The 144,179-nt window shown below is 45.3% G+C and overlaps 1 protein-coding gene across 1 annotated transcript; it reads right to left on the reverse strand.

Moving 5' to 3' along the window:
- Positions 1–26,412: 26,412 nt before the first annotated feature.
- LOC146189058 (multiple inositol polyphosphate phosphatase 1-like) lies at positions 26,413–64,427 on the reverse strand. Its single transcript, XM_084605172.1, has 10 exons — positions 64,125–64,427; positions 59,272–59,381; positions 45,118–45,335; positions 42,972–43,106; positions 41,278–41,388; positions 38,661–38,798; positions 34,673–34,758; positions 31,543–31,657; positions 29,300–29,504; positions 26,413–26,887 (listed from the first exon to the last, which is right to left on the reverse strand). Exons 1-10 carry the CDS (start codon positions 64,425–64,427, stop codon positions 26,470–26,472), a joined length of 1,839 nt encoding a protein of 612 aa, XP_084461298.1. The 3' UTR covers positions 26,413–26,469.
- Positions 64,428–144,179: the final 79,752 nt, after the last annotated feature.

A 144,179-nucleotide genomic window follows, 5' to 3' on the forward strand; every position in this document is an offset into this window, starting at 1 on the left:
AGCCGGTATGTGCGCACCGTTTCTGCTCTTAGCAGTCTCATCTAATTATGCCCTAAAGAATCGAGGGGTCTTTCCTTCTCACCTCTGCTACTGCCATATCATCACTTTCCTTATAATCGCACGTAGATTCTATCTACGCGAAGTTGCGGTGTGTTGCAATTATGCTATCGAAACAAACTAAAGAACCTGCATCTCCACATTCCTAGTAAAAAGTTAATGGAGGGCTATAGTCATTACTTGGTAATAAGAAGTTGTATTCTTACAATTATTAACCTGGGCACACTATTACACTTCATTTGTGTAAACCTTTATTCAGATGCTTTGCTATAATAACCGTCAAGACGCCAACCTTAGAGCTGGAGACTGGAGCGTGGAATTTGTGGTTGCTTTTGAACTCTGTAGTATGAACTTCATGGACATTGTTTCCAAAATTATTAACAAGGAGTGTTTGGTAAAAATGCGCAATTCTTCAGGCTGTGCTTTAATGCAAAGATATGAAATATTCTCATCTTTTCGCACGCGGTGAGCTCTTAGAATAAGATTCCAAATTTCTGGAATCTTTTTAGAAATCCTTTCCATTTCCTCCTTGGTGGAATATGTTCCTGCGTGTCTTATATAAAGAATCAACATTCGGGCCTCGCAACCTGAAAAATGTTTCGAGTACCCATAATTCTACCAGTGCGAATTATGGGGCCCATTAACGAGAGGAAATGTCACGTATCATGTGCTAAGAAGCAAAACGTCACCTCTGTTACATGAATTTTAGGTGTTTTGCAAAAATTCGCTGAAACATTTAGCTAACTGCTTGAACACCCAATATATGTAGTGCTGCTTAATATTTAAAAATATAGCGAAGCTGAACAAACGCACTTAAACGCCTAGAGGGGCTTCCCTTCAAAAGTGTGTATAAATATATATATATATATATATATAATTGGTTTACAGCAAAGGAAAGCCACTGTATCTGTCACACTTGCCTGAATGTATAATTTTGCACTATTGGAGAGAGTCATGAAGGCACAGAGCATATTTCAAACTGTTGTCTTTTAGCTGAATGTGTATATAAACATACTTAACCATGGGTGATTACACTGAAAGACTGGACTCATTCGACGGCTGTCGATATCGCCAGTAACATCACGTAGAGCTGATTGAGGTCTCAGAAAAGAACAGTATCACTTCTACTTTATTCTTAAAGTACATAACGCTACACAGCCGTACTTTATTCCTACTCACACTTCTTAAGCATGACGGGACTTCCGTGTGAAGACTTCGCGTCCACTTGCATAAGCTAGCTGAAAATCCCTGGATGCTGGTACAGCCTACTGCAGCAGTATGTGCGGTATTGTTGTGGTTGTTGTGCACTTAGATAATGGCTTATAGTTACGAGAGGGATTGGCCACACATATATTCGTAAGATATAGCTAATATGCTGGCCAATAGAGAATAAAGTATATGCGAGCATAACATGCCTACCGGGCCTCTCATGCCCAATGTGTTAACGAATACTGCGACGTTCATCCAAGGAGGGTTCAAGTATATTAGGTCATATCTTGTAATGAAACTGCTTTTAGCTAAAACTGACATTAAAGGAGGGTCGCCCATAAGAAAAATTTCGTCCGCACCTGAGATCGCACTAAGCACAAGGTGTCGCCAGGTGTCCTGTCATGAAACACATCTCTTCAATCGGCAGAGCGACTGCTGGAAAATCGGCGCTTGCTGTGACTTTGTTTCCATTTCTTTTCGGAGCCTGAGCGAACAAGGACACACAGGCGTGAACAATTTCACAGGAATTTCACCAAGCTGCTGAATTTGTTGTTGTTTTGTTGTTGTTGTTGTTGTTGTTGTTGTTGTTGTTGCTGTAGCTCTGTGAAATCATTAGGAGTGGTAGACTATAATGAATGCTGCTCATGTATCAATACATCAATGTATTTGTGATTGCAATCACAAATACATTGATATCATGGCGGTCTAGCCACGATCGCTTAGCGCGCTCCTGCCTAAATATATTAAGAATGCATTCCTTATAACCATTTGGCATTACGTACCTTAGGTGGTGTTAGCATATAAGCCACGGCGAGGATAGGGGCGCCCTAGAATCGTTCACAGAACCTATTGCAGACTTCTAGAGAAGTTCTTCTATGCCTCTGGGACTACAGGAACTGAACTTCGGCTGGGTGACGAAATATTTGACACGTGAATAAACGAACTCAGCCGCCGAACAATTGATGCAACAAAGCACAGCTGACCCCAGTTCAGCGCTTGCTGAGATGACAACAGGCCAAACACCTGTTTTTGAATGCGGAGTGCTTGCTCTCACCATTGTTTACAAAGTGGATCTGCTTATTTTTATTTTGCAGGCATTTGTTTTTTGTCATCACAGCCAAGCCGGAGATTTTGCTATTACTATTTAATATCGAATGTAGAGGAAATGTTAGCAGCCTCGTTTGAGGTGTTTTTGTTTCGTTCAAGGGATGGCAAGGTCTGCGTTCTGATCGCAGTTTACGCCAGAGAGCTGGCTTGTTGCTGCTAGCATCAGAAGTATCTTGGCATCGGTCTATCGTGGATCTCAAGAGCTAGACCAACTGTGGGATGTAACGCACTTTTTAAGGCTCATCAATGAAGTTTTCACCTACCTACCTTATCCTGCACTCCATGCAAGCCCTTTCCAGACAGTTTGTAGACTTGGAAGGCCAGGATTGCTGCTCTTATTCAGGTTATCTATTCTGTTCTTGAAATGTCTGTCAACAGACAGTGTCACTGCTGGCCACTATTGGCGTTTCCTGGCCCAGATACCTCGATTGAAAGCTATTGTATAACGGCTGCGAGCACCACCTTAGTGCGAAATTCATCATTCAGGGGGGTCTATCCAGCTCATATATTCAGTGCATCATCAAAATCACAAGTCTTACAAACATGTAATAAAGAAGGAAGGTGAGATCCGAATCCAGATTTTAGGAACCTTGTGTACCGAGCTATACACGCCGTACGTCGACATTACAGGCTCGGTCCAAAGGCGTGGTGAATGTGGGGCATTATATCTATGCTGCTCTAGGTAATTAGAACAGCATACACTGTAGCCTTCCTCATGAACTTAACTCTTTTAGTGATGCTAACAAGAGAACGACCAATTTTAAAATACAAATTATGCGACCTTAAAATTAGCTTAACCTGACTGAGTCATAGGGAGCACTGTGCGCCATAGTTTTCAATCATTTTGCTGGGTGGCTTGGCATTAACGTACTGCCGCACAGTATTGAGAAAGAATTGGCCTTCTATTGTTAGGTATTTTTTGTTGGAAGGCAGGAAGCCGTACTATCTGCTTCACTCCTCGGGGGACACCTACACTTGGAATTAACACCGTCGGAAGTATCACAAAGACGGTCAGTTCAAATTCCTTTTGCGAAATAGCCTTTAATATGATTAGCAGATAGATTCTGAGTGCGAAAAAAAAATAGTTTGCCACCACCCTGAAAACTCCAAAGAGAACGGCTGCGTAACAGTTTTGTTACGAAACCATGTTATATATACCTGTTGCACTTTCTGGGGCATATGGTGTGGGCCTCTTCTACTGACAAATACCGCTTACTTCTCTCGTGCGTTGAATGAGGCTCTCGCCTCAAGGAAACGAAATTTTTCTTATTCCTACTATGCATTTTAGTAGTAGCCTACTGGGATTAGATCATTTATCATGTTAGCATTGTAGTCAGGAATGCGATGTATCGATAGTGGGCTAAGAGTCTTGTTTTTTGAAGATGAGTTTTTGTTTGCTTTTCATGCGTATCGATGGAGGCGAAACGAAGTGGCGTCCGTGTGCTGTGCGATGTCAGCGCACGTTAAAGAACCCCAGGTGGTCGAAATTTCCGGAGTCCTCCACTACGGCGTCTCTCATAGCCTGAGTCGCTTTGGGACGTTAAACCCCACAAACCAACCAACCAACCAACCATACTAGACCTACCAAATTTTAGAGCGAAAATATGCCGTTAATACCATCTACGTCCTTATACCCCGCAGTTACCGCCATTATTCTCATTCAGTACAATCTCTATAGCTTTTACTCATCATTTGGAAAGTATTCCCTCCCAATCACATCTAGCTTCTGAGACAAAAGGGTCAATTACAGAAATATTTGACCTTTTGATATAATTTGCTCTTAAGTGGAAAAAGGGACTTTATTACAGACCAGGACTCTACAAATAGACGATGACGCATTGTTGTCAATAGCCACATTCCTGGTATTAACCACCGTAAAAATTAAATTGGTTTACATTAAAGGAAAGGCGCGGTATCTGCCATGTTTGTAGCATACGTACGTGTGTCAGAGCCGCGCTTCCAGTATAGAGACTCCCCTGATAAGGCTGGGACAGGTCGGTCAAAGCAACTTGCAGCAGGGGCTGGCCCGCCATCGAATTTCTATCTGTTGTATGGCGTCATTGTACCCGCCACCGTTTGGTGGTGGACGACGGCCGTTGTTGCGGCGCGCGTCTGTCTCACCGTCTTCTTTTTCTTTCTTCTCTATCTTCTCTTCTGTCTCTACTGTGCCGGAGTACCCGGGTTCGAACCCGACCTCGGCTGCTGCGTTTCTATGGAGGCGAAACGAAGAGGCGTCCGTGTTCTGTGCGATGTCAGCGCACGTTAAAGATCCCCAGGTGGTCGAAATTACTCCGTAGCCCTCCACTACGGCTCCTCTTCCTCTCTTTCCACTTTCACTCCCACCTTCATTCCTTCCCTTACGGCGCGGTTGCGGTGTCCACAGAGCAAGTGTGACAGATACGGCGCCTTTCCCTTCCTGTGAACCAACCGCAGAAAACAAGTGAGACAGTTACCTCGCCTTTCCCTTCCTATAAGTAAATCAGTAAATCTCTTCTGTCTGCACGAAGCAGCGGAGGTGGCTCATCTACAGAGCCAGTAGCAGGCCCATGCATTTTCTTTTCCTTCTTCCGACAGCCACAGCAGCAGCAGCACCTTCTAGTGTGCGCGCCGCCCGTTATGCGCATGCGTGAGAGCCGCTTACTTCGTAGCGATCAACCAGAAGTGTGAGGCCCAATCACCATTGAATCGATACTCAAGAAATAAACCAATAAACAATAAAAATCACGATGTTTCTCACGTGTCCTAGGTGGCTATCGCACTAGGCTGGTGATCAGAAGAGGAGGAGTAGGAATCCCATTTGAGGATGGCTTTTTTTTTTTTGTAGTTTACCTAATGTTTTGGATTTACTGGAGTGGTACTGGACTAATAGATTGGGCTGTGTATTGGTTATGGATTGCATTCTGGCCTTTCATATTGTGTGGCTTCTGTTGGATTGTCCTTGGATCTGTGTTAGCTGTCGGAGATTTGCAAATGCCACCCATAACTTAAAGAAAAGCTTTCGCTTTTGCAGTTTCGACCATGTCGGAATAAATAAGACGCCTTTTCCGTTCTCATCCCTTGCGAGGCGGCCGTAGGCATAGGGTAGAATTCGTTTGCTCTTTTGCAGTAGCTCAGCATATATAAATTGTATTAAGCATTTAATATATCCCTCTACAGCACTTCCGAAATCATCTATAATCTGATATTTTGACAAATAAATGGCGACATAATAAGTGCGTTTATCTGTCATCGAAATTTGATGCATTGACAGTGAATATAGCTAAAGTACTGCACAGTAACTTCGAAACACAGCTTAGACCCGAATAAATATTCTTGGCAATGCTGAGCCCCGCAAATATTACTAAGGGTGCATCCGACAGGAACTGTTTTTGTGCAATGTTTCTTTCCCACTGGAATTAAAGAGGAAAAATGTAATGCATCTCAGTGCAAAGTTGCACGTTGGGGAATTTGGTTATGCAACCATACGATCCAGTCAGATACATTCTCCCCACATGGTGTCACGAAGTACTGCAATGAATTCTCTACAAACATAATCATGAATGGGTCTGCATTCTAGCATAGAGAGAATTTATTGGGTGCATACATACATACATACATACATACATACATACATACATACATACATACATACATACATACATACATACATACATACATACATACATACATACATACAAAAACGCACAGCAAGTAGCCATGTCAACTGCGGAGTTCTTTGGAACTACATTCTGTCAGTTAATGGTAACGACTCGCAAGCACGCAAAGTATTGGATGACATAAATTGTTAGAATTGAACTTTTTAACGGTCTTTTTAGGAAGTCAACGCTGATGGGATTGAACAATTCGTGTGCGCTCCACAAAGAGCACATGTGAGTTAGGTTGGTGTTTTAATTTCAATAATAATGGGGGAAAATAACACATTCTGAATACTTTGAATTACTGCTGTGTCTGACATACCTGAGCGTCCAGGATGTTACGAGGCACATAACGGCACTCATATCGCTCTGTTAAATGTTGTTGTTCTTGCGACTGAAGGAAGAAGGAAAAGAAATGCACAGGCCTGCCACTGGCTCTGTAGCTGACACACTTGGGATTTATGTTGTCGGTCCCGCTTCTACTCTCCTTCGTTGCGAGTGCGAAAGGATTTGCGTTGCCTCAAATTTGTTAGTACTTACATAACTACATCACAGCTACAGACAGATTCCCTTGCTAATTGCATTCCAAATTTACAAAACTCGAAATTTTTGCTTCATATATTTTCTTTCAATAACTTTTGTTATCTTAAATCTTATGTTTTTGTTTACTTGTCAGTTACTTTAATACACTAATTCAGATTGTGTAGGACATTTGGCAGTCCACACTGAACCCTGGCCAATCCCCCTTTGTGCGTATGTGCCAAATATCAAGGAAGAAGAAGAAGAAGCTGACACACCTCCGCTGCCTCGCGCGGACAAAAGAGAAAATAGAGAAGAAGGAAAAAGAAGAGGGAGCGAAAGACGCGCGTTGCAACAGCCATAGTCCCCCACCGAAATGGTCGCAGGTTCAATGACTGCATATAACATAAAAATATGGAGCAAATGTTAGTGTAAAATTTGTTCTAGGAAAGGGAAGAGGCTGATGAAGTAATTTGCCAAATTTCCCGCAGGGAGCTGTAGTAAGTGAACGCAGAAGTGCGACTCACAGGAAAAAAATAGGGCAAGTAGAGGGCTCCGAATTAATTTTTGAGCATTAAGATCTACCCTGTACAAATACCTCACAGCACAGGAAGCCGTTGCCGGTCACCTCCATGGACTGATTGATTGGTTGAAAACATGTTTCATCACTGAGTCTTGTGATATTATGTGGGTGCGCAACGAAGTCTGGATGTCCAGAGTTTATTTCTGCCGCGTTGGCCCTTCCCACCAGCCAATGCTGGCGGTTAGCATCATCGGTGAACAAAATAGCCTCCCACTGCTCTTCGAAATACGGCCGCTTCGGTCACGCCCGAACCCAGAACGATCAATCTTTATAAGTACCTGCCACAAAAACCTTCAACCATTTTGTATCAGCTTTGTTTCGCAGCCCGTCGGAACTGCGATAGCCTTTGGACAGAAAGCCGCTGTGTATTTAGCAATACCAGTACATGTAAAATAAAACAGGGGGTACGAAAACTCTCCTTCCTTCCTTCCTTCAATCCTCCCTACTACTTTGTTTATTCCTTCCTCACATTTTTGTTCGATTCTCCCTTCCTTGCGCATTCGTTCCTTGATTCCCTACCCAAGCTTCCTCTCTTTTTCTTCCATTTTTTTATTCCTGCTTTCTCTGTCCACCAAGAAGTGAGAGATTTGCTGTTTTTTCAACTTGTTCGAAAGCACATTTTTGACGTTGCTGCACCAAAGACTGTTTAGACAAAGGCGAATCATAAAAGGCCCCGAATGCTCGCCAAGGACAGTGAAAGTTAAAGTGCCCTGAAATGGTGCTTGAGGGTATTGCAAGAAATCCGTAGGGTTGCCCTTTGGGAGTGTTCTTTACGTGAATCTTATAATTTGCATATAGCTCAAAACTACTCCAGGCGACCGCTTGCAACCATAGTGCAACACATCCACGCTTTAAAACGTCCGCGATGGCGCCATTTGTGCTTTCTGGGTGTGCCCGTTTACTAGAGGCTCCCAGCTGACGCGGGCTAAACGGGGTGGGGTGGGCGTCATCGCGACGTGTTCTCTTCACTTTCACTTGCTCACCGGCGGGAGGTGCGTTGAGGGCAGATGACGAGCAGCAATCTAGAGAAGAGCGAGACAGTGCTTCGGCATCGTTATGCCTCCTTTCAGATGGATACACAACACGAATATCATATTCTTGAAGCCGTAATGTCCCGCGAGCGAGGCGGCCAGTGGGAATTTTAAGGGAGGACAGCCAGCACAGGGAGTGGTAGTTCGTAACGGTTTCGAAGGGTCGGCCTACACATAAGGGCGTAATTTTCCTGTCGCCCAAAGTATGGCTAGGCACTCTTCAGTAACTGATTAGTTTAGCTTCGGCTTCGTCATGGTGCGGCTCGCGTGGGCTACAACATAGCACACACGGGTTTACGCTGAGCGAGAATAGCACCGATACCTGTGCCGCTCGCATCATTGTGGATCTCCGTAGGAGCGACAGGGTCGAAATTCCGCAATATGGTCGGCGAAGTAAGCAATCGGTGCCGTGTACTAAACGTTTCGTCAAACGCAGAACATCAGCCGGAGTGGTCGTTGCTTCCACGAAGGAAGATTGTCAATGGCTCGATGATGGAAGCAACATTGCGGATGATGCGTCGGAAATAAGAGCAGAGGCCTATGAAACTTCTTAGTTCCTTCATTGGGGATAGTTTTAGGAATCCAGTTACAGCACGAAGTCTAGCTTTGTCAGAAAGCACAGCGTCCTTACAAATGACATGGCCCAAAATTGTCAATTGGTGTGCGGAAAAGTGACATTACTTTTATTTGGAGACCAGCTGCAGTAACGCATTCCAAAACATGTTTCAATCGAACGAGATGCGTCGGAAAATCCGGAGAGAAAACAACAATGTCCTCTAAATAGCACAGGCAAGTCTTCCACTTAAGGCCGCGCAATATTGTGTCCATCATGCAGGAGAACGTGGCAGCTGCATTACACAGTCCGAACGACATGGCGTTAAATTCGTACAGTCCGTCTGGAGTCCCGAAAGCCGTCTTGGCACGGTCTGCATCGGCCAGCGGGACTTGTCAGTACCCGGAACGTAGATCCAAAGATGAGAAAAATTCGGCGCCTTGCATACAGTCAAGGGCGTCGTCAATTCGAGGCAAGGTATAGACGTCCTTATCAGTGATTTTGTTCAAGCGCCGATAATCAACGCAAAACAGGATGGAGTCGTCTTTTTTGGTGATAAAAACGACGGGAGAGGCTCAAGGACTGTGCGAATGTTGAATTGCGCCACGGTTAAGCCCCGTGTTCGTCGATGATTTGACATTCGTTCGCGGAAACGTGGTAAGGTCGTTGGCGCAGGGGCGAATTGGTACTGGTGTCAATCCGATGTGCAACAACCGATGTGCGGCCTACGGACGCCACTCCTTTTCGCCTCCATCGAAACGCAGCCGACTTCGGCGGCTTAGTTTCGATGGAGACGAAAGGGAGTGGCGTCCGTGTGCTGTGCGATGTCAGTGCACGTTAAAGAACTCCAGGTGGTCGAAATTTCCGGAGTTCTCCACTACGGCATTTCTCATAGCCTTAGTCCATTTGGGATGATAAACCCCACAAACCAAACCAAACCAAGCCTAAACTATGTGCGGCCTAAAAAAATAAAGGAGGCACGGAACTGGTCAAGCAGGGCAAGAAGCTGGGTCTGTTCAGTCGGCGTGAGCTTATTGTCAACAGAGCTGGCGAAGATGTCTGCTGGAGAGGAATCAGCAGATGTAGAAGTAAGCGCAGCGACCGGTATATGGCAAGGGTTATTATTGCAGTTGTCGCATTCCAGAATCGAGGCAAAAGGCTGGACGTATCCCACACACATCGCCACGAAGAAAAGAAAACGAGCAATCGAATGGATTGATGACGGCCATGGTGCTGCATCCAGCTCCAAAAGTAAACACGGCAAATGGCAGGGGTAGACAATGGCGATGCGTGAAGCAGTCAGAAGGCGTGAAGATGACAGATCCGTCCGAAAGATTGTCGGATAAAACGGACAGAAAACCGGCACAACATGGGATGAAACCATCGTCAGCCATAGTGAGTTTGGCGCACGTATTAGAGGTGCCGGTCGTCGTGGCATCTCAGAGGGGAAGCAGCGCTACTTCAGTAGGAGTGCATTCGATAACGACCTGATGATGGGATCGAGAGTCCCAGCCCAAGATGACCTCGTGAGAGTATGATGAAAGGACGATGAATTCAACGATGTAGAGGGCGCCTTGAATGCGAACTCTTGCTGTACAAACGACCGCAGGGCTGATGAGCTGGAAATTAGTGGCACGAAGCGAAAACCCATATAGCGGCGTCATCAGTTTGCGCATCTGGCGGCACAATTTTCGCATAGCACGGACACAGCAACACCGGTGTCAACGAGGGCAAGAACATCGATGCTATCCACAGAATCTTTGATCAAATTTGGCGGCGAAAAGCGAGGGCTTACATCCTCCGTCGAAAACGCAGTTCTTGCCTCCGAAACTGCGATCACTAGTTTTATTGCGGCGGGATTGAACCACGGTGCATGGGAGACACCGAACAGCAACGCGCATACGGAGAGCGGCGACGAACAGATGGATGGTATTCGGGGTCGAGGGGCTCGGAAGTTGGGGTTCTCGTAAAATGCCGAGGAGGGTCGTAAGCGTATGCTCGGTGGTCGGCTTTGTCAAAAGCGGCCATGATGCGGCAAGAGCAGTGACGCATCACGTGTCTAGCGATGCCACAGACGTAGCAAATAGGCAAGTTGTCTGGTGTTCGCTATGGGGGCAAATGTTGGGGTCGCGAGTGAACAGCTGGAGCAGGAATGACTAGAGGCGGCGATCGAAAAGGAGTAAACACTGGCGGTGGCTGTGGGGCTATTTGAGCGTACGTAAGCGGCGCTGCAACCGCATGCGCAGCAGCAGGAGGCGCTGCAACGGGAGACACTGCAGACGGGTGACAAATTGACGGAATGGCCTTGGACACTTGCTCCCGGATCAGATGTTGAACTGTCGGTGCCAATTTTGAGGGCGGGTTCGAAACAAAAGGAAGCAGCGACCAGGCGATCTCCTGACGGACAAATTGCTTAATCTGGAGCACGAGAGAACTTTTGACTGCTCTTGTTACGTCATGTTATTAAGAGTCACGGCCTGTGTTGAGGGCAAGCGAGTGAGGACTCGCCTCGGCGCCGTTCTAGATAACTCTGGCAGAGGTTGATGATCTCGCTGATAGAGGGGGGCTTTTGGCTGCATGTGAAAAGCTTCCTCAATGCCCTTAAACCCACGTTTGATGCGCTCAGTGTCTGTCATTGTTGCACTGATACGCTTGCATACGTTGAGGACGTCTTCGAAATAGCAGGACAGATGCATTCTTCCTCATATGTGTCCCGAATTCTCTACTTCGAGCGGTGACTGCGTCGTTTCTTCGAAGCAACCGTCTCTCAGTTAACGGTGGCGACTAGCAAGCACGCAAAATATTGGATGAAATAAATTGTTAGAATTGAACTTTTTATTGGATTTTTAGAAAGTCAACACAGATGGGATTGAAAAATTCATGTGAGTTCCGCAAAGAGCACATGTTCATTAAGTTAGCGTTCTTATTTCAACAATAACGCGGGAAAATAACCCATTTTGAAAACTTTAAATCCCTGCTGTGTCTGACATATCGGTTTCCGTGCATCCAGGACGTTACGTGGCACATACGGGCGCTCATACCACTCTGTTAAACGGTGTTGTTACGACCGAAGGAGGAAGGAAAAGAAAATGCACAGGTCTGCTACTGGGCCTGTAGTTGAGCCACCACTGCTGCCTCGTACGGACAAAAGAGAAAATAGGGAAGAAAGAAAATAAAAGAGAAATAGAAATACGAGCAACGCAACAGCCGTCGCCCACCACCGAAATGGTAGTGGGTGCAATGAGAGCCTACAACACATGAAAATTTGATCGATTTATAGGAAGGGAAAAGGTGCGGTAACTGTCTCACTTCTTTTCTGTGGACACTTCAACCACGCCTTAATGGGAAGGAGGAAGTGAGAGTGAAAGGGGAAAGAGAGAAAGAGGAGTCGTAGTGGAGCGCTACGGAGTAATTTCGACCACCTGGGGTTATTTAACGTGCGCTGATATCGCACAGCACACGGACGCCTCTTCGTTTCGCCTCCATCGTAACGCAGCCGCTGAGGTCGGGTTCGAACCCGGGTACTCCGGCACAGTAGTCGGGTGTCTCACCACTACACCACCCCGACGGGGCCATAAAAATATGGAACAAATCTTTGTGTAATCTGTGTTCTAGATAAGCGAAGCCATTGAGAATAGAATGTAATTTGTCAGATTTCTAGGTGGCCACCCGTAAGGGGCCCTAGTAAAGGAAGGCGGGAACGTGCGATTCAAAGGAAAGTAATAGGTTTATTAGAAAGCTCCGAATTATGTTTACCCCATTAAGATCTACCCTGCACTAATTAATACCTCATAGCACAGGAAGCCGTTGCCGGTCACCTCCATGAATTAATTGATTGAATGATTCAAAACATATTGTAGAAGAAGGCTAGGTCAAGACGGCGAGGTCGTGTCGGCAAGGACAGCGAAGCCTTGTCTAGCGTTTTAATCCGATCGCCAACCCAGGCACGCGCCGGAGCCGGCGCCGCGGGACGATGATGATAGTATGTACAAATGAAAGAAGATGATGGCATGTACAAATGAAAGAAGGTCCACAGAAGGCTCACACAATCTGCCCGGGGGATCGGAAGCGGCCAGCCTGGCCGCTCCTAACTAACCGATGTACCGCGGCGCACAAACGGTTCCAAGCGAGAAACATGAACAGTTTCAGTTCCACAGTGGGGTCGATCGGCTGGGGGATCAACAGGCGTGACTTTGTAGTTAACTGGAGAAGTTTGGCTGATGATCTTGTAGGGACCAAAGTAGCGGTGGAGGAATTTGTCACTAAGGCCAGGGGTGCGCAGTGGAGTATAAAGTAGTACTTCGTCACCGGGACGATAAGAGACCACGCGATGCGTAGAATCGTAGCGACTCTTGCGGTCTTCCTGACACGCTGCTGTGTTTAGGCGGGCAAGATGACGGCATCTGGCCACACGAGGTAAGAACTGGGTAGGTACCGATGTGGAGTAGTCGGGCTTAGAGAAGAAGGAAGCGTCGAGAATTGTAGTGGGAGGACGGCCATAAACGAGGATAAATGGAGAATAACCGGTAGTCCGCTGTACTGCTGTGTTATAGGCGAAAGTGACGAATGGTAGAATAGTGTCCCAATTTCGATGATCCGGTGTAATGTACATGGAGATCATATCCGATAAGGTGCGGTGAAATCGCTCAGTCAGCCCGTTAGTCTGGGGATGGTAGCTCGAGGTTGTCTTATGAATGGTGGATGACGCGAAAAGAACTTCGGCAACGACTGTCGATAAGAAGGCCGTCCCGCGGTCACTTAGGAGCACCTGAGGAGCGCCATGTCGCAATACAATTGATCGCAAAAAGAAATTTGCTACTTCTTGAGCAGAGCCGGTCGGTACAGGTGCTGTCTCAGCGTAGCGTGTAAGGTGGTCGACAGCTGTTATAATCCAATGGTTACCCCCATTGGAGAGAGGTAGGGGACCATATAAATCGATGCCGACTACGTCGAATGGCGTGGCGGGACAGGGGACAGGTTGTAGAAGGCCAGCGGGTGAAGAAGTCGGCCATTTGCGACGTTGGCATAGAGGGCAGGATGCGAAGTATTTGGCAACGCTAGAAGATAGGCCAGGCCAAAAGAATCGTTTTTTCACGCGGTCGTAGGTTTTGTCAACACCAAGGTGACCTGCAGTAGCGTCATCGTGGAGAGCCGCCAGTATACGTGGGCGAAGCACACGCGGCACGACTGGGATCCAGCGAGTTCCATCAGGGCAATACACGAAGCGGAGTAGGATGCCATCTTCGAGCTTAAAATTGCGAAGTTGTCGGCGAAGCCGAGCATTGGGTGGGTCCGAAGCGCCAATAAGGCGGTCGATGATAGGACGGCAGTAGGCATCGGCTAATTGCTGTGAGCGGAGAGCGTGTTTGTTCTCAGAGTCGTCAAATGAAACTGTTGTGATATACGTCGGGGAAAGAGATGGTCGGCTGTGGTCATAGGTGGAAATGCATTGAGAAGAAAAACAGCAAGCCGATTCCGAAAGTGGACAGCGAGAAAGAGCGTCGGCGTCTTGGTGTTGGCGACCCGATTTATAAGGGACGTCGAAATTGTATTCTTGCAGGCGTAGAATCCAACGGCCAAGTCGGCCTGTCAAATGTTTGAGCGAAGACAACCAGCAAAGAGCATGGTGATCGGTCACAACTGTGAAGTGCCGACCGTATAGGTAAGGGCGAAACTTTTGGACAGCCCAGACGACGGCAAGACACTCCTGCTCGGTAATAGTGTAGTTTTTCTCAGCTGGAGTCATAGTCCGAGTGGCGAAGGCAATCACTTTCTCACGCGAAGTTGCATCGCGCTGCAGAAGTACAGTGCCAAGACCGAGACCACTGGCATCAGTGTGCAGGATGGTTGGAGCGCTGTCACTGAAGTGGCCAAGAACAGGGTCTGATGTGAGGGCGTGCTTCAGCTTATTAAAAGCAGCTTCGCACTGTTCAGTCCACACGAAAGGGCTGCGTGCTTTAAGTAGTTGATGAAGTGGAGCAGCAATACTTGCAAAATGCCTTATAAAACGCCGGAAATAAGACGCCAGGCCGAGAAAACTGCGCAATTCTGTAGTCCACTGTGGACGAGCAAATTTCAAGACTGCGATGATTTTTTCAGGGTCTGGACGAATGCCGTCATCGCTGACTAGATGTCCCAATATTTTAATTTTCTTCTGTGCAAAGTGGCACTTCTTGGTGTTGAGCTGAAGGCCCGCTGAAGCGAGACACGTGAGGACCTCATTCAGACGCGTGAGATGGTCGTTAAAAGTTGACGAAAAGATGACAATGTCATCCAAGTAACATAAACAGGTTCTCCATTTTAGGCCACGAAGCACAGTATCGATCATCCTTTCAAATGTCGCTGGTGCGTTACAAAGTCCGAAAGGCATAACATTGAATTCGTAAAGGCCATCGGGAGTTGCGAAAGCGGTTTTTTCTTTATCGTCCTCGTGCATAGGTATTTGCCAATAACCTGAGCGGAGGTCCAAAGTCGAGAAATATTCGGAGCCTTGGAGAGAGTCAAGGGCGTCATCAATTCTTGGCATTGGGTATACATCTTTGCGGGTAATTTTGTTGAGTGCGCGGTAATCAACACAAAAGCGTACCGAGCCGTCCTTTTTTTTAACTAACACTACTGGGGAGGACCATGTACTTGTCGAGGGACGAATAATATTGCGATGGAGCATGTCATTTACATTTTCTTCAATTACTTTTCGTTCTGAGAGGGAAACCCGATAAGGCCGTCGGCGAACGATAGAGTTACCTTCAGTAATGATGCGATGGTGCGCAACATTAGTCCGTCCCAGTGGTGGGGAAGTGGCATCAAAAATGGCTTGCTGTTGTCGAAGCAATGTCAGCAGTTCTTGGCGTTGGTTCGGCGTGAGGTTAGGATTAATAGTCTTTGTGAGAACAGAAAGAGAGACGTCTGTCGAAACACGGTGCTGAGGCTGAGGGGCGGTGAGCACCACCAAGGACAAAGGTTGAACATCCACCAGGCAGGGGAGAGAAGTTCCTTTTCGGAGCACGAGGGATTCACGTGAAGTGTTAGTGGCCGCTACTGTCGCTGAGCCGTCGCAGCACCTCACCAGACTAGACGGGAAGGCGATACCGCGTGCAAGATGACGATAAGATGGTGCGATGAGTACGTCCCCGTCAGCGATGTGGTCAGAAACAACGGTAAGCAGTTTTTCGCACTGCGGAGGCAGAACAGTATCAGCGGCGGCAACGAGGGGATGATGTCGTTCAGAAACTTCAGATGAAAAATCGCTGTCTGTCATATGGATAACACGGTCGCCACAAGAAATTAACGCCGAAGCGGTTGACAAAAAATCCCATCCAAAAATCATCAGATGCGCACATGGTGAGAGCACAGCAAACTGCACTTGATGGCGGACGCCGTCAATAACAACTCGTACGGTGCACTTTGCTAAAGGGAGCAAAGGGACGTCATTGGCTCCACGGAGTTCAGGCCCATCATATGGTGTCGTAACTTTTCGCAAACGGTAGCACAAATCAGCGTGAATGACAGAAATTGCAGCCCCTGTATCAATCAATGCTTCGACCGGTAATCCTTCAGCGAAAACAGAAATCACATACGGGCGATCTGGAGGACTTTTGGTAAGTTCGCAGACTGCAGTTTGACCTCCGAAAACTGCAACGCTTAGTTTTCCGGATGGCGGACAGGGAGAGTTGCTGCGGGTCGGAGAGGGGAAACTGAACGGCGGTATGGGGATAGGGACCGACGTCGGGATGCATGGGCTCCACGAGGCTCAGACGAGGATTCTGGAGGTGGGGATGATCTTCGAGGTGGGCTGGAAATAGGTCGTCGCTGATAATATGAGGGTACGTCACTTTCGAAGGCTTCATAACCACGCCGCTCGTTCTGAATACGTCGACGGCAGAAGCGGGATATATGTCCTCGTATTCCACAGTAGTAGCACACTGGGCGAGAGGGGCGCCAGGGTGCGTAATAGGGTGGCGTAGGCTGAGCCGTCGTCACGGCGTTGATGTGGTTGTAGGGCGATGCCAGTTGGGGCGGCGGAACAAAAGGAGGGGGTGATGCTGCGGCGTGCGCGTAAGTCGATGCTGGGCGGGTTGCAGGAAGGTCGGACGCCATAGGTCGCGTGATTGTGGCCAGCTCATCTTTAATGATGTTGCGGAGACCGGCGCCATTAGAAGGTACGGAAGAATGATCGCATCCGTGTCGACAAACAGGCTTGAGGGCTTGGAGCTCCTCCCGGATGATGGCTCGAATCAGTGCCGGTAGATCCAGGTCAGCATAGGTCGGGCCAGTAGCAATGCCGGGCTGCAATCGGGAGGACTGCAGCTGGTCGATGCGTTGGCAGGTCGCAATAATGGCGTCAACAGTAGAAGGATTCTGGGCAATCAGGGTATTATAAGCCACAGAATTAATTCCTTTTAAGATGTGGTGTACGCGTTCAGGTTCCGGCATGGTGGGACTAACACGCCGGCAGAGTGCAAGTATGGCCTCTATGTAAGACGCGTACGACTCATTGGGACCTTGGAGGCGAGAGGCGAGCTTGTTCTTCGCGACCTCAGTCCGAACTGCTGGGTCCGCGAAATATTGGCGGAACTGCTGCTTGAATGTTGTCCAGTTAGTGGTGAGGGGTTCGCGGTTAATAAACCAGGTTCTGGCGACCTCAATGAAGCAGAAAGAAAGATTCAGAAATTTTAGAGCATCGTCCCACCGGTTGTAGGTACTGCAGCGTTCATAGGTGTCCAGCCAGTCGTCGACGTCTTCGTCGCGACGACCAGCGAAGAGCGGCGGGTCGCGTTGTCGTGTGGGCACAGTCGGAGGGGGTGGTGCAGCCGAGGTAGAGGGTCCTGCCGATTCGTGGGTGCTCTCGGTAGACATAACGATGGTGGCAGGCGGTAAACAGCGACCGGAACGTAGCTCCAGCGAGAGGCAGGGCACAAAACAGCAAGGGGATCAATTCTCACCTCCACCACTTGTGGAAGAAGGCTAGGTCAAGGCGGCGAGGTCGTGGCGGCAAGGACAGCGAAGCCTTGTCTAGCGTTTTAATCAGATCACCAACCCAGGCACGCGCCGGAGCCGGCACCGCGGGACGATGATGATGGTATGTACAAATGAAAGAAGATGATGATGGCATGTGCAAATGAAAGAAGGTCCACAGAAGGCTCATAATATTTGTTCACTGAGTCTTGTGAGATTATGTGGGTGGGCCAATTGGTCTAGACGTCCACTGTTTATTTCGGCCACATTGGCCCTCCCTACCTGCCAATGCTGGCGGTCATCATCATCGCCGAACAAAATAGCCTCCACTGCTCTTCGAAACGCGGCCGCTTCTGTCACGTCCGAACCCAGAAAGTTCAATCCTTTTAAATACCTAGCACAAATACCTTCAACCATTTTGTATTAGCTTTGTTTCGCAGCCCGTCGGCCAGACAGCCTTGTATCAGCCTTTGGGCAGAAATCGGCCGTGTATTTGACAATGTCAGTCGATGTAAAATAACCAAGGAGGTAAGAAAATTCTCCTTCCATCCACCCTTCTTTCCTTCCTTCCTTCCTCTTGCTTCATTTTTTTCTCGCCGTTTTCGTTCGTTCCTCTATTCCTCCCTCTTTCTTTTTCGTTCCTTCATTCCCTCCCCCTGCTTCCTCTCTTTTCCTTCCTTCCTTTCTTTAATTCCACCTTTGTTTGCCCACCGGAAAGTGAGACATTTGCTGTCCTTTCCACTTCATCGAAAGCACATCTTTCCCCTACTGCACCCAGCCCGTTTAGACGAAGGTGAATCGTTAAAGGCCCTGAATACTCGGCAAGGACAGTGGTGCCTCCCAAATGATACTTGAGGGAATATGGTATTGCAAGAAATCAGTAGAGTTGCCCTTTGGGAGTGTACTTTTCATGAACCCTATAACTTACATACAACTCTAAAAAACTTCTCCATGGGACCGCTCGCATCAGAGTAGGGCGACACATCCACGCCGTTAAACCCTCCCGATGGCGTCATCGGTGCTTATGGTGCGCCCCTTTACTGCAGGCTCCCAACTGAGTCGGGCTAAATGGGGCGGGGTGGGGCCTCGTCATGACGTGTTCTCTTCCCTTTCTCTTGCTCACCGGCGTGAGGTGCGTTGAGGGCCGATAACGAGCAGCATTCTCGACTTGCGATTTTATCAATTCAAGCGAAGCTAACTTCAAAATTTTTGAGTTTCATTGTGGAGTGAAAGGATGCTTTTAGTGAATAGTAGAATTTTGTGGGGCCTTTCAATATTGCAATTCGCCCAAATAATTTCGGATCCCTACGCTATACCATCTTTACCTTCCTTCCTCCACGTTTCGGTAGGAACGGACAAACCAATTATACGTTAATTGCGGTAAAGGGTCAAACGCATACTGCTTTTAGAGTAAAAGGAAGGCGTAGATCTTTTGTACTAATAGTAGATTGATTGATTGATTTATAAGAAGGGAAAGGTGCGGTAACCGTTTCACTTGGTTTCTGTGGACACATCAACCGCGCCCTAAGGGAAGGGAGGTAGGTGAGAGTGAAAGTGGAAAGAGAGAAAGAGGAGCCGTAGTGCAGGGCTACGGAGTAATTTCGACCACCTGGGGATATTTAACTTGCGCTGACATCGCACAGCACACGGACGCCTCTTCGTTTCACCTCCATCAACACGCAGCCGCCGATGTCGGGTTCGAGCCCGGGTACTTCGGCACCGTAGTCGGGCGTCTTACCACTGCACCACCCCGGCGGGGCGTACTAATATTAGACACCGGAACACACTTTAAGAGGAATGAGAACGGAGAGTGGCATTTCCTGGCCTTACGGGGCTGGGATGGTAGGTCAACGCCGCTTGCGGCGGGGGCTAGCCAGCCACCTAATGTTGATCTGTTTTAGGCCGTCATTGCACCCGCCACCGCTTTGGCGGTGGACGACGGCTGCTGTGGCGGCGCGCGTCTTTCTCTCCCCCTTCTTTTTCCTTTCTCTTCTATTTTCGCTTCTGTCTGCACGAGGCAGCGAAGGTGGCCCCGCCGGGCCTTGGTAAGACGCCCGACTACTGTGCCGGAGTACCCGGGTTCGATCCCGACCTCAGCGGCTGCGTTTCGATGGAGGCGAAACGAATAGGCGTACGTGTGCTGAGCGATGTCAGCGCACGTTAAAGTTCTTCAGGTGGTCGAAATTACTCCTTAGCCCTCCACTACAGCTCCACTTTCTCTCTTTACACTTTTACTCCCACATTCCTCCCCTACCTTACGGCGTGGTTCAGGTGTCCACAGCAACAAGTTTGACAGATACTGCGTCTTACCCTTCCTCTGAACCATGATTATTAGGCAGCGGAGGCGGCTCGGGTACAGAGCCAGTAGCAGGCCCATGTATTTTTTTTCCTTCTTCCTACAGCCACAACAACCACAACAAAAACGTGCTAGTCAAAGGGTTAAAGAGGTGCCATATTGAAGCGCTTGAGCATAATTTCGGCAATATGGCAATCATCAGCGTGTGCTGACATAGCAAGACCCAAACGTCTTTGCGTTTTGCCTCCTCTGCAGTGCGGCAGCCGTGGTTGGGTTAAGAAAAGAGAGTAGGGAAATTTCAGAAAAATATGATCGCTTGCTCTTGTGCAATTTTAAAGCCCGTATTCTATCCTTAACACTGTGCAGTGTTTCCTTTCAGTTTCCGCTAAATAGTTTCCTTGAAATTGACATTTTGTGAAATATTGTCGACAACCAGGCTTTCCCTCTTTCGCGATGCCTTGAGGTGTCTTGCTCTCCTAAACTAAACTGTACGCCTATTTTGTTTACGTTTGGTGAGATATGGAGTGAAAACCTAGCTAGCATATTATGTTTAGTCAAAGGAACTTGCAGCTATAACAAACGCCAGGGGGCGCTGCGAAGTCTGGCCGCACTGCGCAAGATGGCGGAAGTATTGAGGAATGCGCTATAGTATATTCTAGGCACTATAAATGCGCCTACCTCGTCCCTTGAAAATGTATTGCTGTTGCTTGCTTCTGACGACATTTGTGGTGTTGTGTGAAGATTAGTCGCGTTTGTAACGGTTCACGCGTCATTCTGACATACTCCAAGTGCACCAGGGACTGTCAGAGCGAAGGTCAGGCGCCGACGTCACTGGAGATGCTCAAAAAATCGTGATTAGTTGACGAACGTATTTACAAAATTGACGTGGAGAAAAGCGGCATGTTAACGTGTCGCTGACGCCACTGAGAAACGGAAGTACGTTGGCAGTGCACTGAGTTTACATATTACTACAGATAAGAATCTGAGAAATTTCACAATTATTCAGCGTGAATGGAAAGGCTCCTCATCGTAATGCCCATCGTAGGAGCCTCCGGGCATCGCGCCTGATGCTGCTATTTGATAACGATCAGCAGTATAACCTTTTTTTTTTCCAGCCGGTGGTATGTTTTCGTTTCCGAGATTAATATGAAGCTATTCGTGGTGAGAAGGGTCATCACGATTATTGTTATAAAACAAATGTAATTTTCGATGAGATTTGTCTTGTACAGGATAGTGCAGTCTAAATAACGGCGCAATTCACTGAACTCGCGCAACATTTATTTCGTGGTAGATAGTTCCGCTTGCATTGCTCGGTGTCAACTTCAGCACTCAGGCGTCTTGCGTTGGCGTGTTATGTCGCTACGCCGACGGTCTGTGTGACGTGCACGTATAGCATTTGCTTTCCTCGACAGCACGAGCGTGATCAGTGATGCCTTCGAAAAACCTTCGTGCTGCGTTAGCCTCTTCCGCCTGTATATTTACATCTACGCTATCGAATACTATAAACCCGTTCTCAAGCGAGGCTGTCAGGAATTTTCGTTCCTGCAGGCAGTCTGTGACCGAGAAGCTTGTTAGTACTACTAACGTGTTGTGTCGTATTCACACGCTGCTCAGCCCACCTAGCTTGCGTCTACCTTTAAACGAAATACCTCTAACCCAGTTAGAGGGTTAAAAAAACGAAGGCATAAGGAAATTGCTACACGGCAGACAGGAAAGTAAACCATAAAACTGTGCTTTCCGTTGACCTGCATGGTTCTTCCGCTTCAATTTCGTCGTGCTCCTTTGATGCTAGCACCAGGAAAGGGATTCAACAACTGAAGTGAAAATGAAACTAATATGGCATCTTTCGCTTGCCTACTGTGCATTGTACACAGTAGTTACCAGTTGTGGCAAGGCACACGCCATGCATATGTGCGCCTTTCTCATTCGGATACCTATATCGGTGTGCCTAAATCATTCAGATCATAACATGTGTCACATGGTATCTGACCCATTACTTTGCCACTGACCTGGTTTCAAGTTAAGGGAGCATGCCACCTCTGGTGTAGGATGGGTGGAAAGATTGTTTTTTTTTTGTGCCAGTTTCTGAGTTTGTGAGTTCTGAGTTTGGAACTTTTTAGTTACATGATATATTTCCTGTTCTCTATAGACTGCAAAGTACCACTAAAAAGATATTTCAGAAGAGAAAATGTTCTGTTTGAGGAAGAATATGCTTCTGCGTAATTTCGGGGCTAATAGCTCTAGCATGGTATTGTTCGTTATTTAATTGCTTTTTACTTTACTAGACTGCGGAAAGTCATATGAGTCTTAATTTATTTGGTTGTTTTAAACATGTTTCTTAAGATGTTACATATCTTTGGTATAGTTGCTAATACCTTCATAAAGTTATTCTACTTGTGCGTAGTTGCAGACGCTTTCTTCACCATATTTCTATGATTATGCAAATTATATGAACCATTAATGCTCTTTCATTTACTGCTAGTATTTTTCATTGTTCTTATTGTGTTTCTTAACAATACAGCTGCTAAGGCCTGCCATGCGCATCAACCTACTTCGCTGAAGCTTCCAAGGCTAAAGAGCTTCTGCAAGTAAGCTGCGAGAGGACCAGCATATGCATGTATAGGAACATGCGCCGCAGAGGGCTACAGCTAAAAAGTCGAGTCAATGACACTCAACATTCCCTTGAGTGGCTTCGATATCAAAAGGATTGCTTCAATGCAATTATTCCACACACCCTCTTTACCAGGCAACAAGGCTTGCTTCTTAGCCACGTAGTGCATGTGTATTCCAAATAACACCCCAAACAATAAAACGCCTTATAATTCGAGGAAAAGGGCGCTCTTTACCTTGTAGAAGTTTAGAGCTTGGAGGTAGAATGGGGCTGTGTTGCATGACTAAGGAATAAACTTTGATGCTTTGCCAATTTTTTTCAGACGATGCACCTGCAGTCTGTGCAAACACATTTCATGCAATATTCTGATCAGGTATTTATCCATTGATTACTTGAATCTTTAAAGTAAACCTGTATGTACTCTAGTCAACGTCAAAAGAAAACTTTCTATTACACACTCAGTTGAGGTACTAAAGCTAAGCTAAGGGAAGAAGATAACTAAGTTAACTGAAGTTAGAAAAGTAGTGACATTAGAGTATATGATGTGTTCCATGATTTTAGAGCATACACTGGTTATCGAAATGGGTCGATAATTACTTGGAGATGATCGGTCACCTTTTTGAAGATTGGAATGACCTTCCCTATTCGTCAGTCAAGTGGAACGGAGCCAGTATCAAAACATTGCTGAAATATCAGTGCAAGAATAAGACTGGAAACATGTTTCATGTTTTTCAATACTTTGGAAGTAATTCCATCAATACCAAAGGAAGACGAATATTTTAGCGAATCAATAATATTAACAATACCATGCGAGTTGAATGCGATGCTGTCTATTGGTCGATGTGGCAACTGTGAAAGGTTGGGAACATCATGAGACTCTTCGTTAGTAAAAACTGAACAGAATGCGTAGTTTAATACATGGGACACGTCAGATATGCCTACTGACGAGCCGCTACTGTCACATAGTCAAACAGTAGTATTTTTATCAGGATTAATTGTTTTCCAGAAGCGCTTTGGGTAGGCTCGTAACATTTCAGGGAGGGTATTGGAAAAGAACTGGCGTTTAGTTTCAGCAGTAAGGTCGGAATTGCTTGGCAATGGTATGGTATTTGTCCCATGCACATTTAATATTAGATAACTTGGCAGAACGGAAGAGGCGTTTTTTTCTTGTTATTTAAACGTTTTAGTGTTGTATTGAACCAAGGCAAGTGTGTTTGCTGTGTTATACTGAGGGATGTAAAGTTTTACCAACATTTCCAATTTGAAGAGAGACCAGTTCGACTCAATAGAACGTGAGGGATACGCAGAAGCAAAGTCGTTATAGAATGCAAGGAGGTCACGCTTCATAATAATGTGGTCACCTTTGTCGTACAGTGTTAGTATTTTTTGGGATTTGGGGATTTTGGGAAAGCTGGCAGAGAAAGTAGTATGAACAACAACGTGGTCACTAAGGCCCGTAATATACGAAGCAGTGCAGATTGCCTCAGGGTGAGTAGTCAAAACAAGGTCAAGAATGCTAGCTGAATGATTAGTAGTGCGGGTAGACTCAGAAACCATTCGAGTCAGGCCGAAAGTTAGGCATGTGTTCAAGAATTCGCTAGATACGTGACATTTCATTATGGTTTGGGCCATATCGTTCCAATCTATGAACGTAAAATTGAAATCGCCGAAAAGTAAAATAGGGGTGCTGGAGTAAGAAGAGATAAGCGACTCAGGCGCTTCATGAAACAGTGTTATAAAGGAACTGTCCATATCAGGTGGTCGATAGCATACACCTAAGAGTACGCGGGGAGACGAAGCATGGCAGCACACCCAAATCATTTCCAACGAGTTGACTATGTTAATAATGGAACAATTTAGGGGGCGTCTGGCAGTGATCAGAACACCGCCGCCATGGCAGGCGTCAGGTCTGTCCTTCCTGAATATATGATACTCGGGTAAATCAGGCATGATTTCAGAATACGATATAGGGGAACTTAACCATATTTCAGTTAGCAAAAAACGATGTTACTAGACGATGAACTGATGACTACACAAGGATTCACGTTTGGGTACTATACTGCGAATTTTAGTGTAAAGAGGTGATAGGTCATCATTTTTGGGTTTCCTGAGAACTGGTAGCTGTTATGACTTACGTTCAAGAACATTCCCAGTTGCGTGGTGAAAGATGTATGTTTTACCATTAGAAATTAGTCTATTGTGGCGCAGCTTGTAAGACATGTGGTTAGCTTTCGCATATTCAATAAGGCGCTTACGGGCGAGACGGGTGTTAGCAGAGAAATCTTCACTAATTGCGTAATCGGTGGATTTTAGCTTATAGGCTGAAGATAAAATGCGTCCTTTGTATTTGAAATGCAAGAATTTTACTATGATCGGGCGCTGTTTTCCGTCTCTGAATGTGCCTATACGATGCGCTCGCTCAATATTCTCACTTTCGAGGGTTATGCTGAGCCGCTCTAGACAGAGATCTGTTACCAGTTTTTCAGATTACTCCGAGTTTCGTTTTTTGCATCTTTGAGCCCATAGAACACTAAATTGCTTCGGCGGAACATGTTTCCGAGGTCGTCAATGCGAGCAGTCAGAGCAGATACTTGGGCCAAGCAATTAGTGGTAGCACTTTGAATGTTGTCGATCTGAGACTATGGATCTGAAATAGACAGGAAGTCACACTCAGTCTTCGAAAGTGGACTGCAATGGTTGACTTGATAGAGCATAATTGCTCAAGTTTAGTTGACTGCCCGTATCGTAAAGCTGTAAGCGCGTCAAGTGTTTCAGTTGAGCTGTCAGTAGGGTCGCGACAAGGGTTCGTTTCTACATCACCGGCCAGCAGAAGTAGTTTCTGCAGCATGTTTGAGCACTCATAAAATATTGTTAAAGATCGCCGTGGACCCGGCAGCGCAAAGAGACAGCGGTCACTGGACCGCTTAGTGTAGAGACTATGGCAATTCATTACCTGCGTAACGAAGTGAAGACATTTAGGGCGCTCCATTTCTGTGGTGCCGCCCACTAAGCGCCGTGATAGCTTTGTAGGGCTTTATGTGGCCCTATCCAGTGGAGGGCGCCGCGATTGTCTCAGATAGCGGTGGTGATGAACAGGGACTTTGTAGATGCTGGAGCGGAAACCAGGTATCCCCGCTTACAGGCAATGGCTCGCACTTGGCTCTCAGAACATGATCTGGCAGCTGCTGTTCCGTACCCGCAAAAACATATGCGGACGGAAGCACAGAAAAAGCGTTGACAGTGGATGGTGTGCAGGTGGACAGCACTTCGAGAACAGAGAGCTTCAAGTGTCAGGAAAGGGGGGTGAAATGCGTAACTTAGTCAAGACAGTTAGGGTGCTCCATTTCTGTGGTGCCGCCGAGCCCACGTGGATAAATCTTGAAACGGTGAACTGTATTCTAGGAAGATTATAACAAGGCATAACTGCGTATTAGAGCGCAGCTACATCGTTGAAGAGCATGAAATAGAGCTCTGGCCCTGGCAGGTTCCGAAGTGAAAGCCGCTAGGATTTAGGCACGGCGCTGACACCGTCAAACGTTTGCGTTTCATACCGCTATTGTGAAAGCGGTGGACTCGTTCCGGCAAACCATGTTACCAGTCCACAGAGCTGAAGCGCTGCGTCGTCGTAGAGAAGCTCGAACACAAAAAGTAATAAAATATTCACGAAATAAAATCAGTTACTGAGTCTAACAAAATATCGAGTTAAGTAGTAAAGGTGTGAGTTTCTCTGGATGTTTGTGAATTTTTGCATTTCAAGCGCATCCTTTCTCTAACGACAAAGCAACATTCCTATAGCGTTTTGAACATAAATGACAAGCAGCACAGACGAACTGGGCACTTTAGAAGGTTTGCTGATTCTTTTATTTCATTGCAGTGATGGAAGCACAAGCTTCAGGTCATGAAGGCATCTTCACTATTCAGGTCCCGCGTTCGGTTTCCAGTCTTTGCTGCAAATCTTAGCCAAATCGCAACGTTTGGACGGCACGACCGCCCTAGTGCGCAGGAACTCGCTGATGGAGCAGAGCTCGTTCTGGCATCCTGGCAGACTGATGACTTTTTCGTTCAGCAGCGGGAGGATGTAGAACTTCTGGTGGCCGCATTGGAACAGGACTAGGGCCAGGTTGGCCGTAAACGGAACCATGCGTGAAGATCGCCACGGCCTGTAGTACTTGTACTGGCAGTAGTTCTCAGCGCTCAGTGGAGGCTCCGTTCTTCCCAAGCCTAACTTGCCGATTAGGCTCTTTATAACGGGGGCGTGAGTGAAGTACAGGGATGACCTTAGTCGCCTCTCTGCGTACTTCCCGCCGGTGAGTCTTTCGTGAACTTTTTCCCTGCAGATAAAGCATGAAGTAAATGGTCTATTCTTGGTTCTCCGACTAGATACAAGGTCAAAGTGACGAATGGACTCTCGAGAGCACTTAAGACACGGGCCATGATATATATTCTTTAGCATATCGTATATCATATTGCAAAAGTAAGAAGAATTTAGCTGTACATATTTTCCATTGTTTTTCAATGGGATTTCGCCAACGGTTTCTCGCCCAATCTTTTTTCTTTTACCTTCATGTCAAGTGAAACTTCCATGAAAGGCTGCTTCCTCTACTGAATGGTCGCTCTCTGTTTGCTCAGTAAGAAATTTGGAGCTTTGCTCTTCAGCATGTATTCAGAAATTGGGATAATTTCGTCCAATAATAACGATGTGTTATTGTTGACTAACCTTGCAAATCGCAACTGGACGAAAGGAAATAATAAATTCCTTTATGGCACAATATTGTTATTCTGCCTATATACCCACCTAATGAGAGTGAATCATGTATCCAAAGTGTTTCCATTAGTCTTTATTGCAAGAAAAATGTCAAACAGCCAAACTCCGCAAATCGCATGAAATATAGGCACTCAGTTTCACTGCTTGTCGCTAACCACGGCAGGTTACTTGAGTATGAATTATCACTTCACAAAATATTATCACAAGCAGAATTTTTCCGAGATCGTAAAAAAGGGACGTGCTCGTACAGTTCTGCAATAGTGACTGAACAAATTGGAGCGCTAATTTTCTTCGTTATATTTCTCTGTGCGATTCTTATCTGAATCTTTCCCCAACAAAAGCTAGCTTGTGATTGCCAGTTCTATTAAAGCGTAGCTATGAATTCCGCCTTTCGTTATCGCTGACGCCATTACAATCACATCGATCACGATAGCGTATTTATGAGCTCGCATCGATCATTAGTAAAAATGCAGCATTTTACCAGCCCAAACAAAGCCATTATACAATTAATTCATCATGAGTACGTTTCCGAATAGGAGTCCACTTCCCCAGCCTCTTCTCTAATTATTCGAGCACTCTGTGCACAAAACTCGCCCGAAGAAGCGGCTGGTGATTTCCACACGTGAAACTGCAGTAAAGTTTTGTTGTTGTTTTTTTGCATTTCGATGGCCTGGCGGAACCACCTAATTCAGCTCGGTTTATTTTCTTCTTTCATGTTCACAATCTTTTGAATGATAGTCACTTGCTGCATAGCTTTTCTTTATTTTTGCTTTGTTGTTTAGCGTTTTTTGCCTTGCGGCCTGTCCCGTGGGTATCTCCTGTTTGAACTTTTCTTTGCCTGCCATGCGTTGTTTGCAATACTTCTGCAGTCAGCGCAATCTGCCACTTATTTCGGTGAGGTTCTAGTGTAACCTACTGATATACCTGTCAGCCTATAGTTTGTGTTTTGCTTCAACTCTTGTCAATAACAAGTATTTTAAGCGCCGAAATACTACACCCTGCTGGCACCTAGCGCCAAGGAGATATTAAAATAAAGAAAACATTTGCATGCTGTGTAAACAAGACCAGAACTGGAACGCAACTACTTGTGCATTTGCGTTTGCCCTCATTGATCATGCACAATTAACCAGTTTAAAGCGCGAAGTTTCCTGAGGGGTGGTGTTGTGTTGGTGCTGCTTCTGTTTAGCTCGGTTAAATATAGTACATGCCACTTTGCCCAGCTAGTCCCTACAAGATTTCTGGCAACCAATTTTGCTATCAATTTACGACTAAAGATGTATGGAATTTAGCGGCCGGTAATAATTTGTGTAGTTTGTGAACTTCACGACTACCGCCGTGCAGTTATGGAAATAACGACAACTTCAATTTTTTTTTCTCGCACATAAACGAGGGGATATCCAAAAATGAGTTTTCGATCCATTTTGAACTGATGGATTTAGAGCGTGCATAAAATACAATATCTGAAACATGCCATGCGTTTTATAGTTTTTCTATTTCATGTTCCCAACAACATTTTCGCATCACCTAATTTCCTCCAAACATTTAATGTATTGCCATACGCAGAAACGTATTTAGAACCAATGAAAGCGGCATATTTGATCGAAAAGGAGGCTGTCAAAGCATATATGATGCTCTCCTGGCTATAGTATACTATGGCTGCCTTCTCCGCCTCTATTTCCCCAGCATTCTTTATCTGAGATTAAACCCATCTGATCCGTTACAATTTTCGATGGAGGATCTGTGTAAGATCCCATAGGCTGCGATGTGATATTCCCACATAAAAATATTAATCTCGTTTACCTTGGACGCAGCGTGGAATGCAATAGTAGATTGTTTATTTGGGAGAGATGAATGCCCTTGATATTAATATGTTACGATATAACTGGTAAGAGCCATTCCTTTGTGAGTTTTTATTTTCAAAACCATGTACATAATTATAGAGGAAACTACTTGCACAGATATGACTGAATGTGCTCACCGTATCTTTTCCAGTAGCTCGTTGATTAGTACGCACCCTATAGCGACGCTTCGTTTATTTCCATAGAGGTCTTTTTCATAATCCTCCAAGTCGTCGGCGTACTCAAAGAGGTCAAGGTCCACCGTATCGAACAGGAAGCAGAAGGGAGAAGAGCCGTAGTGGGCTACTTCAAAGGAGCAAATCTTCGCCATCAGCTTCACATCGTCTGAGATTAAGAACGAGAAATAGGCAGCGAATTGTAGTGTCGGCATCATTCAATACTGTTTTGCTCCAATAGCAAGAATGGCGTGCCCTCTATCTGCCTCTTTTATTCTCCTCGTCCTATCATGTCTATATGTGACCTGGGATAGTTTCTGTTAATTACTGTCTAGCCATGAAACACTTTTTTTTTCATTGACAATATAATTATGGAGCGGAATGTACAGTTTCTTCAACATATTTCCACCTGTTGATTTCAGGTGGAGCCTGATAGACGAAGAAAGCGACTCTCATGCGCTTCGTTTTTTAGCTGGAACTTGCGGTAGATCAGCCTTGGTCTCCGTGTCTCCGCCCTCTTACCTTTTCACTTAAATTCCTGTCTTCGTGAAAGTTTTGGTGGGGCCGACTGGGTACCTAGCCTCTTAATGTTGCACATCCCTCCGTGAGCTTATGAGCTTATGAGCAAGGAGAACATGAGCTTATGAGCAAGGATGTTGGGGTGTCGCCATCGTGAGCTGAAGAGAACACATAAACGGCACTTTTTCCAGACACCATCCCAGACTTCAGTCTTTGGGAGCGTGCTCGTGGCCCATCTTAAACATTTTTTGTGCCGAAACCTGGCTCCTTTGCCTGAACCTTACGAAGATCTTCGAGATCTAAGCGAAGCTGAGATCTCGAAGAACCACGCCGCAGGGTACCACGCCACTGAACCACGCCGCAGTTGTACCCTACCAATTCAAGCAGATAACAGCCAGTGCACTTCGGCAGAACTCTAGGACCTGTTCCATTTCAACTGCGTGCTTGAACAACGTTCTGGCAGAGTCAATGAGACAGCCACAAAGGCTCCTTCAAGTAGACATCGGGACTGCCGCTGGATGACACGGTACCTAAAAAACTTGCGGATCACTTCGCCGAACTGTACGGCCACGAAGGTGACAACAAATTGAGCTAAGGCGAGTGCCCGTTCGACAGGATGTCTTACCTCGCTGTGGCGACCACGGTGGCCAACCTACACCGCTACTTCAATCATACCCCTTGGCCGCAGCTCGACGACAAGACAATGGATCACTACCTTCACCAGGTGTCGAACCTGTGCATGGACTGCACCATCGAGTAAAAACGAAAGAACGAGCAAGAAACTAACAGGATGCCATGTGAGATATCCGCCTGGTGGAGACCAGTCATGGGGGGAACCTGACCCTATTACTGGGTTCCCTAAACAGGGAAATGCGAGTCTTCCCTTTTGTCAGAAACGCTCTAACGCCCAACATGCCATGATTGCAGGCAATGTCCGCCGCTACGCTGCTGAAAAGATGCTTGTCATTGGAGCGGCCCTCTAGTGAAGACTACACAGGAGTCGTGGCTCGAGCTCTGGAAGTCCTAAAGCCTGACACGGAAGTGCTCAAGCCCGCTCAGAACGTGCAAGTTTTCGGGCGCAAGCTGGAGAAATTCTTCAAGGGCCTCCTGCTGGCTCGCAAACAGGCTCTTAACAGACTGCGATAGATCCGCCCTTTACTCTGGGTCTCTGCCCTCTTACCTTTTCACATAAATACCTGTCTTCGTCACAATATAACAAGGTGTGAGTCCTGATGTCGGGAGATTGACAGTCTTGAGTGAAACACAACGTGAAAGAGGCAATGCTTAGGTTTAAGTTACCCTCATCTAATGCATCGATAGGCACATTCTATATGTTTAAATGGCCACAGCGGCTCGCATGAGTGTTCGGCTACTGCTTTAGTTGCCAAATGCTAGTTCTTTGGGGGTAATTTTGATCACCATTATGATCCTTAAAAGCCATCACGATCATCAGGTAGCCCGGCCTACGCATAATCCAGCCACTTAAACTCGTTCATTAATTCCAAAATTGCTCTACCCAGGCCTGTACACTTTTAATTACGCTCGTTTCCTTATATATATTACAACATACGACCTTCGGGAACCATGATTAAGTCAGCATAGCATTTAATGAGCAAAACACTTCCGACACAATGATACAAAACATAATATTTGCATCAAGTGTTAATTAACGTATCACAAGCACAAACCTGTTGAAACGTTGACACCAATTCTTTTTGATACAGCGTCAACCATTTTTTTTACTTGGGGCCCACCTAAAAACGCCTTTTCTTGCTTCGATTCTGTCTTGTTCACGCCTTGTTTCTGTGGAAACAACAGTAATATAAAAAAAAAAACTGATGGATCTCACACCCAAGTGCTTAATATTTCAATCTCAGGAATTCGCTCGGTCTTCTTTACAATCGGTCACGATCCTTTTTGAATAAGCAAAAAGCAACATAGCTAGCATTGCCATGTTTGAGTTTATATTGCCCTTCTGATTATTTTATATAGATATCAATTTCCTAGAACAAATACGCTTTGCTAAAAACGAGTGAGCTGCAAAGACCACTTCGGAGGCCATTTATACAGTTTGAAGCGGTGCATATTATAGGCTGCAGTATAAACATTCCATACCCAATTGCTTTTTTTTTAACCAGGGCATTTTTATTATTGTAACTGTGCGATCTCAGAGAACACCTTGCCAGCTTATTATTCGCTTTGAATCGCAGTTAACAGAAATGCTTTGGAAGACAGCACTTGTGAAACGTCAGGTAGTCGTAACCTTTCACTTCCAAGGTAAAACTCTCCTGCCGCGCTACGCTGCATGTATGCAGAGGGTGCTGGTAACTTCTACGAAGAACGTCCTAAGCAGCGCGTAAAGCGACGGCTGCATACTGGTTGAAGGTTCCCAATAGAGATCCGGGATTGAAACAGGCGGCGCAGACAGCTCGCCGTGTGTCTATATGCAGTCATTACGTTGTGAATTCCTTCTTTCCACAGCTTTTTAAAATAAAACGTGAAAACCTGCTTTTAAACGCCCTATGACACAAATTTTCTGGCGTCTTCAGCAGACACCTTTCAGAAACATGCTGTCTTAGCAAGTTGCTATAAGTCATCTATATTTTATACAAAACAAAAACTATTTGGAGTATTCGGCAGGTTGCTGTGAGATTTCCCGATATTTGCCTCCATTCGCATTTAAGAATAGAGATTTAAAGACGATATTGCGTTTACAGCTTTACATAGTTCATTTATCTAGCATACAGTGGTGCGTACGTTGATGGCGCCTAACGGCGTCTCTCATAGCCTGAGTCGCTTTGGGACGTTAAACACCACAAACCAACCAACCAACCAACCTAATTTTCGTGCTTCTTGATTGGAAGCTAAAAATGGGATTTAAGTCCGTGAAGTGCAGAGCATGACTAATGAAACATTGTGCAGTAAGGGTGGGGTACATGTATTTAATGGCCTTTCCTCGGCATGTTGATAGTACTTCCAGAAAATGTTCCTAATCATGTCAGCGGTTGACTTATTGCATCGGTAATTTCTGCCTGGGCGCACACCTTGAACCACACGTGGAGCGTCCCGGGAGTTCGTCTGGGACATATAGCCTTACAACCCCCGCCTGGGGCATGCCTCCAGCGAGCCTGCACCACTGTGCCTGCCGCCGTGCAGTCTATGTTTGCCTTCTTTTGTTTATGATGTTTTCTTTTTGAATGGACCTAGTGTACAGTCAATAAAGCGCCCTGTGTTTGGGAGGAGTGAGTTCGATCACGGGACTCTGAACAGCAGCGCGCGGTGCGTCGTCGAGGAGAGCGGATGCTTTATGAAATGTGATGAAAAGTGCGCAGTGCGTAGTCAACTCAAGCGGACGCTTGTAAAGGAAATGAGCGATAGTTTGTAACGAAGGAAGAGTGTAATTAACCCAGTTTTATTTTTTGTTTTACTTCTGTTTTCTTCATATTTTAATTGTGCCTGAAGGCATTTCTTTCCATTTTTTTTTCTAACGATTGCATAGCACAGATTTTAGGCTTCATAAACTTCTCGAATAAACGTGCTGCGAAATCTCGCTTACCTTATCCAGTTACGACTGTAGAGTGATAGACAAAATGTTTTTCGTTTGGGGATTCCCGCTAAAGAAGTTTGTTAACTGTGTCCCTACAAATTGTACATGCACGCGGAGACGTGACGTGATTTAACCATCCGCTGGCATAAATAAGAGCTCATGCATCGGATACCGAGGCAGCGTAGAGATTGTTTTCCGGGAATTCGGAGCTTGTAATATTGGCTGATCAGTGTATATGCCTTATGTGTCATCCGCAAACTGTAACACGTAAGGCGGAGCTGCGGCGGCGTTCTGGTGGAGCTGCCTTCAGAACAACGCGCTGGAAATGCTCATTCCTCAAAATGCAATCTCCCCGTTTAATCGTTAATAACTTACTTTATTCACTGTTGTTACGCTCGCCTTAATAGGCATACAGCCGTTAGTAACTACATTATGTAAAAGATTAACTCAAGTAGATATAACTAACTTGACGCTTTAACGAAGCCTGAAAACCTGTCTGCTTCTTCGGGGAGCAGAGTGTTTGACCAGGGATGCAAGGGTACTGGTGCTTTCAATTTTCTTCTCACCTGCTTATCTCAAAAGAAGCTACTACCATCTCTGTCTGGTTATGTGTTCTCGTGGCGTCCTTCAACGCACCGACCAAGCCGTGCCTGGCCATGTCACCAGTCAGTCGTTTGCCAACGTGATTTTGCGCGCACAACACCGACGAAGAGAACGCGACCCCCATGTTTGGTGGACACAGTGATAATTTGATTATGAAGGTATAGGAAATTACCCGTTAGCAAAGGTTCAGGTATCATGCTCTCTCGGGAAGTTCGAGTCTGATATTTATGTTGCTATCGTGTGGGGATTAACTACAAGGAAAGAATTGCTCGTACTAACAAATATGACGGTACCTTCTGCAGAACAACTGATTAGCAGAATGTTTACAAGCGTGAAGTGAGAGGAAAAATTATCTACCCCCATATTCTATATAATCATGTGCGCGGTGCATTAATTAAGCTATTTACAGTACAGCGCGTGTATGTACTAGAATATGTTATAAAATTGCCGTAACTTTAACGTTTTCGCGATTTGTTACTCTGCACGATATAGATGCAATATTATTCACGTGTAAAATATTTATGTTTATATGTCTTAAAATTTCAAAAACAAATTTTTAGCTACACAACCCGCACGAGGCACAATGTAAGCGAAATCTTTCCAGCTGTTCACCCCCTGCTACTTAAACGGGAAGATGAGGGCCCTATAGTAACGACTTGAATCCGTACCTTCAGAAGATCTTCGCATTTGCTGTCGAATCCCAGCAGGCTATCGTTTAGTCGTAGATAATGATTTTTGAGGAATCGCCTATATTCTGAAACACATGAAAGGGCGTGGAATTAGGTTTCTATTTAACCTTTTTTTCCAACAAGAGCTGCCTGTGGCTTGGTGGATAAATGGCAGTAACTCTAACAAGACACGGATGAAAGCACTCGCTCCGAAAAGAGAATAATCACGCGAACTTTGGGGACAGGTTTTTGTCACTGGTTTTCAGGACAGATCACAATGAGTGACATAGAGCTTTAAAGTGGGTTTCTGTGCAGAAAGAAAGGTTTTTCTCCCCCCCCCCCCCCCCAAAGATTATTCGCTTCAGAGAAACGATAAGGTGCTTCCCTTCCCTCCCCTTCCACCCCCTTTCTCTGTTTTTCTCAACGTCTGAGTAGCAGAGTAGTGAACTGAAAAATGTGTATCAATAGTTACGTGTGCTATAAACCGCTCAATGCAAATCCTTATGAAGGCCACTTCACTCCATGGTCCTTACGTCGCAGGCCTTCCTTTTGTAAACATGTACGCAAATAGTCTCTGTTCGGCCCCATTGACGATCAACAGCTAACTGCTTGCTGATTTTTGTTCGATCTTATAGCAATATATCTAGCATCTCCTAGCCGTCATTAGCAAATCCAGACGTCGTCTTATTATATACCAAAGAAAGGACCTGTTGCCCATTGTCACAGGTTCCATGGTCAATGAGCCACAATGCCGTGTTTTCAAACATTTATGTCACAAAGCACATATCCGATTTAAGCCTGTCGTTCCAGTTCCGTAAGCTGGCATTTGAATACTGCCAGTGATACTGTGCTTCAACAACTGGCAGGTAATCTTATTACATTAATTTACTTGTCCTTTCAAAATATTTACTCATCAATAAAACGTTACTATTCTAAAATTACTGTTATTTGCTGGATGCACCCGCTTGCACTAGTAGGAATAACAAATAAATATAAATACAAAAATAAAACGGCCTTAGAGGTATTCCAACGCTCAAAGTACATTTTTGGCACGTAGGAACCGTAACTTTGTGGTCCAGTAAGGCATATCAGAATCCACAAACGACTCAGCAATGCATTCCAAGATTCAATAGGTTTCAGAATAAAAATGTCCCATTGCAGGCCAAAACATACCAAACTGGTGACTGCAGTCAGGTATAAAAGCAACTGTGTCCCTTTATAGGAACAAATATTTGCATTGAAAGCCGGAGACATGGGATGTGCAAGCTATCTCGTAATAGCCCGGAAGACAAACCACATTATCGTTAAAATCTCCATGATTAGTCTGACAACACCCAGTAGAAGGCGAAGGCCTTGTACTGGGTGTGCTACCTGCGTTCCATTGGACACCCCTAGCTTACTAATCTCATCGGCCCACCTAACGTTCTGCCCCTGCTGCGTTTTCCTTCTCTTGAAATCCAATTTATTTACACTTAGAGGTCACAGGTTAGCTTGCCTTCGCAATGCATGGCACACCTGTGCCTTGAATTCTTCGTAACTTCTATTAGAGTATCATTCATCTGCTTTTTTTCCGCTGCCCAATCGACACGCGTCCGGTCTCAACGTTGCATCTCACCATTTTTCGTTCCATAGTCACCCTGAACTGAAGCTGCACTCTTTTCATCAACCACCACATTCTTTCCCCGTCGGTGAGTACGGGTAAGAAGCAGCTTATATATGCTTTCTTCCTGAAGGATGTCACCATTCATGATGTGATAGTACTTGACGAATACTCTCCAGCCCAATTCAATTCTCATAGTTATTTCTCTTTCGTGGTTCGGATATCCGGTTATTGCCTGTCCTATATAGACATATTTCCTTACACTTCCAAGCGCTCGCTACCGATTGCAAATTGCTTTTCCTTTCCAGGTTGTGAATGTTACTTTATTCTTCTGCATACTACCTTTTAAGCATATTTTTAACTTTCCATGCCTTATCATTGTTTGTAGTTCTTCATCTGAGCATTCAACAGCAAATCTTACCACCAGATTTTCCCAATCCAGAGCTCGGAATATTTCTTCTAAGCAAAAGTGAATAGTTCTTCATGAAGGGAACCTACCCCTTTCCCTATTACTCTTTCGTAAACAGCAAGTCCCGAATTGCCAAGACATTCTCCTTTTATCCTTACCCCCTGATGTTCCTAATCCAGACCTCTGAATATTTCTTCTAAGCAAGCGGTAAACAGTCTTGCATGATGGGATCCTATCCCTTTGCCTAACACTTTTTGTATTAGAATTTTATTACTTTTCATATGGAGAAATATGGTTGCTATGCACCCATTGTAGACATCATCTAGTACTTTCACATATGGCTCATCTACACATTGATTTCGCTATGCGTGCGTGACCACTGACGTTTCGATTGAGTGCCAATTGCCGGCAGGATGTGCAACGCTACCTCTACAGTAGCATACAAAAATCTCTACCTTTGCGGCCAGCCACTTTTAGTGTGGTTTAACAATCATGCTGGCGGTCTTTACATTACGTCACGCTAAATACTCCTGATTTCCATTTATGTTCACAAAGTGAATTTATAACAGCAAGCCGCTTCCAACATTAAAAAGCATTTGGAACCTACCCGCATCAAAACTGAGGGTTTAAAATGTAGTATAGTTATGATATGGTATATTATTCTAGAATTATTAAAAATTAAGTTTCTAGCTGCTGTTAGAATACACACGTTTCTTTCCATTACGGGTAAATTGACAAGCTCTTCCCACTGCGCTTTTCTTTCCTATTGCTGTATACATGTCAACATAGGCTCTCCGCAAACAGCCGACAGTTCACACTCGAACAAGTACTCTCCAAACTGTCACGTTAGACAGTTTCAGCCCCAGTTTCCCCAGTTTCCCCAGTTTCGCCCCAGTTTCCAAGGTTTACAGGCTGAGCCCGCAGCGATGCGAAGATGAACTACTCTTAAACCGAAAGAAGTCAATATTCCGCGCCCGGTCTAGGAGCTACTCATATGTTAACCCACGTATCACAGTAGATAAGTGTATCACCGCCGAAATTGTGGTATGTGTACGAGGTATGGTTTGATTTGCGTATCGATACGTAATGGTTTGATTTACGTATCGTGACGTTCCAAAGATACTTAAGCGACTATGCGGGACACCGTAGCGGAGGGCTCCGGAAATTTCACCACGTGGGGATTTTATGGCCAAAGCCTTTATTGCATCATCGTTGTCGTCAGCAAAAGTGTCACGCTTTTGCGGTGGATCTAATTGTTCCAGACGGGATCACGTCATGAAGATTTCGACCGATCGCAGAGCACCACCACAGTATCCGCGAATGCGTGCCTTATATGGCCATATGTCAATCAATGATCAATTACTAAATAATGACTAATGAATTGATTACCGATTACTGATTGCTAATTATAATGACTAAATACTAACCATTACTAATTAATACTTGAATACCTAGACAGATAATTACTTATCACTAATTAATTATTAATTTCACTAATTAGTACAAGGTATTAAATAATTGATTAATTACTCATTACTGTCGCGCACCCGATGAAATAAACCACACAACAGTAAACGTAGAGCAACTGCGAAAATACAAGGAGCGCGATCTCATCGCTGCCAAGCAGAATTCACTGAATAAATGCCCTCGCAGAATGGTGAAAGAGTAGTCGCTCGCTTTACTCGTAGCAGCATTCGTCGCTGCATGCGCATCAGTCGCGTAGCAGAATGCAGCCCTTGGACTTTCGCCTTTCATCACTTTAGTCGTCAAAGTGTCCTCGATTTTTTTACGAGAACTGGCATCACACCGCTCACGGGAGCCTAGAAAAGCTCTGACGCGGTCGGGACATAGTTATATGGGATTTTATGACGCATAAGCAACTGTGGCTATATATATGATGAGCCAAACACAACGTCGGGTTATAAGTGCGAAGGGTCCAATTGGCACAGAAAAGCAGAGATTAGAAAACATGCCGCTACCTTTACTCTTCAAGATCTCCTTAAGGAAAGCCTTTGCGGTGTCTTGTGTCCTTACTTTGGTTGTCGCCGCTACACTGTACCAGTCATCCTCGAAGCGATCCCGGAGCAGGCTGGGAAACATTTTTTGAAGCCTCGAAGCTGCGAACAGTGAGGGAAGACCGCGTGTTGGCTCGGCAAACACACTTCGAGAGCAAAAAAAGTGCAGTAACTGATGTTTCTTAAAAACTTATGAATAAATTGCCACGCAATCCCCTAAAATAAATAACTGCGGGTGCGTTTAAAATGCTGCACTCTAACGTTTTTATTTTCATTTTTGTAAATTTTTATGGTTTTACCAACCTACATTTCATAGCCTTCAATCTAAGAATGGACATGTTCACAGACGTTTCCTTCGCACTTTTTAGAAACAGTGGAAACAATGTAATCTGTACCTTTGATTTTGATATCGACAGTTAGATGTGTTCTTGTGCTCTAGGAATATTCAATTAGACAGGAGGAACAATGAGGCAAACTGAGCCAGCTAATCAATTTTCTTTGGCGAAAAAGACCGACTGGGACCATCTCGACGGTGTAAAATTTAATAAGAAGAAATCGCGGACGATCAATAACATTCATACCCCATATAATCGAGAGCGTTGTATTTCTACAAGACGTGGCTTGATTATGAAACCGTCTATGTAAAAAAACTTGTAAATGCATCCATGGGCGTTTCACAGTCGTTTACTACAGCTTTTCAATCAGCGTGTGATTTGACATTAACATCCATTGCGCTTGCAGACATTTAGAACCGCTTCCACTACAAGAAGCAAAGAAGGAATCCCTTTACACACATCCAATGAGATCAGTACTCGATTGCAGTGGCAGCCGTGGACCTTAGACAAATATATTTCCTTCCATGTAGCCTACAAACAACCACCCGTAAGAGACAGGTAGTTCCTCTCGCGTTAAGAAATGTTACGCAATACTCCATTGTCTCGTTACTTGCTATGGAATGCAATAAGTCTAATTTTGTTTTGCTCGATTGTTCTTACTCCGATACCCTTAGATCGAAACATCATCAGCTGCAATATTGCCAGAGTTGAATAATTGCGCTCTCAGAAACTATTGTTCATAAATACAAGCAATGATGTGCGGGTATGACTTGGTTTGTGTTGGTCCTGCCTCACCGGTAACATAACTGAAGAGTCGGCGGAGGCCATATTTCCACATAAACGCCGCCATCAAGGAAATGGGCTTGGCAGCACATAACGCTGAAAGCTCGAAGGAGCAGCTAGACCTTGTCGTGTACCTAGTTTTATCTCTACTCTAGCTCAACTTAAGATGACTTCCAAAACATTCAATGCTCATTATCTGCCTCAAGATTTAGTATTGTGTCTAGAAACGCGCTCATTTCAAGCAAGAAGATGGAACCAAGGTGCGGATAAAGTGACGCATGAAGATCAGTGTGTGCGTTCTGTTCGCAAATGAAACCATATTCGTCTAACTATTTTGTGCGTTGAAATCACACTTGATGCTGAATGCTTCACTTCAACACGGTATCATGGCACAAGGCGATTATGAAAACATAACTGAAAGACACTGTTCAGGATTGAAACAAGAAAAAGGAGCGAGTTGTTAGGTTCATATTTGTCTTTTTACGATTGGAATGTCCCATCATTTGAAACAACAATGCGACGACAAGTATGTGTCCTTTCAACCCTGAGAGATCTTTACCGGTTTGAATTATTTTTGAAATAATCTTATTGCTTAGAATAGGCTGCGGATGCAATCGAGGAACCCGATTTAGCCTTTTTAATTACAGTAGACAGCAGTGGCCTCAATTCTGCCACCATACGAAATCGATACGCGGAGATGATAGACGTGTTTGTAAACAAGCAAGTATGGGCTGGGCTTGCCTCGAAGCCCGCCATTGGTCTCGCCTATGTCACGAGACCAGCTATTCTATCAACTACCGGTGTACTTGCAAACTCAGCGATGACACCTCATCTCATGACTTCCCACATTTAACTAATCAGATCTTAGTGAGGCCATCTGCACTTCAACTGCTACCTAATTGCTCGGCCATGACACGTGGTATCATGATGTCACGCAACATGCCCAGCACTACAGCACGTCAAGTTATATTGATATCACCCACTTCATGATCATTGAGAGAATTTTCTGACAACAACCTGTGTTTATGCTCGTGAGGACTCAGCATTATCGTATATTTGGAAAACAAAATAACGACAGCCTGTGGGACTATAGAAAACCAGATGAGAATACGCTGCGAAATAAGAAAAACAGAAATCGAGTGAGAAAATAAGACGATATAAAAATAGCTTCATCGTGTCATCTATGACGTGTGTGCAGTGCGTCAGCAAAGTGGTAGTGTTCAGCCTAACCTGACAGAAAAAATGGGCTATGCGCAAGAGGATGGCACATAGAAGGCAAAATTGAGTGAAACAAAAAGGTCACTTTTCGCAATTCTAGACTAGAAGGCTGTCCTTCATAAAAGTACTGGAGCGCGTTTTTGTTCCTGGATGGACGCGCTAGTACAGACACCTGCCTTGCGTACCTATTGTTTTCTCCAATGGCGATAGGCACATAAATATGGTCAGAGAATGGAAGAACTTGCCTATTCGAGCCGTATCTTTGATGCCGGATTTGGTTACTTGGTATTCGTCGCTTTCGTTCCAAGTGTACTTCCATTTTTTAAGCATTTCTACGTCCTTACTGCACAAGTGACCTGCAGAGAAAAGTGCATTTAAAAACATTTGATAATGTAGGTTCTCCACCCAATAGAAGTTAGGAGCATTCAGGCCTTCATAATGAATTACTATATGTAGGAAGCATGAAAAGTAGAATTTCATTATGTAGCCACGAAGATTTTACAGGGCCTAATGGGCCTTTCATGCTTTAGTTACAAACTAGACATTACTCAGTAGGGATACTGCTCAAGTAATAACAGTTATTTAACACTTTCCCGGCCGATAAAATAAATGAAAAAAAAAAACGTTTTTCCGAATGTTCAAGTCCTCAGACACGTTACACTAGTTGAAAAGCGCAGTTTGCCTGTCTGTGCCCCGTTTTGTACCCAAAACGTTAGATTTCGTCTCGCAGACAGTGGCCAATCATTCCTAGCTCACAATATTGATCACAAGCCGGTCGATTATGTAGTGTACTTTCCCTGTTTTCTTCTTTCATCTTTCTTCCGAAATCAGCCCGTGCTATTCACCTCGCCACTTTCATTTCATCCTTAATTCACGCCTGTAGCAAGTTTAGATTTCCTTCACACATGCTTCGTTTTTCCTTGCGTGTTTTCACCGAGGCACTCTTGATGTTACGTTCACTATGTTGCCGGTTCATCTCTGGATGAGTTCATATATATGTATATATATATATATATATATATATATATATATATATATATATATATATATATATATATATATATATATATATATATATATATATATATATATATATATATACCAGTTTCTAGCGTCACTTGTGTCGTGGTCTTGTTCGTCCTATCTTAGCACTTTTCCCACCGTGATCGTAAACCAACAAGCTCAACTCTCCACTCTTTTTCCTCGCCTATGAAAATCATGAGGTCCACAAAGAGCAATCGCTGCCAGTTAGCTGTATCTACAGGCGCGCACACTCGTCATCTCGAACAGCCGTTCTAACACCACTGCCTCCTGAGATGAAGCGAACTATAGTACAAAGATACTATAAAAATTCTTTCTCGAGCTCAGAACAACTCGCTCTCTCCATGCTGATGTAACTCTTGTACAATGGGGAAGTTGCACGCAGGCTCACTCACCTAGGCATTATCCAATCCAAACAGGTAACCTAATGTGAACACTAATGATCAGTCCAATGTTAATTTATCGAGCCGTACTCTGAAGGTAGAGGAAACGTTAATAAACTAGGAACTGCTAGCAAGCGTAAGTCAGAAGATTGGCGCAATGATTATGTACGTCGACAACAGTGCTGCAATCGCGCCTAAAACTGGCGTTAAGAACCAACAATCTGCGGCGAAATCTTTTTTCGTCCAAGTTCTCAAGCAAAACGAGCAAAACGTTCTTTATACCATATTGGTTATATCGTTTACAGACCAAATAAATTATTATGCAGAAAACTTCTTTAAATGAAGAAATACAGCAGTTTGTAGCTGGTTTAGGGGATTCCTGTTGCGGATTTTCTTTTTAATATGCAAAATTGCACCCCTTGTTGACAACAACACGCTTAATTCTTGAGGTGTTTTTGTGAGCGGCCAGAAATGAATAAAAATAATATTGTCTCGAAGTGCTGTTTCTTCCTTACCGGAATTCCTACGAGCAGCGTTTAGAATTTCGCCTTGAAGTTGTATCAGCCTCGTACCAAATTTTTTTAAATCTTTTTTTCCTGGATACCTGGTAGTGTGCCTCATGACGAGCATAAGAAGGATAGGTGTGCAACCTGTGGAGAAAGCACATGGGTGAAAAAAGTGCCGAGTGACACTTCTGTTATTCTTGCTTTCAAGCAAAACCGTAACGCTCGAAAAACAGAAACATCAAAGTAATCTTGATTCGTCTGAAATGCACTACCAAATCTGAAATGCACTACCTCGTTCCAGCTTATTACCTTGCACGCTAGCGTTATGTCTTGGTCAGAATAACAACAACAGCAAGTAAATCCCTTTCCAAAACTTATGTCTAGAAGCTGTTCTGTGCATTCGAATGTTTGCGTTAAAAGCAAACAGTAAACTTAACTGTGTAGATCTATGACTCTCTAGTTTAAGAAATTGTGAGCATCATGTACCGCGTAACACTGGCAGGAAGTAAGAATTACGAAGAGCACATCTAATGGCCTCAACCATCTGATGATTGGCGTTCTTGTAAATAAATACCACGACCGTGCCAGGCAACATCCTTGTACGGCTACACAATGCAATCGCTTTGGAACAAAAATATTCATATAAAAATTGTATGTTTTGGGTAAAAATCTCTGTCCTTTATCAATGTGAAGGTCGTCTCCCTGGGACATTTCCCCCTCATGGTTTGAACCTACTGGTTATCTCTTGTTGGCTCGACAATTTATTTCCAAGCAACTATTGTCATTTCCTCCCTCTGTGGTGTGCAAAGTAGACATGGTCTTCATCATTATACAATGAGTGAATAATTGTCGGTTGTTTGCGAGTGGGCGTCTTCAAGATAAATATGGTGACCAATCATTATACGAAAAGACAACCCATTCTCCGCAAGCCTGTACATCTGCGAATCCATGTTCGTTTTTTGCGCGCACAGCAAAAAACTGGAATAGCTTGCCAGCCGACGTCGTGCTCCATACAGACCCAACATTGTTCAAATCATCACTTGAAGCAATATTATGCCCTTAAACCCACTCCCTCATATAATACCCCTTCATTGGGGCCTTTGAGGTTGTAATAAATGAATAAATAAATTGGATGACAGCCGCGATACTAAGTGTTACAAGTCATTAACGGCACATTTCATAATATACAGCAACACGGAGCCTCCAAAAGCAGCACGCGGAGCATCCAAAAGCTGCACCTATGCTCCCTCTGAGGTCTCCATCTTGTATGTCAGCGACGCACTAACGGTCATGGATACGTCAAGGAGTCAAGGGCTATTGTTACGATGTCTTCGCACTTAAATTAGCGCGAAAGCAGAAGACGTGATACAGCACTCATGTTTTGCCATGTCCTCGGATGAAAGGACGAGAGAAAGGTTAAGCCAGAACAGAAACAGCCTTGCGGAAATGAACAGGCTGCCTGTTTCGACAAAACTGACAGCTTCCCCCCAATCGAAAAAACGCCCTCGCATTTATCAAAATCTGGGTCATAGTTCCTCTCACTCCATGCTTGTCACGTCGGCTCTGTTCTTTAGACGATAAAAAAGCAATGTCAAGTAGAATTACAAAGAACACATATTTAAGTGTGAAAACGGCCCTAGTCCGAACGGTCTTATTGTGGCTACGTTTCGTCTCATGCCAATAGCTAAGCGAGAAAAAACACACAGATAATGATATGCTTGAACAACGACCAAAGCGGTATCAGTTATTTCATACTTGCTTTCTCAACGACTTCCAATTGTACGTAGGCTGCGTATTTTCTGCTGCTAAAATCTAGGGTCTCAACATCTGGCAGGCACAAATTTTTAAGTAAAGCGTTTGTTTTTCATAAACACACACATACAACTCTGCGTTTGTGTCTCATTTGCCTCGTCTGCTAGCGCTTTGATTTCATATTTCGTTTTATAATATTTTTACTAGTAGTCACATCTCATTATCTCCCTCTTAGGTGTCATCGGCTCTCATCTGCACGAGATGTGGTCTGCATTCAGTCCTCGGATGGAGCTGTTTTCTTCACTTTTCTACAGAGCCTGTTTCTGGATTAAGGTGAACATGAAATCTGTAGTACGATTTATATAGTTCGGAAGTTTCAAGATTCGGTTCCGTCTTAACGTACCTTGAATGTATATCCTTTGGGCCCGTTTGCTGTGTAACCCCGTGGCATGTGGGTACGTCGTCTTGGTTCCGAAAAATGTCGACGGAAGCCTGTGCGATTTGCGACTGCATTGGCCGTTCCATTGATTGGGCCAGTAACAGTCACTCTGAACGCCTACCGTTAGTGGTAGGATGGCCGCAGCTGTCATCAGTAGAGTCCTCATGCTGAAATATTGCCTCCTGCATGATACAAGAATAATGTCGACAACAACGTGTAATAAAGTTTGGATAGAGAGACAGCTACAATTTAGCAAGATTGGCATCGAAGTCGATTTAATAAAACCCTGGTGACCAAGCTACAACCGTACCTTATGGTCTTTAGGAGGTCTGATTACCACTGTATTAGACATTGTAAATCAGGGGTAGAGGGTTCAAAGAACATTTCATAAATATTTATAAGCTGCACAGAGTGATATGTACTTATTAAAACTCTATTTTGATGGTTTATAATGGTAGCAAATTTAGTTGAACTTTAAACAAACCGTTTGGTTTTTCTTGTATTCTAGATGATCCTCTAAACATTTAGACGCACATAACACGGAGTTATACATCCATTTGTTTAAAATCACGACGTCTGTAACGATATACGAAAAGAAAAAAAAACGTGGGAAACGAATTGTTTTTTGGGGATTATGTTTTAGAACATTTGATCATTTGTGCTTTGTAGCTGACCTGGTTTTACCATTACACCTTGTCAACTCAACTACTCATAATGTGATATCTTTCAGCGGTTTTCATTTGGCCAAAGCCGCAGCCATTGCGCATGGATACCTTGAGACACACTGAAGTAATCACCTGCGCGCTTGCGGAAATAAATATGAGTATCCTGAACCTCGTGAGGGGACGAGTATAGTAGAGCACGTACTTCACTAGTGAATACGTTTTCCGAAGCCAGTCTGCCTCTTGGAAGCATAAATTCACGCGAGATATTTTATGTTAATTTAAACGTTTTTGCATGTTTCAAAGCTGCGTCATCAGCTAGACCGACGTCGATGTAGCCTGTATGTATCAATTCTGTTTTCAGAACAACTTTTCATGCTGAAAGCAAACGTACTTACTGAGGAGTCCTCCTTTAAGCGTCCTTGCTTGATTACGTACTCGGCAACAAAGACAGTGCCTTCCATGTCGCTCCTGCTATATAAACGACTCCAGTGTAAGCTAATGCCGAAAACGACTTGACCTTCCCCTTTGCTTTCCATGCCCTCTTGGGAATAGAGCTTCTCGTCATCGCTAATTGCGACTCCTGTCATCTGAGCGTAGACAAATACGAGAATCCTCAAGTGACCTCTGGGTCAACCGCGTTTTTCATTTTTTCTTTTTTGTTGACCACAGTCGTTGTTCCCGCGAGCGCGATACGTGTGGTTAGCCTATAGGGAAGAATTGTAAAGTCACAACAACCTGTCCAAATTGCAGTTTGCGTTTGCCATGCGCTTCGCTGTTCGCAATGCGCAACTATGCTGGGAATTGTTTCGGTGTTCGCTACTTTTATTGTACGACTTGTTTACTCAATAACTTTAGCAAAAACGGCTAATGGTGTTTACGTCATCATTCCAAGAATGAGAATATATTTTTCTAAACAACAGTAATAAAACGTTTGCCCACTTTTGAGACCGAATTCAGTAGAAGGCTCACTGTCTCTCTTAGAGATCATAGGATAAAGCCAGATCTAATCGCCATGTCCGCCCATCCTTCACCTAAATGCAGGTCGCTGACTTATAGCTGCTGTCATAAGTGTAGGCTGTAAACATAGCATAAAGGCCTAGTTTGCTACGAAAGGTTACTGAACAATTTTTGCCTCACGTGCATCTCCGTACACAGCTTCGTTTCTTATAAGTGGCTCCTAAGAAGGGACTAATCACGGACACAGTTACGCAACTCAAAGCAGCTCTAAATAGTTTGCAATATTTATGGAGTGTAAATATTCCCTCCTTAATGTACAGGAGGATGCGTAAGTGTACGGAGCATGCTTGTCCCTCTTCGTAGCATCCACGTCTTTCCTCTCGGACATTCAGGCCAATGAAGGTATCGTAAGTGTGGAGGATTTAGGGAAGTTAGCTAACGTGCCTCAGGACGTGTAGACCTTCGGCGACGTCAGCCCATTCGACGGCCTTAAACTAAAAGTCTGGGTCATCGCTGGACCTTAGCTTATCCAAAGCTTCTTTAGTGGGATCAGGCAAAAGTTTCGAGGAAGGCTTATGATCTTCGCAAGCCCAGATTACACGGCCTTTATCGTCACAAATGCGGTAGAAGGGATTCATGTCCTTGTTTATGAATTTTAACATGTAATTTGAGTTGCGGAGGGTCCCCGTCTAGAGCTGCCTCCATATGACTTGCTGGTGTCTGGTCAGTGTTTTTTTTGGGGGGGTGGGAGTGTACTTATTATTGCTTTGTAATCTGCAGTGAGTTTGTGGCAAGATATGACTCCGACATTGAAAGGTTTAGTTGTCCATGAGGAAGTGTACTCGGTTGTACTAGCCTGCCCGTGCAACAGCTGCTAGCTTGCGTCAGCAAGACGTGAAAAAAATGATATAAGGTAAAAGAGTGCTACATTTACGTTTGTTGACATATGTGCACATGCGCGTTACCAACTGCTACTGAACCCTTGCATGGAAGATAATTATACACTGCTTCCAGTGGGAAGCAGCTTACAATGTGAACTCTTGATAAGATACGTATTTAGTAGAGTCCACCGATCTCCGTGCCGTTCACGCTACGGTAACACCAATATTCAGGAATGCAAACAATAACGCGCGATGGATGGGCGGGAAATTCGCAATATTAGATGCTCATTTTTTTGCGTCGCGAGACAAGTAGCAAATTTGTACACCCAGGTTAACTGGGTGCTGAACATTCTTTATACATCTTGATCTCCACATTCCGTGGTTGCTATCGCCCCTTTCTTTGCATAGCCCTCCGCCATCTCAGAAGCAGTTGACTGCCTTTAAACAGCCGTGACAGGTGACTGTGTAGTTACAGATGTTACCCGTTTTGCGTCGATTGTTACAGTCTGGGCGTCTTGCCGGTTTTGTCATTGATTTTTTCGCTTACTATTTGATGCATCTCGCAATTAGACGGCCATTTTTTACCCATTTCCGCAGATACGGAAGTACACAAATGGGAGTGAGATTTTCGGGTGAAGTTTATACCCACAAAAGAGGAAACGAAAAATCGTAATTCACCTATACATTTCTTTTTGCCATTTTCATTCTCTAGGGTGGAGGAAGTGGTGCTAAATAGTACATGAAAACAGCTTGAGGAGATCCGGTGCCCCTTTAACAAGTAGAAGCCATCAAAAGCCATACACACGTTATTTTACAAACTTTACAGCAAAATAACTTAATCTGGACAGAAGCGCTGTGAAAACGCAAGTGTTCACAGAACATGAAGGTCGAAATATTTTAAGAACTTCTCGCTCGAAATTTTACATTGAGTAAAGTAACACAATATCTGATTACCGCTGTATTAAAAGATGTAAGCGCTTGGGAGAACATAATAATTGCGTGTAACAGTTCAAGCGTATTTAAGTCCTAAAAGAGTTGAATTGCGTACTTTATGTCTTTATCGTAAAACATTTTAACATTTTTCACATAGTGAAAAGTACGAATTGCCTAGCCTCAATTCGTTCACATCCAGGATTATTATCGCGTTACTGCACTTCGACATAGCGTCAAAGTTGTGCAGGTTCAGGTAGTTTCAGTTCTAATATTTAAATTATTCTCTCGCTAGGCCACTGACAACTATAATTGCACATATTTACATAATTTTAGGAAGACTACATTCTCAAAGACAGATTCAGCGTACTAAACATTCGATAAGTTTTCAATACTACTCATTATCTTCTTCTGTATTCGTAACGGTGCACCTAATGGCAGGGAGATAAGCAAGGTCCTCTCTGGAACGGCAGTAATCTTCGTGGTAGGTAATTATTGCGTTCTAAATTACTTGAGTTACTGGCACAGATGTTTATTTCATAAAATGTGTATGATGTCATTCACCTTCTAAGCAATTATTACAGATTTTTATTTCTTCGCCCTTTGTTTCACGCACAGCCCGAGCTTTGTGCAACGATTTGTAAACAGGATGCGGCTATTGAAGGCAAATTTGCGTTCAATTGCGCGGCATACTTAGGGAATGAAGGGTACATTTGTATACTGCCAGAATATGTTTCACTTTTATCTGATCGATTTTCGATTCTTGGAAGCTGAGTGATCGCTTTTGTCAGGCAGGAAGCCGGAACCGTTAGAGTACGGCCAAGAAATTATGGTATTTACAAATTTCGTTGAATTGCAATAGAAATAAAGTAAAAGGAATGCACGTGAAGATATTTATAAGGTGTGTCCTCAAATGTCAAGCATGGAGGCAGATGAATTTGGTGTTATTTTATAATCTGGGAAATTTCTACTGAAACTTTCTACTGTTGGCTGTCGACAATCTGCTGCCGCGTTCTACGATATGGGCATTAGATCTGCAGTCTGTTAACCCTAGGCACTATTTGCATGACAGCAAGTATCATGTTATGAGAGTCTGAAAGGTAGACAGTTATTAGCTTTTCTGGGGAATTATATCTGTGGCATTTTCGTTCTGATGCTGACCATAGCGAAGACAAGGGCTCATTATCAAGAGGAGTAATAAACTTCCCATCAGTATTTCCGTGAAAAAGTACCACATTTCAGTCTCTGATAAGGCCGTTCACCAGGGATGAGCCAGCCGACGCCATTGTTTTCAGTAGTCATCGCCTCTATAATGGCATTAACAGGACACCGGCCTAGGACACCGGCCTGCTGAAGCTGTCAGAATGTCGAGCTCTTAAAAAATGCGAGACAAGAGAGGCGTTCACCCTATGAGTTCTTAGGTGCGGGTACCCACTTTATATATGATACCCTGGGTGTGCAAAGCGAGCCTCTTAAAGACTGGAAATATATTTCTAGAAATTTACTGGTATTGGTCTTATGGGTAGTGATGCAGGTCTGTCGCTTTCAATAGCGCTGACCGGATACTTTGACAAAACAGATAAGGCTCAGGAGTAGGTTTTGTTCCATAGCCAGATGTTCCTTGTTCATCTCCTCAAACACGAGTCATGCGTTTCAGGAAAGCCTGCTACTGTATTTTAAAGCACATTTTTTGTTATAAACACAGCTTTCGCGGCAAAATAGTGTAGTGCAAATTGACGCTACGTAACAATTTATTTTGGTCGGTCGCTAATAAAAGGTCATAGCACCTCGGAGCGCGACCAAAGGCTGCCATAAGTATGTCACGTTGTTAGGTACGTGCTCTCTTATCTACCTGAACCATACCTGCGACAGACAGGACCACGTTGTGTCGAATGAAAAAAAACAATTATGGTGGACACTTAAGCTCCTCTTTTAAGGGCATATCGCGATAGCGTGGGCGGCCACGTGAAATGCAAATCCCCGCTTTCACCAAACCAAATTAACCTGTCAGCGCAGTCTAGGTGTAAGGTGCCTGAGTGGGCATCCAAGAGCACTGGAAGATTGAACCTTATTCCACCTTCCCACTTTAAATGAGCAATACGGGCTGGCAGGTCCTCCGAACTTTCTGATATCATGTGGTCTCGTTAAAACGCCAAAAGTATCTAAGAATCAATGATCAGCCATATCAGTTGCCAGGTACCACCTGCCAGTGTAAATCTCGTGACTTTTCGTTCAAAATAATAATTGGTTCGCAGGAAGGGAGAGGTGCAGTATCTGTCACACTTGTTTCTGTACACACCTGAACTACGCTGTAAGGGAAGAGAGGAAGGCGGGAATGAAAGTGGATAGAAATAAAGAGGAGTCGTAACGCCAAACGCGGATTTCGAGTACAATGATGCCTTTAACGCTATCGCCTTAAGATATTCCTTCTTGCATGTGAGACTGCTGCAGGAAGTAGTGCGACTAAAAGCTTCAACACTTAGTTTTCGCTACATTGCTTTAGTTCGTGTCATTCTTTATTTCTGGCAACAATAGTAAACCTTTGATTTCAGGTGTCCTCATTAGAGCTCCTACTTAATGCTTAATATATAAAAATAATTTGGTCTGGTGCTAAATCAAACGATTTGCTTCAGGTGTCCGGGAAAAACCTTTCGTAAAGCATGAAGACTGCTCTCATTGTTGATAATAATGCAGTCCAATGCTTTCAAGGCAGCCATACGTGATGAATGAGTGTTAAATGCTGCAAAATCTTGAACTGCACTGTACGACTGTATTATTAATGATATGTCTACGCATAACTAAAAGAAAGCTAGCTACTTCAAATGTTTGGATTCAGCGAATCAGCACTGAAAACTCGAGATTGTATAAAAGAGGCTCCACTGACACACAGAGCAGGACTACCTGCAACGAAGAAAACAATTTTGGTGTAAATAACGTTCTTAGGCCGTTACGTCTGTCACTACCCATGTTTCTTCTTGGTTCAAGGAATATCTCTCTCTCTCTCTCTCTCTCTCTATATATATATATATATATATATATATATATATATATATATATATATATATATAATTATTATTAAATATAATATGTATATTTTTATTAAATGCACTAGTGGCCCAATAAGAATAGAAACAGTGCCAAATAACTTCATTTGTCGCTAGTGATTTTCCTTATCAGAAGCGTGAGATTTCGGTTCAGTACAAAATACCAGAACCCCATTAATAGATTAAGAGTTACTTTCTATTTCGCCCAGATATTAAAAATCCTGATATGCAAAACGAACGGTCCCTTTGCTAGCCTAATTTCCTCGGTATTTGATTATTAAAAAAAGACGTATTTAGCCAAATAAAAACACTATTCCGATCCAATATTAAAACCTTACAACACTCGCACACTATTTATGTGCATCATTTGTTTAGACTTTCATTGTTGCAGCTTCATACCATTTCTAAATATTCACATAAACATATTAACAAACATTGATGTTTTTAGTTCTTGTAATATACTGAACTGGGATTGATTAAGGCTTCTTTCAACTCTGCACTAATAACCTGTTATATTTTCGTACAAACAAGTGATGACGATTAATCTTGCGTTTGCTTCATTTTGTAATGCTTTCCCAATTTTTTTATTTAAGGCCAAACACGTGTAATGCCTTACCTAAGTACTTATGGTTTCCTAAATAAATTGAACAAAAAGCAGAAGCGCTCTGATTTATTTCGTGGTAAGTGTATACTCCACCTTTTTGTGACAACACCAAGGAAGCAAAAGCACATAGGAATCCACTATCAATAACATAAGCACTGGCTCATTCCGGAGACATTAAAGACGCTGTTTGCCAACTCCACTACAGCCGCACTATCTAGTCCCTTAGTGCATGCATCATATTTCGCATCAAGGATCTCACCTTCGAAACCAAGTTGCCGCCAATGAAGGGGCGTGGGGTGCTCTCCGCGGTCGAAAATCGGAAAACATTAGTAAGCCACCACCGAAAACGTTGGAGCTGCCGCGCACAAAGAATACAAAACGTAAAGGCAATCAGGTGAGCAAGCACTCCGGGCCCACACGCTTTCTGTTCTCGGCCGGAGTCTCTGCTCCAGCCGCGTAATGAATGAAATCAAAAACAAACAAGACAACGAAAAAAATGCATACTCGGTCGCCCATTGTCGCGAAAGCGCTCTAGTCATTCGATTTCGTACCGCAGTTATTTGTTGCCGAATAACGAATTACTTTCTTTTTCACTATTGTAGTCGTTTTCACAGCTGGGGCTCGTGAGGTGGCCTCCTGTAACCTCGCTCTTTGTCTCGTAACACGGTGAAACTTTGTCGCCTGCACAGCTCATCATTCAAGTTGTCTCACCTCTGCCGCGGTTCTGATTGAAGTCTGCGAGGTGTGCTCGCAGAACGCTGTTCATCTTTAGAAGCGAATGCTTCATTCCGCCAGGCAGAGCCGCGCTTCGAGTGTCTGGTAATTTGAACTTCATTTTTGCTTCAAGGACCGGAAGTAGAAACTGTTGCTATGCACTCAAAAGTACACAGACAATTGTGACAGATAGTGTTTTTGCTTTTCTATAAACCAACGCACACTGTCAGCGTGGGCTAGTCGTTTGCCTTCAAGGAGATACAGGATATCTACCAGTGATCCATTCTCAAGGTGGCGACAAGTGTTTGTGTGAAACTTATCGACAGAGAACTAACCATTGGAATATGTGTACACATTCCCCGAAGCCAATGTGCAAAGTGATTTAGCAGTTGTGTCGATATGTGTGCCGAACCAAGCTGGTCAAGAGGAACTCACCCTAGTCATTTAGGGCTTTAACAAAGACCCAGTAGAGACCAAGTCTTAATTGAAGGCCTGAACCAAAGGTTTTATTTGGACTTACGTGCTAAATAATCCAGCTCGACCACTCAGCGAAGATTCTGCATGCATCTAGATCTAGTTTCTCCATAGAAACACCCCGGTCTAACTTGATCGTTATCCAAGTTGAAGCCATCACTCAATATATTTCGGACCATAAAGCTGTGTGCATTGCACTTACAGTATACCAGAATGAAAGTCAAAGCCGAGACCACGGGGTAACAGAAGCTGAGACCTTGTGTTCATAAAGGCTTCTACCAAAGCGTAACCATGTTGTGAAGGTTTCGCTAAATATTATGTTTAAACATGCTAAGCATTTGCTAATTCCATTTTAGATGTAAACGGCCTCAAAGGCTTTCTCCAAAAACCGCTAGGAAACAAAATTCAGCGCTATTCGTTTCTAGTCCAGGTTGATGCAAACGAGTAAGCATTGCTGACCATTCCGTTAAAATACTCTGCCACCTCTGTGTTGTGTTTCTTTATATTCTTTATTTAATAAAACAATAATGCTTGGCCGAATCGTCCGTTTCTTATTCCTCCTGTTCATTAATATACTGATCTTAAAGAAGAGACTTTTGATAACATGCATAAGTGTCCTATCAGAATGCTGAAAGTGCTCTCGGAGAGCACTTACACAAAAATCAACATGACGAGTGTGTATTCGACTTTTCGACGTACAATGCAAATGTAATAGCATTAGCATAGCATACGCAATACCGTCATTATTCTCTAGCGATAAAGCCCGCTTGCCATGGGCGTCTAAGGAAAAATGTTTCTCTAAATTTCACTCTAATGAATTCCAAACGAACACTATAAAGCCATGTTCAACAGCCTCCGGCTTTCCATATAAAATACATTTCACACCACAAAGTCTAAACACGTCCTTTATCCCCGCCATACCTTCACTAGTGTGTAAGCGGTCTTTCATTACTTACTAACATTTCGACTCCGCAGGCTTCCTTTACCGCATAGATTGCCTCACGTGCTGCTGCGTCCAGCTCCATTGGATTTCACTACTAGAATGGCTATATTCTCCGAAATTCTCATGGCTTTAAAAATTGTTTCCTTTCTTTATAAAACTGTAAACACTGGAAAAAGTAAAGCGCATGAGAACTGTTTGAAATTTGTTAAAAAACAATAACTATTAATAACGAGTTTACCACTTCATAAGTTGAGGCCATCACCTGCGTATGGAGTGCATGGAATGTGTTCCCATTACTTGAAACAATACCACGGGCCTCTAGGTAGGTCCCAGCCTTCGACTGATAGGTCCCAGCCCTCGCAACAGCCATCGTCCGCTACCGAATCGGTGGCCGTTGCAATGACGGCCTACAACAGATACAATTCCGGTGGCAGCTGACGCCCACCGCGGTGGGCGTGAGCTTCTTGACCAGTCGTGACGATACATAGCACACAGTCAGCGTTTTGCATGCATCAAATGCATGCTCATCCGGTACAAATCCTGTATAACATGAGGGTGTTTACAAGCTTTAGAGGAGGCCGTCGCTTCAGTTTGAGATGCCCTTATCCGTAGTTCGCCGCAATTAAAAGAAAGAATGCTCTTAAACCTGCTGATAAGAAAACACTGCTATCCCAATGCCAGCGAATAGGTTGGTTGGTTGATTCATAGGAAGGGAAAGGCGCAGTATCTGTCACACTTGCTCTGTGGACACCTGAACCGCGCCGTAAGGGAAGGGATGAGGGGGGGAGTGAAAGGGGATAGAGAGAAAGAGGAGCCGTAGTGGAGGGCTACGGAGTAATTTCGACCACCTGGGGATCTTTAACGTGCGCTGACATCGCACAGCACACGGACGCCACCCAGCGAATAGAGCCCGCGTATATTGGCAAGTTTCAGTGCAGCTTTTTTGAAACCATTCTTGAAAATTCTTCACCTGAAAAAAAATGACCGCGTATGCGGTCATTTCCTGTATGCTTTACTCTAAAGCATACAGGAAAATGTAATGACCTCGGCGGCTGCGTTTCGATGGAGGCGAAACGAAGTGGAGTCCGTGTGCTGTGCGATGTCAGCGTACGTTAAAGATCCCCAGGTGGTCGAAATTACTCCGTAGCCCTCCACTACGGCTCCCCTTTCTCTCTTTCTACTTTCACTCCCACCTTCCTCCCGTCCATTACGGCGCGGTTCGGGTGTCCACAGAGCAAGTGTGACAGTTACTGCGCCTTTCCCTTCCTGTGAACCAATTATTATTATTATTATTATTATTATTATTATTATTACATTGCCCGTTGCCTTGTGGGGCGCTTCAGGTGCCTGTCGAAAAAAGTGACAGGTATTACTACGAAAACCTTTTACAGTTCTTGACTCGCCGGCATGTCCGTCGTGCGCCTTGCGTCCGCGGCAGCTGTCTTCAGGATTAGGGTGGTTTCAGTACTGATAGTTAATCAATGATGCAGTAGTAGGCCTATAAGCATTAGTTAATAATGATTAGTCAATTAGTCAATAATATTGAGCTACTCTGTACAACGTAATTAGTTATTTAGTGATCGATAATTATACAATGATTAAGATTTGATACATCTTACGCACGCACTGCGTGTGTGCTATAACCTCGCGTCCAAACCCCAACCGACACCTAGTAGCCACAACTGCGCAAGCACAATTACGTCACAATTACGATATGGGCTTTGGCCTCTGCGCATTTTAAATCGTAAAAAAGCCCCCTCAAAATTTTGCGCCTTTCCTTTCCTGCAAATAAATTGCCATTTATTTACATTACACTTCGCTCCCGCGCAAACACGCGCATGGCGACGTGCCACGTTTTGTAGCACACACCGACCTCCCCCCCCCCCCCCCCCCTCAACCTTCCGTACTCGTTTTGAGCCCCCTCGACGAAGGAATTCCCCCTCCCCCCCGCCCCCAAGCCTCATTCGTTCGGTCTATAGTTCAGGCTCCAGCCTGTAAGGCGTAACGGAAGCAGGACTTGGCACTAGCGTCTCTATTTCGTTACGCCGTCACCGCTGCGAGACTCTCGAATGAGCAAAGCAGTCGCGTTTCTGATGCTGAATGTGAGGCTTTGGCTGGGTAGTTTCACAAGGACATGGCCTTCTGGAGGAAATTGTGACTGGCTATACGACTGATATGCTTGCTCTGCAGGCGAAGCATGGAGCATCACACAGTGTTGATTCAAGGACTTCAAGGTAAATCAAATTTGCAATGGCCTTTCGTAAGTTAATTCAGCTTGTTGATTACAGCGCTTGCTACAGCAGATCGATAAACTGTGTGTAAAAAGCAACAACTGTTCCTCTCGTTTCAGGGCCGTGAGAGCGCCAAGGAGTGTCAACTCGTAAGTATTGTTAAAATATGCACAGTTGCCTCATAAGTATACTGTTATTAATACTTCAAGATCGCATGATGGCATTCGACTGACGGAAAAATGTTCTTTCAAGAAACACCGATATGTCCCCTAGTGCGCAGAGAAATGAAAATGCTCGTCTCACTAGAAGCGTTAGGCGTCTGCTGCGGGATTGCCTCCAATACTTCATGTGTGATATTTTTGCAACAATGGTCTTTTGCAATGGTCTTTTCGGCTCCAAACTATGTGCTTCAGTCTGCCACTTATGGTCATGACAATTTCACAATTTTTTTGTGAGTCATGTAGTTGAGCTTCGCGAAATTGACTCGCCATATTTGTGTCACTTTCTCGTCAAACCGAAGACGCAGGGGCAGCTTTTCGATCTCTGTTTTGACCTTGGCTCTGTTTCTTTTGCAAGCATCTGTAAGTAATTCTGTCGCTATAAATATGAAACTAGTGCATGGCACACTGCTATCACAAAGTGCATGAGCGCGACTCCTGCGTTTTGTGCCCATCGAAGCCTGGGCGCTGTTGCCGCCATTTTTTCCGCGTTCTCATTCTGATCAGCTGAACGCAGTAACCGTTGAGCCAACGGATGCGCTCAGCGTCTCAGCGGACACGAGAAAATATCGTGCAGCGTAATTATGACCATGTATACCATGTATACTCATGGTCGTTTTCGTAAGAGAAATCATTATGCACAAAATTACATTTAGCGTCCATTCGCGATGCTAAGGAGAAACCCTACTGCCTCTCCCGTCGGGAGTAGACGTAAGGTAAGCAAAGGCTTTGGGGATGCAGCTTCTTTTGAGCAGTAGATACATTGCGTCACTGTGACATCTTTCGCTCGCTGCCGTGGATTCTTGTTGTCGTCTTCTAAATGGCACTGCGTCTTTGTCTGCCTGTCGCACTGCGGCCTTCAATCCCTTCCAGCAGGGCAGACCGCATCGCGTCTATCGCAGGTTTTTAAGGCGAAAGCTTTATTACCTCATGCGGTGTCCGGCGTCCTGTCTTGTCCAACTATACTTGTCAATCATCCTGACATCCACGCCGGGCACGTGAAAAATGCAACTTAGTTCTTGTGTAGCGTCATGCCAGCGCGGTTGATATGGAGACCGTCATCACTAGTTAGTGGTATATAGTGATCGATAATGATAGTGGTAGTTAGTGATAGCGAGTCATTATGATAATACCAGAGATGACTGGTAATGACGCCATCCGCCTGACGTCTGATCCAGGCGTCCATGCGGCGCCTTTAATTTCGCGCGTTTTCGAACGCAGCGCCACATAGTATACAAAAGTAGACGCAGTAAAGCAAGCGACATCGGCGTTTCACTTTGGTTTATAGGAAAGAAAAGGCACAGTATCTGTCACAATTCAGCAGTGTTGTATTCTTTCAATTCTTATTGCGCCGAAGAGATCACCTGCAATGCTTAGGAACTTAGGTAGGCAGTTGCGGTGTGACTGTGTGCCGTGGCTGACCGCACAGCTGCCCTCCGCGGACCACGCTGTTTTAAACGGTTTCGCCGTGCAAGCTTGTGATGCTGTAGTTAAAGAAATTTAAACAGAAAACTAGTAATGCGCTCATATTCTATAATAATTGGATGAGTGCTGCAGTTTAAGCGACTGTGCTCTAAAGACAATAATTTGAAGGCGGACGCGTTCTGCTTCTTATGCCTGTTATGACAAGGTCCCACAAGGGGTTGCGTAATTATATGCTGCGCGACAACTTTACGGTGAGAGGAAAGCTACGGCGGCGGATCATCTGCAAATATGATCTCTGACACGTAGTTTGGTCAGCCGGCATCCACTGAGTCTAGTTTCCCACGCCATTTCGTTTTTTAAATGTTGGCTTCGATCATATTTCCTTTGGTGATAGAAAAGTATAATTTCGGAATTCGCTGATTTAGTGATTGAAAACCTTATTGCCACGCGGTAATAGCGCAGCGGACAGCAGACACCATCTTTTTTCATAGTGCTGGGTGTGTCGAAGATCCGAGACAGACGTGAACCAGAAGACGCGTAAATTAAAACATACGTTTTGTAGTCACGTTCCAACGCTGTAATAATTGTAGTTATGTTAGAAATGTGGTCAACATAATTCGTTTTAAGGCCCAGCTATCGACGTTAATGCGACGATTATATTCTGCTGCGAGGATAAGTAATGAGATTCGGCTCCGTAGCTTTCTCAACCCTGCCAAGAAAACAATTGGCAGTGGTTTAACTCTACGCCTGGCAGAGCAGCGAGAGCAAGATACCCCTCGTTACACTTAGGTTTCGCTGGAAACTCGGCTTACGTAACGGCTTCAACTTTATTGTTTATAGCAATGAAGACGCTTCTGTGATCAGTGAATAGTGAGGTAGCGTCTGCTCCGCCGGCGGCACAGCGGCTTAGGCACGCGGCGCGCACACCAGCTGCGGGATATGACGTCACTCCGCGCATGCGCACAGCTGACGGAGCGGTGGTGCCATGCCTCAGCCAACACCACCTAGAAGGCAGCGCGCAGCCACGCTCACCTCCCGAAGCTGCTGGTGTAGTGTAGCGCTCGATACAAAAAGCTGTTGTAGAGTGTGCTCGCCGCCGACAGTGTTGGATTGTCCGTGGTGCAGTGCACGATGAACGCCTGCTGCCCCGGAGAAATCGCATAAAAGAGTACGCTCTCAGTTCCATCATTTGAAGACTCATCGAACAACCGTACCTTCCTATCAGGCAAGTACGACTAACAGGTTTTGTGTGAAACGAAATTGATTTTCGTATGACGAACAAGCTTGAAGGCTTCAGTGGTTAGGCGACATACGAATAATTGCGCAGGGCGTAGTAATTTGTGTTCTTCTGTTGGCTGAGTTGTAAAAGCTAAAGCACTCTGCCGACCGTTTCTACGAACGCCCGTTCGATCCCGTCTGCGATCCCGTCAGCGTCTGTGTACTGTACTACTATGTCAATGCATGTTAAAATCTTCAGGTGACCGAAATGTAAGTAGTACTTCAAAGATGCGTCCCTCAAAGGCTCAGTCGCTTTAATACGCCGAACTCTAAACGAAACGCTACATCTGGCCTCTTCCCCCCATCTTGATGATGCTCTTGCAGCCAGCATTCGGCCAGCGTCGTACTACCCCAGCTTTTTTTTTCACAGTGTAGTAAAACTTAGGTGGGATAGTTCGGACAACTGAAGTCTGACGAGACAAAAGCCTTAGCAGGGCGGGGGTTGGACGTTTTGAGGTACAGGCGCCCAAATCTTTAACTGGCGTGCGCGAGCGGCGACTTTTCTGTGCGTCAGCGCCATATGACGGAGCGAAGTTGGAAACAGGATGAGGCTAAGCGCATGCTCACAAAGCACGCTCAGCTGGACGCGTCGTCTGCCAGGCTGTTCCTTCTTAAGGACGTCACCCCTCCTTATCGCGTGATTGGGTGTGTTCGGCTTATCTTTAAATTTTCTTTCCTCTCTTGGCTGCTGCGAGGCTGTTCTTCGGAACGTAAAATACGAGCAAAACCATTCGCCTGCTAACGCTGGCTGCTCGTCGAAACGCGATAAGGAGGGGTGACGTCCTTAAGAAGGAACAGCCTGGCAGACGACGCGCCCAGCTGAGCGTGCTTTGTGAGCATGCGCTTAGCCTCATCCTGTTTCCAACTTCGCTCCGTCATAGGGCGCTGACGCACAGAAAAGTCGCCGCTCGCGCACGCCAGTTAAAGATTTGGGCGCCTGTACCTTTGCTGAACTGTGGATGACTGCTTACTGACTCTTCAACGCCTGGAAAAGGATTTGACAACGTCTGGCATTAAGATGTGATAACGTTGATACATGTACGTGACACTTCGGTGGGCGAACGCACGCACGGACGCCCACTCATGACCCTGTAAAGGATTTTCGTCTTGTTGTTCCTTGGTGCGAATTCTTTGCAGGGCTCGTTCTATTGTGAGATTAGCGGTACTGCGTTTCTTCTATCGCTTGGCGTTATCATAGTCACATCACATTTTGAGACAGTCCAGAAGCGCCTGAAGCAGATTCGATGCGCACGAACTTTCTAGGTTTTTGTAGCCTGAGCTACAGTACGCGGGTTAGAAGTTTCGCGTGTCCCCTGTGCCGACCAAGCTACACATGCGCGAGAGCCACGCTACGTCACAGGGACAGAGCTGCCGCCGCCGCAACTCCAGCAGAGGAAAAGGGTGTGTCGAGCGATAGAGAGGGAAAGGGAGAGCAAAACATTGGCAGTGGCTTAGCTTGGTTAAGCCTGGTAATTGCGAAAGCAACAGCTAAGGAAACACCTAGGTTTAGCTTGTGGTGTAGCTGGTTGTGGTTTTTGTGGTTATGCTTACGGTTATGGAGTTATTCACTCTGGCCAAGGCAAATGGTTCAACTATTTTTATTGCGGGTGCTACCTGGTTATTCTATGTGTAACTAGTAGCGAGGCAAGGAGTGCCGTGGCTGCAACGATATACTTGGTTGTGGGTGAGGTTAAGGCAGAATGTACAACTGCCGCTCCGGCACCGGCTGCAACGGGATTCTTTACGCCAACAGAAATGAAAGCATCTCTGGAGACTGCGTTGGTTCCACTTGCCGCTAGGCCAACGTTGCACCCCAGGTGGTAGCTGCGGTATGAGCGAGAGTTAGGCCGCGGTTGGTAGCTACCGCCTCGCGAGTTGACGGCGCGAGTTGGGGCCCCTGTTTTTGCGCAGCTGTGCTTGGCGGCGCGCCAAAGTTCACGCTAAAGGCCAATGGTAGCTACCGCTTCGCTACGCGAAGGGCTGAAAAGACAATAAAACTGATTGATTTACAGGAAGGGAAAGGCGCGGTAACTGTCTCATTTGTTTTCTGTGGACATCTCAACCGCGCCGTAAGGGGAGGAAGGTGGGAGTGAAAGTGGAAAGAGAGAGAGGAGCCTAGTGGAGGGCTACGGGGTAATTTCGACCACCTGGGGATCTTTAACGTGCGCTGACATCGCACAGCACACGGACGCCTCTTCGTTTCGCCTCCATCGAAATGCAGCCGCCGAGGTCGGGTTCGAACCCGGGTACTTCAGCAGAGTAGTCGGGCGTCTCACCGCTGCACCACCCCAGCGGGGCAAAAGGGAGAGAAACTGTGCCCATGACAGCATAATTCAGAAGGAGGAGGAAGAATAGGAGAAAGGCGGGGTGTCGAGCGAGAGAAGGAAAGAAACAGCAACTGTGCCTAAGTTCGCCATTCGTAGCTCGGCATTTGTGCACCAGCGTTCGTAAACCCCCAGTGTTCGGAGCCGGTGCTCGCCCACCGGCATTCGTAGCATGAGTGAAAGAAGAGGAAGAACGCTGTCGCATTCAACTCTTAAAAGATGTAATTAAACGTTCTACCGGGGTGTTTTGAGCGAACGAGAGAGACAAAGGGAGAGCAAACTTTCTAATGCCAGAGTAGTTCGGCGTTCCTAGGTCGTAGTTTGTAGACCGGCGTTCGTAAACCACTGGTATTCGCTGACAGCCGCGCACACACCGGCGTTTGTCCCACAACTGGCGCGCTGCGCGCTACTAGCGCATACGCGAGGAGATTGCGCCGTGCGTATAAATGCAGAGGGAGACACGGTCGATAAGCCTCGACAAGCCAAGATAAACCATGAAAAGCTGAGATAAGCTAAGATAAACCAAGGAAAAGCCGAGACAAGCCAAGATAAACCAAGTTCACGCTACGTATATCCTGTCATAGCAGGGCTAAGCCACTGCCAAATTTTTGTTGACGTCGTGCTAATGCTCTTTTCCCGCGACTTATCACCCCGGTGCCTTCTCCCATGAAACCACGTTATCATCTAAACTTTTTATTTCCACTGAAATGAAACACTATGGACCCTCCGGCACGCAGTCCTAAGGGAGCCCTACTCAGGAGTCTCGCAAATTAAGATCTGGGGAAGATAATTGTCGCTTCACGGCCTCAGCCGCCAGACGGATGGCTTGCTGCTGTTGAGCGGGGATTTCCCTCTGCAGCAAGGTCTCCCAGGCGTTATCATTTGCTCGACGCCTGGGCTGCCAGCACATTCCCAAATTACGTAGTCGAGAGTGTCTGAGACCTCACCCTGCACGTTATGCAATAATGGTATTTCTCCTCTTTAGAGCTTGTCATGTATACCCAGAAGGGGCTTATATAATTTGCCTCTTGCAATATCCATGCGATTGCCTCCTCGTTTCCGAGCGAATGGTTGGGCGGCGGGTAGATCCGCCTGCTAAGCTTATGTTCCGTGATCTCGTTGTATGAAATCAAGCTACTTTTCATGTCTATGCGAGAGGGCTGCTCTACGGCCACCCGGTTGCTTCCCGGGCAAGTTCGTTTGCAGCTTCACTTCCTGCAATACACGTATACTCGCGCGCTGGAATCCATATTATTTCCATGTTACGTTTTATTGGCTTCGCCTCGAGGACGCGTTTGGCATCTTCCGAGATTCTTCCTTTCCCGAAGCTCCTCACTACATTTTGGTGTCACTTAAAATAGTCGTGGCCTTGGTACCGACGCAAGCAAGCGCTGTCGCCAACTCTTACACAGCTCTGGCATCTCTCGGGCGGCTTGAACCCGCTACCATTGATGCTCCTGCCCCGTCGACCACCGCGGATACACCCGCCCGGTGCTGTCCGCACGCCGCGTCTACATAAGTCACCCTGTCTGTCGGCCGCTTCCTCAGCTTCCTCTCTAGGCCTTAGCTCTATGCTGTCAGCTTTCTTTGTTATACCCGGGTTCATGTTTCGTGTCATAGGGGGGACGCCTACCTTGGCCCTTATTACTGGCGGGTTGTTTCCTATCTTGTGTGTGCTACTTTCTGGCTGAATTCTTGCCCATTCAAGTACTGTCCGGCCCGTTTCAGACTGGTCGAGCCGTTCCAATTGGGATAAGCTCAACCCATCTTTATAAACCCCGATTTCCTCAAGCCGCTCCGTCGAAGTGGATATGGGGCGTCCCAGTGCTCGTTTCACGCATTTCCTCAATATTCTGTCTACCTTCTCTATTTCCGACTTGCTCATGTTTAGGTACGGCGTCGCGTAGCAGATCCGACTTATTACATACGCCTGTGAGATTTTCAGGAGATTCCTCTCTTTTAGTCCTCTCCCCTTTAACGCTACTCTCCTGAATAGGCCTACTAATCGGTCGCATATGTAGCTATTGTTTATGGTGTTGGTGTTGTTCCCCTTGTTGTTGATACACATGCCTAGGATCCTCAATTCCACGACCCTGGGCACTTCCAGGCCTTCCACCACAACTTTAATTTCTACTTCTCTCTTCTTCCTGCCGTAGCTATTATACACAAAAAGCTCTGATTTTTGCGGTGAACACGCCAGGCCTCTTTCGGCCGCATACATCTGCTGCCCTTTGCAGACCACTCAATTTCCGCGTCGCTTCCGCTATTCATCCAAAAGTTTACGTCGTAGGCGTACATGCTGAATTTTAGATCAGGAATCTTGTTTAGCATGGCTAGGAGACCTCTCATCGCTATGGTGAATAGTAAAGGGGACAGTATGGCTTCTTGCGGGGTACCATTGCTGCCCAGCCTTATGCTAGGGAACTCTGCATCCTGGAATTCATTCACCGCCTTCTTATCTCGGAGAAAGACCTTGATATACTCGTATGTTCTCTTGCCCACGTTTACCTCCTCCAGACCTCTGAGCACCGTCTCATGTCGGACGCTGTCGAAAGCCTTCGTGAGGTCAGGAACAAGAATCACCATGGTATCTAATCTTGTCTATAATCTTATGTTTGAGTCCGACCATTACATCCTGCGTGCTGAGCCTAGGTCTAAATCCCACCATGTTGTGCGTCCACAGGTTTCCATCTTCCATGTATCTCGTTAACGTCGTTTGCACTACGTCCTCTAAGTTTCCCCACGCACGACGTCAGCGAGATCGGTCTATGAACACCATTCCGGAACGCTACCTTAACATATAACACTTTGTAATAACGTCGTAGTTGAGTGTAACGCTAGATCTGTGAGTTTTCCTTCGGTATTTTGTCTAAGCACTGAATTTTCGCTGAAATTCGGTGAAAAAATGTTGCTGCAGAAAAAAAAACACTTCGCTGAAAAAAATCTAAAACTCCAGCATAGTCCAGATGGAGCAGAAGCATGGGATATTCAGCTACGGATGCCTACTGCGTCGATCTCAAGTTGGTCACGAGGGCTGTCATCCGCTTCCTGGTGGTCGTCATTTGAAAAGCAGTATTTCTTAGTGTTAAAATAACGTATGATCAGCTAGGGCACTACCATTGTGCACCACTTGTCTCAGAAAATATGCTTGCTGTCAACACCTAACAGATATCATTGCTTCCTGGATTCCGATGCCGATATCTGGTCGAGGAAAGCAAAAGCGAGGTACAGAAAGCTCTTGAATACAATGGACAACATAAACACCGATAGCCAAAGTGTACAGTTATTTATTGGCGGGGCTCTCCGTCAGTCACCCTCGTCCACGCGATTATGCAAGAAGCGTTCAAAGGGGAGGGAGGGAGACATTCACGTCGTCCGTGCCGTAGAGCCGTGGATGCGTCAGCCCACTCCACTCGTCCGATTTCCGCTTCATTCCCCTGCCACACCGCCGCCGAAGAAGAAAGAGGGGGAAGGGCTCCTCAATAATGGGCACCATGGCGTGCAGCTAATTTTCCGCATTCTTTGCTGCAGAGGGCACCGCTAGAGAATGCAGCCACAAGCAGGGGTAGAAAGGAGCAGTAATAGACGCAAAGAGTGTGATGGATTCCTACATTGTTTTGGCGGCCGAAGGTATCAGCGCTTTTAATGTCTCGGAATCCGACGGCCAATCCCAAGGTCGCAGGTTCATTTCGGGCCACAGCAAAAATTTCAAGTGTGCTGGTACTTCGCCACATCGCATCCATTATATATTTCTCTAGCGTGCAGAAATATATGATGGATGCGATGTGATGAAGTACCAGCACACTTAAAGAACCCCAGGTGGTCGAAATTTCCGGAGTCCTCCACTACGGCGTCTCTCATAGCCTGTGTTGCTTTGGGACGTTAAACCCCACAAACCAACCAACCAACATGAAAGAACCTGCTAATAAATCCCCAGTCCTCCACTATAGGCGTCGCCCGTAATTGACAAGTCACTCCGGGAAGGTGACTCCAACAATTTGCTTTTTGCAGAACAGATTCTATCATGCTGCTTATAGTTGACTAAGCCATCGTTCCTTCCATATGCACAAAAGAATCGCAGTCTAGGTTATTTTACGGACCTGATAGCACGCCAAAAATTGGCTGTGGCTTAGCTTGGTTAAGCCTGGTGTTGCGAAGCAATACGTGGTACTACTATTGTACCGCTTGTGGTGATGCTTGGCTGTGCTATACTCACCATGGTGATGCTCCGGTTATGTTTGCTGTTATGGCTATGGTGACGCTTGACTGTACTATGTTTAGCTATGGTTTCAGTAAAGCGTCTGTTAAATTCACGGGTTGCCGCTTCAAATTTCTGCATTCGCCTCGCATGTTCTTCATGCCGTTGTGCCAGAACACCTTCATCGGTTTCAGCTCTGGTAGCTCGAGTGAGAGATTTCTCCCGTGCTTTCTCCAAGCGTTTATCTCGTTGTTCGGATGTCTCTTCAGCACGCCGTTTTCTTCGCTGTTCTTTGTACTTCTCTCGATACACACCTTCCTTCTCCAGTCTCTGTTGTTTCTTGGGCACGTCGTTGTCGTCTGCTAGCGTTCCATCGCTCCGAACTGGTAGTGCTGCTAGTAGATGCACGTTCCAAACTATCGGATAAATTCGTACCTTCCTCTCCTGCTTCTGTCGTCACTTCTGCTACCGAAGACATTGACCGCCTTTACCGCCTAGCTGCTTCTTGCGCTCGTCGCTTGAGAAGCCGTTCTTCTCGCTCTTCTGTCTCTGTGGCTCGCTTTTGCTTCCTCTTTGCAGCGTGCCTAAGCGCTTTGACTGCAGGCGGCATCTCATGGCTTGAGAGGAGCGGAGTCAGGCCGTAACTGCCACCGCCCAAGTCGATGGTGAGCCCCCGCTCTTACACAGATGGCATGACGTGACGCAGCGCGCAGCGCCACTGGTGAAAGGAGCAGAAGTTAGGCGGTAACTGTCACCGCGCAAGGCGACGGCGCGAGTTGAGTCCCGCTCTTACACAGATGGTATGACGTCACGCAGCGCGCAGCGCCACTAGTGAGAGGAACGGAGTCAGGCCGTAACTGCCACCGCGCAAGGCGACGGCGCGAGCTGAGCCCCCACTCTTACACAGATGGTATGACGTCACACAGCCAGGTCACGCTAAAGGTCAAGCGTGGCTGCCACCGCCGCGCCTTTTGACGGGCTGAGATGGTAGCTAAAGTAGTATTGCTTCGCAATAATAAACTTCTTTTGCAGCATAGGCTTCCAAAGCACCGTCGAGCAGCGCTGCTGCTCCTGACAGGGAGCGCCATCTCTGACAGAAAAATAGAAACTGGGGGTAAACGCGGCGGCACCACCTAGGCATCACGTGCAAGTTTTCTCCTTTCGCTCACTCGCTTCTGCGTACGTGCAGACGTCTCGCGCTGCTTTGTCGCGCGGGCACTCACTGGACGCCGCCGGCTCGCTCGCTGCCTTCACGGCGTGCGCCATGCGCTTTCTCTCGCAAGAGCACGCACATTGACGCGCCCCCGCAGGTGCACCGCGACATGCAACCCGCATTCCGTCTTGATTGGGAAACCTGACGCGTACTTCCATGAAGAATACTTTATTATAAGCGGGAAACTTTTTATTCACGTCTGCACTGTAGAGCAGACGACAGACGGGGATGAGTAAATATTGATTGTGAATGCGCCCCCGTTAGCAAAAAGGTAGGAATGCATCTCGAGGTAAGTCCGCTATGTAATTATATTGTCGTACATATCTTTAAAAACTGCTAAAGTATCATCCGTACTGTGGAATAAAGTGGCCCACTCGTTGACCATCGTTTTGGCCTGTAGCATGCGATCTATATACGGATTTGTTTTTTTATTATTACGACGTTACCGAAGGGGGTGTTTCTTCAAAGACAAGAACGCTAGCAATCTCATAAGCACATGCGTGCTCCGTGCGCTACACGCTATATAACCGGCTCGCTGGCTCGGAAGGCAGGTGAGATCCAAGCTTGTACTACACAGTGTTTTATTTCGGTTCTTAATAAATGGTTGCGCTTCATTTATGATAATATTTGGTTTGCACTCACGAACCCTGTGACGCGAATGGGGTGCTCCGTGCGAGTAGTGTTAGTCGAGCCATAGCTAGGATCACTTTTGTACTGCAATTCCGACATACCTTCGTTAATAATAATAATAATAATAATTGGTTCACGTATTGGCCAATTTGCGAAAATCTGTAAAAGCGTCTCAGCAATTTGCGAAAATCTGTAAAAGCGTCTCAGCAAGGCATGTTTTCCAACGCCGCCCCCAGCCCCGAAAAAAAAAAAAAGGCCTCGTTCCTAGATATTTTCTTGGTCAATCTAAAAATGAAAAGGCAGCTGTGGACACTTAGGGCACATTTACACATCAGCCTCGATTGCGGACGTCACATCTGTTGATTTGGTTGCTTTCAGAGCACTCACAAAGCAGGGAGAGAGCACAAAAAATCGGCAAAACTAGACACGCGGGGAGCGACGAGCAGGGTAATCTTCCATCCTCTTCACTTTTTATGCATGGTGTTTAACCACTGTACTTTTTTAATGGCTCTCCAAGCCGTCTTTGTCAACTGTCAACATTTCTGAGTTTACGAAGAAAGGGGAAATTGGCTCTTTTCGTTTCCACAAAGAACGCGAGACTTCTCAGAACGCTGTCATAGGGTTGGAAAACAGATCTTGCGGACACGCTTCCAAAGGAATCTGCAACGTTTCACATGTGAGCCTCGGATGTTGGTGCTTCGCCTACTACTGTGGCTTCCCATGGCACAATGCGACTTAGTACATCCGTTTCGTATCAGCGGAAGCGTTTTTGTATCGCCAAATAACCGCCAGGCGCAATGCGATCGCCGCGCGTGCACAGGAATCTAGCGGAGCGTCTGCTCCGGCGAAGCCCCATCGTTTCACATTTCGCCACCACGCCAGGAATGCGGCGCTGCCGTCGAGCGGCGAAACTTGAGCTTGGGTTCCCTATTTCATTTTTGATGATGTCCAGGAGGCCTGCACGAGTAACATGCCCGTCGCGTTACCTGCCTCCAAAGTGCCGTCGTGGGCCATACGTTTGTTTTTTGCGCTGTAAACAGGTCCTATAGATAGACCAATTGACTTTGCTTTACCGAAATTTTCTTCGCCCTACACCAATCGGATATATCAACGAACATTTTTGTCGGCTTAGGCTACATCATTAAGTGATTGTGAACGCACCCTTGCATTACTGACTTAACTTCAACTGGTTTAATGAAGTCGTGAAACCAAACTGCTGAAGGAGGTAGATTAACCAGTGCTCTTTCCATTCGTTGGTCGGCAACTTCCCACACTGCTGTCTTCATACTTTGAGGACATACCTCCGTTGTTCAATGCGCAATTAGTCAAAGGTATTTTGTTCTTTCAATGACTGTCTTGACGATTTACTTAGGAGGTGCCGTTTTTAACGCGACATAGTTAAACGAATGACTTACCGGAGATTTCGGTGTTGGTGTTGTCGACGTTGTAAACGAGATGTCATGGCCATGGCTCTGGCAGATGGTAAATGATGACCATGCTCTGACTGGTTATAGGGCTGTAAGACGTCACGCGACTACATTGCCGTGACCGAGATGACAGACGCTGTTAACTGAGATACGTATCAAGGATGAGATACGTATCAAGATATAGAGCCCTGATGTACCCAGAAACGCTGTTCCTAAGCCCCGCAGGCAAATTTGAGCGCCATCCTTAAAGCGAAGATTTGCCAAAACCATTCTTAGTGGACAATTTACTGGATAGAATATTTGCATACCAGAGAACCAGATAACACGTGTGACGCAGTGTAAACCTATTTGAGAGACTATCCTCCTCGCCTCCAAATAAATCTCCAGCCCTCCATTATACGGTGGCGCCCAGACCTGATATGTCTGATAAGTCAGTCCGTGATGGTGATTTCCTTCATTTGCTAAATAAAAAACAGGTTCTGTCATGTCCCTTATAATTTCGACCATCCTTCCTTCTATAAAACGAAACGAATCACAACCTAGATTATTTTCCGGATCTAAAAGGGCGTTACGAATGTTGCCTTGCTACAGTGCCATTTTCGGAATGCGGTCCATTCGACGACCAGGAAAGCCATCGCGAGTAGTATGCCCATCGCGTTTCCTGCCTACCAACTGCCATCGTGCAAAAGCTATGTCGGGGAGGACGGAGCCCACTTCCTGGTGAGTAGCATTCCCGGGCTTACTTTGTATTCCTATAATGTGCTTCTGCGTTCAGCCCTGCTTCTCTCTGGGAACAAGGCAGCTGGAACGATTCCAGATAAATGACATAAGGATAGGACACATTGTAACGACGCCTACAGTGCCCAACGCAGACGGGTATCAACTGACTGTTTTTAATTACTGTTCACGTCATCAGCACAAAAGTGCATATCACAAAAGTGCATAGCCTGCACCGTTTACCTCTGTTTACAGCGCTATAAAGAAACCATATAAAAAGAAGGATGAGATAAGCTTGACTGAATTCCACTTGTCGTCACATCAGTCGATTGTCACATGGGACAATATTGTTTAGGCTATAGTGCGACATTAAGTCGCTGCGAACGCAACCATGTACGTACTGCTGACTTCCTACTTCAACCCATTTAATCGTGTCTTAAAGGCCAGGCGTTGCACGAGGAGCATTAACCAGCGCCCTATCAATTCCTTGATCAATAACACCCAAGAGTACTTTCCTAACGTGTAATATGGAACTGGTGTGGCCCGACATTGAAGACGAAAGAGACATGTGCTGGTGATCGCAGGCTTCCTAGCGGACTGTTATGACGGGAAATGGGCTAGCAGGCGGGATCCAGGTGCGTAGCCGATTCGTGTGTGGACGGTAGAAGGCCTTGAGGCGGCAGCTTGTTTGAAGGCCGGTGAGCGTGTTTCTACGCTGGTCGCTTCCGTCGGGGAGAAAGGGAATGTATCTGTCCAGCACCTCCATCAAATATGACAGGTGGAAATAGAAGAGCAGCAACAGCTCATTATGCAGCCTGCTATAACCAGCGTACTTGAGTCTCTTCGTCTTCCCACGAAGGGCCACGCCAGTTCCCCAATAGACTTGGCAATAGTTTCAGGAGATCGCTCTGTTGTTCAAAGCGGCAGCTGCTCGAAAAGCTTTTTCAAGGCCTTCATCATGTAGATATACATGGGAGCCACAGTTAATAACATGATATCCTTAAACGAATGCGCTCACCAGATATTTCGGCATCGGCGTTGTCGATGTGTGCGATACTTCGTGGCCATCCCTTCGGCAGATGACATGAGGATGCATGAACATGGCTGGCCGTTGGGCTGTGCGTCGTCAGGAGGGTACATTGAATGGCCGAGATTACATGAACAGCAATCCTGGGGTTGGCAATTTGACTTAGAAGGATAAAATAATATTTCGAAAATTCATGGCTCTATTAGCATTCGGACGCGCTGCCCCCAAGCATCGCAGGCAAAGAAGAGAGGACATGACTGGTGGCGATGCAATAACGTGAATCATATTGGCTAACCAAGCGCGAGCGTTCTTATTGTTATTGTGCCCTTGCCTAGTGGCATATACACACCAAGAGGATTGGCGACGCATGTGTTCATTAAATATAGGTGCATATACAAATCATATATATGTATATATATCGCACTTTAAAAAAATGTGCTGCACTTCGAACAAAGATATCACGATTACTTTCAGTGAGCCTCCTCAGAACAATGTCAGTGACGGCACTAGTTTAACCCAATATGAGCTCGAGGTGATAGCATGGCAAGATAATTAACCGCGTTGTAAGTCTACAAGGTCATGTGCGCCAACCATAAGGTGTCGCACCAACTGGCTTTTGATTGCAGGTTTGACGGTAAGCGAACAGCATAGTGGCTTAGCCTCACCGGGGTGGCGCAGTGATTAGGGCGCTCGAGTACTGTTCCCAAGGATCCGGGCCAAATGCAGGCCGCGGCAGCTCCTTCTCGATGGAGGCGAAAAGCAGGGCGTCCATGTGCTGTCCGATGTCAGTACGCGTTCAAGAACCCCTAGGTGATAGAACATTTTAGAGTCCTCCTCTACGGCGCCCTTCATAGCCTGAGTCGCTTTGTGACGCTAAACCACATAAACCAAACTAAGGCATGCCGTGCAAGCCACTAATCCACGCCGAGCTCGGGACTAGCGGATCAAAGTTCTTCTCTAGCATGAGAATGATAGTAGCGATTACAATGACGATAGAGCTAGTGACAAAGATGATGCACATAGCATCAACGATATTTGCGCCCCAGGTAGTGATGATATTGATGGTGGCACGATAACAATTAGGGCGTATTTTGTTGACAATGATGATAGTAGCAAAATTGATAGCAATTACGTGTAACAAAACACGCAAGCAAGCCAAACCAAGCTCCCACTTTAGGTATGCCAAGGTTAAACACCATTACTTTTTTCTCTCGTCAGTTCATTACTGAAAGAAAATTGGATAGCATAGCGGTTACAAGCAGGCAGAAAGCGTTGGTTGGTGGTTTGTGGGGTTTAACGTCCCAAAACAACTCAGACTATGAGAGACGCCGTAGCGTAGGAATCCGGGAATTTCAACCACCTGGGGTCCTTTAACGTGCACTGACATCGCACAGCACTCGGGCGCTTTGCTTTTCGCCTCCACCGAAAAGCTGCCGCCGAGGCCGGGATTCGATCCCGCATCCTTGGGAACAGTAGTCGAGCGCCGTAACCACTGCGCCGCCCCGGCGGTACGCAGGCAGAAAGGGATACATTCCCATTTCACGGCATTGAGGTCACAGCCCAAAGCACATCCCAAAGCTCCTCTCGTTAACAAATGTGCAGTGATCCGTCATTGATGCGTTAAAAAGAGACTGGTGCATACCGCTGATTATACGAACAGAACAATGGTGCACTTAGCATCACAATCTGTGTCATTGATCCTCACTTCACTCTACACTGCAGGCATGTGCTGCTGTTTCGCGTCAGACTCAGGCATTCGTCGCCCCAGCAGGTACGTACATCGTTCTACTTGACTACAAAGGAGGCGGTGTATATTATTCACTTCATAATGTATGAAATCGGCCACTGCGTAATTAAAGCGCTGCGCACCTTCGCGCATAGAGTACAAAACAGCATTCTTTGAAAACACTAACTTTGGCTTATGTTCATTTAAATTAGAGTAATGTACGGTGCTCTACTGCCGATCACGTTCAAGCAAAGTTAACACGTATCCCTGTCAAGCGCGCAAAATAAAGCGCACTTACGGCGAGTGTCATTAAAAATGCTCTCTGCCGCTGCTAAACGGCGTTACATAAGAGCACTTTCCAAAGTGTACACGCACGTCGGAGTGCGTTCGCAAAACAGACTTTGAGGGCCCAGTGCGTAGCCTCGCTAGCCTCGCTGGCAGAACCTTCTTCATCACGAATGTATTATATGTAATAAGATATCTATGCAATTTCATTTTAAGTGTTTTCTACATATTTTTATCCTAGGAATTTTGTAATAGCGACGGGCAAAATATCACATCACAAAAACATGATTTAACCATGTACGCAACTTCCAGATTAAGCGTAGTGCGCCACTGCGGTGGCGCCATTTTCAGCTAGTTCGTGGTTGTTGTTCATGGTGTTTGTTAATGGGGGGTCTCCGAATCATGTCTCGGTGTCACATTTTAAGCATTTCTTGTGTGTTTTATTACTTTAAGAAGCAGTTCTCTGATCTTCACGCTCGGAGGTTGCAATTTCCTTTATCAAATATGTTTTTCAGTTGCCAGTTTTGTACCAACGAGTGCTAATGCGAATGCATTCCGCTTTCCCGTTTAGCACTGCATAGCGTAAAGTGTCGTTCGAGCTGCGAAGTGCACTCCCCGTAAGTGCAGTTTAGCTTGTACGCTTTACTAGAGTTTAAGACAGTATCCCCGACCGCCAGCTTACCGTCTAACACTTTTTAATATCATCACAGTTGACTGTAGCACCAGATCTGTGAGATTTACTCTCGGCATTTCGTGTAAATAATATGCACTTTCTCGATGAGTATTTTTTCCCGAAAGGTGGAACACTTTTACTGCATAAAGATAACTGAAACTTCAGCATAATCCTGCTGGAGGAGAAACAGGGGATAATTCAGCTGCAAAAGCCTCCTGCGTCAATTGTGCCTCCTTTTCCTGTGTGCATCCGCATGGTAGTCAAAAGGACCCCGCAGTTCTGCCAACCTGCCGACCATTGCGCATGTCAGGAATTTCAGGTTGATCACAAGGGCTGTCATTCGCTTCTTGGTGGTCGTCGTTTTAAAAGGCGGTCTATCTCAAAAGTGACATTTTTTAGGGTTGAACGCTGATCGATTGTGATGACTTGCCGTCTTTACCGTCCCCAATGTTACACAGTGCCAATAGGCGCCCGCAAAATCATAGTTCGAAAGCCGCGCGTAAAAGGCTATATGCAAAGGAATATACTTCGCGTGTATTAATTAAAACGTTCAGCATTTGTTCGAAAATAGCTTCCAGCTCTCGATAACAGCTCAACTATCTCACCTTGTGGAACAGCCGGCACGCTGTTGCAAAGAGCACAAAAACTGGGTGCTTTTTAGTCAGAATAGATTATTCCTGCCATTTGGAATTTATTTTATAGGTAGAGGCTTCTTCACAGTTTCATTAGATGACGCTGCCTAATGAAAAGCGCGCGATTAGGTAAGGATACATCATTTTGAAGATGTTGCCACAGAGTTACACTGGGCATCAAAGGGCATTTTAATTGAACCCGGGAGCTTCCGTGCGTCGTTTACACTTACACTATATGAAAGCAGTTCTAATACGGTCTTCTTTCCTTCCTTCTTTACGGTCGTGATGCTTCTGGTTCATTAAATAAATTTCTTCATCACCGTCCTGGCGCATCTGAGTATAGTCCTCTATGTCAAGTAGCACAACATGCAGAAGACAGTCACCAGACCACCCGAAAGCTCACGACTGAAACCCAGTACGGCCAGTAATTACACCAGGGCAATCATAACACCCCGCAGCAATCTCGAGTTGTGTTCGCCATTTCCTGTGAAGTTTAATGGCCACTGCCAAATCCGGGAATCCACTCCACCTTTTAACTGTGCTCTCGAACCCCTGTCACCGTCTCCTCCCCTCTGTGGGGAGCAGACGGTATATTGAATTGGACCATCCTTCCTTCTATATACCGAAAAGAATCCTAACGTAGTATATTTTACGGGTATTAAAACACATAATATTCTTTTGAAGCATACGCTGCAGCGTCATTTTTCTGGCACTTGATTTCCAGGAGGCCCAGCACGAGTAACATGCCCGTCGTGTTTCCTGCCTGCAAACTGCCGTCTTTGGGAAAATATGCACTTCAGAGGAGCGTTTCAAGGCATAGACACGGCAGACACTGGTGAGTAGTAGCCGCGGTCCGACTCTGTGTTCCTCTAATGTGCTTCTGCGTTCATTCTTATTCCTCTTTGGTGACGGGGTAGCCGGAAAGATTTGGCGACAAGCGACAAACGTAGTGGAAGCACCGTAGCCTTTCAGACGACGCCTACAGTGCCCAGCGAAAGCGAATATTTTCTGGGCGGTGTGTTCTCACTGTTCACGTAAACCGCACACAATAAACGTTATCCGTGTCATGAATAGAAAATTGTGCCCCACATGCGACACGTTTACTTTCCGAGAGGCACAGAGACCCTATAGATTAACTTGACATCGCTTCACCGAACTGCACTTCGCCTGACACGAGCCGGACGCCAGGAAGGACATTTTTTCACCAGCACATCATTAAGTCCTGAACACACGATTCTCTACTGACTCTGACTTCAACGGGTTTAATAAATCGTGGACACTAATCGTTGGAGGAAGAAGATTAATCAGTGCTCTTTCAATTCCTTAGTCGGTAACTTCCGCAGTGTTGTCTTCATACTTTGAGTACATTGTTCCACTGTTCAATGCACAATTGCTTAATGAGCTTTCGCTTTCGAGGTCTGAGCCTTGTGGTGGTGGTAATAACTTTTTTAAAACAGAGGAGTTTGGGGCATGCATGCCCCTGGGCCCCCGCATGGCCCTACTACTCAAACGTTCATGTTCCTATGGTTCATGACGTCGGCAGCACAGTCTATGGCGATCTTCTGCCGAGCCAGGTCCTCAGAGTGCAGCAGGGTCTCCCAGTCCTCCCAGGTGGTAAAGCGCTCTAGACCGCGCGGGGGAGGATCCGCCGAACATTGGAACAGGATGCGGGCGAGGGTGGCGATGGGGTTGTTGTAAAAGGTGCAGGAGGGATTGGTGAGGGTGTGGTGGTAGCGAGACGCACTATAAGGGGACGGGAGGGTGCGCGTTTGTAGTCGTTGCCAGAGCGTCTGGTGGTAGTTGTCTAAAGAAGGGTAAGGTCAATTTATTTAGGGTTAGGTTCTAAAGCGGCTTGTATCTGTAACGCTTGTTCTACGGACACGTGAATAGCGTCGTTGAGAGGGAGAGAAAGGTGGGAGATGACTAGTTCACCGAAGGTTTCGGCGCTAGTGTTGGCGTCGTTGTAAACAATAAGTAGTGGCCATGGCTCTGGCAGATGGCTTGTGATGACCATGCACTGACTGGTCATATGCTACAATTACATGGCCCAGATGATAGGGCTCTGCCAACAGGTGCTTTGCATTTCACATGCAAGAATGAGATACGAATATAGATTTATGACCCTGAGGCATCCACAAACTCTATTCCTAAGCCCCAAAATGGAAATTTTAGCGGCGTGCTGAAGGCGAGGATTTATATAATTTAAAAGAATGGCAAGCCCGTGAAGAAAGAACATGACCGACAGCGATCGAGTAACTTTAATTATAACGACGGGCCTAGCCCGAGAGTTTTCGGGCACAATACCACTTACCAGCAGACTGAAAACGGAACATACGCTTCATGGCATTTAAATTACAGCACAAAGCAATTTGACAAGCTCCCGTCGCTAACGAATATGGAGCTATTGAATAAGGGGAGAACGAACTTGTCACTGATGCGCTTATTAGAGACTGGAGCTGACTACTGAAGATACGAGCAGAGCAATCGTGCACATATCACAGCCTGCGTCACTGATTGTCGCTTAACTCTACACTGCAGGCATCTGCTGCAGCCTCTCGTCAGGCTCAGGCATTCGTCAGCCTATCAGGTAAGTATATTCTTATGACTGATGGAAAAAGAGGCGAGTATTTATTTCACATCGTAGTCTGTGCAAACGAGCAGTGAAAAAAAAATGCAAAGTGCAGCTCATTTTCGCGGGTGCAAAATGATAGAGTATTCTTTAAAAACAAAACGTTTTCTTGTGGTTCTTTTAGCTGAACATAATGTACGCTGCTCTCCTGTCGATGACTTCCAAGCAAATATAAAGCAGCTTTCCGGAACACTAGCTCAACATGCAACAATTTGTACTAGCGTCACTGTTGAGTGTAACGCCAATTATGTGAGTTTTCCTATGGCATTTCCTATAAGCAATGTGATATTTTCTCTCTAAAGGTAAGAAAACATTACTGCAGAGAGATAACTAAACTTTTAGTAGCCTGATTGAGCCGAAGCATCGGATATTTCAGCTGCGGATGCCTGCTGAATCGATTGTGCCTCCTTTACCTGGGTTCGGCATAATCGTGGTCGAAAACCCCCCCGCGGGTCTTGCACACCGTCGCTCAGTTCGGACGTCAGAGACCTGAAGTAGGTCACGAGGGCTACCGTCCGTATCAAGGGGGTTGTGCTTTCAAACGCGGCATCTCTTAGAGTTTAAAAGGTCGTATCATTGGTTAGGGTGCTGCTATTCTGCGCCACGTGGCTAAAAACAATATGCGTGCTGTCAACATCTAACAAAAATGAACGAATAGATGATCGCGAAACGCAAAAGCGAGTTACGGAAAGTTCCTGATTATGATTACAGCCTGAGTCATCTAAATTTAAACTACCAGTCATCCCCGGCGTTTCCTACAATATTACCAAACAGCTCTTTATATACGCTTCCCTCGAACTTCATGATAGGAAAAATCCCCTTTCGGGTTTCTGGAAATAAGAGTCTGATAATTGGCAATATTGTTCAGCGGAACATTTTGCATCTACTGACAATCCTGCGGTGAAGAAGAAATTTGTCATTGCGAATCTCTAGCGAAAAAAACCCTATGAGTCAAATTAACCTCATGCAGATTTCTCATACTGAACTCATACTAAACTCATACAAATATCATACAGTCTTATATATTTCTCATATGCTGAATGATATTTCTATGGAATGATATGAGATTTCGTCGAGTTCAGTATGAGTTTAGTATGAGGTTATTGTGACTCAAAGGTTTTTCACTAGGGATGCGCCGCAGACCACAGGCATAGGTCAAGAAGGAAACCACTCACTACTTGTGTTGCGTTCTGAACTTGCATGCTCCATAATGCAAAAATCGAATAAAAGCACAGCAACAATTTGTGTTTGTAACTACGAATCATGAGCAGTGTTATCACTTCGCGTTTAGCAGTTGACGAATTATACTTTAATATATCTTGTGTTGGAAGGTAGCTTTATCGCATGCCCCGCATGCTTTGTTGATTACGGTAGAAGTACCCCCCTAATCGTGCTACAGTAGAACAAACTTCATCGTTACAGAGCTGAATTTTGAGAAAAATTGCCATTGCAGTTTACAAACACAAAAACCTTGCTCTTAATCGACAAGTTTGGAAAATCGCAATAACGACGAAAACAGCCGACGTTTTTCGGGGATTACTCACTGCAGAGAACGGACGTTTACAATAGTGGTGAGGCGGCGGAATTGATGAGAATATATGTACACAAAAGAGACAAACAGGCCGCAGATCCGTCTACAAAGGAGATAACAGAATTAATCTGGTATCGATAAGTGCATTTGGCAGATTGCCTCAGATTATGAATAGCAGATAGCAGTTGTTCATTGTAATGAAATTATACGACTGCTCGATCTTTAAAGTATATCCCTATGACCATAAACGTGTAATCTTACGAAAGGATTTAGACTGAAACTTAGGCTGAAGATTTACACTGAGACACGACGCAGAGAGCTAAGCAGCGGAACATAGTAGGCGCAAAAATGAGACACGGTAAGCATGCACACTTCCGGTGAACAGTGAGTGAACAAATTTGGGTTGCATATGCAAGATAACCAATGTTCAGTAACGGTTAAAGACTGAAGGCGATAAAAGGGAAGGCAATCGTAGCAGGTGGCAGAAGAAAGTAAAGTGGTTGAACGAGATTACGAACATTGAGGGATCAAATAGGAGATGGCACAGGGCCTAGTTACTATGAGGGCTATTGCAGAGTCAGCTTCCAGCAAGGGGCTTCACTCGCGCTGGTGAGGACAATGATATGGAACACCTTGCACCGTTTTTTTTTTCCACAAACGTTCACTGTCTACACAGAATCAATACGACGCGGCGTCTGCTAGAGGTTTAGGCCGGAAAAATCTTAACTGTCGTTTACCAAATCACTACAACAAATTTCGCTAGCAGATGGCTAGTCACAAGTGCATGAAAATTCTGTCATTGGTGCACCAGAGCACGAAAAAGGACTGAAAACGTAGCACGAAAGCCACGAAGAAAAGTAAATACATTTGACTTCACCATTTGCATCACTAATTCGTGCTTCGCTCTTGACTGCTGTAATAGGCACTAACGCCGCGCCAGCATCACTCATTCGTCGCCCCAGAAGATATGCATTTACATGACTATGCTTTATCACGATGACGCTAAGCTGTTCATTTCGTTTGGTGACCTGTGCAACAGAGGACATCTTAAATCCAAGTGGGGCAGTTCTTATCTCACGCAAAGGCAGGTAACACATTTAGCAAAAATTAATTAAGCTTTCAACCTCCTATTTTGGCTCACTGTAATTTCCTGTGCTCCTTTACGGGATAGCATTCGGAACAGCAAGGATTCCAATCGATCCTCTTTGCTGATAGCATACCAGTTGAGTGTAAGGACAGATATGGGAGACTTCCCTAAAGCATTTCGTTCAAAGTATGTTGCATTTTCTGGAGGCACGTTTTGTTGTGAACACTGCGATGTTTCTACTGTCAACAGTTTACTGCTGCTGTATATTTCCACACACTGCAGAAGCCTGGGATAACAAAGCCGCGACTGCCCTTAGCCAAATTGTGCCTTCGTCACGTGGGTGCGACAGCAAGGTCACCAGCAAGACACGCGAATCCAGCCCGCGCCGGCCAGAGCCCATTTTCAAGGGCCTTTCGAAGGTAGGTGAGAAAGCTTCCCATCCAACTCGTGATGGTCTCCCCACACTCGTACATTCATTATTTTCTTTGAAGAAAACGTTTCACTTTTTGAAAAATAATTTTGCATAGCCCGTGTCTTTTGAGTGAATGAAGTGAGGTCGTAATTTTATGCTATCTATAAAATATGGTCTTATAAGTCTTAAACCTTGCAAGCACTTTACAAATGAGCCTATGTCATAGCCTGGTGAAACCTATATGTTCATTATGGTAAAGGTTTTATTGCTATAGACTGGGGAGCGTCGCCACTACATGCACGGTGAGAATTTCTCAACAATCTTGCTTTCGGCACTGCACGCACATTTCTACAATTTAAACATATTACCTTTCCCTTTACCGATCTATCGCATAGCTTTATGTCCATCATATGTAGATTTCTAATTATATTTTCAGCCATTTGAGCATGTTTGCTTTTTTACGTTCCCAGCATTTCATGGCTTGCCATTTCCCGTAGTAACCATCCAGTGCCAATCTCTTGCGGTCTTTGGCCTCAGATTCCCTTGAGCCCATAAATATTCACCATCATTGTCGTCCAGTAACTTTCTGGTCAGAAGCAAGTATGTATCTCACTGTTCAGTACTGAAGCTTTTCAAAAGCAACTTTTGTCAAGTTAAAACACATGATGCGTTCATGCTCGACACTTATTGTGCGTCCCTTTACTCAAAACAGTAGCTGCATGGTCAACTTGTGTCTATTAAAAAAGATGCTTTCTTCTTCTATCGGATGTCCTCAGGAGCGAGTGCCATTTTTTGCCAGAAGAAACAGCTAGTTGCGAATTGCTGCAAACTTCGTGCACATTGTTACAGAATGAGTCGTTTTGTTTTCGAATGCACGAAGGATCCCCATCGATCGACAAGCTTGACAGATACTGCTGCATTACTTTCATATGAACCACTATATGTATTTATGATTATTTCGCTCGAGCAAAACATCTTACTTGATACCCATCCTGCTCGGTCTTCATTCTTTTGCTATTCATCTTTCGGAATTTAATAGCCTCGCCCTACTTAACCAGAGCATCTTTCGATCGACTTTCGATTCCAATGTCATCATCTCCCACTGAAACCTAAATGAGAAAACAAGAATGCGCACCGCTGGCAGGACACGGGCGTAGGCACACAAGACAATCTCCTGTGTCGTTTTCTGACATGTTCGGAAAATGAAAGAACTCGACCAGAGTGCCCAGCAATACACATGCTTAAACGTGATGCTGTGAAAGGCCTCGATCCACACAAACTCTGACGTCTGTGTTGTGCGAGGAGACTCACGCGCGTGGATCTAGCTAGTGGCAGTTGGCATGGCCGGGCACTTATTGGCCGTACTGATATCCGATGCACGTCTCCACAAGACATGACGGACTTGGCAGGAGCTGCTAGCTTGGCTTCTCCTATCAGAAGAGAGAGTTAAGACAGTCATCATTCCAGGAACATTGGGTTCTGAGTTTGATGAACCCTCCCTAGTTTTCGCACACACATCTGTACAGACAAGGCAAGCTGGCCGTTCTGTTTACTCTGATGGCCTTGCAAGCAAATGCTACTCTATGACAAAAAATATACGTGAGTTACTATATGAAAGCTTATAGAATTTTTAATCGGGTAAGTATCAATGCTCCTAAATGCGAACACAGACATGCAAGGGTAATGGCAAGCAGAGGTTTGTCACCGTTATCCCATCATACCCTTAATTAAATTCAGTAGTGATGCTTTTGATCCGAACATTTTTGAATGGTAAGCGTGCTAGGAGTTACCAATTCGTATCGAGCAGTTCCCTAATCAATTAATTGGCTCAAAAATTTGTTGGTTCAAAAGAAAGGAAAGACTAGTATCTGTCACACTCGTTCTGTGTAAACTTGAACCGCGCCGTTAAGGAATGGAGGAAGGTGCGAGTGAAAATGGAAAGGGACAAATAGGAGCCATAGTGGAGGGCTACAGAAAACTTTCGACCACCTGGGGATCTTTAATTTGCACTTGCATTGCACAGCACACGGATACCTCATCGTTTCGCCTACATAGAAATGCCGCCGCTGGCGGTCGAGGTCGAGCCCGGGTACTCCGGCTTAGTAGGTGGGAATCTTGGCCACTGCACCATCACTGCTAGGACTCTTTGGCAACCCGGAAAATTACTTTTAAGAAAACATTACTTCTGTGGAACTTAATGCCAGTGTTACAGAAAACCAAGAGAAATACAGAAAAGCAAGGTGATGAAACTGGAGAGGAAATACGTCTAATTAGGGCAGATACGGGCCGCAGATCGGACCAATGAAAAAAAAAAAAGGTATCTGAAAGGATCATCTGGATGGGCCGCATTTCAAATAATTACGATCTTCAGAACCTTATCCCTTGTTGTGTCTTACTGGAACGGACGTATGCCGAGCAAGACGGAAGCTAACGAAATGGCTCATACTTGACACAACAAAAAGTGGGGAACAGATTGTCGCAGTTATATATACATAATAATTAAAGTAACTATTTGTTACATATACAACTAATTATAGTCTAATAAGCGTAATTGAGAGACAGGAAGCGTGCAGAGTGGATCAAAAAACCAACAGTAGTGGCATTGCTGTCAAAATCGAAAGACACGGTTATGGTAAGTAAAGTAATCCGAAGACAAGGTAAGTGAATCCAAGGTAAAGGGAATATATTAAGAAAGAATTAGGGTAGCATGTTTAACAGGTGCGTGAAGAATCTCAGTTGGCCGAATGAGCTGGGAAGCTTCTTGGAAGTGGATGCAGCCATCACACTACCGGGTTATTCGGAGGAATATCGGAAAGTCGTTTACCCTGCAGTGGGTGCTGACAGATTGATGAGAACGGCAATCTGCACCGCCTTTAAATTTCCTCAATACCCCTAGCAGCTTGAGTAGAATCGCAGCAGCATATCACCCACCTACAGCTTGGGAACCATTTCCAGAGACAATGGCTAACATTCTTCTCGTTAGCGAATCAATAACGAGAAGCGGGTGAGGAACTCCTGTCATTGATACACAGCACAAAGAGAATTGAATCAAAATGTAGAGTCACGAGCAGATAATTCACACTTCACCATTTTGCGTGACTCATTCTCTCGTCGCTGTAATCACAGGCGTATGCTGCTGTCTCCCGCCAGGTTCAGGCATTGTCGATCCAACAGGTAAGCCTGTGCTTGAACAGAATAGAGATAATGTCGTTTTTCGTTTCGTTATTTATGGAGTACAACGATGCATCCACGAAGTGAGGTGACTTTTCAAGTCAGCACAAACGTCCAGTATATTTTTTTTTAAATAAAACCCGTACTAAGTTTATTTCCTTGAAAGGATGTTTGCATACGGAGGAACTAGAATATTAGATGCTGTGTGACGACGTTTAAGCCCATTGGAGAGTCCTACCTTCTTGTCTCCAATTTAACCTCTCCACTATATGGTGTCGCCAAATAATTATGTCTGGCAAGTCAGGCCAGGATGATGATTTCCTTAATTTGCGATTTACAAAAGTTGTGCCATGTCCCTCCTAATTAATTTGAGTCATGCTTCCTTCTGTATGGTGAAACCAATCTCAACCTAGGTTATTTTCCGGATCTAAAAGGGTTTGCCAATGCTGCCTTACTGCAGGGTCACTTTTGGAATGGGGTCCATTCAACGACCAGGAAGACCAGTGCGAGTAGTGAGCCTATGTGCGTTTCGTGCCTACCAACTTCCGTCATGGGGAAACTATGTGCCTGAGTGGAGCTCGTGCAGACACCCACTCCGCCAAACGACTGGTGAGTAGGAGCACCGTGCTGACTCTGTGTACCTGTAACGTGCTTCTGCGTTGATTCTTGGTTCTTGGAAGGATGAGATATGTAAGATGAGACTTGGAAGGATGAGACTCGATTTCGAAGATTAATGGCCCATAAGTATCCGGACGCGCTGCCCTAAGCATTGAAGGCAAGCTTGAGCTGCATGGTAAAAGCGAGGATGTATATATCGAATATAGCGGGACGGAAAACCCACAAACAGAGGACATGACCGGTGGCGATAAAAAGTTTTCATCATATCGGCGGGCCTGTGTGTGCGTAAATAAATAATATGATCCTTATACGATGTAGCATAATACCTAACACGTTTTGACAAAGACACTACAGATCAGAAAAAAAAAAGATTAAATCAAGGCTACTTTCAATAATCGGCCTCAGGCCAAGGTCAGCGACGGCTCACGCTCTCTCAACCATAATTTGTTGCAGCCCCTTTGGCTTTAAATTTAAAGTGTGACTACAAGCAAAGATCACAACGGTTAAAGAAGAACAATTCTCTACCGGGAATTGTAGCACTTTCACCTAATGTTACAACCTAGCTCGCAAGCCATTATTCCTTACCGTGCTTGTAAATGACAGATCATAATTCAACATCTCTAGCATGAGGATGATAGTATCACTTACAATGACGATCGAGTTAGAGGTGAAGATGATGATGATAGTAGCTGTGATATTTGCGCTCCAGGTTGTGAAGATATTGACGGTGGTAGCATGACAATGAGGGTGCGTGTAGTTGACAGTGATAATAGCGGCAATCGCGATGACAATTATACGTGAACAAGAAATTACCCGAATTACCAAGATACTTTGTTGGGCGAGTTGGTAAACATCCATTGTTAATCAAAACAGCGCGAACAGGAAGACACAAGTCAAGATAAAAGGAAGCTACATGGCAAGCGCTCACTCACAACTCAGCCTCAAGTTTTAACGCAAGACCCAACCAAAAACAAATGGGATGACAACAAGGATTTCGCTTCATTTCACGCGAAAGCTTCGTTTTCGTCACAATTGTTTTTGTCTGGGCCTTGGAGTAAACGCTGAGGCTTAGTTGCGAGTCAGCGCTTGCCAGGTAGCTTCCTTTTGCCTCGTGTCTTCCTGTTCGCGCTGTTTTTATTAACAAAAATTCACGACGTTTAACCGAGCTTTCAATTTGAGTATACGAAGGTTAAACTCCATTATTTGTTTCTCGTTAGGCCACTATTAGAAAATAAAACAGCATAGCGATTTCAGGCGGGTAAAAAGGGAAAATATCCTTTCATTCCGAACCTACAGCATTTAAAGCACAGCACTAAACACTTCAGAAAGCTCCTCTCGCTAAAGAATATGTAGGGATCCGCTAGGGGAAGAACGAAGCCCGTCATTGTTACGTTAAAAAGCGACTAGAGCGTACAGCCGAGGATACGAGCTGGGCAATCGTGCACTCATCACAAACTGCGTCACTGTTTCTCGCCCCACTCTACACTACAGGCACATGCTGCTGCCTCGCGTCAGGCTCAAGCTTTCGTCGCCCCAGCAGGTACGTACATTGTTGTAATCGACCATAAAGGATGCGGGGTAATATAATAACTTCATATTTTATGAAATCAGGCATTGCATAAACAAAGCTCAGAGCTTCTTCGCGCTCGCAAAAAGGATACCGCATTGTTTAACACAGACACTTCCTGGTGTCTATTTAGATTAGCCTAATGTACGGTGCTCTCCTGTAGATCACTTTCAGAAGATGATGAGATAGTATTCCGGACCGCAAGCTTAACATGTAGTGCTTTTTAATGTCATCTCGGTTTAGTGTAACGCAAAATCTGTGAGATTTCCTCTCGTCACTTCGTCTACAAAATATGCATCTTCAAGAGGGGTATTTTTAGAAAGATGTTGCCACACTGTGCCATACGCAAGCATAGAGGTTGAGGCAGTTAATTTCATTTGGCCATTTGGCAGCAGAGTACATATCACCAAGAGGAGCAGTCCTTGGCTCACACGTTGGCAGGTAACGTACTTAATGAAACATAAACATTAACCCTTCTACGCTCTGTTTTGGCTTACTATATTTACGAATCATTTCCATGGAGTAACATTCCTAGCCGCAAAGTTTCCATTGATCATCTTTGCTGGTGGTATAAAAGGTTAGTGTAAGGACCCATATTGGAGATTTCTCTGCTGCATTTGGTCCAGAGTATGTTGCATTTTAAGGAGTAACATTTTCTTGTGAACAGCACGCTGATTCTCCTGCCAATTTTTACTGCCGCTGAAATTTTCTACACACTGCTGCAGCGTGGAACAACATAACCGTGGTTGCTTGCCGCATCGATCGTGCCTTCGTCACGTGGGTGCAAAGTCAGAATCAGGGCGGCCCCAGTCCAGCCCACTGCCGCCAATGGACACTTTCAGAGACCTTTTTCAGGTAGGTGAGGAGGACTCCAATCTACTTGATGGCCTTGCCACGCCTGTTCGCCTGTCAACTCATTCATTATTTTCTTTGAAGAAACCTTTTAAAGAAGGCTCATTATCAACAAGCCTCCTCTTTAAGGGAAACGACGAGCGCTCTTAACTTTATGCTATCTGCACAATGCAGTTTTATAAGCTTTAAACCTTGCGGGTACTATACACCTTTGCAATAAGGGCTCCCTGGGCATCTCCATATTTTCCGCTGGGCTGATGTGCCCACATGGCGCTAGGATGTGGCAGCCAAACCATTTTTGAACAGCCCAGATGAGGAGTTTCGCCATCTTCCTCGACCGAGGCAAAAGTCTATACAGATTAGCATATATCATAGCATGTCATACCCTGCTGGAATCTCACTATATATTAGGTTAAAGTGTACCATAGCATAGATGAGAGGGCGTCTTAGCTACATGAATAGGGGGATTATCTCCGCAATCTGGCTCATGGCAAAATCTGTGGCTTCCTACAAATTAAAATGTTACACTTCTTACACAAATGATCCCCGTCGATCGGCAGGCGTGACGGATACTGAGCCTATTCTTTTAAATGATCCAATTTATATTCACTATTCAATCTCTCCAGGCAAACAGCTGACTACTTGTACGGTCTGTTCAATCTTCATGGTTTTAAGGTGAAATCCTTTAATGGCTCTAATGTCGTCGGTTCGGTCACACTACAGCTGTCAATTATCCTGACAGCCACGGCGGGTGCATGAGAAAACTCTCAGTTATTGTCTAGCGTCATGCCAACGCGGTTTCCATGGTGACCTCCGCCACTACAGTTAGTAGTAAATAGGAACCGATAATGATATGTAATGGTAGTGATAGCGACAGAGGGCGGGAGAGAAAGTGGGAAGAGTAGTCTGTTGTGCAATGTCACTGCTCTGCCGGACGGTGCACGCTCACAGCCGCAGCGCCATCTGGCATTACGTAACACCACTGGGCCGGTGAGGTATCTATCGCGATCGATATGAACTGACTGCGTCGAAACCACAATAGTTCATATCAATGCAATGTCCTCCTCGAAAGCCCACCATGCTGACGCACTAAAGCTTTGACCGGAAAATAATGACAAAAATCACTATGATCATCACCCGCTGACATCAAGTCGTCTTGACGCCATGACAAGATGTAACATCATGATGATGTCACAGCCTACCGTGACAGATAGCCAAAATTTGTCATGACGGCGTCACATGAAGCCATGATACCACGGCAGTCCATGACGTCAGCAGGCGATTCACGGATGCACTAAGCTGACCCCGCCACGTGTCCGACCCAGGCGTCCATTCGGCGACTTTCATTTGGCTCTTCCTCGAAAGCTGCACCACACACCATACAAAAGAAGACGTAGTACAGCAGGCATCACCGGCGTTTCAAATTGATATACAGGAAAGAAAAGGCGCAGTATCAGTCCCGAATCTCTGCGGACAACTTAACCAAGCGGTAAGGAATAGGAGAAAGGTGGAAGTGAAAACAAAGAGAAAAAAATAGATGAGGGCCTTGAAACACTGCACAATAGAGGCTTGCGCCTTGTCGCAGTTTAGTGGTGCAATGTGCCCCCTTGATAACCGATGATAATGGATGATGTGTGATGCACTACCAGCACATTTGAAAGAACTTCATTCTTGACTCGAAATAATCCCCAGACCCCCATTATATGGCCTCACGCACAAATGAATAATAAGTCAGCTGTTCTTTTTTCACTGAAGAGAGGCCTACAGACAGATCCAACTTTACACCTAAATGAAGCTGAACTGCCAGTTAAAAAATAAACATAAATTTTTAGGTATAACTTCTGATAAAAAATTAACATTCCTGCCTCACATGACTAACCTTAAAAAGAAAGCTTCTAAGTCCCTCAACATACTCAAAGTTCTCTCAAAGAAGCACTGGGGATCCGATCGAACATGCCTTTTACACATTTACCGCTCTGTTGTACGCTCCAGTTTAGATTACGGTTGTATTGTGTATGGCTCCGCGAGGTCATCATATCTAAAGCGATTAGACCCAATACATAACCTCGGCTTACGTCTTTCTAGTGGTGCATACAGTTTTGTATAAAGATTACTATGACTAGTTATATACTTCCCTCACATACCACCATAACATCATCTGTTTTGTTCTACACTGATTTGCTTCCACATCCCCCCCTATGTAATGCCCTATTGGGCCTTTAGGGTATTCCAAATAAATAAAATAAATAAATAAAAGCATCTATGTAGAAACAAATGAACCACCCCTTGCCGACAGGAGGAGCATGCTTACATGTGAATACATACTCAGGATACGATCTTTACCAAAACATCTATGTTTCCCCTTAGTTACAAAGTGCCCTTCCAGAACACTGTTCATAAACAAACCCCATGCTATCAGGCATTTACTACTCCGCTTCGAAGAAATATGCCAAGATTTAGGAACACTGGATGCACTTCCAACTGTAACCCAGAGACAGTATCCATTTCCGCCCTGGTACAGCCTTCCCTCTACATGTGACCTCACACTGACAGCCTTCCGAAAAAATAAACAGCACACGGACACATATTACAGGAATACCTAGCACTACGAGAGAAGTATATGAACTTCACAGAATTTTTCACAGATGGATCAAAAACAGCAAATTATGTTGGATGTGCTGTCGTGCAAGGCAACAGAGAAAAAGTTGTAAGGCTACCTAACAGTGCCTCAATATTTACTGCAGAATGTTACGCTGTCTATGTAGCTGTAAATAAAATTATGCAACAAAACTGTGAAAAGAGCATAATCTATACCGATTCTTTAAGTGTGCTTACGGCATTATATTCCAAAAATGCAGTTGAGCCTATAGTAGGGAACATCATTCACGGCATAGAAAAATCACAACGCAAGGCCAAACCATAATCTTTTGCTGGGTTCCTAGCCATGTTGGGATAGATGGTAACGAAATAGCCGACTCATGTGATGCACAAGCTCGAACTAAGAAAATAAAGAAAATACCAATTCCCTACAAGGATTGTATTAAGTTAGTAAAAAGAAGCCTGATATATAAATGGTAGAAAAAAATGGAATAACCAAGAGCAAAATAAACTACACACAGTAAAACCCATAGTAGGAGAATGGAAATCATGTACACAGAACAAACGCTTCAATGAGGTGATTTTGTGCCGTCTTCGAATCGGACATACACACTTGACACACAATTTCTTACTGAGAAAAGAGCAAAAACCATTATGCAAAGAATGTGGAGGTGAGTTCACCGTGAACCACATTTTGATCTCGTGCACAGAACTTGAACAGTTAAGGAAGAAATATTTTACTCCATTCTATAATGAACGCATCCCATTCCACCCCTGTTTACTATTAGGAGACAACCCGCTTGTTGAAATTTCATCTGTTTTTAGTTTTCTAAAAGAGTTAGGGATTCTAAATCAGCTGTAATTTTCTAATCTTCATTTTCACTCATAAGGAAGCTCAGCAACGTAGTGTTTGGCGCATAATGGCCATAGTTGCCTATGTGCCAAAAAACCCAACCCAACCAACTCCAGGAAGGTGACTGCCGCAATTATCCATTGGCAGAACAGATTCTATAATGTTCCTTGCAATTTTATTGAACCATCATTCCTTCTATACGCCGCAAGGAATCGCAACCTCAGTTCTTTTGCGGATCTAAAAGCACTTCGCCAACATTCTCTAGCAGCACACAATGCAGCGTCAGTTTTCTACGGGGGCCAATCGGCATCCGCGGGGCGCAGCACGAGGAACATGTCCGTCGCGATTTCTGCCTACAAATTACTGTCGTGGGAAAACTATATAGGGCAGAGAGTGAGCCAAGTGACTGGTGAGTAGTAGCCCTGGGCCGACTCTCTGTTCTCATACTGTGCTGCGTTAATTCTTGCTTCTCTCTGGGGACGAAGCAGCCGGAAAGATTGTCCACAAACGACATATCGAGGGGAAGCACAGTGTCCTTTATGTAGACACCAACAGTGCCTAGCGCAAGTGAATATCTCCCGAGCGGTTTTACAATAGTGTTGATGTCAACTGCACACAATAAACTTTATTGCTGTCATGAATAGAAAAAGCATGTACCACGTGCGGCGTATGTTTCGTTTCTGCACGGCAAAAAGACCGTATAGATGAACTTGGCGCCGCTACACCGAAGGGCACTTAGCCCGACGCGAGTCGGATATCAGATTGAACAGTTTTCTTAGCTAATGCGACATCATTAAGTGGTTGTGAACACATCCAATAATTGTTAAACGGATACCCCACCGGCGGCGTTAAACGAATAGCTCATTATAGATTTTGGCGTTAGTGTTCTCGACGTTGTGACCGAGGTGTTGCGGCCATGGCTCTGGCTGCTGGCATATGATGATCATGCGCTGACTTGTCATAGGGCTGTACGACGTCACGTAGCCGCATTGACGTGGCCGTGTTGATAGGGCGCTGACAACTGGGGCTTCGTATTTGGCAAGTATGAAATACGAATCAAGATTTAGGACCTTGAAGTATCCCGACACGCTGTTCCTAAGCCCCGCAGGCAGATTTGAGCAGCGTGCTTAAAGCGAGCATTTTTATAACAAAACGGAATGGTAAGCACTTGAAGAAAGAACATGACTGGTGGCCATGAAGTAACTTTAATCAAATCAGAGGGCCTAGCGCAATCGTAATTTTCCTTGTCTACGCTGATGATACTAGCGATGACAATAACGTTGCAGTTAGATACTGAAGACGATCATAATGTGAATGACAATGAAGCTGGAGTTCATGGTGGTGATACTGATGGCGGTATTGATAATAACGAGGATGTATGACAAAAATATTTGTAGCGCAAGTGATGGCAGGTAACAAGAAACATAACCAAGCCTAACGAATATTTGGCTTTGTTTGAGTATAACAAAGTTTAACGGCAACAGTTCTCTTCGCTGTTCGCTGTTCAAAAAAACTTCAGACAGCATAGCGCTTAGCGGCAGGTAAAAGCGGGGACTATTTACGCGTTCATTCTTATTTTATGAAATATAAATCATAGCGCGAAGCTCTTGGAAAGCTGCTGTCGCTAACAAATATGTGGCGAGTGTGAGAATGCAAACCCTGTCAATGACAGCTTGAAACGAAAACACGACTACGAGTGTACCACCGAAAGTACGAAAAGAGCAATCGTGCATTCGTCACAATCTGCGTCACTGATTCTCGCTTCATTCTACATTGCAGGCATAAGCTGCTGCCTCCCGTCAGGCTCAGGCATTCGTTGACCCAGCAGGTATGTACATTGTTTTAATTGACCGCAAAGGAGGCTGTGTATTTAATTCACTTCATATTTTAGGAAACTGAGCTCTGCGTGAACAAAGTGCAGCGCATCTTCGCGCTTGCAAAACTATACATTAATGTTTGAAAACACAAACGTTACCTGGTGTTCCTTTTTTTTAGGTGAGCCTAATCTACGATCCTCTCCCATCTGTCACTTTCAGCCATGATACAGCATTCCGGATCACCAGCTTGACATGTATTACTTTGTAATAGCAGCACAGGTTAGCGTAACGTGAGATCAATGAGATTTCCTTCGACATTCCGTCTAAAGAACATTCATTTTCTCGAGGCATATTTTCCCCCGAAATAAAATTTCAGGTTTGAAAGATAACTGAAAAGGCAATATAATCTCATTGAGCAGAAACTTGGGATAATTCAGCAGTACTTACCTGCTGCGTCACATGAACCTCATTTAAAAAACTGCTTCCACATTACGGTTAAAAGGGCATCGTGGTTCTGTTGCGCCATCTCCAAATGCGCACGTCAGGGACCTCAAGTATAGTTAACGAGGACTGCGATCCGCTTCCTAGTGGTCGCATCATATTATTTCATAATATAAAGGTAATCTCATTTTATGATGAGTACGGTCACTAGCATATTGCGCCACTTGACTCAAAACAGCATGCATGCTGTCAATATCTCGCACGAATCAACGCCTCCTGGGTCCTGGTGCCATTTTTTGCTTGAACAAAAGCAATAGCCAGTTAAAAAAAAGTAACTCATACGATTACAGCATGAGTAATTTATACCAGATACACTGATTATATACGACATTTTCATTATTATATCGAAACAGCTTTTAAACACGCTTGTTTCGAAACTCGTGCAACTAATATTGGCCTTTCGGGTATCTGGACATAAGAACTTGATGCGTGGTTTAGCTTGGTGGAGCATTTTCGGTTCACATACACTCTTCCAGTGAAGCGCAGCTGTAATTGACATTGGGAATGCGCTTCAGCTCACAGGCATAGGCCAAAATAGGCACAACTCACCTCATGTGTCGTCTTTTGAAGTTGCATGTTTCATAATCAAACAACGAACGACAGCACAGCAATGCTTTGTATTTTTAAATGCGAATCATGCGCCGTGTTGTCACTTCGCTATTAGCAGTTGCCTAATTATACTTTAACATATATTTTCTTGGGAGGTAGCTTTATCGCATGCCCCGCATGATTTGTTGAGACGTTAGAAGTAACCACCGAATTCCGCAACGGTAGAAGAGGCTTTCTCGTAAAAGAGCGAAATCCCTAGTTAACTTTCCTGAACACCTTATTAGAAATGTAAATCTCCAACCCAATCTAGCAGAGCGTCAAGAAAATTGTGATTGCAATGAAAAAGCAAATAACAAATACGGCCAAGAGATTCGGGCGTACGTACTCACTGGAAGGAACAGAAATTTAAAATGGTAGTGAGGCGTCGGAATTGGTTGGAAATCTCACGAGGTGATAAGCTGCATTTTGCAAAGTTCCTTAAGATTATGAAATGCATATTGCCAGTACCCACCGTAATAAAGCTATATAACGGCTCTGTCACTAAAGTACTTATGTGTGGGGCATAAACGTGTAAACTAGTGAAAGGATTTGAACTGAAATTGAAGAACAACGCAGAGGGCTATGTTACGGAATATAGTAGGTGTGCTGATGAGAGACAAGAAGCGTGCACACTTGGTCAGGGAACGAACGTGGGTTAATAATTGATCAGGGTGTCCACAGGATTCATAGGCAGGATACCCGATGTTCGGCAAGGAGTAAAGATGGAAGTCAATAAAAGGCAAAGCAATCGTAGCAGGGGCAGCAGTAATTGAGGTTTACGGAGAAGATCTGGAAGGTTTGAGATTATGTCGATGTAAATGGCACGGGGCCTAGCTTTTTTGTGGTTATTCGAGAGGCATTTGCCGGTAAGAGCAGTTACTCACGCTGGTGATGACAATGATGTGGAACACTTTGCAAGCTTTCTTTTTTCACAAACTTTCACTGCCAAACGCGAATCACAACGACACAGTGCGTGCAACAAATATAGGCCGGAAGAACCTTAGCTGTCGTTCGCTAAATCAATAGAGCGAACTCGCAAGCAGATGGGTAGTCAGAATCACTCAGGCAAATCCTGTCAGTGATGCGTCAGAGTAGAGATTTTTATTCAAATCGTACCGTTAAAGCACCCAAGATATTTCCTGTGTTGTGTTCCCCTTTAGGTTCCATTATGTTATTTTATTTCTTAATAACCATAAACACAGCCACGAGGTGACAGCATAACAACGATAACACTATTCAATCACCTTCACCTTAATCATTTCCCGCCTTCTGTGAGTGTATGTTACCTTTAGGTTGCGTTCAGAAACACCTCTCGGGGACAATCGCCGTTTCACCCGCTGAAAGGCAACCAGTGAGGAGAAAGAAGTTGCAGGGCCCTACCGTTGAGGAGACGGAATTGCGCAACCGCTGAATCTCCGTGACAGGACAACTTGGGGTACATCAAAATTAACATTTACCAGAAATGTTAGGTATGTCAATCTCCACGCCACTATTGCAGAAAAGGAAGGGCAATTCAAATTTCCGAGAAAAACAAAACTTCCTGTTAATTAGCACGGCCCCGTTAATGCCAATAAGAGTACGAACGACCAGAGCGATTTTCGCCGCTTTATCGGCAATGAGCAAAAGGTTGAAATGGGATCGAGGCAATGGAACTAGCAGCGAAATACGTCTACTTCAGACAGATACGGGATGCAGATTCGGGCCTGTGAAAAAAAGTGTCTGAAAGAATCATTTGGATGGGGCACATTTCATATCATACAAGGGTTCATATCTGCATCCCTCAAAAGGAAAGCGAGTAATAGTTTATCTTTCTGGAACTGAATTATGGTGAGAAAGATAGAGGCTAACGGAATGGCTTCAAACTTGCGGACACTTCAAGAGGATACCAAAAGTATTTATTACCTATCCAAATCGATTAATATTTTACTATTTACCTTAAGTGATAGGAAGCCTGCATGGTGGGTCAGGATTCCAACGATAGTGACATTCCAATAGAAAACAAGAAGAAATCGTTACGGTTGAGGCACGCAATGTGAAGACTAGGTAAGTTAAATCAAGGTAAGCTACATCAAAAAAATTGGCAGTGGTTTAGCTTGGTTAAGCCTGGTAATTGCGAAAGCAATAGCTATGGCTACGCCTAGGTTCAGCTAGTTGTGTTGCTTGTGGGTATGCTTATGCAATGATTAACTCTGGCCCCGGCATATGGTTCAACTATTGTTTATTTCGGGGTGCTACCTGGTTATTCTATGTATAACTAGTAGCGAGGCAAGGAGTGCCATGGCGGCAACGATATACTGAGGTTAAGGCAAAAGGTCGGTGAGGTTAAGGCAAAATGTACAACTGCCGCTTCGACACCGGCTGCAAAGGCATTCTTTACGGCAGCAGAAATTAAAGCATCCCTGTTTTTGCCGCTAATCGGATGACGTCACTACGGCTGTAGCGCTCCCTCACGGAGGGAGCGGGAGTTAGGCCGCGGTTGGTAGCTACCGCCTCGCGAATTAACGGCGCGAGTTGGGGCCCCTGTTTTTTGCGCAACTGTGCTTGGCGGTGCGCCAAAGGTCACGCTAAAGGTCAATGGTGGCTACCGTCTCGCTACGCGAAGGGCGGAAAAGTGAAAGTAGTATTGCTTTCGCAATAAAAGAAATTAGGACTAGCGTGTTTAACAGGTTCCGGTCGAATCTCAGTTGTGCCAATGTGCTGGGAAGCTTCTTGGAAGTGGATGCAGCCATCACAGTACCGGGTTAATCGGAAGGATATAGGAAAACTGTTTGCCCTTCAGTAGATGTTGTCAGATTGAAGAGAACAGCGACGTGCGGCACATTTAAATTTCTTCAATACCGCTAACAGGTCAAGCAGAATCGATGCAGCATAGCGCGCTCCTACAACTTGAGAAACATTTCCTGAAACACTTGCTAACATTCCTCTCATTAGCGAATGAATTACGTGAAGCGGGGTGGACATCTATTATTTATATAAAGCGCAAAGACAAATGAATCAAAACGTAGTGCCAAAGGTGCGAGCAGATAATTCACACTTCCCAATTTATCATCACTCAATCTATCGTCATTGTAAACTGCAGGCAGATGGCGCTGTCTCCCACCAGGCTGAGGCATTCGTCGTTCCCAACAGTTACGTACAACACATGTTTGTGCTTGAACAATGTAGAGTTGAAGTCTGTTTCGGGTCAAGATTTATGGAGCTTAACTATGCATGAACGAAGTGGGTAACTTTTGAAGACGGCGAAAGTATACAGTAAATGCTTTACCAAAACCATTCTTAGTGGAAAATTTACTGGATAGAATATTTGCATACCAGAGAACTAGATAACACCATGTTGTGTGACGCAGTGTAAGCCTATTTGAGAGACTGTCCTCCTCGCCTCCAAATAAATCTCCAGCCCTCCATTATATGGTGGCGCCCAATATGTCCGATAAGTCAGTCCGTGGTGATTTCCTTCATTTGCTAAATAAAAAACAAGTTCTGTCATGTCCCTTATAATTTCGACCGTCCTTCCTTCTATATAACGAAACAAATCACAACCTAGGTTATTTTCCGGATCTAAGAGGGCGTTACGAATGTTGCCTTGCTACAGTGCCATTTTCGTAATGCGGTCCATTCGACGACCAGGAAAGCCATCGCGAGTAGCATACCCATCGCGTTTCCTGCCTACAAACTGCCATCGTGTAGAAGCTATGTCGGAGAAGACGGAGCCGACTTCCTGGTGAGTAGCATCCCCGGGCTTACTTTGTATTCCTATAATGTGCTTCTGCGTTCAGCCCTGCTTCTCTCTGGGAACGAGGCAGCCAGAACGATTCCATATAAATGACATAAGGATAGGACACATTGTAACGACGCCTACAGTGCCCAGCACAGACGGATATCTACCGAAGGTCTTTGATTACTGTTCACGTCACCAGCACATAATTTTGTTTGAGTGTTAGGACTATCACAAAAGTGCATAGCATACACCGTTTACCTCTGTTTGCAGCGCTATAAAGAAATCATATAAAAAGGATGAGATAAGCGTGACTGAATTCCACTTCTCGTCACATCAGTCGGTTGTCACATGGGACAATATTGTTTAGGCTATAGTGCGACATCATTAAGTCGTTGTGAACGCAACCATGTACGTACTACTGACTTCGTACTTCAACCCATTTAATCGTGTCTTAAAGACCAGGCGTTGCACGAAGACCATTAACCAGTTCCCTATCAATTCCTTGGTCAGTAACACCCAAGAGTACTTTCCTAACGTGTAATATGGAACTGGTGTGGCCAGACATTGAAGACGAAGAGGCCAACCTGTGCTGGTGATCGAAGGCTTCCTAGCGGACTATTATGGCGGGACATGGGCTAGCAGGCGGGATCCAGGTGCGTAGCCGATTCGTGTGTGGACGGTGAAGGCCTTGCGGCGGCAGCTTGTTTGAAGGCCGGTGAGCGTGTTTCTACGCTGGTCGCTTCCGTCGGGGTCGCTTCCGTCTCCAGCACCTCCATCAAATATGACAGGTGGAAATAGAAGAGTAGCAACAGCCTATTATGCAGCCTGCGATAACCAGCGCACTTGAGTCTCTTCGTCTTCCCACGAAGGGTCATGCCAGTTCCCCAATAGACTTGGCCATAGTTTCAGGACATCGCTCTGTTGTTCAAAGCGGCAGCTGCTCGAAAAGCTTTCTTTTTCAAGGCCTTCACCGTGTCGATATACAAGGGAGCCACAGTGTTTAACATGATATCGTTAAACCAATACGCTGACGAGATATTTCGGCATCGGCGTTGTCGGTGTTGTGTGCGAGAAGTCGTGGCCATAGCTGCGGCAGGTGACATGACGATGCATGAGCATGGCTGGCCGTTGGGCTGTGCGACGTCAGGTGGGTACATTGAATGGCCGAGATTACAAGAACTGCAAAACTGGGCTTCGCAATTTGACTTAGAAGGATAAAATAAGATTTCGAAAATTCATGGCCCTATTAGCATCCGGACGCGCTGCCCCCAAGCATCGCAGGCAGAAACGATAGGACATGATTGGTGGCGATGCAATAACGTGAATAGGTATATATATATATATATATATATATATATATATATATATATATATATATATATATATATACCCATCCCACTTTAAAAATGTGCTGCACTTCCAACAAATAGATTATATCACAATTACTTTCAGTGACCAACCTCGGAACAATGTCATTGGCGGCACAAGTTTCACCTGATATGAGCTCGAGGTGATAGCATGGCAAGATAATTAACCGCGATGTAAGTCTACAAAGCCATGTGCGCCAACCATAAGGTGTCGCACCAACTTTGGCTTTTGATTGCAGGTTTGACTATAAGCGAACAGCATAGCGGCCTAGCTCCACCGGGGTGGTGCATTGATTAGGGCGCTCGAGTACTGCTCCCAAGGATCCGGGCCAAATGCAGGCCGCGGCAGCTCCTTTTCGATGCAGGCGAAACGCAAGGCGTCCGTGTGCTGTGCGATGTCAGTACACGTTCAAGATCCCCTAGGTGATAGAACATTTTAGAGTCCTCCTCTACGGTGCCCTTCATAGCCTGAGTCGCTTTGTGACGCTAAATCACATAAACCAATCTAAGGCATGCCGCGCAAGCCACTAATCCACGCCGAGCTCGGGACTAACGGATCAAAGTTCTGCTGCTCGAGCATGAGAAGGATAGTAGCGATTACAATGACGATAGAGCTAGTGACAAAGATGATGCAGATAGCAGCAACGATATTTGCGCTCCAGGTAGTGATGATATTGATGGTGGCACGATAACAATTAGGGTGTATTTTGTTGACAATGATGATAGTAGCGAAATTGATAGCAATTACGTGTAACAAAAGACGCAAGCAAGCCAAACCAAGCTCCCACTTTAGGTATGCCAAGGTTAAAGACCATTAATTTTTTCTCTCGTCAGTTCATTACTGAAAGAAAATTGGATAGCATAGCGGCTACAAGCAGGCAGAAAGTGTTGGTTTGTGGTTTGTGGGGTTTAACGTCCCAAACAACTCAGACTATGAGAGACGCCGTAGTGTAGGACTCCGGGAATTTCAACCACCTGGGGTTCTTTAACGTGCACTGACATCGCACAGCACTCGGGCGCTTTGCTTTTCGCCTCCACCGAAAAGCTGCCTCCGAGGCCGGGATTCGATCCCGCGTCCTTCAGAACAGTAGTCGAGCGCCGTAACCACTGCGCCACGCCGGCGGTACGCAGGCAGAAAGGGATACATTCCCATTTCACGGCATTGACGTCACAGCCCAAAGTACATCCCAAAGCTCCTCTCGTTAACAAATGTGCAGTGATCTGTCATTGATGCGTTAAAAAGCGACTGGTGCATACCGCCGATTATACGAACAGAACAATCGTGCACTTAGCATCACAATCTGTTTCGCTGATCCTCACTTCACTCTACACTGCAGGCATATGCTGCTGTGTCGCGTCAGACTCAGGCATTCGTCGCCCCAGCAGGTAGGTACATCGTTATACTTGACCACAAAGGAGGCGGTGTATATGATTCACTTCATAATGTATGAAACCGGGCACTGCGTAACTAAAGCGCTGCGCACCTTCGCGCATACAGTACAAGACAGCATTCTTTTAAAACACTAACTTTGGCTTATGTTCATTTAGCTTAGAGTAATGTACGGTGCTCTACTGTCGATCACTTTCAAGCAAAGATAACATGTATCCCTGTCAGGCGCGCAAAATAAAGCGCACTTACGGCGAGTGTCACGAAAAATGGTCTCTGCCGCTGCTGAACGGCGTTACATAAGAGCACTCGCCAAAGTGTACACGCACGTCGGAGTGCGTTCGCAAAATAGACTGTGAGGGCCCAGTGCGTAGCCTCGCTAGCCTCGCTAGCCTCGCTGGCAGAACGTTCATCACGAATGTATTATATGTAATATCTATACAATTTCATTTTAAGTGTTTTCTACATATTTTTATCCTAGGAATTGTAATAGCGACGGGCAGAATACCACGTCACAAAAACATGATTTATTCATGTACGCAGCTTCCAGTGTAAGCGTAGTGCGCCACTGCGATGGCGCCATTTTCAGCTAGTTCGTGGTTGTTGTTCATGGTGTTTGTTAATGTGGGGTCTCCGAATCATGTACCGGTGTCAAATTTTTAGCATTTCTTGTGTGTTTTACTATTTAAGAAGCAGTTCTCTGATCTTCACGCTCGGAGGTTTAAATTTCCTTTATCAAATAGGCTTTTCAGTTGCCAGTTTCGTACTAACGAGTGCTAATGCGAGTGCATTCCGCTTTCCCGTTTAGCACTGCATAGCGTAAAGTGTCGTTCGATCTGCGAAGTGCACTTCCCGTAAGTGCAGTTTAACTTACACGCTTGACTAGAGTATAAGACAGTATTCCTGACTGCCAGATTACCGTCTAACACTTTTTAATATCATCACAGTTGACTGTAGTACCAGATCTGTGAGATTTACTCTCGGCATTTCGTCTAAATAATATGCACATTCTCGATGAGTATTTTTACCCGAACGGTGAAACAATTTCACTGCAGAATGATAACTGAAACTTCAGCGTGATCCTGCTGGAGGCAAACCATGGCATACTTCAGCTGCGAAAGCCTCCTGCGTCAATTGTGCCTCTTTTTCCTGTCTGTGTTCGCATGGTAGTCAAAAGGGCCCCGCAGTTCTGCCACGCTGTCGCCCAGTAGTGCGCATGTCAGGGATCTCAAGTTGGTCACAAAGGCTGCCATTCGCTTCCTGGTGGTCGTCGTTTTAAAAGGCGATCTTCTCAAAAGTGACATTTTTTAGAGTTGAACGCTGATCGATTGTGATGACTTGCCGCCTTTACCGTCCCCAATGTTACACAGTGCCAACAGGAGCCCGCAAAATCATAGTTCAAACGCCGCGCGTAAAATGCTATATGCAAAGGGATACTTCGTGTCTACTAATTAAAAAGTTCAGCATTATTTCGAAAATAGCTTACAGCTCTCGATAACAGCTCGAATATCTCACCTTGTGGAACTCCCTGCACGTGGTTGCAAAGCACAAAAACTAGGCGCTTTTTAGTCAGAATAGATTAGTCCTGCCATTTGGAATTGATTGTATAGGTAAAGGCTTCTTAACCGTTCCAATAGATGACGCTGCCTAATGAAAAGCGCGCGATTAGGTAAGGATAACACATTTTGAAGATGTTGCCACAGAGTTACACTGGGCATCAAAGGGCATTTTAATTGAACCCGGGAGCTTTCGTGCGTCGTTTACACTTACACTATATTAGAGCTGTTCGAATATGGTCTTCTTTCCTTCCTTCTTTACGGTCGTGATGCTTCTGGTTCATTAAATGCAATTCTTCATCACCGACCTGGCGCATCTGAGTATAGTCCTCTATCTCAAGTAGCACAACATGCAGAAGACTGTCGCCAGACCACCCGAAAGCTCACGACTGAAACCCAGTACGGCCAATAATTACACCAGGGCAATCATAACACCCCGCAGCAATCTCGAGTTGTGTTCGCCATTTCCTGTGAAGTTTAATGGCCACTGCCGAATCCGGGAATCCACTCCACCTTTTAACTGTGCTCTCGAACCCCTGTCACCGTCTCCTCCCCTCTGTGGCGAGGAGACGGTATATTGAATTGGACCATCCTTCCTTCTATATGCCGAAAAGAATCCTAACGTAGTATATTTTACGGATATAAAAACACATATTCTTTTGAAGCATACACGGCAGCGTCATTTTTCTGGCACTTGATTTCCAGGAGGCCCAGCACGAGTAACATGCCCGTCGTGTTTCCTGCCTGCAAACTGCCGTCTTGGGGAAAATATGCACTTCAGAGGAGCGCTTCAAGGCATAGACACGGCAGACACTGGTGAGTAGTAGCCGCGGTCCGACTCTGTGTTCCTCTAATGTGCTTCTGCGTTCATTCTTATTCCTCTTTGGTGACGGGGTAGCCGGAAAGATTTGGCGACAAGCGACAAACGTAGTGGAGGCACCGTAGCCTTTCAGACGACGCCTACAGTGCCCAGCGAAAGCGAATATTTTCTGGGCGGTGGGTTCTCACTGTTCACGTAAACCGCACACAATAAACGTTATCCGTGTCATGAATAGAAAATTGTGCCCCACATGCGACACGTTTACTTTCCGAGAGGCACAGAGACCCTATAGATTAACTTGACATCGCTTCACCGAACTGCACTTCGCCTGACACGAGCCGGACGCCAGGAAGGACATTTTTTCACCAGCACATCATTAAGTCCTGAACACACGATTCTCTACTGACTCTGACTTCAACGGGTTTAATAAATCGTGGACACTAATCGTTGGAGGAAGAAGATTAATCAGTGCTCTTTCAATTCCTTAGTCGGTAACTTCCGCAGTGTTGTCTTCATACTTTGAGTACATTGTTCCACTGTTCAATGCACAATTGCTTAATGAGCTTTCGCTTTCGAGGTCTGAGCCTTGTGGTGGTGGTAATAACTTTTTTTAAAACAAAGGAGTTTGGGGCATGCATGCCCCTGGGCCCCCGCACGGCCTATGGTTCATGACGTCGGCAGCACAGTCTATGGCGATCTTCTGCCGAACCGCGTCCTCAGAGTGCAGCAGGGTCTCCCAGTTCTCCCAGGTGGTAAAGCGCTCTAGACCGCGCGGGGGAGGATCCGCCGAACATTGGAACAGGATGCGGGCGAGGGTGGCGATGGGGTTGTTGTAAAAAGTGCAGGAGGGATTGGTGAGGGTGTGGTGGTAGCGAGACGCACTATAAGGGGTCGGGAGGGTGCGCGTTTGTAGTCGTCGCCAGAGCGTCTGGTGGTAGTTGTCTAAAAAAGGGTAATGCCAATTTATTTAGGGTTAGGTTCTAAAGCGGCTCTGTATCTGTAACGCTTGTTCTACGGACACGTGAATAGCGTCGTTGAGAGGGAGAGAAAGGTGGGAGATGACTAGTTCACCGAAGGTTTCGGCGCTAGTGTTGGCGTCGTTGTAAACAATAAGTATTGGCCATGGCTCTGGCAGATAGCTTCTGATGACCATGCACTGACTGGTCATATGCTACAATTACATGGCCCAGATGATAGGGCTCTGCCAACAGGTGCTTTGCATTTCACATGCAAGAATGAGATACGAATATAGATTTATGACCCTGAGGCATCCACAAACTCTATTCCTAAGCCCCAAAATGGAAATTTTAGCGGCGTGCTGAAAGCGAGGATTTATATAATTTAAAAGGACGGTAAGCCCGTGAAGAAAGAACATGACCGACAGCGATCGAGTAACTTTAATTATACCGACGGGCCTAGCCCGAGAGTTTTCGGGCACAATACCACTTACCAGCAAGCTGAAAACGGAACATACGCTTCATGGCATTTAAATTACAGCACAAAGTAATTTGACAAGCTCCCGTCGCTAACGAATATGCAGCTATTGAATAAAGGGAGAACGAACTTGTCACTGATACGCTTATTAGAGACTGGAGCTGACTACTGAAGATACGAGCAGAGCAATCGTGCACATATCACAGCCTGCGTCACTGATTGTCGCTTAACTCTACACTGCAGGCATCTGCTGCAGCCTCTCGTCAGGCTCAGGCATTCGTCAGCCTATCAGGTAAGTATATTCTTATGACTGATGGCAAAAGAGGCGGGTATTTACTTCACATCGTAGTCTGTGCAAACGAGCAGTGAAAAAAAAATACAAAGTGCAGCTCATTTTCGCGGGTGCAAAATGATAGAGTATTCTTTAATAACAAAACGTTTTCTTGTGGTTCTTTTAGCTGAACATAATGTACGCTGCTCTCCTGTCGATTACTTCCAAGCAAATATAAAGCAGCTTTCCGGAACACTAGCTCAACATGCAACAATTTGTACTAGCGTCACTGTTGAGTGTAACGCCAATTATGTGAGTTTTCCTATGGCATTTCCTATAAGCAATGTGATATTTTCTCTCTAAAGGTAAGAAAACATTACTGCCGAGAGATAACTAAACTTTTAGTAGCCTGATTGAGCCGAAGCATCGGATATTTCAGCTGCGGATGCCTGCTGAATCGATTGTGCCTCCTTTACCTGGGTTCGGCATAATCGTGGTCGAAAACCCCCCCGCGGGTCTTGCACACCGTCGCTCAGTTCGGACGTCAGAGACCTGATGTAGGTCACGAAGGCTACCGTCCGTATCAAGGGGGTTGTGCTTTCAAACGCGGCATCCCTTAGAGTTTAAAAGGTCGTATCATTGGTTAGGGTGCTGCTATTCTGCGCCACGTGGCTAAAAACAATATGCGTGCTGTCAACATCTAACAAAAATGAGCGAATAGATGATCGCGAAACGCAAAAGCGAGTTACGGAAAGTTCCTGATTATGATTACAGCCTGAGTCATCTAAATTTAAACTACCAGTCATCCCCGGTGTTTCCTACAATATTACCAAACAGCTCTTTATATACGCTTCCCTCGAACTTCATGATAGGAAAAATCCCCTTTCGGGTTTCTGGAAATAAGAATCTGATAATTGGCAATATTGTTCAGCGGAACATTTTGCATCTACTGACAATCCTGCGGTGAAGAAGAAATTTAATTGTCATTGCGAATCTCTAGCGAAAAAAAACCCTATGAGTCAAATTAACCTCATGCAGATTTCTCATACTGAACTCATACTAAACTCATACAAATATCATACAGTCTTATATATTTCTCATATGCTGAATAATATTTCTGTGGAATGATATGAGATTTCGTCGATTTTAGTATGAGTTTAGTATGAGGTTATTGTGACTCAACGGTTTTTCACTAGGGATGCGCCGCAGACCACAGGCATAGGTCAAAAAGGAAACCACTCACTACTTGTGTTGCGTTCTGAACTTGCATGCTCCATAATGCAAAAATCGAATAAAAGCACAGCAACAATTTTTGTTTGTAACTACGAATCATGAGCAGTGTTATCACTTCGCGTTTAGCAGTTGACGAATTATACTTAAACATCGAATAAAACCACAGCAACAATTTGTGTTTGTAACTACGAATCATGAGCAGTGTTATCACTTCGCGTTTAGCAGTTGACGAATTATACTTTAATATATCTTGTGTTGGAAGGTAGCTATATCGCATGCCCCGCATGCTTTGTTGATTACGGTAGAAGTACCCCCCTAATCGTGCTACAGTAGAACAAACTTCATCGTTACAGAGCTAAATTTTGAGAAAAATTGCCATTGCAGTTTACAAACACAAAAACCTTGCTCTTAATCGACAAGTTTGGAAAATCGCAATAACGACGAAAACAGCCGACGTTTTTCGGGGATTACTCACTGCAGAGAACGGACGTTTACAATAGTGGTGAGGCGGCGGAATTGATGAGAATATATGTACACAAAAGAGACAAACAGGCCGCAGATCCGTCTACAAAGGAGATAACAGAATTAATCTGGTATCGATAAGTGCATTTGGCAGATTGCCTCAGATTATGAATAGCAGACAGCAGTTGTTCATTGTAATGAAATTATACAACTATACAAATTATACAAAAAAGGACTGAAAACGTAGAACGAAAGCCACGAAGAAAAGTAAATACATTTGACTTCACCATTTGCATCACTAATTTGTGCTTTGCTCTTAACTGCTGTAATAGGCACTAACGCCGCGCCAGCATCACTCATTCGTAGCCCCAGAAGATATGCATTTACATGTCTATGCTTTATCACGATGACGCCAAGCTGTTCATTTCGTTTGGTGACCTGTACAACAGAGGACATCTTAAATCCAAGTGGGGCAGTTCTTATCTCACGCAAAGGCAGGTAACACATTTAGCAAAAACAAATTAAGCTTTCAACGTCCTATTTTGACTCACTATAATTTCCTGTGCTCTTTTACGGGGTAGCATTCGGAACAGCAAGGATTCCAATCGATCCTCTTTGCTGATAGCATACCAGTTGAGTGTAAGGACAGATATGGGAGACTTCCCTAAAGCATTTCGTCCAAAGTATGTTGCATTTTCTGGAGGTACGTTTTGTTGTGAACACTGCGATGTTTCTACTGTCAACAGTTTACTGCTGCTGTATATTTCCACACACTGCAGAAGCCTGGGATAACAAAGCCGCGACTGCCCTTAGCCAAATTGTGCCTTCGTCACGTGGGTGCGACAGCAAGGTCACCAGCAAGACACGCGAATCCAGCCCGCGCCGGCCAGAACTCATTTTCAAGGACCTTTCGAAGGTAGGTGAGAAAGCTTCCCATCCAACTCGTGTTGGTCTCCCCACACTCGTACATTCATTATTTTTTTTGAAGAAAACGTTTCACTTTTTGAAAAATAATTTTGCGTAGCCCGTGTCTTTAGCGTGAATGAAGTGAGGTCTTAATTTTATGCTATCTATAAAATATGGTCTTATAAGTCTTAAACCTTGCAAGCACTTTACAAATAAGCCTATGTCATAGCCTGGTGAAACCTATATGTTCATTATGGTAAAGGTTTTATTGCTATAGACTGGGGAGCGTCGCCACGACATGCACGGTGAGAATTTCTCAACAATCTTGCTTTCGGCACTGCACGCACATTTCTACAATTTAAACATATTACCTTTCCCTTTACCGATCTATCGCATAGCTTTATGTCCATCATATGTAGATTTCTAATTATATTTTCAGCCATTTGAGCATGTTTGTTTTTTTACGTTCCCAGCATTTCATGGCTTGCCATTTCCCGTAGTAACCATCCAGTGCCAATCTCTTGCGGTCTTTGGCCTCAGATTCCCTTGAGCCCATAAATATTATTCACCATCATTGTCGTCAACTAACTTTCTGGTCAGAAGCAAGTACGTATCTCACTGTTCAGTACTGAAGCTTTTCAAAAGCAACTTTTGTCAAGTTAAAACACATGATCCGTTCATGCTCGACACTTATTGTGCGTCCCTTAACTCAAAACAGTAGCTGCATGGTCAACTTGTGTCTATTAAAAAAGATGCTTTCTTCTTCTATCGGATGTCCTCAGGAGCGAGTGCCATTTTTTGCCAGAAGAAACAGCTTGTTGCGAATTGCTGCTACAGAATGAGTCATTTTGTTTCCGAATGCACGAAGGATCCCCATCGATCGACAAGCTTGACAGATACTGCTGCATTACTTTCATATGAACCATTATATGTATTTATGATTATTTCGCTCGAGCAAAACATCTTGCTTGATACCCATCCTGCTCGGTCTTCGTGCTTTTGCTTTTCATCTTTCGGAATTTAATAACCTCGCCCTACTTAATAACCAGAGCATCTTTCGATGGACTTTCGATTCCAATGTCATCATCTCCCACTGAAACCTAAATGAGAAAACAAGAATGTGCACCGCTGGCAGGACACGGGTGTAGGTGCACAAGACAATCTCCTGTGTCGTTTTCTGACATGTTCGGAAAATGAAAGAACTTGACCAGAGTTCCCAGCAATACACATGCTTAAACGTGATGCTGTGAAAGGCCTCGATTCACACAAACTCTGACGTCTGTGTTGTGCGAGGAGACTCACGCGCGTCGATCTGGCTAATGGCAGTTGGCATGGCCGGGCACTTACTGGCCCTACTAATGTCCGATGTCACGTCTCCACAAAACATGACGGACTTGGCAGGAGCTGCTAGCTTGGCTTCTCCTATCAGAAGAGAGAGTTAAGACAGTCAACATTCCAGGAACATTGGGTTCTGAGTTTGATGAACTCTCCCTAGTTTTCGCACACACATCTGCACGGACAAGGCAAGCTGGCCGTTCTATTTACTCTGATGGCCTTGCAAGCAAATGCTACTGTATGACGAAGAATATACGTGAGTTACTATATGAAAACTTATAGAATTTTTATTCGGGTAAGTATCAATGCTCCTAAATGCAAACACAGACATGCAAGGGTAATGGCAAGCAGAGGTTTGTCACCGTTATCCCATCATACCCTTAATTAAATTCAGTCCTGATGCTTTTGATCCGAACATTTTTGAATGGTAAGCGTGTTAGGAGTTAACAATTCGTATCGGGTAGTTGCCTAATCAGTTAACTGGCTCTAAAATATCCTAATATATATTACCCTCCTCAATATTCTTCGTGACATATCCAGCGCGTTCTGCTGAAACGAACAAATTGCCAACAATACCCGCTTCGGCAGAGAAGGTTTTAAGCTAACTTAGGGATAATAATTAAATAATATTTATTGGCTCAAAAGAAAGGAAAGACTAGTATCTGTCACAATCGTTCTGTGGAAACTTGAACCGCGCCGTTAAGGAATGGAGGAAGGTGCGAGAGAAAATGGAAAGGGAGAAATAGGAGCCATAGTGGAGGGCTACAGAAAACTTTTGACCACCTGGGGATCTTTAATTTACAGTTGCATTGCACAGCACATGGACACCTCATCGTTTCGCCTACATAGAAATGCAGCCGCTGGCGGTCGAGGTCGAGCCCGGGTACTCCGGCTTAGTAGGCGGGAATCTTGGCCTCTGCACCACCGCTGCTAGGAATCTTTGGTAACCCAAAAAATTACTTTTAAGAAAACATTACTTCTGTGGAACTTACTGCCAGTGTTACAGAAAACCAAGAGAAATACAGGAAAGCAAGGTGATGAAACTGGAGAGGAAATACGTCTAATTAGGGCAGATACGACCGCAGATCGGACCAATGAAAAAATAAGGTATCTGAAAGGATCATCTGGATGGGCCGCATTTCAAATTATTACGATCTTCATATCCGTATCCCTTGTTGTGTCTTACTGGAACGGCTTATGCCGAGCAAGATGGAAGCTAACGAAACGGCTCATACTTGACACAACAAAAAGTGGGGAACAGATTGTCGCAGTTATATATACATAATAATTAAAGTAACAATTTATTGTTACATATCCAACTAATTATAGTCTAATAAGCTTGAGAGACAGGAAGCGTGTAGAGTGGATCAGAAAAGCAACGGTAGTGACATTGCTGTCAAAATCGAAAGAAAAGGTTATGGTAAGGAAAGTAATCTGAAGACAAGGTAAGTGAATCCAAGGTAAAGGGAATATATTAAGAAAGAATTAGGGTAGCATGTTTAACAGGTGCGTGAAGAATCTCAGTTGGCCGAATGAGCTGGGAAGCTTCTTGGAAGTGGATGCAGCCATCACACTACAGGGTTATTCGGAGGAATATCGGAATGTCGTTTACCCTGCAGAGGGTGCTGTCAGATTGATGAGAATGGCAATCTGCACCGCCTTTAATTTTCCTCAATACCCCTAGCAGCTTGAGTAGATTCGCAGCAGCATATCACCCACTTACAGCTTGGGAACCATTTCCAGAGACAATGGCTAACATTCTTCTCGTTAGCGAAGCAATAACGAGAAGCGGGTGAGGAACTCCTGTCATTGATACACAGCCCAAAGAGAATTGAATCAAAATGTAGAGTCACGAGCAGATAATTCACACTTCACCATTTTTGTGTGACTCATTCTCTCGTCGCTGTAATCACAGGCGTATGCTGCTGTCTCCCGCCAGGTTCAGGCATTGTGGATCCAACAGGTAAGCCTGTGCTTGAACAGAATAGAGATAATGTCGTTTTTCGTTTCGTTATTTATGGAGTACAACGATGCATCCACGAAGTGAGGTGACTTTTCAAGGCAGCACAAACGTCCAGTATATTTTTTTTTTAAATAAAACCCGTACTAAGTTTATTTCCTTGAAAGGATGTTTGCATACGGAGGAACTAGAATATTAGATGCTGTGTGACGACGTTTAAGCCCATTGGAGAGTCCTACCTTCTTGTCTCCAATTTAACCTCTCCACTATATGGTGTCGCCAAATAATTATGTCTGTCAAGTCAGGCCAGGATGATGATTTCCTTAATTTGCGATTTACAAAAGTTGTGCCATGTCCCTCCTAATTAGAGTCATGCTTCCTTCTGTATGCTGAAACCAATCTCAACCTAGGTTATTTTCCGGATCTAAAAGGGTTTCGCCAATGCTGCCTTACTGCAGGGTCACTTTTGGAATGGGGTCCATTCAACGACCAGGAAGACCAGTGCGAGTAGTGAGCCCATGTGCGTTTCGTGCCTACCAACTTTCGTCGTGGGGAAACTATGTGCCTGAGTGGAGCTCGTACAGACACCCACTCCGCCAAACGACTGAAGAGTAGGAGGAGCACCATGCTGACCCTGTGTACATGTAACGTGCTTCTGTGTTGATTCTTGGTTCTTGGAAGGATGACATACGGAAGATGAGACTTGGAAGGATGAGATTCGGTTTTGAAGATTAATGGCCTATAAGTATCCGGCGCGCTGCCCTAAGCATTGAAGGCAAACTTGAGCTGCATTGTAAAAGCGAGGATGTATATATGGAATATAACGGGACGGAAAACCCACAAAGAGAGGACATTACCGGTGGCGATAAAACGTTTTCATCATATCGGCGGGCCTATGTGTGCGTAAATAAATAATATGATTCTTATACGATGTAGCATAATACCTAACACGTTTTGACAAAGGCACTACAGATCACAAAAAAAAAAAGACTGAATTGAGGCTACTTTCAATAATCGGCCTCAGGCCAAGGTCAGCGACTGCTCACGCTCTCTCAACCATAATGTGTTGCAGCCCCTTTGGCTTTAAATTTAAAGTGTGACTACAAGCAAAGATCACAACGGTTAAATAAGAACCGTTCTGTACCGGCAATTGTAGCACTTTCACCTAATGTTACAACCTAGCTCTCAAGCCACTATTCCTTGCCGTGCTTGTAACTGACAGATCATAATTCAACATCTCTAGCTTGAGGATGATAGTAGCAATTACAATGACGATCGAGTTAGAGGTGAAGATGATGATGATAGTAGCTATGATATTTGCGCTCCAGGTTGTGAAGATATTGACGGTGGTACCATGACAATGAGGGTGCGTGTAGTTGACAATGATAATAGCTGCAATCCCGATGACAAAGGAATTGCCAAGATACTTTGTTGGGCGAGTTGGTAAACATCCATTGTTAATCAAAACAGCGCGAACACGAAGACACAAGATAAAAGGAAGCTACCTGGCAAGCGCTCACTCACAACTCAGCCTCAGCTTTTAACGCAAGGCCCAGACAATAACAAATGGGATGAAAACAAGGATTTCGCTTCATTTCACGCGAAAGCTTCGTTTTCGTCACAATTGTTTTTGTCTGGGCCTTGGAGTAAACGCTGAGGCTTAGTTGCGAGTCAGCGCTTGCCAGGTAGCTTCCTTTTGTCTCGTGTCTTCCTGTTCGCGCTGCTTTTATTAAAAAAAATTCACGACGTTTAACCGAGCTTTCAATTTAAGTATACGAAGGTTAAACTCCATTATTTGTTTCTCGTTAGGCCACTATTAGAAAATAAAACAGCATAGCGATTTCAGTCGGGTAAAAAGGAAAAATATCCTTTCATTCCGAACCTACAGCATTTAAAGCACAGCACTAAACACTTCAGAAAGCTCCTCTCGCTAAAGAATATGTAGGGATCCGGTAGGGGAAGAACGAAGCCCGTCATTGTTACGTTAAAAAGCGACTAGAGCGTATAGCCGAGGATACGAGCTGGGCAATCGTGCACTCATCACAAACTGCGTCACTGTTTCTCGCTCCACTCTACACTACAGGTACATGCTGCTGCCTCGCGTCAGGCTCAAGCTTTCGTCACCCCAGCAGGTACGTACATTGTTGTAATCGACCATAAAGGATGCGGGGTAATATAATAACTTCATATTTTATGAAATCAGGCATTGCATAAACAAAGCTCAGAGCTTCTTCGCGCTCGCAAAAAGGATACCGCATTGTTTAACACAGACACTTCCTGGTGTCTATTTAGATTAGCCTAATGTACGGTGCTCTCCTGTAGATCACTTTCAGAAGATGATGAGATAGTATTCCGAACCGCAAGCTTAACATGTAACACTTTTTAATGTCATCTCGGTTTAGTGTAACGCCAAATCTATGAGACTTCCCCTCGTCACTTCGTCTACAAAACATGCATCTTCAAGAGGGGTATTTTTAGAAAGATGTTGCCACAATGTGCCATACGCCAGCATAGAGGCTGAGGCAGTTAATTTCATTTGGCCATTAGTGCGGCAGAGTACATATCACCAAGTGGAGCAGTCCTTGGCTCACACGTTGGCAGGTAACGTACTTAATAAAACATAAACATTAACCCTTCTACGCTCTGTTTTGGCTTACTATATTTACGGATCATTTCCATGGAGTAACATTCCGGGCCGCAAAGTTTCCGTTGATCATCTTTGCTGGTGGTATAAAAGGTTAGTGTAAGGACCCATATTGGAGATTTCTCTGCTGCATTTGGTCCGGAGTATGTTGCATTTTAAGGAGTAACATTTTCTTGTGAACAACACGCTGATTCTCCTGCCAATATTTACTGCCGCTGAAATTTTCTACACACTGCTGCAGTGTGGAACAACATAACCATGGCTGCTTGCCGCATCGATTGTGCCTTCGTCGCGTGGGTGCAAAGTCAGAATCAGGGCGGCCCCAGTCCAGCCCATTGCCTCCAGTAGACAATTTCAAAGACCTTTTCAGGTAAGTGAGGAGGAATCCAATACACTTGATGCCCTTACCACGCCTGTTCGCCTGTCAACTGATTCATTATTTTCTTTGAAGAAACCTTTTAAAGAAGGCTCATTATCAACAAGCCTCCTCTTTTAAGGGAAACTGACGAGCGCTCGTATCTTTGTGCTATCTGCACAATGCAGTTTTATAAGCTTTAAACATTGCGGGTACTATACACCTTTGCAATAAGGGCTCCCTGGGCATCTCCATTTTTTCCGCTGGGCTGATGTGCCCACATGGCGCTAGGATGTGGCAGCCAAACCGTTTTTGAACAGCCCAGATGAGGAGTTCTGCCATCTTCCTCGACCGAGGCAAAAGTTTATACAGATGGGCATATATCATAGCATGTCATACCCTGCTGGAATCGCACTATATATTAGGTTAAAGTGTACCATGGCATAGTTGAGAGGGCGTGTTAGCTACATGAATAGGGGGATTATCTCCGCAATCTGGCTCATGGCAAAATCTGCGGCTTCCTACAAATTAAAATGTTACACTTCTTACACTAATGATCCCCGTCGATCGGCAGGCGTGACGGATACTGAGCCTATTCTTTTCCATGATCCAATTTATATTCACTAATCAATCTATCCTGGCAAACAGCTGACTACCTGTACGGTCTGTTCAATCTTCATGGCTTTAAGGTGAAATCCTTTAATGGCTCTAATGTCGTCCGTTCGGTCACACTACAGCTGTCAATTATCCTGACAGCCACGGCGGGTGCATGAGAAAAGTCTCAGTTATTGTCTAGCGTCATGCCAGCGCGGTTGCCATGGTGACCTCCGCCACTACAGTTAGTGGCAAATAGGAACCGATAACGATATGTAATGGTAGTAACAGCGACAGAGGGCGGGATAGAAAGCGGGAAGAAGAGCAGTCTGTTGTGCAATATCACTGCTCTGCCGGACGGTGCACGCTCACAGCCGCAGCGCCATCTGGCATTCCGTAACACCACTGGGCCGGTAGGGTAGAGTGTACACCTATCGCGATCGATATGAACTGACTGCGTCGAAACCACAATAGTTCATATCAATGCAATGTCCTCCTCGAAAGCCCACCATGCTAACGCACTAAAGCTTTGACCGGAAAATAATAACAAAGATGACTATGGTCATCACCCGATGACATCAAGACATCTTGATGTCATGACAGGATGTAACTTCAACATGACGTCACAGCCCACCATGACAAATGGGCAGAATTTGTCATGACGACGTCACATGTAGCCACGATATCACGGCTGTTCATGACGTCACCAGGCGATTCACGGATGTACAAAGCTGACCCCACTGCGCGTCCGACGCAGGCGTCCATGCAGCTACTTTTATTTGGCGCTTCCTCGAAAGCTGCACCACACACCATACAAAAGAAGACGTAGTACAGCAGGCATCACCGGCGTTTCAAATTGATATACAGGAAAGAAAAGGCGCAGTATCAGCCCCGAATCTCTGCGGACAACTTAACCAAGCGGTAAGGAATAGGAGAAAGGTGGAAGTGAAAACAAAGAGAAAAAAATAGTTGAGGGCCTTGAACCACTGCACAATGCACTGCACTGCACAAATAATCCCCAGACCCCCATTATATGGCCTCACGCACAAATGAATAATAAGTCAGCTGTTCTTTTTTCACTGAAGAGAGGCCTACAGACAGATCCAACTTTACACCTAAATGAAGCTGAACTGCCAGTAAAAAATAAACATAAATTTTCGGGTATAACTTTTGATAAAAAATTAACATTCCTGCCTCACATAACTAACCTTAAAAACAAAGCTTCTAAGTCCCTCAACATACTCAAAGTTCTCTCAAAGAAGCACTGGGGATCCGATCGAACATGCCTTTTACACATTTACCGCTTTGTTGTACGCTCCAGTTTAGATTACGGTTGTATTGTGTATGGCTCCGCGAAGTCATCATATCTAAAGCGATTAGACCCGATACATAACCTCGGCTTACGTCTTTCTAGTGGTGCATACAGAACATCCCCCATTAAAAGCATCTGTGTAGAAACAAATGAACCACCCCTTGCCGACAGGAGGAGCATGCTTACATTTGAATACATACTCAGGATACGATCTTTACCAAAACATCTCAGTTTCCCCTTAGTTAAAAAGTGCCCTTCCAGAACACTGTTCATAAACAAACCCCATGCTATCAGGCCTTTACTACTCCGCTTCGAAGAAATATGCCAAGATTTAGGAACACTGGATGCACTTCCAACTGTAGCCCAGAGACAGTATCCATTTCCTCCCTGGTACAGCCTTCCCTCTACATGTGACCTCACACTAACAACCTTCCGAAAAAATAAAACAGCACACGAACACATATTACAGGAATACCTAGCACTACGAGAGAAGTATATGAACTTCACAGAATTTTTCACAGATGGATCAAAAACAGCAAATTATGTTGGATGTGCTGTCGTGCAAGGCAACAGAGAAAAAGTTGTAAGGCTACCTAACAGTGCCTCAATATTTACTGCAGAATGTTACGCTGTCTATGTAGCTGTAAATAAAATTATGCAACAGAACTGTGAAAAGAGCATAATCTATACCGATTTTTTAAGTGTGCTTACGGCATTACATTCCAAAAATGCAGTTGAGCCTATAGTAGGGAACATCATTCACGGCATAGAAAAAATCACAACGCAAGGCCAAACCATAATCTTTTGCTGGGTTCCTAGCCATGTTGGGATAGATGGTAACGAAATAGCCGACTCATGTGCTGCACAAGCTCGAACTAAGAAAAGAGAAAATACCAATTCCCTACAAGAATTGTATTAAGTTAGTAAAAAGAAGCCTGATAGATAAATGGCAGAAAAAAATGGAATAACGAAGAGCAAAATAAACTACACACAGTAAAACCCATAGTAGGAGAATGGAAATCATGTACACAGAACAAACGCTTCAGTGAGGTGATTTTGTGCCGTCTTCGAATCGGACATACACACTTGACACACAAATTCTTACTGAGAAAAGAGCAAAAATCATTATGCGAAGAATGTGGAGGTGATTTCACCGTGAACCACATTTTGATCTCGTGCACAGAACTTGAACAGTTAAGGAAAAAATATTTTACTCCATTCTATAATAAACGCATCCCATTCCACCCCTGTTTACTATTAGGAGACAACCCGCTTGTTGAAATTTCATCTGTTTTTAGTTTTCTAAAAGAGTTAGGGATTCTAAATCAGCTGTAATTTTCTAAACTTTTCATTTTCACTCATAAGGAAGCTCAGCAACCTAGTGTTTGGCGCATGATGGCCATAGTTGCCTATGTGCCAAAAAACCCAACACAACCAACTCCAGGAAGGTGATTCCCGCAATTATCCATTGGCAGAACAGATTCTATAATGTTCCTTGAAATTTTATTGAACCATCATTCCTTCTATACGCCGCAAGGAATCGCAACCTCAGTTCTTTTGCGGATCTAAAAGCACTTCGCCAACGTTCTCTAGCAGCACACAATGCAGCGTCAGTTTTCTACGGGGGCCAATCGGCGTCCGCGGTGCTCAGCACGAGGAACATGTCCGTCGCGATTTCTGCCTACAAATTACTGTCGTGGGAAAACTATATAGGGCAGAGAGTGAGCCAAGTGACTGGTGAGTAGTAGCCCTGGGCCGACTGTCTCACTCATACTGTGCTGCGTTCATTCTTGCTTCTCTCTGGGGACGAAGCAGCCGGAAAGATTGTCCACAAACGACATATCGAGGGGAAGCACAGTGTCCTTTATGACGACGCCTACAGTGTCTAGCGCAAGTGAATATCTCCTCAGCGGTGTTTGAATACGGTTGATGTCAACTGCACACAAACTTTATTGCTGTCATGAATAGAAAAAGCATGTACCACGTGCGGCGTATGTTTCGTTTCTGCGCTGGAAAAAGACCGTATAGATGAACTTGGCGCCGCTACACCGAAGTGCACTTAACCCGACACGAGTTGGATATCAGATTGGACAGTTTTGTTAGCTAATGCGACATCATTAAGTGGTTGTGAACCCATCCAATAATTGTCAAACGGATACCCCACCGGCGGCGTTAAATGAAAAGCTCATTATAGATTTTGGCGTTAGTGTTGTCGACGTTGGGACCGAGATGTTGCGGCCATGGCTCTGGCTGCTGGCACATGATGACCATGCGCTGACTTGTCATAGGGTTGTACGACGTCACGTGGCCGCATTGACATGGCCGTGTTGATAGGGCGCTGACAACTAGGGCTTTGTATTTGGCAAGTATGGAATACGAATCCAGATTTAGGATCTTTAGGTATCCCGACACGCTGTTCCTAAGCCCTGCAGGCAGCTTTGAGCAGCGGGCTTAAAGCCACCATTTTTATAACAAAACGGAATGGTAAGCCCTTGAAGAAAGAACATGACTGGTGGCCATGAAGTAACTTTATTGAAATCAGAGGGCCTAGCGCAATCGTAATTTTCCTTGTCTACGCTGATGATACTGGCGATGACAATAACGATGCAGTTAGATACTGAAGATGAATATAATGTGAATGACAATAAAGCTAGAGTTCATGGTGGTGATACTGATGGTGGTATCGATGATAATGAGGATGTATTTAGTTGACAAAAATATTTGTAGCGAAAGTGATGGCAAGTAAAAAGAAACATAGCCAAGCCTAACGAATATTTGGCTTTGTTCGAGTATAACAAAGTTTAACGGGAACAGTTCTTTTCTCGTCAGTTCGCTGTTGAAAAAACTTCGGACAGCATAGCGCTTAGCGGCAGGTAAAAGCGGAAACTATTTACGCGTTCATTCTTATTTTATGAAATATAAATCATAGCGCAAAGCTCTTGGAAAGCTACTGTCGCTAAAAAATATGTGGCGAGTGTGAGAATACAAACCCTGTCAATGACAGCTTGAAACGAAAACACGACTACGAGTGTAACACCGAAAGTACGAAGATAGCAATCGTGCATTCGTCACAATCTGCGTCACTGATTCTCGCTTCATTCTACATTGCAGGCATAAGCTGCTGCCTCTCGTCAGGCTCAGGCATTCGTTGACCCAGCAGGTATGTACATTGTTGTAATTGACCGCAAAGGAGGCTGTGTATTTAATTCACTTCATATTTTAGGAAACTGAGCGATGCGTGAACAAAGTGCAGCGCATCTTCGCGCTTGCAAAACTATACATTAATGTTTGAAAACACAAACGTTACCTGGTGTTCCTTTTTTTTAGGTGAGCCTAATGTACGATCATCTCCCATCTGTCACTTTCAGCCATGATACAGCATTCCGGATCACCAGCTTGACATGTATTACTTTGTAATAGCAGCACAGGTTAGCGTAACGTGAGATCAATGAGATTTCCTTCGGCATTTCTTCTAAAGAACATTCATTTTCTCGAGGCATATTTTCCCCCGAAATAAAATTTCAGGTTTGAAAGATAACTGAAAAGGCAATATAATCTCATTGAGCAGAAACTTGGGATAATTTAGCAGTACTTACCTGCTGCGTCACATGAACCTCATTTAAAAAACTGCTTCCACATTACGGTTAAAAGGGCATCGTGGTTCTGTTGCGCCATCTCCCAATGCGCACGTCAGGGACCTCAAGTATAGTTAACGAGGACTGCGATCCCCTTCCTAGTGGTCGCATCATATTATTTCATAATATAAAGGTAATCTCATTTTATGATGAGTAAGGTCACTAGCATATTGCGCCACTTGACTCAAAACAGCATGCGTGATGTCAATATCTCGCGCGAATCAACGCCTCCTGGGTCCAGATGCCATTATTTGTTTGAACAAAAGCAATAGCCAGTTAAATAAAAGTAACTCATACGATTACAGCATGAGTAATTTATACCAGATACACTGATTATATACGAAATTTTCATTATTATATCGAAACAGCTTTTAAACACGCTTGTTTCGAAACTCTTGCAACTAATATTGGCCTTTCGGGTATCTGGAAATAAGAACTTGATGCTTGGTTTAGCTTGGTGGAGCATTTTGTGTGCACTTACACTCTTCCAGTGAAGCGCAGCTTTAATTGACATTGGGAATGCGCTTCAGCTCACAGGCATTGGCCAAAATGGGCACACCTCACCTCATGTGTTGTCTTTTAAAGTTGCATGTTTCATAATGAAACAACGAACGAGAGCATAGCAATGCTTTGTATTTTTAAATGCGAATCATGCTCCGTGTTGTCACTTCGCAATTAGCAGTTGCCTAATTATATTTTAACATATCTTTTCTTGGAAGGTAGCTTTATCGCATGCTCCGCATGATTTGTTGAGACGATAGAACTACCCCCCCCCCCCCCCCCCCCATTCTGCAACGGTAAAAGAGGCTTCGTCTTTAGAGAGCGAAATCCCTAGTTAACTTTTCTGAACACCTTATTAGGAATGTAAATCTCTAACCCTATGTAGCAGAGAGTCAAGAAAATTGTGATTGCAATGAAAAAGCAAATAACAAATACGGCTAAGAGATTTGGGCTTACTCACTACAAGGAACAGACATTTAAAATGGTAGTGATTCGTCGGAATTGGCTGGAAATCTCGCGCGGCGATAAAATGCATTTTGCAAAGTTCCTTAAGATTATGAAACGCATATTGCCAGTACCCATCGTAATAAAACTATATACCGGCTCTGTCATTAACGTACTTATGTATGAGGCATAAACGTGGACGCTAGTGAAAGGATTTGAACTGAAATTGAAGAACAACGCCAAGGGCTATGTTACGGAACATAGTAGGTGTACTGATGAGAGACAAGAAGTGTGCACACTTGGTCAGGGAACGAACGTGGGTTAATTAATGATCAGGGTGTCCACAGGATTCCTAGGCAGAATACCCGATGTTCGGCAAGGAGTAAAGATGGAAGTCAATAAAAGGGAAAGCGATCGTAGCAGGGGCAGCAGTAACTAAGGTTTACGGAGAAGATCGGGAAGGTTTGAGATCATGTCGATGTAAATGGCACGGGGCCTAGCTATTTTGCGGTTATTCGAGAGGCATTTGCCCGTAAGAGCGGTTACTCTCGCTGGTGATGACAATGATGTGGAACACCTTGCATGCTTTCTTTTTTCACAGACTTTCACTGTCAAACGCGAATCACAACGACACAGTGCGTGCAACAAATATAGGGCGGAAGAAACTTAGCTGTCGTTTTCCAAATCAATACAGCGAACTCGCAAGCAGATGGGTAGTCAGAAGCACACAAGCAAATCCTGTCAGTGATGCGCCAGAGCAGAGAAAGCAGGGACCTAAATAGTTGCACTAAAGACATGGTGCCAAATAAATTCACTTCACCATTTGATTCACTAATTCGTACGTTGCTCTAAACTGCGGCATAGCAGCAGCCTCCTGCCAGGATCACTGAATCGTCGAACCGAAGGTATGCTAATTGCTCGACAGTGCTTGATCACGACAACGCAGTGCTGCTCATTTCGTTTCGCGGTTTGTACAACAGAGGACATCGTAAACCGAAGTGGGGCACTTATTCACGATCACAAAGGAGGTAACACACTTAGGTAATCACTTTTCTATGGGCTCTTTTGGCTCACAATATTTTCCTGTGCTCTACGGGATGGCGTTCCTTGCCGCAAGTTTTCCACTGTCATCTTCGCCTATAGCATAACAGTTGAGTATGACGACATATATTTGAGACTTCCCTGTAGCATTTCGTTAAAAGTATGTTGCATTTTCTGGTGGCACGTTTTGTTGTGCGTGGGATGGTTCTACTGTCAACAGTTTACTTTTGTTGTAATTTTCCACACTGCAGAAGCCTGGGATAACGTAGCCGCGGCTGTCGGCCGCACCGATTGTGCCTTCGTCACGTGGGTGCGGCACCATGCTGAAACGAAAAACGGCGCGAGTCTAGCACTCTACCGCCAATAGCCATTTCCAAGGGCCGTATGCAGGTAGGTGAGAAGAGCTCCAATCCACCTCGTGATAGCCTTGCCACACCCGTTCCCCTGTCGACTGATTATTCTCCTTGCCGACAACAAAGCTTTTTGAATAATGTTGATTTTGTGCAACCCGTCTCTCTTAGGTGGACTGAAGATAGTTCGTAATTTTATTCTATTTCCACAGTGCGGTTTTATAAATTTTAAAGCTTCGAGAAACTTTACAGATATTCTTTTGCAACAGTCAGCTGGAAAATATCTATCCATTAGGTTAAAGGTTCTATTGCTGCTTATGGGAGAGCATACGAATTCCTACATTTTAAGCATGTTATCTCTCCCTTATTTTTTTTCTTTACAGTTTCAGGCGCTCATGACTCCACCATTTCACATAGTAACCAGACATGTCAGTCTCTACCACTGTTGCTCCTCAGATGCCCTAGCGCCATTAAACATTACTTATCATTATCATCGTCGACTAACTTTGTAGTCACAATCTAGTGCTTGTCTTGATATTCAGTAAGAAGCTTTTCAAAGGCGACTTTTGTGAATTTAAAACACTCGGTCCCTTCGGGTACGGCTCTGGTATTGAGGCGTCACATCATTTAAAACAGTAGGTGCGTAGAAAACGTGTGACTAATAAGAAAAGGGGATTTCTTCTATCGGACGTTTTCTGGCTCGAGTGCCGATTTTTTTCCAGAAACAAAGTAAATGCAAGTTGCAGCAAATGTAATCGGCATGGTTACGGGTTGAGCCGTTTCCATCGAATGCACCTATGCTACCCATCTATCGACAAGCGTGAGAGATATTGTGCCTGTCTTTTCCTATGAACCTATTTATGGTTACGATTATGGTTACGGTTATGGTTACAGCATTTTGCGAGGTGGCTCACGGGCGTGAGTCAGGCAAGCAGTTGGCATGGAGGGGCCATTACTGGCCGGGGCTGTCATGCTGGCCGTTACACTTATATCTGATGGCCGTGCAAGCAGATACGACTACATGATAAAGAATATACGTGAGATATTATGTAATAATTTATAGAATTTTAAATCCGGTAAATATCAATGCCCATAAACACAGACAAGCAAAGGTACTTGGCAAGCTGGAGATTGGCACCGCCATCCCGTCAAGTCCTTAAGTTCAGATCTGATGCTTCTGATGTGAATGTTTTTAAATCCTAAACGTGCAAGCGAGTTAACAATTTGTACGGAGCAGTAATTTAATCATTTTATTCGCTCGACAATATTCTAATTTTTTTATATCCTCAATATGCTTTGTCGCATACCCAGCGTCTTCTGCTGAAAGGAAAAAATTGCCAACAATAACTGCTTTGGTAGAGGATGTTTGAAGCTAACCTAGGGAAATAATTCAATATTATAATAATATTAACTGGTTCACTGGAAATGAAACGCGCAGTACCTGTCACACTTACTCTGTGGACACTTGAACCGCGCCGTAAAGAAACCTATGAAGGTGGGAGCGAAAATGGAAAGGTAAGAGCCGTAGCGGAGGGCTACAAAGATATCTCCCCCACCTGCCGATCTTTAACGTGCACTGAAATCGAACAGCACACTGACGCCTCTTCGTTTCGCCTCCATCGAAACGTAGCCGCTGGAGATCGTGGTCGAACACAGGTACTCGGCATAGTAGGCAGGCATCTTGGCCACTGTACCACCGCTGCGAGGACATTTAGGCAACCCACAATTTAACGTTTATTAAATCATTGGTTATGCGAATCTCAATCCCAGTGTTACAGAAAAGCTAGGTGATGGAACTGGCAAGGAAATGTACCTAATTAAGGCAGATAAGGAGCGCAGATCGGGCTAATGAAAACAAAAAGGCGTCTGAAAGATCCATTTGGATGGTCATAATTTCAGACCATTAAAGTCTTCCTATCCGTATCCCTCAAAATCAAAGTATATAACAGTTGTCTTACTGGAACTGACGTATGGGAATAAAGATGGAGGTTAACGAAACTACTTCAAACTTAGCGCCACAAAACGTGGGGAACAGAATGTCGCAGTAATGCATATCTATATAATTAAACTAACAATTTTATATTACACATCCAAAAAATCAGGAAGCGTGCATAGTGGCTCTCAATAGTGCTACCAGACCGACCGGAATAACGGCAGCATAGCGCCCATCTGCAGCTTGTAAACCTTTTCCAGAGACACTAGCTAACATTCATCTCGTTAGCGAAGGAATAAAGACAAGCGGAAGAGGAAATCTTGTGCTTGATACACACCGGAAAGAAAATTGATTCCAAACGTAGCGTCAAAGTTGCGAGCACATAATTCACACTTCACCATTTAGCGTCACTCATTCTGTCGTCACTGTAATCTACAGGCGTATGCTGCTGTCTCCCGCCAGGCTCACGCAATCGTCGCCCCAACAGGTATGTTTTTGCTTGAAAAGGATGGAGCCAATGCCTTTTTTTTTTTTCATTTCATGATTTATGGAGTATAACGATGCATCCGCGAAGTGAGGTGACTTTTCAATGCGGCAAATACGTCCAGTACATTCTTTTTAAATAAAAACCATTCTTAGTCGTTTCTTTAGCTGAGAGAATGTTTAAGAAACTAGAATAATATATGCTTTGCGACGCCGTGTCAACCCGTTTGAGAGATCTACCTTGTCTACAAATTAACGTGCATCCCTCTACTATGTGGTGTCGCCCATAACTGATATGTCTGTTAAGTCAGTCCGGGATGGTTATTTCCATAATTTACTATCAGCAAAACAAGTTCTGCAATGTCCCTTATAATTAAAATCAGCAAGGAATCCCAACCTAGGTTATTTCCGGATCTAAAAGGGCGTTACCAATGTCCTTGCTGCAGTGTTACATTTAGAATGGGGTCCATTCAACGACCAGGAGACCAGCGCGAGTATGCCAATGTGCGTTTCGTGCCTACAAACTGTCGTCGTTAGGAAACCCTGTACCCTAGTGGAGCTTTCCGGGATATCCACTGCGCCAAGCGAATGGTGAGTAAGAGCCCCGGGTCGACTCTGTGTACCTATAATGTGCATCTGCCTTAATTCCTTTTTTATCTCTAGGTACCGGCAGCCGCAATGATTCTACATAAACGGCGAATTCAGGGGGAAGCACAGTAATCTTTCTGACGATGCCTACTGTGTCCGGTGCAGTAGAATGTCTGGTGAGTGGTGTTTGATTACTGCTCCCATCAACCTAACATAATATCCTTTATTGGTGTCACGAATATGAAAAAAGTGTGTAGCATGTACCGCTTACGTTTGTTTGCTACGTTATAAAGAAACCTTAGACAAACTTGGCTTCGCTTGAATGAATTGCACTTCGCGTCACATCAGTCGTCGCATAGGACAGTATTGTTTAGGCTATAGTGCAACGTCACTAAATCGTTGTGAACGCCACCATGCACTACTGACTTCTTACTTCAACTGGTTTAATCAAGTCGTGAAGGTCAGGCGTTGCAGGAAGAACATTAAACAGTGGCCTTTGTTCAGTAACACCCAACAGTACTTTCCTAACGTGTATTGTGGAACTGGTGTAGCCCATCGTGGAAGCGAAGTGCACTGGTTATCGCAAGCTGCCTAATGGGGTGTTGTGGCGGGCATTCCGTCACCGCGGGGACTCGGGTACGCAGCCGATCCGGAAGTGAAAGGCCTTGCCGATGGCTGCTTGTTAGAAGGCCGGTGAGCGCGTTGACGTCATTACTACGCTGGTAGCTTCCGTCAGCAAAAAAGAACAGATGTTCCCAGCACCTCCATCAAATGCGACGGGTGAAAATAAAACTGCAGCAGCCCGTTATGCAGCCTGAGATCACCAGAGCACTTAAGTCTCTTCGTCTTCGCACGAGGGGCCACACTAGATTCACAGTCAATTGGCAATATTTTCAGCGCGTCGCATTGTTGTTCAGTGAGGCAGCTGCTCGAAGGGCTTTCTATTTCAAGCTTACAGCATTTCGACTTACATTGGCGCTGCTGCTGCTGTGTTTAACGAGACCGCGTTAAACCAAATCATTCACCCGAGATTTCGTAGTCGGCGTTTGTCGATGTAGTGTTGCGAGAAGTCACGGCCATGACTTGGGCAGCTGACATGACGATACATGACCACAGCTGGCTGTTAGGGATTATGTGACCTCACGAGACTACATTGAAATGGCCGAGATTACATGCGCTGCCAACCTGGGGTTCGCGTTTTACTTGGAAGCATGAGATATGGTTTCAAAGATGCATGGCGCATGAACATCCGAAAGCACTGCCCTGAGAATCGCAGGCAAGTTTGAGCAGCATGGTTAAAATGAGGTTGTATAAAATGTAACGGGATGACAAACACGCAGAGAGAGGACATTGCCGATGGCGATGTAATAATTTGAATCATATCGGCGGGCTCAGAGCGAGTGTTCGTGTGATTGTGCCATTGAATAACGGTTCATGCCCACTAAGGAAATGGCCACACATGTATTCACCAGAAATTGGTATTATGTTACATCATATAAACATCATATACATGGGAAAAATAATTTTCAAAAGGAAATATATTTCATTACTTATTACTTTGTTTCACTACTAATTACGGCTTCCAAAAGTAATGATATTACATTACAATTACTTTTAATTTACTTTCTAGTTTTTACCGTGCAAAAACTACATAAATCTAGTAAGCAAAACAACTTGCTCTCTAGACGCGAAGCACATGCATTTTTTCGCCTTCCCGCCAAATCATTTCCCACAGAACTATTCCATTCTTCTTTCCTACAGCACTTATCTTTACAAAAATAAGACAACCGCAAAAAAGCAGCAAAAGCAGACGCATGGTCGAACGTTCGTGAAATGTTTGGCGAACTCGGCGTTTTGCTGGCCCGGACCTGTCTCCGCCATTTGAAGGACACAAAGAAGCTGGTAATTTATTGCTTCTGAAGTCCCAAGAATCGACGTCGGCACCTTTCGTTCAGTATGATGGCTCGCGCCATAGACCCTTCCTCCTGTCTCCCCCTCACCGCCCCCTACCCCAAACCCTCCTTCTCTCCGTGGTGACGAGTGTAACCATGCAGGCACCACTGTGGCCTAGCCGACGCAATAGGCCGTGCCAATGCGCCGCGCTACAAACTAGTTTTCAATCTGTCCCTTCGGCATTCCCTTGACGCCTTGTATCCTGCTGTTTAGAGAATGGTTGCCATGGGATACCCGCTCTGAGTGACCCTTCTACACAGGATATCTCAGATGTAGTGTTATGATCAATTCGGTTTCCTTATATATATATATATATATGTTACCCTGCCTTCGCCTTGCCGAACGTCGTGTCTGCTTTCGCGGCACTCTACTTTGTTCACTATTGAGGAGTAGGGGCGCACTTTATTAAAAGTAATTTAGAAAGGAATTACTTTTGCTGCGATATTACTGCCAAAAAGTAATTCATTGCATTAAAAATTACTAGGAAAAGTAAATAAATTACTGTGACTGCGTTCCTGTAATTCAATTACTGCCTTGTCTGAATCATATATATATATATATATATATATATATATATATATATATATATATATATATATATATATATATATATATATATATATATATATAATATATACAGTCGCCGACCGTTTTTTCGGACTTGAAGGGATCCGAAAAATGGTCCGAATAATCGAACAGTCCGAAAAATCCGTGAAGCACAAAAAATCACTTTATTCAGAGGAAATCGGCTTAAAAAAGTCGCCGATTTTACCTTGCGGCAAATTTCTTTTGCTGGCGACGATTTGCGCTTGTATTTGCGCCAAAGTTGCCGTTTCGCTGTACACGCTAGACAGCAAGTTCACAGCGTTCGTAATTTGTGCAAGCGATGGCTGTGGTAGGCCGCCCGAGTCGTCGTCGGAGTCCGACTCGTCTTCAGGTTGAAGAACCTGGCGTACAAGTTCGTCGTCCGTGAGGTCCGCACACATATCGAGGCCGTCGTCCACTTCAACAAACTCGCGGAACGTGGAGCCCGTTGGAATGTTCATTCCGTTCCCGCGAAGGTCAACGATGAGGTCTTCGCCACTGTCTGCAGTCAAATCCTCAGAATCGTTGCAGTCTTCTACGTCATCGACTTCATCGGCGGAGAATCCAGCGTGCCTGAAGCAATTAGCAATTGTTTCCGCTCTCACTGCCTTCCACGCGTCAGCCAGCATGCTAACGCTGACGCGGGCAGCATGATAGCTGCCCGCGTCAGCGTTGGCGACAAAAGCAGGTTGACGGCGATGACAATCCGACTGCCACCTCGAAGTGGCAGAGATTGCAGGGGCCTCTCCTGGCAAAAATGGGGCACCGAAACCATGTCAAGCCAATCCAACTGCAGAGCCAATCCACCTCAACCAAGATGGCGCTTGTTGCGCCGGCGAAAAGCCGATAAGATGGCAGATTTTGGCCTGCAGGGGACTGAAATTAGTCCGAAAAGTCGAACTTTCGGACTTTTAAAGTCCGAAATATCCGTCGCGAATATGTATGCGCTTCTATGGGGTGACTGACGGTGCCTCACTGAAGTCCGAAATATCCTACAAGTCCGAATTATTGGAGTCCGAATTACCCGTCGGCTACTGTATATATCTATATATATATATATATATATATATATATATATATATATATATATATATATATATATATATATATATATATATTGTACTGTGATAGTCATCGCCATCGACATGCACCTGTGCGTTGTGCGACGAAGAAGTACGCTGGGCTCGCCGTTGCAAGGTCCTGTCCTCACAGCTCTCCATCTGAGCGTCAATAAACGCCCTATTACAATTGGCGGAGGTGCCGGAAACGATCCCACCCAAACTGGAACTGCGAAGCCGTACACTACCCTCTACGACCGCCATGCAAGACACTTCGACGCAGCCGGCCGTTCCACCCACGATCATGTGTGCTGGCGTCGTGCGCCAGCGTGACCCTTGCCTGTTCAGCGGCACGGCCGATCAAGATGTCGACGACTGGCTGTCATCCTATGAAAGAGTAAGCACCTACAACAAGTGGGATGACTCATACAAGCTCAGTAACGTCATATTCTATCTGACGGACGTGGCGAACCTCTGGTTTCGCAACCATGAGGCTGACCTGTCATCTTGGTCGACATTTAAAAAGAATTTCGCGGAAGTGTTCGGCCGCCCGGCAGTGCGTAAGCTTCGTGCCGAACAACGTTTACACGATCGTGTTCAGCGCGCTGATGAGACCTTTACCAGCTACATAGAAGACGTCGTTGATCTCTGCAAACGAGTCGACCCGGCCATGCCGGAAGCAAACAAAATCCGCTACATCCTCGAGGGCATTTCTGAGGACGCCTTCCAGATGCTGGTAGCGAAAGATCCCACCAGCGTTAGTGAACTCGTGAAGCTTTGCCAGAGCTACGACGAGCTCCGCAAGCGGCGCGCTTCTAGGCGCCGCTCCAGTGTGTGCGACGAAGGCGTATCCGCATTAGCCCTGGGTGGTTCGCCAACTTCTGAAGGGAGCCCGCTGAATCAAAAGATCAAAGATTTTATTCGTGAAGAGGTCGCACGTCAAATCTCACTCCTTCCCCATTTTCAAGACTCGGGCCGCCTCGTTCCTGAACTAGCTCCATCTTTGGCCCCTGCTATACGCCGTGTCGTGCAAGAACACGTCGCTGATGCCTTGCCGTCCAACCCCGTGGTGCCGCCTGTGACGGCACCTCTCACGTATGCCCAAGTAACGGCTCGGCCACCACCTTCGCCCACGTCTGGCTCCTATGTACAGGTCCCTGCCTACCGTTCACCGCCGCATGCTGAGCCTTCGTTTCAAGCCCCACCCTCAAGGTTCCGCCCACATCCTATGAAACCTTGGCGTACTACGGACAACCTTCCGATTTGCTATGCCTGCGGTCGGCCGGGCCATGTTGCGCGCCTTTGTCGCCAGCGCCTCCAACCTTCACAGCCTGACATTCGATTTTACCCGTACGATACCGACTCAAGCTCGCAAATGATTCCGCCCGGTTCTCAATTTGTCCCACAAGATCGCCAAACCTATACCACTCGTCGATCACATTCTCCTCGGCGTCGATCGCTTTCTCCAATGCTGCGACGTTCTACCAGCACCGTTGAGGGAAACTAACAGTCGCAGTTCCGGGGGCAAGAACTGCGCTTGTTTGGAATTCCTCAAGTCCTCCATGCCGTCCCGCTAATGTTATCAAAGTTTCTGTAGAAGGCGCCACAGTTCTCGCTCTCGTCGATACCGGTGCAGCCGTCTCCGTCATCAGTGAAGCGCTCTGCCGTCGAATTCGCAAAGTGACCACTCCGATTTCCGACTTTTCGCTCCGCACCGCCCCATCACAGCACATTCACCCCTCCGCATCTTGCACAGCCCGTGTGCTCATTCAAGACGTCTTGTACCCCATCGAGTTTATTGTTCTGCCGAACTGCTCGCATGATATCATCCTCGGATACGATTTTCTATCGACTCATCAAGCCGTTATTGACTGTGCTCGTGCACAAATTGCCTTCGCCCCCCTCTGTGATGCCCCCTTCTGTGATACCCCTCCCCGCACTGCAAACCTTCTCGTCGCCCATGACACCGACATTCCTCCGTTCTCTGCTGCCCTCGTACCACTGTCTTGTGAGTGGGTAACTCCTTTGACGGCGATTTTTACACCTTCCGAAGCCACCTCCCGTCATCCCTGCCTCTTTTTTCCGTTCGCTGTTCTCGAAATTCAAGACGGCAAGAGTGCACTTTACGCCTCGAACCCATTTTCTTGCCCAGCAGTCCTGCTCCGTGGCGAATGCATTGGACGTCTTGAAGAGCTTGATCCCAGTCATATCACCACTCTTGCTGACTCAACCCCCTCCTTCGACGTTAGTCTGTGCTCTTGCGATGTTGCGACCGCTTCGACGCCCTCCGACGTTTTCCAACATGCTATTGATGCTGATCTTCCACTTGCGCAAAGTGATCAACTTGTCGCCCTCTTGCAGAACTTCGCTTCTTCATTCGACTTTCCTCAAACTGACTTGGGCCGCACGTCTGTCGTAGAGCACACCATCGACACCGGTAAAACTGCACCTTTGCGCCAGCGCCCCTATCGCGTGTCGGCTTCGGAGCGCCAAGTAATTGCTGATCATGTGGACGACATGCTCCGTCGGGGTGTCATTCGGCCATCCCACAGTCCCTGGGCGTCTCCAGTTGTGTTGGTACCTAAGATGGCTCCTTCCGGTTTTGTGTCGACTACCGCCGGCTCAACAAGATCACGCGCAAGGACGTCTATCCTCTGCCACGCATCGATGACGCACTAGACTGCTTGCAGGGCGCCGAGTTTTTCTCCTCGTTGGATTTACGATCTGGCTACTGGCAGGTGCCAATGGCTGACGCTGACCGCTCTAAAACTGCCTTCATCACACCAGATGGATTATATGAATTCAACGTCATGCCCTTTGGGCTTTGCAACGCCCCGGCCACATTTGAACGCCTCATGGACACTGTGCTTCGTGGATTCAAGTGGCGAACCTGTCTTTGCTATCTCGATGATATCGTAGTCTTTTCTACCGATTTTCAATCCCACCTGCTCAGACTGAAGGACGTTCTCACTTGTCTCGCTACCGCCGGCCTCCAACTGAATCTGAAGAAGTGCCGCTTTGCTGCTCGCCGACTAACAATTCTCGGTCATGTCGTTTCTAAGGATGGCATTCTTCCCGATCCCACCAAACTTCGTGCAGTTGCCGAATTCCCACGCCCAAAATCACTGAAGCAGCTACGAAGTTTCATTGGCCTATGCTCCTACTTTCGCCGCTTCATCTTAAATTTCGCCTCTATTATTGCTCCTCTCATCCAGCTCCTCTCCGGTAGCTCCGACCTCTCCGCATGGACACCTGCTTGTGATGACGCCTTCAACACTTTACGCCGTCTTTTGGTTTCGCCTCCCATCCTCCGCCACTTCGACCCGAATGCGCCAACTGAGATTCACACTGACGCTAGTGGTATTGGGATAGGCGCCGTTCTCACCCAACGCAAACCTGGTATCCGAGACTATGTGGTGGCGTACGCAAGCCGCACCTTGACCAAGGCAGAGTCCAATTATTCTGTTACGGAAAGAGAATGCTTGGCCATTATTTGGGCCATCGGCAAATTCCGTCCGTATGTCTATGGCCGACCATTTTATGTGGTCACTGATCATCACGCTCTGTGCTGGCTGGCGTCCCTCAAGGACCCGTCCGGCCACCTTGCTCGCTGGGCTCTTCGCCTCCAAGAGTATGACATTCGTGTCATATATCGCTCAGGCCTCAAGCATACTGACGCGGACGCTCTTTCGCGCTCACCGCTGCCTCCCTCTTCGTTGCCTGATGAGATCTGCGCCTACGATTTGTCTTCGCTTGCCACTATTGACATGGCCACGGAACAGAGGCGCGACCCGTGGATATCTACACTTCTGGACTTTCTTTCAAGTCACTCTCCAGGTCGTCTGTCTCGGGCGCTTGCCCGCCAAGCTCACCATTTTTCAATTCGTGACGGGCTGCTCTATCGCCGCAATTATCTTCACGACGGAAGGAAGTGGCTTTTAGTCATCCCCCGTCATCTCCGCGCCGAAATTTGTGCTGCTTTCCATACTGATCCCCAGTGCGCCCACGGCGGAGTGTTGAAAACCTACACGCGCTTGCGTCTACGCTTCTTCTGGCGTGGAATGTACCGCTTTGTCCGCCATTTTGTCCGCTCCTGCCAGTCTTGCCAACGCCGAAAAACTCCTCTCAAGTCCTCTGCTTCGTTGCAGCCGTTGCCCTGTCCTGCCCGTCCGTTTGATCGTGTCGGCATAGATCTATACGGTCCCCTTCCTACAACTTCAGCTGGCAACCGCTGGATTATCGTGGCAGTGGATCATCTAACCCGCTACACTGAGATATCATCATTGCCCTCTGCTTCCGCACGCGACGTGGCTGCCTTTATTCTGAAAAACCTGGTTCTTCGCCATGGTGCCCCTCGCGAACTGCTCAGTGACCGCGGACGCGTTTTCTTATCAGACGCTCTTGAGGCTCTCCTGAAAGAATGCCGCATCATACACCGCACCGCTACCTCGTACCACCCTCAGACGAATGGACTGACAGAACGTTTTAACCGCACTCTCGGTGACTTGCTGGCTATGTACGTGAACACCGACCATTCCAATTGGGACCAAGTTCTACCGTTTGTTACTTACGCATATAACACCGCGACACAGGCCACTACTGGATTCTCTCCATTCTTTCTCCTTTACGGGCGCGAGCCACCCTGTACTATGGACACACTTTTTCCCTACCGCCCTGACGTTTCCGAATCTTCCCCGCTATCCGATGCCGTCACGTACGCAGAAGAATGCCGTCAGCTCGCCCGCTCTCTCACAACAGAAAATCGGTGGCAACAAAAATACCTCCGTGATACCGGCGAAGCTTCGCCATATCTCCCGGACACACTGGTGTGGCTCTGGGTGCCCTCCACAACCCCTGGCCTTTCAAAGAAGTTTCTTGCTCGCTACCACGGGCCATATAGGGTCCTCCAGCAAACATCTGCAGTCAACTACGTAGTTGAGCCCGTCACGCCCTCTGCGGACTTGCGTCGCCGTGGTCGTGAAACAGTTCACGTGAACCGATTGAAGCCATTCTATGACCCCGCTGTGCTTTCCGCGCCATAAGTCGCCAGGATGGCTCCTTTTTTTACCCGGGGGGAAAATGTACTGTGATAGTCATCGCCATCGACATGCACCTGTGCGTTGTGCGACGAAGAAGAAGTACGCTGGGCTCGCCGTTGCAAGGTCCTGTCCTCACAGCTCTCCATCTGAGCGTCAATAAACGCCCTATTACAATATATATATATATATATATATATATATATATATATATATATATATATATATATATATATATATATATATATATAAACATAAACAAACAAAAGATCCATAAACAAACGAATAAATTACGGCTGCTGTCAGTAATCCACCTCAAGCCCGGGTCAGCGACGACTCACGGTTAACCCAATGTGCGCCAGAGTTTAAAGTATTAACAAGACAGTTAACCGCGATGTCAATCTAATGTCATGTGTACCAACCATAGGGTGTCGGACCAGCTTTGGCTTTTGATTGAATGTGACTATAAACAAAGAGGAGTGGCCACAGATATATCCACAGAAAGATAGAAAAATGCATTTCTTACTGTTACAAATATCATGTGATGCGTTAGAGCACTTCCATTGTGCGCCACTTGGCTCAACAAATATGCATAATGTCAACATCTAACAGAAATCAAGCTTCCTGGATTCAGATGCCGAAATTTGGTCGTGAAAAACCATGGCAAGTTACAGAAAGCCCATCAATATAAATAACAGCATAAACCCCGTGGACCAAAGGGTACAATCGTTTATTAGAGGGGCTCTCCATCAGTCTTAATCACCCGCTTATGCAAGAATAGTTTAAAGGGGAGGGAGAGGGGCATTCACCTCGGTTGGTAGACCCGTGGATGCGTCAACCCGCTCCGCCTGTACGGTCCACACTCTATTCCCCTGTCGCACCACCGCCGAAGAAGCAAGAGGGGCAAGGGCTCCTCAATAATAGGCGCAACGGCGTGAAGCTAATTCCCCGTATTATTCGGTGCAGAGGGTACCGCGAGAGAGAATACAGCCACAAGCTGAGGTAGAGAGGAGCAGTGATAGACGCAAAGAGTCTGATGAACTTCTACATTGTTTTGGCGGCCGAAGTTTTCAGCACTTTTTATGTTCGGAATTTTTATGTTCGGTGTTTTCTTTTGACGACTTTGTGAACGAGATGTCGTGGCCATGGCTCTGGCAGATGTTAAATGATGACCATGCACTGACTGGGCATAGGGCTGTACGACGTCACGTAGGTACATTGGCATGCCGAGATGACAGGCGCTGCCAAATGGGGCTCGAATTGGGCACACACACACACGCGCGCGCGCGTGTGCACACGGCAGTAACTCTCCTCGGCCCGAGATCAGCGGCGGCACAGGTTTTACTCCCAATGAGCTAGACGACAAAGTGCGGCAACACCATACACCGCCATTCAAAGCAGCGACCATGCGCCAGCCCTTGTGTGTCGCCCCAGTGTTGGCTTTTAATTGGAAGTGTCACTATAAGCAAAGACCATACTTGCTTAAGAAACATATTTTCCTCTGAAAATCGAACCACTGTCCCTCGTTTGTACATCGCAGCTCGCAAACAACTATTTTCTGCTGAGCTCTTCAGAGGTAATAATTCTCCTTGTCTAGTGTGAGAATGATAGTAGCGATGACAATGATGATACAGTTAGGGATAATATGATTTTAACGGTGATAATGACGCGGCAGGTAGTGATAAAGATGGTAGTATCGAAGACAGTGAGAGCGCATTTATTTGACAGTGATGCAATGATAGTAGTGGTAGTGATGACTATTAATAACAAGAACCGTAACCAAGTCTAACGAAGCTTTCCCTTCTTTTGAGTATAGCAAGGTTAAACACCGGCAAGTATTTCTTGTGAGTTCGCTATTAAAAAAACAGACACCATACCACTTACCGCCAAGTCGAAAACGGAGCATACGCTCCATAACATTTAAATAATAGCTCAAAGCACTTGAAAAGACTCCCAGGCTATCGAATATGTGGCGAATAGTAAAGACAAGAAACTGTAATTGATACGTTGGAAAAAAACGACTCGGAGCGTATCATCATAGGTAAAAGCAGAGCAATCGTACACTTGCTCTTACAATCTGTAGCGCTGATCCTTTCTTCAATCTAACCTGCAGGCATATGCTGCTGTCTCCCGTCAGGCTCAGGCATTCGTCGCCCCAACAGGTACGTACATTGTTGTACATGGCGACAGAACAGGCAGGGTATTTCTTCGCTGTCGCGGAATGAGGGAGTATTACGTTTTTTGCGCTTCTTTTAGCTGAACGTAATGTACGGTGCTCTCGCGTGGATCCCAATCAGAAAAAATGAAACAGCATTCCGGACCGCTAGCTTAGCATATAACACATTAAAATAGCGTGACCGTTCAATGTTTTCATTTGACATTTCGTCTAAACAATGTGAATTTTCTCGAAGAATACTTTCATCTGAACTGTGTGAAAATATTACCGCATAACGATAACAAACTCCATGAGGATGTCACAGATTCAGCTGTGTATCTCTTACCAGGGTGCTTCCGCATGATGGACCAAAAGCCCCAAAATTCAGGCACGCCGCTGATCAGTGGGAATGTTGGGGACCTCAAGTAGGTCACGAGGGCTGCCTACAGCTTCCTGGTGTCGTCGTCTCAAAAGCGGCATTTCTAGAGTTAAACATATTGCTTGATGTGTTAGGGCACTACCATTGTGGGCAACGTGGCTCAAAACTATGCATGTTGTCAACTTGTAACAAAATCAACGCTCGCAGGCAGATGCCAATACTTGGTCGAGCAAAGCAGTAGCGAGTTAATTTAGATTACACAATCAGTGATCCATATTCGAACCACCAGTCATCCCGGGTGTATTCTTCATTAGAACCGCACAGCTCAGCATGTATGCTTCCCTTGAACTTCATGCTACAAATATTCGCCTTTCGAGTTCGTAGGCTTAGGAGTTGGCAGTTGGCTAATTATACTGTAATGTAAAGCCACCTGGGGGTTTGAGGTAGAGCTTGAAAGACGAAGTTGTAGACTCTCGCGCGCTTGTTTTAGCTATGACTGTGGGCTCTTGACTTTGTCTGTCTGAATTGCCGTTTCCAGTGAACCCCTATCATGACTGTGCGTCTCTGCCCTGTTACCGTTTCCCATAAATCCCTGTCTTCGTGACCATTTTGGTGGAGCCAGCTGGGTAATTGACCTCTCAGTGTCACCACCCCTCCACGAACCAACGCCACCGAGCTTTTTGCCTTTGGACACGCCAGTTCATCGCGTCAGCCGGAGGAACCTGGATCTTCCTCCCGAACACGGGCCCTTATAGTCCACTTCAACAGCGAGCCTCCGGCCAGCCATGCAAAGCGCTACGTTGGTCATGCAAGGTACTCCTGTTTACCTTCAAAATCCCCGAGTGTCGAAATCGTTCCATGAGACTGCGCATGAAGATGTTGAGGACTGGCTAACTCAGTTTGCACGAGTCGCACCCTTTAATCAGTGGGTCTACAACAAATCATTTTCTGCCTGGAAGACCATGCTTTGACATGGTATCAGACCCGAGAAGGCACAATTACATAGTGTCTTCAGTTCCGCTGTCTTATCAAAGAGGCGTATGTCAGCCTGAATAGGCGCCAATGAGGAGAACGTGCTCTACCATCTCGGATACAGATGCCAAACGAGTCCGTCATGATGTATGTTGAGGACATGACGAAACTATTTCTACGTGTGGATCCCAACATGCCTTAAGACAGAACGCTGCACCACCGGATGCGTGGGGTTAAAGAACCGCTTTTTGCTGGTCTTGTGCGTAGCCCACCAACTACATTTACCTCATTTTTAACAGAGGCGGTCAAAACGGAAACGATGTTAGACCTGCGCTCGGCTGTCTACGGCAGCCCAATCCTCATCACGACTGCTTCCAAGCCTCTTACAACTGTTGTAAGCAATGCCGACCACCTCCGAGATATTATTCGTGCAAATGTACGCGAGTAACTGAAGAAGGTTTGTGGGACGTTCTAACCTAGGGGTGATTCTATCGCACATATAATCCGCGAAGATCTTCAACAAGTCACGCAGCCATCTCTGCATGTTGCTGAAGCTCAAGGTTCCTGATTATCCTCGTCCGACTTATGCCGACATTCTCCGACGCCTAGTTCCAGTCCAAGGTCTGTTGTCTACATTACCACCAACCCGATGCGTGCCTTTCCAGCAGCCAACGCAATACATTCATGTACAGCAACCAACGCGGTATGTGCGACCACCGCGATTACTCATACGACTAACGAATGTCTGGCGGGCCCCTGACAGCCGCCGCCTTTGCTATCACTGTGGGGGACCTGGTCACATTTTCCGGTGGAGCGTTCATCGGGAACTCGGACCGGGGGTTTTTTTACGCTAACGCACCTAGACGCACGTTCGGTCAACTACCTCGTGACATTGGAGACAACCTCACACAAAGCCTTCCGATCGCACGCCAACAATCCAGATCTCCATCCCCACGTCGGCCATCACCTTCAACAACAGGTTACTTCCCGAGAGTACCGCCTGGTCGCTCGCCAAGCCTCCGCCGAGAAAACTGAGTAGAGCAACGTCCGGGGCGGGGCCGCTAAATGTCACCACAAACAAGCCCCCCTCCCCCCCCCCCCCCCCCCCCCCCAGTAAGAAGAGATATTGATTTTGGATCAAAAACGACAGTGTTTGGTTCACGAGACCGGCTATCGCTGGACATCCTTGAGTACATCGATGGTCATTACGTCCGCGCTTTAGGAAATACCAGAACAGACTTTTCGATTTTGAGTGGGAAACTGGCAGCGCAACTTAGGAAGGTTATGACAGCATGCTCTAGCACGCAGATACGCACGGCTGAGAGCATGTAATTGCTCCTATTGGACAGTGTGCACTAGAATCCAGATTCGTACGCCAACGTTTATCAGCTGTGTCGTTCTCTTGGAATGTTTTCGTGATTTGATTCTCGGTGTAGATTTCCTGCGGGAATGTGGCGCCATCATCGATCTCCGACAGCGAACGGTCTCGGTGGCAACGGAGAAAGCGGCTGCCAGCCCCACCGACGGCCAACATACATGCGCCCTACGAGTTTCAGCCGAGTGTGTTTCCGTGCCTCCCCGCTCCAACGTGTTTGTGAGTGTTGTGTGTGACGGGCTACGTGACGGGCCGATAATTATGTAGGCAACCGTTCGCTTTTATTTTCTCATTGCTTCTGATTAGCTCGAAGCTTAATTATTCTGAGCAATGGTCAATCTGAGCTTCTCGTCGCGAGCTTCATGAATGAATCTCGCCACCCCTATCGCTCTACTGCCATCGCGTTCGCCGAACTGTTAAACGAGGTTTCCGAATGCTTTGCGTCTGACATTAGTGATACTCCTGGTGTTCTAGACCACATCGATGTTAGCAGTGACCTTTCTGCCTGTCAACAATGCGACCTGCTTGCCTTACTGCTGGAGTACGCCCAATGCTTTGCCTCATCATCAAACGTCCGACATACTTCTATCGCCAAGCATCGCATATTAACGTCCGACGATGCCCGACCTATTCAAAAGCATTCGTACCGTATTTCATTTAAAGAACGGATGCAATTTGGACGCAAGTCCAGGAAAGGCCTAATGATGATGTTAATCAGCCGTCTAAAAGTTCATGGTCGTCGCCAGTCGTACTGGTTAAAAAATAGGCTGGCACGCTGCGTTTTTGCGTTGATTACAGTAAACTGAATGACATCACAAAAAAAGATGTATATCCATTGCCCCGTATCGACGATTCGCTCGACCGACTTCGCAACGCCAAGTTCTTTTCCTCCATTGATTTAAAAAGTGGCCATTGGGAGATAGAAGTCGATGAGCGCGATCGAGAATAACTGCCTTTGTCACACCCGATGGCTGATATGAATTTAAAGTATTCCCTTTCGGTCTGTGTTCAGCACCAGGGACGTTCCAGAGAATGATGGACACCGTACTTGCTGGACTCGAAGGGCAAACCTGTTTGGTTTATTTGGACGACGTCATCGTGTTTTCAGAAACGTTTGACCAACATCTTAAACGGCTGCGAACGGTATTGGATGCTCTTCGCTCGGGCGATTTGACACTCAGACCGGAAAAATGTCACTGTCACTTTGGATATCAGCAGCTGAGCTTTGTCGGTCATGTGGCTAGCGCTGACGGTGTCCGGCCTGATCCTATCAAAACAGCCGCTGTAGCCAACTTCCGCATCGCTACCAACAAGAAAGCAGTCCGACGTTTCTTGGGTCTGTGCGCGTACTATCGCCGTTTTATTGCTGATTTTGCCAAGATTGAGGGGGCAGAACCCTTGACGCACCTGACACATGATGACGTCCCGTATGTCTGGTCTTGAGCAGCAGGAGGCATTCACCGAGCTGCGCTAACGGCTGCACAACCCTCCCGTACTTGCACACTTCGATGAGGACGCCGCCACCAAAATTCACACCGACGCCAGCAACGCCGGTCTCAGTGCTGTTCTGGTCCAGCACCAGCAAGGCGAGGAAAAAGTAATCGCTTATGCCAGCCGCACCCTTTCGCGGGCAGAATCAAACTATTCAACTTTGGAAATGGAGTGTCTCGCCGTCATTTGGGCCACAATGAAAGTCGACCTTACAATCTACGGCCGTAAAAAGTTGTGACACCATCATGCTTTGTGATGGCTGGCTAGCTTCGAGACCCATCAGGACGCCTTGAATGGTGGAGTCTTCTTATAGAGGAATTTGATTACTCTATCGTTTATAAATCTGGACGTGAACATGAAGATGCTGACACACTCTCTCGATCCCCCGTGGAGTTGGCCCATGACAGTACGGACGAAGACGCCCATTTTCTTGGCATTATCAGTTCCTCTGATTTAACGGCCCGGCAACGGACTGATCCAGACCTAAAAACAGCGATCGATCATCTGGACGGTTTCGATTCTACAGTCTCTCGACTGTTTGCTAAGAACTTGTCATCCTTCTGTACGCACGACGGAATCCTCTACAAGAAAAGCGCCGGCAACAGTGACTGAGCCTATCTTCTGGTCATCCCTGCAGATCTCCGCGACGAAATCCTTCATGCTTGCCATGATGAACCCACCACTGGACACTTTGGCTTTGCACGCCCTCTTACCAGAGTGCGCCAGGCGTGCTACTGGCCCAAACATACCGCCACCGTTCATCGATATGATGGAGATTGCCGCGAGTGCCAGAAATGCAAGACACCGCCATTCAAGCCAGCAGGTTTCCTGCAGCCTATTCCCCCACCGCTAGTACCATTCGACCAGATAGGTATGGACTTTCTCGGCCCTTTTCCTCTATTTTCAGCTGGCAATAAGTGGATTATCGTCTCTGCCGATTATCTGACACGTTACGCGGAAACTATGGCGGTGCCACGTGCAACATCCTCCGAAGTGCTCAATGTGGCTTCATACGTCATCACTTAGTGTGGCAAGGCATATACAGCGCGTCTTTTTGAAGTGTTCCAACTAAGCCAGACACATCACCGAAAGACTATATGCCTACCATCCTCAGTCCAATGGCCTTACCGAGCGGCTAAACAGGTGGTTGAAATTTCCGCAGCCCTCCACTACGGCGTCTCTCATAGGCTCAGTTGTTTTGGGATGTTAAACCCCACAAACCAAACCAAACCAAAACATTAGCGGACATGTTCGCCGTGTACGTAGATGTGCAGCCTAAAACATCGGACGAGATACTGCCTTATGTCACGTTTGCATATAACACTGCCGTCCAAGAAACAACTCGATTCACTCCATTTCGCTTAGTATACGGACGCGATGTACAGACCATGCTCGACGCTATGCTGCCATGTGCGGTTGATGAGCAGCTGCTTAACGCTGACGCAGCATTCACCAACTACACTGTGGAAGCTCGCCAACTCGCCCGTAACCACATTACAAAACAGCAAGCAACACATGCACGCCGGTATAACGACCGACATCATTACGTTGTGTTCCATTACGTTGTGTTCCATTACGTTGTGTTCCAAGTTCTAGTCATCACTGCTCGCTGACTTAGAACATGTAATTCGCATGAAGCCGTATTTACGATCCGGATCAGCTTTTTTCTTCTTGTGAGCTTGCGTTCTTTTTTTTTTTTTCGAAGGGGGAATAATGCCACCTGGGGGTTTGAGGTAGCGCTTGAAAGATCTGGCGTTCCAAATATTCCTGTGGCGCTGGTGCCCAAGGATGGCGGATTTATCAAAATGAATAACCCTGGGACTGTTAGAGCTGCTCTCCAGGCAGCCTCTACCCTGTGTGACTCGATCACAGAAGTGAGGCAGTTTGAGCGTGGCGGGATACTGTGCCGATCTCCAGACCTCAATTGCGTTAAGGATCTGCTTAAATGCAATTCATTTGGATCGCTTCAGGTGACCGCCTTTATCCCTACTCATCTTGCATGCACAAAAGGATTGATCCCAGGAGTAAACTCCAGCTGAGACCCTCGACCTTCTTTCGGCGGCTGGTGTGGCAGCGGTGTATCGTTGCAGCCGGGAGGCTAATAATACGCGAGTACATACAGAGTCAGTGATTGCCACATTTGCGGGAACTTCATGCCCGTCAGAGATAACATGGCCATTGATCTTCCGTGTGGATGCTCTTGAATCTAAGCCACTGCAGTGTACTAATTGCTTGTGATATGGTCACAGTGCTCGTGGTTGTAAGTCCTCGGTGCGGTGTTGCAAATGTGGCAATGGTCATCATTCGCCATCATGTTCGCAACAAAATGACAAATGCTGCCTTTGTGGTAGAGCCCACGCTGCAAACTCTTTGGAGTGTCCATCTCAAAAACAGGAGCTTCAAATTCTAGAAGTAATAGATAAAAAATGCTGTTCTCGCCGTGGCGCTGTAACAGAAGTTAAAGAGCGATTGCACGGTTATGCAGGTGTGTCAGCCCGATCAAGTGTGCCTCTGGATGCATCAATCTCAAAGGCGATAATGACTGCAGTGGAAGCCTCAACGACTAAAATGGTCGACCGAATAGTTGCTACTGTTACAGAGTGTTTGTCTAACGTTCTGACAGTTCAGCTAACGCAAGCCCTGCAATCAGGAACAGCCCCTTTCATAGCAAACATGCCCTCTGAAAGCTCTCAACTGCTTGAAAGCACTATTGTTGCTTCGCCTCACAGGACTACTCCTCCAGATGAGGATGGAGACATTAATGACGCAGAGATGGTGGAATCAGATGTAAGAATTCTAAAACGGTGTGGGTCTCCCATGTCCAATCATTCTCCGCGGTCCCAACCAAAATCAAAGAAACATCAGCATGCATCAAAGAAAAAGGATAATATTTTTGGGCAGGCAGTTGCGGTTAGCCAAGATTTCGCAGTCATATGGTGCACTAAAAGTTATCCAGTGGAACTGTCGTTCAATTCTAACAGTTTCAACAGATCTAGTCTACATTTCTTCTCAGTATAATCCACATATATTTATTTTGCTAGAAACTGGGCTAACAGCCGAAAAGCATTTCTATTTACAAAATTATTATTATCCGATCAGATCGCCAATCAAAAGGAGGTTTAATTATATTTGTCTGTACAAATTTCTGCCACAGGGCTAAGATTTCTTTCCAACTATCTTCTACTGATTGTGAGTTATTAGCCCTAGACTTTGAAATTCCAGGGCACTCTCCGTTCCCGAGATTACAGACTTAGAAAGGCGGCATGGAAAAAGCTTCTCCACAACCAGTGCCCGAAAAACTGGCATGATTATAAGTTCATTGCAGCTACTTTTAAACGTACAGTTGCAAAAGCGAAGGACGAATATGATGTTAAGCATCTTGATTTCCTGTCCAAATCTGGCAATCGAACTGCTCTTGTTGGTTTTTTATGCTCGCAGAAAAAGATTCCGCAATCACAAAATCTACATTCCCTTCTTTTGACTCCCCATGAAGCAATAGACACAATTGAAATAATTGCCAAAGGACTGGAGAAGTGTTTCTCGTCTACACTTCCTTCATGGTCGATAATTGTCACTAGGGGAGTTATTATTAATGATGAGCCCTTAACGGCACGCACACTCCCAGACACCCTTAGAGTGAGGGGGGGTAGCTGTTCTGGTCGCAAAGGAGATGCCCTCGACCTGCGTGGCAAGCTCAGCCGGAATTCAACTACCTTGTAGTGACAGAAGGGGGTGGCCGTTTGGTGCCCAGCTGCAGCCTGTTCAAGCCAGAGTAAGGTTCGGAGTCAGAAGTAACAAACAAAACACAATTTATGTACAGCAAGAGACGATACAGAGGAATACACAAACACTAAAATTGCACAGACGAGAGGTTCACAGAATAACAAACGCTAAGCATGCAACTACAGAATGATTCAATAACACAGAGGCTTTACAACAGATCAAACACGAGAGAGTTACATAAACAAACGCCAAATTGTTCACCGGGCACTGTTGCAGTCCGACGCCTCAAGAGTCACGATGTGGCCGCCATACGAGACGAGCGCCAATGGGACCACTTAATTATGATCCTCAAATTTCCGTTTCTGAGCTTACTCCTATAGTTATGAGATTACCAGCCGCGGCTCCCGGTCCTGATAACGTCACTTCAAAAATGTTAAAAATTCTTTTTGACGAGTCACCTGAGACGTTATTAGAGCTAGTAAATTATTCCATCAAACATGCTTGGATACACCAAGAATGGAAACTTGCCATAATAATTCCTTTACTTACGAATAAAGGCGGTGCCTTGTCCATTGATAATATTAGACCAATTGCATTAACATTAAACATTGTAAAATGAATTGAAAGAGTCATACTTATACGTATTTCGGAATTCATGAATAAATAAAATATCCTCAGTCCTTGTCAAATTGGTTTCCGTCAAAAATGTTCCATCTGGAATGCGCATGCTGACCTCGAGAGTCGAGTTCTTTTAGCCCGGCGCCAAAAAAATGCACGCTGCCTTGATATAGTCAAAGCCTATGATAGCGTTCAACATAACATTCTATTGCAAAAATTAAAATCTCTCAAGTGTCCACATTATTTAGTAGCCTGGATATCTGAATTCCTCCAAAACCGAGATTTTTACTGTGCATTAAATGGCGTTCATTCTGGCAGATATAAGCAAGCCAGGGAAGTGCCACAAGAAGCAGTCCTCTCACCAGTCCTTTTCAACATACTACTCATCTCAATACCAGTTAATCATGACGTTCGCACTTACGTATATGCAGATGATATTGCGTTTTTTGCCACTGCATCGGATATTCAATCCCTTCATCTCCGCTTGTAAGCGTACCTAAACTCTATTGAGAATTGGTTGTGTGGCTTGCGTCTTGCAATAAATGTGAACAAAAGCGCGGTCCTCGTATTCGGTATAAACGATTCTGTAAGTCTGTCTGTAATGTATCAGCAGCAAATAATACCACAGGTTAAATCATTGAAGTATTTAGGGGTCACTTATGATTATAATCTTTCATGGCAGCCCCACATTAACCATATTGCTATGAAAGGGGCTCGGACCATGGGCATGTTGCGCCGAAATAGTCGTCCCCGGTCTGGAATGCGAAGAGATGTGCTTTTAATGGTTTATGTTATGTATGTGCGTCCAATTTTAGAGTTTGGTTCAGTCTTGTTTTCTGGTTCAGCAGCTTTTAAAATTCGACCGCTTGTTCTCTTGGAGCGTGAAGCGCTTCGGTTGTGTCTTGGACTTCCAAAAGTTGTTGCCAACAATGTGCTCTATATTGAAGCCCGGATTCCTCCCTTGATATATAGATTACCAATTCTAACTGTTCAGACTTACCTAATGATATATGAATCAGAGTTCTATAGACCTCTTTTTTAGGCGTCCATTGGCCTAAATGTCACATCCCGCAGGTTATGGTCAAAAATTTGCTGGACATTTTAAATGTTTTCTTTCCTAGTATTCTACCCATACAAACCATCGGTTCATCTGTTCAAATTGTCTTTGACGACATATTCCCGAATAGTGCTAAAGTCTTAACATCCGTTATTCTAGACGGATTATTACAAGATCATTTAAGAAGCCTTTCTGCTAGTTTAGTAGTAGCTACTGACGCATCTGAAAGTAATGAAAAGGCGGGTGTGGGTATATATTGTCCGCATTTAGACTGGTCTTTTTCTGCCCGGCTTCCGGACTTCACTCTAATTTTTGAAGCGGAGTTTCTGGCAGTGGTACTCGCTTTACGGAAATTAGACTCCTTTTTTTTCTAAAGTGGCTGTAATTTCCGACTCTCTATCCTTATGTTAATCCCTCTCTTCGTCGGTGGATTCTGCAATAGCAAAGACCTTTGTCTCCCTGATCCCTAAACATTTGAAAATTGTACATATGGTATGGGTACCAGGCCACAGCAATGCGACTTTAAATGAATATGCTGACAGTTTGGCAAAAGAGTCCCTCAATGGCCCCGTATTATCTATCCTTCCGGCGACAGCGTACATCACCGCAGCGAGGTTTCGGAGAAACGTTCTATCAAATATGAAAAATGGACATCTTTTAAGATCTGAGGACTACCTGCATCTAAATTATTCTTGGAATAGAAAATTATGTAATTCACGGCAACTTGAGATTTCTCTAACAAGGCTGTAATGCCGTATCCCACCTTTAAAGTTCTATCTTTACAGGTCTGGTTTGGCACTGTCTCCCGTCTGCGCATTTTGCGGTGAACAAGAAACATTAGATCACTTTTTATTG

The sequence above is a fragment of the Amblyomma maculatum genome, chromosome 5 (genome assembly GCF_055883805.1).
Source record: "Amblyomma maculatum isolate TAMU_Amacu chromosome 5, ASM5588380v1, whole genome shotgun sequence".
Classification (NCBI taxonomy): domain Eukaryota; kingdom Metazoa; phylum Arthropoda; class Arachnida; order Ixodida; family Ixodidae; genus Amblyomma; species Amblyomma maculatum.

Coding starts and splice junctions, on each gene's coding strand:
- LOC146189058 (XM_084605172.1), bottom strand. CDS start 64,427: ATGGTGATTCTTGTTCCTGACCTCACGAAGGCTTTCGACAGCGTCCGA. Junction 34,759..38,660: donor GGAGATCTTGAAGAGTAAAG/GTAGCGGCATGT, acceptor CATGTGTTTCAG/AATATAGGCGATTCCTCAAA. Junction 31,658..34,672: donor AATGCGAAGATCTTCTGAAG/GTACGGATTCAA, acceptor TTGTTTCCACAG/AAACAAGGCGTGAACAAGAC.